Source organism: Clarias gariepinus, chromosome 12 (genome assembly GCF_024256425.1).
Source record: "Clarias gariepinus isolate MV-2021 ecotype Netherlands chromosome 12, CGAR_prim_01v2, whole genome shotgun sequence".
Lineage (NCBI taxonomy): Eukaryota > Metazoa > Chordata > Actinopteri > Siluriformes > Clariidae > Clarias > Clarias gariepinus.
In genome coordinates this window covers 2,812,616-2,933,351 of record NC_071111.1, presented here as the reverse complement: position 1 = coordinate 2,933,351, position 120,736 = coordinate 2,812,616, and the positions used below count along the sequence as shown (strand labels likewise).

Here is a 120,736-nt window from a genome sequence, read left to right as displayed (position 1 = left end):
CCAGCCCATCATTACCAAAGCAGCTTTACAGAATCAAAAGAAATTTATGAAAAAGGGTATGAAATATGAAAAACATGTAAGAATAAAATGATCAGATTATCCCTGATGAGCAAGCCAAGGGTAACGGTGCTGATGGAAAAACTCCCTGAGATGGCAGTAGGAAGAAACCTTGAGAGGAACCAGACTCAAAAGGAACCCATCCTCATTTGGGTGATAACAGATACAGTAGAAGGGATTGTTGTGCAGTCATACTGTGAGTTAGGCAGCTGGCCTGTAACTGTTATGTCTTTAAGTTAATATGGAGTCTAGTTTGTTACTGAGGGCTCGGGTGGAGTGTTAGAAATTCCAGTCCTGAACTATTGAGCGACTCCAGTCACAAATCCTAAAGAACAGCTGTCCACATCAGCCGAGGGCAGAATCATCGTCATGGTAAAGTAGAACCATCTCCAGTCACCACATGCACTCTAAAAAATAACATTGTGCTGTACTCAATTTTTTCCATTTAAAAATATTAAGTAAATATAAAAGTTGTAAAATCATATCAAATATACTTCATGAATTGAGTACAAGTCAGTAAAAAATGAAGTAGACCTAAATAATTCTATTTAGTACAATGATGTAAAAAATTGAGTAAATGTAATAAAAATCAGAAGTTAATGCAATGGTTACCCCAAGTGAAAATGAGTAAAATAACTGGGTAGATATAATCAAAATCCAGGGTTGAAGAAACTAAAAATTAGACTATTATTTAACAAACAAATGTGCTACATTTACTTAATATTTTAACTGAATTTAATTCATACTGCTCTATCACAGAGTTCATACGTTACACTTACACTTGTGTAAAGCTGCTTTGGGGCAATGCTAATTGTTAAAAGCGCTATACAAATAAAATTGAACTTAATTTTTTAACTATATTTACTCTTTACTCAAGGAGTATTTTAATTCAGGTCAATATGTCCAACGACACCAAAGTATTAACAAAGAAACAATACACACATTACCATTACCATATTAAACATTTATTTGCCAAATTGAAGAATTTAAGTCTAAAGTCAATCTGGTTTACTTTGCAAATGACAATTAACAAGACCATAAACAATGAGCTGAACTGATCTTGGAATAAACAGTCTTATAAACAACACTTTTGCCACAAGTATTATACACTCACCTAAAGGATTACTAGGATTACTCATTAATGCAATTATCTAATCAACCAATCACATGGCAGTTGCTTCAATGCATTTAGGGATGTGGTCCTGGTCAAGACAATCTCTCGAACTCCAAACTGAATGTCAGAATGGGAAAGAAAGGTGATTTAAGCAATTTGAGCGTGGCATGGTTGTTAGTGCCAGACAGGCCGGTCTGAGTATTTCACAATCTGCTCAGTTACTGAGATTTTCACGCAGAAACATTTCTAGGGTTTACAAAGAATGGTGTGAAAAGGGAAAAACATCCAGTATGCGGCAGTCCTGTGGGAGAGGGTGTCTGGACTGTGATCCCTTGATTGCTCTCTCTGTGGGAGCCCTGTTATTCGCTATGTTACGACCCCTTAGTCTAGGGGTCAGGGCCGCAACAAAAGATAAAATAAAAAAAGAGAAACCTTTACAACCAGGTTTGAGTGTGCGTGGTCTTTTTTTTTTTTCCTCTTTACACACACACACATACACACACACACACAGGAAGCTCTAGGCTTCAGGGTTTGGCCAAGGCCAAAACAATAAACAAAACCCCTCCCTATATCCTTACGTAAGCTAACTAACCTATACGAAAAAAACTATAAACAAAAATACATAGGCCTAACCTAACTCCCTACCTAAACACAAAAACAGGAGAAAACGGGTTTCAACGAAAATGGCACCCAACCCCTACTGCTTCCAAAAAAAGTATATACAAACAAAAAGAAGGCTATTTACAATATTTTCAACAAAACAACAAAATAAAGACAGATACAAAGAAAAACCAACACTTATAACACCCCAACTCACAAACAATGGCGCGACCCAACAGCTCATACACAAACAAAATAAATATGAAAAATACAGCTGGGGGCAGAGCTTTTTCTTACAAAGCCCCAAAGTTATGGAATAGTCTTCCAAATAGTGTTCGGGACTCAGACACAGTCTCAGTGTTTAAGTCCAGGCTAAAAACCTATTTATTTAGCCGAGCATTTTTTATAAATAGATTTGCCATAGGTAAAGGAGCAGATCTGGGGGACTCATGGACGTAGAGTATTATGGTGAACTGGTATGTTTGGATGCTGTCTTCCTCACTCTCATTGATCACTCAGGTTTGCTGACGGTGAGGTGATTGTTTGCTTTACATCTCAGGAAGCCCTCATGTTTGTGTTTCCTTCTGGCTCTCCCTTTTAGTTATGCTGTCATAGTTAGTCCTGCCGGAGTCTCTGCTTGCACTCTACAGTTAATATACATTCACATTATACATTGTGTGACTGTGACCATACCTAACTGCCATCTCTCCTCTTCTTTTCTTTCCCCCCCTCTTTCTTTTTCCTCTCTCCTCCTGTCCCCCCTTTCACTCCTTCTCTCTCTCTCTGTCGAGCTACACATGTCGTTCCTGAGCTGCCAGTGATCCAGACTCCCTCTGCCCTCCGGACCTGTCTGACCCATCCTGGTGCCCCGCTTCTGGCTGAAGATCTCGTCACATGGATGCCCTGTGTGTCTCTCTGGGATGCGTCTGGTGCCTGGGAATGATTCTCTCTACCTAGAAAATGGTTCTGGCCTTGACTGGTGTTGGCAACTGTTTCTCTGGGGACTTGACAGTTCGATAGTTCATGACTGGAACTTCTTACAAGTCTACCTGGGTCTTCAATAACTACCTGGACTCCATATTAACATCAATTAACATCAGCTATTATAGCTGAACTGCCTCCCACCCTACACACTGTATAAATGCAGATCATTTACTGCTTTCTGTTTCACCCAGATGAGGATGGGTTCCCTGTTGAGTCTGGTTCCTCTCAAGGTTTCTTCCTATTACCATCTCAGGGAGTTTTTCCTTGCCACTGTCGCCCTCGGCTTGCTCACCAGGGACAAACTGACCATTTTGATTCATACAAATTCACATTTCATACAAACCTAAATAATTCTTTTGACTATGTAAAGCTGCTTTGCGGCAATGAAAATTGCTAAAAGCGCTATACAAATAAAATTGAATTGAATTGAATTGAAACAACACAACATCTCCAAAACCCAATATCAGCGCGCCCTTCCGGCTTTCACCGGCCAGCTTAAAAAGACGTGCTGCTCCAGGGCCAGCCAATCCCCGTTGCACGTCGCAGCACGCTCAATCAGGGCGGGACTTCCTGTAGCAAGGAAAGCGAGGGAGAGAGAGAAAGGAAGGGAGAGAGAGAGAGAGCAGCACCAGCAGCCACGCACACGCACATACGTGCACTACACCTGCACGTAACACCCCCACCCATAAAAGTCAAAATCTTATTTTGACTAAAAGAAAACTTTACGCTCTCGACAGTGCGTCCGCTAAAACATTTTCTACTCCTTTTATGTGGCGTATTACTAGATTTAAACCCTGAATCATTAATGACCACCGCATTAATAGCTGGTTCGAATTGGCCATTCGAGATAGGAAGACCAAGGGGTTATGATCCGTGTATACCACCACAGGCGTAGAGCTACCACCAACATACACTTTAAAGTGTTGAAGAGCCAGGAGCAGGGCTAGAGCTTCTTTTTCAATAGTGCTATAATTTTGCTGCATTTTTGAAAATTTCTTTGAAAAATAGCACACAGGGTGGTCAATTTCCGACTCGCTTTGCTGCAATAACACTGCACCTGCCCCCAATGCGCTTGCATCCACCTCTAATTTAAAAGGTTTTGAAAAATCAGGGGCGGAGAGAACCGGCGCACTACATAAAAGATCTTTTGCAACGTTAAAAGCATTATTGCATTCACTGGTTCAGGCAAAAATTTTGGACGTACTCAACAGGTCCGTTAAAGGACATACCACGGAGGAAAAGTTTTTGCAGAAGGCACGGTAATATCCAATCATGCCTAAAAAACGCCGTAGCTCCCTCTTCGATTTGGGAATGGGAAAGTCACTAATTGCCTCTACCTTGGCATTAACAGGGCGCACCTGTCCATGGCCAACTTGCTTACCCAGGTAAACGACTACAGCTTTTCCAAACTCACATTTCTTTAAGTTGACTGTCAAGGATGCTTTATCTAAGCGAGAAAATACCTCACGCAACGAGTTTAAGTGGGCATTCCACGAATTAGAATTAGCTGGAGCATTTCGCATTCCAAAGGCCATGACGGTGTATTGTAAAAAATTATCTGGCGTTACAAACGCGGAGATGTCCGACGCACGTTGTGTAAGCAGCACTTGCCAGTAACCTTTCAATAAGTCAAGTTTTGTTACAAATGACGAGGCACCAACACGGTCCACACAATCTTCCATCCGAGGTAACGGAAAACAATCTGGTTTCGTTACGCTATTGACTTTTCTATAATCTGTGCAGAATCTAGCAGACTTATCGGATTTTGGCACCAGCAAACACGGTGAGCTCCACGAGCTCGAACTAGGCACCGCCAAACCATGCGTAAGCAAATATTCTACCTCTTTCCTCATCTCTTCTCTCTTCTTTGGATTAACCCGATAAGGGTGTTGTTTTATCGGGGATGGCTGTAAAAGCTCGACATCATGGAACAAAACGTGAGTTTGTCTGGGGATGTCTGAAAAGAGAGAAGAGAATTCATGAATTAATGAAACCACGTCTGTTCTCTGAGAATATGAGAGGTAAGATAAATGTTCTTTTAGATTGTTTAAAATATCAGAATTAGACAATTTGCTGTCAGCAATTTTGTCATAATGCTTCAACCCATCATCCTCAGGATTGACTTCAATTGGTGGAGGGGAAACGGTCACCACTGAGGACACCTCCACTGCGGGCTTCACAGACGTCTCCCTATTCACATAAGGTTTTAACATATTGATGTGACACACACAACTTTTCTTTCACCTCTCAGGAGTACGGATTTGATAATTACCTTCGTTAATTTTCTTTTCCACCACATAGGGCCCAGAAAACCTGGCCTGCAATGACGACCCTGGGAGAGAAAGTAACACCAAGACCAAATCTCCCGGTTTAAAGTTACGTGCCACACTCTTAAAATCAAAATGTTTCTTCATTTGTTGTTGTTTAAAACCCAAGTTTGACTTTGCCATTTCCAACACTCGATTTAAACGCTCCCGCATTTGAGTCACATACTCACATACTGTCACTGTTTTTTTTCCGATGATAAAAACTGCTCTTTTAAAAGTTTCAGAGGGCCCTGCACAGTGTGTCCAAAGACCAGCTCAGCCGAACTGAAGCCTAATGATTCCTGCACCGTCTCACGTACCGCAAACATCAGCATCGGGAGCCCTTCATCCCAGTCCTTTCCCGTTTCGAGACAGAAAGCCCGGAGCATGGACTTGAGAGTTTGATGGAATCTTTCCAACATGCCTTGCAAATCCGGATGGAAGGCAGTCGACAACTGATGCTTGACAGCTAGTTCGTGAAGAACCTGAGAAAACAGCTTTGAGGTAAAATTAGACCCCTGGTCAGTTTGTATCACTTTAGGCAACCCAAACAATGAAAAAAAATTATTATTTTTTTTTCGTCACCAGCTTAGCTTTTATACTGCGCATTGAAACGGCCTCCGGAAAACGAGTGGCAGCACACATAAAAGTGAGTATACAGTAGGTGGACAACCAGAATGCCTATTACCGTCGCGCTCACCGCCGTCGGAAAACGGCAGCAGCCAAAATAAATCAGTTGCATTTTAAAGTCATTCATGAAATGACCACCAGGTGGCGGAAAGTGACATTTTTTACTCTTCGCAGTTTAAAATATAATTAAGTCAATAAAAAAGTCTTAACAATATGTTGTATAGAAGAATTACTACAGTGATTGTAATTTCCACATCTGAGAACTTTAGACAACAAAAATGAAAAATCTGAACCAGATAGATTGATATTTATTGTATAATAATGAGTCAAAAAAAAAAACATTGTTAAGATTGGTTAAATGTTGTTTTGACAGACGATCAAGTTCACTAGCTGATAATTTTATCTGTACAAAGAATGAACTGTTATATCTCTGTTTGTATCTGTTTATTGTTATGTTAAAAAATAAATTCAAAAATACATCAAATTTTAAATATAGAAATAACTGGTAAAATAGACTTTCAGAAGAAACATTACAATAACTCAAAAAAGATGCACTAAAAATACTGTGTTGTTTCTGTAAACACATCGTTGGGTGGTTTATGCTGGGTCAAAATTCTGGGTTATTTCGGGTACTTTAAACACATTGTTGTGTTGCTCATGTTGGGTCAGATGTAGTGAGTCATTTACAAATGAACACCTGGTTGGGTTATTTTGACCCAACAACTGGTTTATTCCTTATTCTCTGGTTTCTCCAAACGTCAGCCTGCAAAATGTTTGAAATATTACTGTTATTGTGTCCAGGTGTAGTTTTCGGAAATTTGAGCTTCAGTAGGCTACATCCCCCGGCGCTCTGCGCATAACACCGGTCCAACACAGCCTTGTAAAGAATTTCTAAACGTGGGCTATTGTTGTTTACTTACAATATTTGTTAATTTAATTTGGTGGCAGTGGGCAGAGTGGCAGAACGGAGCACGTGGAGGTAGCGCGTGCACAGAGTGAAGGCGCCGCGAGAGCGCGAGGATCAAAGGGCGGACTTCCAGTGTCCTGTTTGAAGTCCCTGGACCGCGTCACATTGCCCCGCTCGCATGCCACTCTGTCCTGCTCCACCGCGTCACGTACTTCCCGGACTCAACTCCGCGCCTTGCTTTTATAATGCGGAGCCTGAGATCTTAACGTTAATTATCGCCAGCCCGGCCCGAATAGGCGGCTCCGTCCCTTTACATACCTGCCGCCTATCTAGGGAGCCTACAGAGTGAGCGAGAAGCGATAGTATATTTGGGCGCACGCCCATCATAGGCGCACGCCGTGACATATCGTGATCCACGTCTTTAACTTCGTAATCTAATCAGCGCTCAGCTGCAGGCATAAAGTTAAAAAAATGTGTTGGGGGAAAAACAGCAAGGAGACTCACCCTGACCATTTTAATAATTCACGTATACACAGAGGTTCGCTTAATTTTCTGACACTCTAAACGTGGGCCATTGTTGTTTATCTCCTCCTCTCGCACGCATAAAGTTTTCCCGAGCGCGGAGGAATTTTGTTGTAATATTTAATAATATCTATGCCGTTTAATCAGGGCTCTTATTCCTATTTGTCCTGGGATGTTAGTGTTACTGTGTGTGCTTAACAATGGCAGGCAACGTTCAAATGCAAATTATTCACCCTCCCCAGGTGTGAATCAGCTGTTCTCACCTATACATTCAGATAAATGAAATGCACCCTCCCCACTTTAAGACCTGGATTTTGAAGACCTGCAGTGATTCAGGCCTCTTTTTAAATTTCTGCAAATTTTATCTTCTGGATTTTAGATTCTAAAATTGACTTTATTACTGTTTTACTGGAATAGAAGAAATGAAGATTTTCTTTATTATAACATAAATTGTATTGGTTGTAATCACTCTATACACAATCATTTTCGTCATTGTGAGCGCACCTAAATAAAATTAGAGTCTTATAAAGGCTATGTAGCTTATATAGTTTTACTATATAGTTTTTGCACATTAATCTGACAATGTTTTAATTTTATGGTTGTTTATTTTCATTTATTTCAGTTAATAAATCTACTACAAATTTAAAGAACACAAAATATAAGATGACACAAGACCCTACACGTGTAGCTTTTCTAATTACACATAAAAATCTCTTTTTAAATTTGTGCAAATTTTATCTTCTGGATTCTAAATTCTAAAATTGACATTATTACTGTTTTACTGAAAAAGAAAAATGAAGATTTTCTTATCAGAACATAAATTGTATTGGTTGTAATCACTCTATACACAATAAAAAAAAAATTCTTTGGTATTTTTTATAAAATATTGAAAGTTAATATTTTATAGAAAATGAAAATAACAAAAAATATTTCATTTGTATTTCCCATCTCTAAAATAGCATAAAAATCACGGGTTGTGTATAAAGTGATTAAAAACAATACAAGGCATGTTATGATGAGGAAACTTTCTATCTCTTTCATTCCAGCGTTTAAAAAACGGTAACAATGTCAATTTTAGAATCTGCAGGAGCTGAGTGGTCTGAGCACAACCTCTCGCAGGAGCGCTTTTCTCTGAATACGCTGTGTTCACGGTGGTGGGGCTAAGAAACACGCATCTCGGTTTATTCATTTTACCTCCTTTTACATTTAGGCATTTGGTAGACGCTCTTATCCAGAGCCACTTAGATTTTTATTTGGGGTAAAGTGACTGATGTGCCTAACGTTTTTCAGCAGAGCCTACAGTATGTTTCAGTGAATAATCCACGACTTTTCATGAATATGTAAGACCTCTCGACACCTCTCTCTCTCTCTCTCTCTCTCTCTCACACACACACACACACAGCAGACACATTCAAATGCAAACAAATCACCCTCCCCAGGTGTGAATCAGCTGTTCTCACCTTTACACATTTGGAGAAACTATATAAAACAATATAAGGCGTGTTATGATAAGGAAACTTTCTAACTCTTCCATTCCAGTGATTAAAAAACAGTAAAAATGTCAATTTTGGAATCCACAGACGCTTATGGTCCGAGCACAACGTAATAATGTTTGTATGATCAAATGACTCGTGGCATGAATCTACACGAAGCCGAACTCAAACAGCAAAGAGAACATGGCGCGCGTGCGCTCTTTCACGTCGAATCGAGAGATCTATAAGAGAAACACCGCACTGGCAGAAGTAGACTAATGATTATGGATGCGTCGGGGAAAACAGCAAGGAAACTGACTGGCCATTTTAATAATTCATTGATAAGTTGACACACACTCACTCTCTCTCTCTCACACACACACACACAGCAGACCAAATCATCATTAGCACGTCCCTCCCCAAACAGCACAGCAATGAGATACATACATTTAAACAATTTATTCATACAGACGTACCTGTATGTGTGTGTATGTATGTGTGTGTGTATGTATGTGTGTGTATGTGATCCTGCATTAGCACGCGTAAAGTTTTCCACAGCGCACCGGCAGAAGTAGAGCAATGATTATGAATGCTTCGGGAAAAACAGCAATGAAACTCACTCTGACCATTTTAATAATTAATTAATTAATTAGTGATTTCTTTGGTTTCGGCTGTGCTGATGGTGATAATGTCATCTTGTCGTCTGCGCACAAGTGAACGCGCCTACAATTCACTTTACATAAGAATTACATAATCTAATAATTTGTTTTTCATTAGTTTATATAAAAGCAAACATTGCGGTTTCTATAAGTATATATTTTTCACGTCTGTGAGGCGAGTATACACGGAGTTTCGGCTCATTTTCTGACGCGCTCAAGTTAACTGAAAACAATACAGAATAGCGCACCCTGTTTACTTTCTTTATTTAACAAAATCATAAAGTTTTTTTTCGTCATTGTGAGCGCACCTAAATAAAATTAGAGTCTTATAAAGGCTGTGTAGCTTAAATAGTTTTACTATATAGTTTTTTCACATTAATCTGACAGTGTTTTAATTTTATGGGCGTTTAGTTTCATTTATTTCAGTTAATAAATCTACTACAAATTTAAAGAACACAAAATAAAAGATGACGCAAGACCCTACACGTGTAGCTTTTCTAATTACACATAAAATCTAAAGGCTCAGTGTGTTAACGTTTACGTTGCTTAAATTCAATCCTAAAAATATTTTTAAAATAATTGTAATTATAAATTTGTACTGTAATGTTAATACTGTGATTATGAATTCGTTTAATTACAATGGTTCACTTGATTTTATCTGCAACTACATGCGACTATAGCCGAGCTGCGACTCATTAATCCTGGAGAGAACGAACTAAGGCCTGAGGCGTCAGTCTGTAGTTATATAGCGCCACTCAGCGGTAAAAGCCAGCAAACGCACAAACCCAAATGCAGTTGCCGTGCGCCGCGACGGTAAAAGTCGCATACTGCCTGTCCACCTACTGTATATAAAGAGAAATAACAGTGTATTCTGTTATTATGCACAATCAAAGGTCCCGCTTTGACTTGAACGTCTGTGCTATGTATGTTGTGATATGTAAGTAAAAGAAACTAAAACTGATTTTAATTTTTTTTTTTTTTTGTGAAACATATTGAAATATATAACATCTCTCACAGCACCAACACCACTTGTATACCTTGTATAAAAAATTATACCCAACTTTATTTAGACATTAATATCAACTATATCAATTTTTTTACTTTAGTTAATGGAAAGTATTCTCTGTACATACAGTATTCTCTTCTTTAGTGGTGTTTTGCTGTGAAAGAGATGTTATATATTTCAATATTTTTTACACACATAAAAAAAAACAATAACAATTGAAACTCAGTTTTAGTTTCTTTTGCAGCGTTATACTGCTAATCAAACTGCCTCCTCTAGTGCTGTAAATCATGACTGGAGTTATACTGTACTCGGAGCTGCTGTTTAAACCTCCTTTGTTCTGCGTTCCCCCCTTAAAGTGTCGGAGTGAAATGAGCAGACTCGCGGTTCAGTGTGTGAGGTGGACCGTTGCACATGCGGTAATTATTTGAACACACTAGATTTATATCCTCTCCACAGTGGTGGTTGGCTGTGCAAAATCACTGCATTTGGCGGGAGAAATTCAATTATTGCGGCTCAACCGCAATTATTACTCAATTATTTAAGTTTTTGTTGTTAAACATAAAGAATATTGAGTTAGAATGAGCGATAATTGTAGTTCTTGAAACTAATCAGTACAATTACTCCATTACCAAATATTTTGATTGAAATGTATCAAAAATATTAAGTGCATGGTAAAAATATAATTCAGTTAGTCACACACTAATTTCTACTAGCGAAGTAAACTTAAAATATAGTGTTCATTTAAGACAAAATTAATAGTTTTTTTTTAGGCATTTATTTTGATTTGTCTAACTTAAACAATCATGTATGTGATTTTTAGAGATTTTATTAAAGTAACATAACCTTTTTATTACTATGAAATTTACAAGGCCACAGACATGTATTGCAGGAAACGTCATTTTCCACGAAAAGGGACAAAACGTTCATCTACTGTTACCTCCAGCCCTGGGTTGAACATCAGTGGAAGGAGCTGCACCCAACTTTGCCAGACATCCCTGATGGGAGCAAACTTGTCAGGTTTTTCTCTAGTTTCTCTGTTGTGAAATCTTAGGACTCTTGAAATCATTTGAAATGACTGAAGTGACATTGTTGCTCGGAAAATATTTCTGCCTGTCGACGCATCCCAGAGACTATCAGTGTCCTCATTGCTGGATTTGTAAACACCTGCAAGATGAAGAACATCAATATAAGCATCCAGGTATTCCTCATCAATTCCACATGTCGCCATGAACCTTTTTTCCTTCAAGGTTTGTCATAGCAATCATGACTTTCTTTAGTGACAATGGCATAAACAGATCAAAACATGTCTTGATGTCACTTACTCTCATCACAGCAAACCTTGTGATTCTAGGGGTCATTTTGATGACATTTGCAGCAGCTGCCCTGCCATGTTAGTCAGGAGATACTGAGCTCCAACAGATGTTACCACTTTTGGATTTGAACGTTTCAGCAGGAGTGAGTGCAGCTTCAGGATCGGTGACCTCCTCATCAGACTCATCAGATGTGTCTGTGCCTTCTGGTAGATACTCTACAATGTCTTCCTCTTAAGAAACCTGCTCATCTGTATCCCTATGCTGTTCTGTGTCCTCTGCCTCATTTTCGGAAAAGATATGATCCAGAGCCTGGCTTACTGTAAATCTTCTTCTCATTTTTGACTGCTGCAAACAGGAGATGTGACTCTGCAAGTCACCAACGCTAAACTAAATTTCTCTTATGCAAGCCTTACATGTCTGAACATGTCTGTCTTTGTTTGTTTGTTTGTTTTGTTTGTTCAGGTAAGGAGACACACAGGCAAAGAGAGAAGCCCCTTAAAGTGTGTTTATGATTTTTGTTTTGACCCTAACTATTGTTTTATAACCTTAAATTATAACTGGGACAAAACTGACCCTACCAACACAAAAGTAATAATTTTCACCAGAGCATTTTATAATTTAGTAAAAAAAAAAAAATAAATTATTAAATACAGATTCCTGACAAAGTTAAAAAGCCTTGATGCAATAAACAAAATTAGATAGTAATTTAATGCATTTAAAAAGTAAAATGGGTCGTGCTGACCTTAACACAAGAGGACGTTAACAAGATTAGAAAGTGAGAGGATGCATGATGAGTGGGGAAGTATTAAAGAACAAGGGAGATGCAGAGCTGCAGCAACTACAGAGGCATAAAGCTGATGAGCCCCACCATGAAGTTATGAGAGAGAGCAGTGGAAGCTACAGTAGGTTAACCCTTAGGAGTCTGACTTGCCGCCGGCGGGTACACGTGCGTTTTTTTATGGTAACCGTGAAAAGAGTTTAAAATACTCCGTCATGTTTGATCATACACATTAGTGTAGTACATCATTTAAATCTGTAAAGGGTCTACTTTTATTTATGTATACTCACAATATCCACAAAACATTGTGCTTTTGTAAAATAAAGAAAATCCTTTTTAAACACGTCAATAAACTGAACTGAAACTCTGCGAATACACACACACTGACATGATAAATATATCTATAGAACGATTAAAGTGTCTACTTTTAAATAAAGCAGTTTAAATAATAATAAATATTCTCAGTTTATGTAATCCATGTGAAACCAAGGAGAGACACAGACTTTCTGTCGCACTTCATTATCTGCTAATGACCCGAGGCAGGACACGCCCACACGTCAATCACACGGAAAACAGTCCGGGTACTTTACATACAAGGCCACGCCCCCCGGGCAACGGCATGAAAACACACACACACACACAGACAGGCTTGAAAACACAGAGTTTACACACAGATTCAGTGAGTTTTTCTGCACGTTTGGAAGATGGCGCGCGCTACAGAATGTTCTGGACAGTGGGCGGAGTTTACCTTTACCTCAGAAGAAGACTGTGTGACTCTGACGCATTTTGAAGAGAGAACAGATCCAGCAGAGGACATTCAAACAAGCTGTTATGACAATGTGTAAGTTATTAAGTCTTATATAACTCTTATTCTGATTATATTAAACTAATATTAGTAAATATTTTCCTCACTTCAGCTAGCTCTTGTCAGCTTATGTGACACATTGGCTTTCAATTCAATTTACATAGTTTAGGTAAATCATGCTAACATGCTGCCTTATGTAGCTTAGCACAAACATGATATTTCCCGGTGGCTAAGCTAAAGCTTATGTAGTTTACAGATGTTTATAAATGTTCTAATGTATTTCACTTTGTTTTAGTTAGCTTTAGATTATAGTTGGCAATATATTTAGCTCCGTTTTGATTAGCTTATCACACGGCTATTGGTTATGTTATTTAGCACAAACAAGCTCCTGCTGGCTAAAATACTGCCTTATGTAGATGTTTATAAATATTTCTGCGGTGTAAATGTTTATAATGTATTTTGTTTAGCTTGCATTTACAAATACCTGCTTAGGTGTAAATGTTTAGAATGTGTTAAATATGTGTGTAAATCATGTTCAGTGGATGGTGTTTGCTAATGCCTGAGGTGTAAATGTTTGAGATGCACTACATGGTCTATGGTCCATCAACAGATATTTGTTCAGCCTATTGTCCATCAACAGACACATAGGGGCACAAAAATGTATACACACTTTCAAAATTGTTATCTATGGCACTTTAAAAACTCTAAAAACTTTAAAAACCCAATTTAAATTATGGCAGCAGTGTGTAGTATTATATTATCTTTCCTCTAAGAATGTCAGTTGTATCACCATCATTGATGCTGTCATGTGACCTACAGAAGAGAGGTGTATATTTTGAATGTTGAAGTGTGGATACATTTTTTGGCCTTTCTATTGTGCGTCCATTCATTTACTCTGAACAGTATAGGCTAACATTTTTATTTATTTATTTATTTTTAGAATTGTGGCTGCCGTTCAGGTTTGAGCGCAATTGTGATTGATACTGGGTATTTGCACATATGTGTATAGATCTACAGTGAGGTCAATAAGTATTTTATCATCCTGTGATTTTTCAAGTTCTCTTACTTGGAAATCATAGAGGAGTCTACAATTTTTAGCATAGGTACATTTTCACTGCAAGATACAGAATCTAAAAAGAAAAATCCAGTATAATTGATGTTTACTTATAATATTTGTTAATTTAATTTAAATGAGGTTTGGGATGTTGATCATCGTGATCCTCATCATAACGTTTTGTCGTCATTGTGATGCACTTCAATAAAAGTAGAGTCTTATAAAGGCTATGTGTCTTATATAGTTTTGTTATATAGTTTTTGCACATTATCACACCTGTGCTATCCCGGCCCCAAGGCAACAGATCTGGTTCCCGGATTACTGAGCCGACTCTTTGTCTCCCTCTAGTGTGTCTGTGTGTGTATATGTTTCACGATGTCACTAAATTAATATCACCTGTGTCTACCCCGTGTTTCCTCCTATTTAAGCCGAGGTGGAAAGAGTAATACAATTTTGTACTCAAGTACGAGTACTGTTACTTAAGTGAAATTTTACTGAAGTACAAGTAAAGTTACCATTATGAAAATCTACTCAAGTAAAAGTAAAAAGTAGCTTATTAAAAATGTACTCAGAGTAAAAGTTACAGAGTTACTTTTTTTAACAGCGGGGGTGGGGTGGGGGATTCTAGTGTAGTTAAAAAAAGACAAGAAGATATAAATCTCAAACTAGTTGTTTATAATTGAAGGAACACCTTTACATAAAAAAGCTGTTGCCTTTCTTGTGCTTGAAATCAAAGTGGTCGCTTAAATATGGTGTGACGTTCTGCGCCGGATAGCCAAGAGAAAATCATAGAAGATCATAATAGTTTGATAGTATTTCACTTTCAGCTGGTTCTGCATCACTGGCATCTGTTTTGTCCGTCTCCATCGTTTTTGTGGGTTTGTTCTCCATCAATCAATCAGTGCAGTCGTCTCTGGGGTGCATTTTTTTTCCCTTCCCCGTTGCATTATTTGAATTTTTTTTTTCATTCTCATTTATTTATGTTTTTACTCAGTAACGAATATGATTTCAAATGTAGCGAAGTACAATACTTTATACAAAACGTACTCAAGTAAAATTACAGATTTTTAAAAAACTACTTTAAAAAGAAGTACACAAAAAACTATTCAATTCCAGTAACACGAGTAAATGTAATTCGTTACTTTCCACCTCTGCATTTAAGTCAGCTGAACCCGTAGCCCCTTGTCTGTCCACCGTCGTCTTACATAGTGTTGTTTGTTTGTGGCATGTTCGACTTCCTGTTCGATATTTCTCCAGGACTGAGCTGTGTCTACAGAGCCGAGATGTTTTCGGTTATCAGGAAATAAGGTTAAGGTCAACTGTTTATTTGTTTTCTTTTTGGCTCCAGACACACACGCCAGCTAAAGGCTCACTGTGTTAACATTTATTTCGCTTAAATTTGATCCTAATAAGATTTTATTTAATTTGAATTCTACATTTGTACTGTAATTTTAATACTGTGATTATAAATTTGTTTAACTACAATGTTTCACTTGATTTTATCCGCTAGTACGTGCAGCTCTAAAGGAGCTGTGTCTCATTAATCCTGGAGAGAATGGACTGATGCCCGAGGCATCAGTCTATAGTTATATAGCGCCACTTAGCGGTAAAAGCCAGCAAACGCACAAACCCAAATGCCTCCGGCCTATGTTGTAAATTCATGTTGTGTGTAGCACCTTGGACCTGGAGGAACGTTGTTTCGTTTCATCGTGTACTGAACTGTATATGGTTGAAATGACAATAAAAGCCGACTTGACTTGACCGACAGAACAGCTTTCTCCAGAGTCCTCACAAAGTACGGTGGATCAGCATTAGCCTAACATTAGTGTGACACCAATGAATGTGTGTTAACATTATGTGATGAAATAATCAATAATCTTTTATAGTGTGAATGTGTATTGCTGTAGGAGAGCCTTATTCACTTAATGTATTGTGTGTTTGCTCTGGGGACTGTATCCTCATTTCACCACAAGGGGGCATTGCCTCATCTTCAGAATGATGGAAGCGAGGGAAGGAGACGCGACACATTTCCCCTCTCATCATTTCTCTGTTCTTTACAGGTTAGTTACTGGTAAAAAGTTCACCAAGTGAGGTGAAAAGATGTAAGTGGGATGTTGTTTTGATGCCGGTCGGCAGGTTTAATTTGTTATTCAATTCAATTTTATTTGTATAGCCCTTTTAACAATCGTCATTGTTGCAAAGCAGCTTTACACAATCAAAATAATTATTTTGTATGAAATGTCAATGTGTATGAATCAAAATGATCAGATTGTCCCTGATGAGCAAGCTGAGGGCGACAGTGGCAAGGAAAAACTCCCTGAGATGGTAATAGGAAGAAACCTTGAGAGGAACCAAACTCAACAGGGAACCCATCCTCATTTGGGTGAAACAGAGAGCAGGAAATGATCTGCATTTATAAAGTGTGTTAGGTGGCAGGCAGTTCAGCTATAATAGTTGATGTTAATTGATGTTAATTGATGTTAATATGAAGTCCAGGAAGTTATTGGAGACTCAGGTAGACTTGTAGGAAGTTCCAGTCCTGAACTATCGAACTGTCAAGTCCCCAGAGTCAAGGCCAGAACCGTCTTCTAGGTAGAAAGAATCATCTTCAGACACACGGGGCATCCATGTGACGAGATCTCCAAGCAGAAGCGGGGCACCAGAATGGGTCAGACTGGTCCGGAGGGCAGAGGGAGTCTGGATCACTGGCTGCTCAGGAATGGCATGTGTAGCTCGACAGAGAGAGAGAAAGAGTGAAAGGGGGAGAGAGGGAAGAGAAAGAGGGGGAGAGAGCAAAAGAGAAGAGATAGCAGTTAGGTATGGTCACAGTCACACAATGTATAATGTGAATATATATTAACTGTAGAGTGCAAGCAGAGACTCCGGCAGGACTAACTATGACAGCATAACTAAAAGGGAGAGCCAGAAGGAAACACAAACATGAGGGCTTCCTGACATGTAAAGCAAACAATCACCTCCCCATCAGCAAACCTGAGTGATCAATGTGAGTGAGGAAGACAGCATCCAAACATACCAGTTCACCATAATACTCTACGTCCATGAGTCCCCCAGATCTCCTCCTTTACCTATGGCAAATCTATTTATAAAAATGTTTGGCTAAATAAATAGGTTTTTAGCCTGGACTTAAACACTGAGACTGTGTCTGAGTCCCGAACACTATTTGGAAGACTATTCCATAACTTTGGGGCTTTGTAAGAAAAAGCTCTGCCCCCAGCTGTATTTTTCATAATACGCGGTACTGACAAGCAGCCTGCATCCTTTGATCGAAGTAGGCGTGGCGGATCATAAGGCACTAGCAGTTCGCTCAGATACTGCGGCGCGAGACCATTTAATGCTTTATATGTCAAGAGTAGTATTTTAAAATCAATGCGAAATTTCACAGGGAGCCAATGAAGTGAAGATAAGATAGGGGTGATGTGCTCATATCTTCTGGTTCTAGTGAGGACTCTCGCTGCTGCATTCTGGACTAGCTGAAGCTTATTTATGCTTCTAGCTGAACAACCAGACAGTAAGGCATTACAATAGTCCAACCTAGAGGTGATAAAAGCATGAACTAGTTTTTCTGCATCGTTTAGCGACAATAAATTTCTTATCCTGGCAATATTTTTGAGGTGAAAGAATGCTATCCTGGTAATATTATCTACATGTGCCTCAAATGAAGGGCTGGAATCAATAATCACACCAAGGTCTTTCACTGTTGCATTTGATGGAACAGAAAGGCCATCTAAAGTCACGGTGTGATCTAAAATTTTACTTCTAGCTGTATGCGGTCCTATGACTAGAACTTCTGTCTTATCCGGATTTAGCAGAAGGAAGTTAATTAGCATCCAATTTCTTATATCCTGCACACATTGCTCAATTTTAGTAAGCTGTTTTTTCTCATCAGGTTTTGCTGAGACATATAACTGTGTATCGTCAGCATAACAATGAAAACTAATACCATGCTTACGGATTATGCCCAGAGGAAGCATGTAAAGGGAAAAAAGCAGTGGACCTAAAACTGAACCCTGCGGAACGCCAAACTCCACTAGAGAACATGCAGAATAATAACCATTTAAGTCTACATACTGATAACGATGGGTCAGATAGGATCTGAGCCAGGAGAGGGCTGTACCCTTAATTCCTACTACATTTTCTAATCTGTGAAGAAGAATAGCGTGATCAACGGTGTCAAAAGCTGCACTGAGGTCAAGTAATACAAGCATAGTTACACAACCCTGATCAGAGTCCAATAGAATGTCATTTACACTAGAAGAGCTTATGCCCTCAGATGGAATGTATTTGAAATTTGGTGCATGACAAAACATGTAGACCCAGTCCACTGCCGAATTGTTTCAGTCCTGGAGTTTCTGCAGGAAAAGTTGTCCTCGGGCTTGTGTCCTAGTACTCTCAGGACGTACGTAGCTGCAATTCCAGCCTGCCACATTCTGATTGATGGGGTTACTGTGGGAAAACACCCTTTAGTTGCATTTAGTTTCATTCGTGGAGCTTAACGGTTGAGGCCACCCACTAGAGCCACTGACCCTTTGTGGGATGTATCTATCGTGCTCGAAGGTCTGATTGACACCCCTTTCGAACCACTAGAGTCAGCGCCTCAGGTTTCTGACCCTTAAGATGTTTTTTCTATGGCTATTACCTCTCTGAAGAGAATTGAAGATCTGCATGCCTTGTCAGTCTCCCCATCCTGCTTAGACTTTGCCCCTGGCTAGTCAAGGCCATTTTGCATCCTCACCCGAACTATCTTCCGAAAGTTCCATTCTCAACCATGCACCCTGGTTTTCTTGAAGCTTTCTGTCCTCCGCCTTTTACAGTTACAGAGCAGGAGAGACTTCACTTACTGTGTCCAGCCAGTGGCGTAAGTCAGAGCAGCTTTTTATATACAGTAGGTGGACAACCAGAATGCTTCTCACCACCGTGGGAAAACGGCAGCAGCCAAAATAAATCAGGTGCATATTAAAGTCATTCGTGAAATGACCGTCAGGTGGTGCAAAGTGACATTTTTCACTCTACGAAGTTTAAAATATAATTAAGTCAATAAAAAAGTCTGTAAGGATTTCTTGAATTTTGGTAGACCTCCTTTTGTCTACTCAGTGCTCAGCCTGTATTCTGCTTGTCCCGCCTGGTACCAGGGAACCCCTTTAATGATACACACAAGTCAGTGCTCAGTGAGACATTCAAAGTTTATCGTGGGAGACAGGAGTATATATACGCACACACACAAAGAACCAAAGAAAAGGTGGATGCAGGAGTGTTTACATCCAGTCTGGAATGCTTTTAAAAGATAAGGTAAGGAAGAACATAAATTTAGGAGTAGCTCTGCATTTACGAGCGTTTAACAGTTTTACGACCTTTAACATAAACTACTATAGAATGTGTTTATTGAAAGTACAGCTTGTGTCGTGAGAAAAGGAAGAAAATCACTCTGTTCTCATGTACACAGAATACAATGAAACACACTAAAAATCAAATATTCCCTACAATTCCCCTCTTTTATTCATAAGAAATATCGTTGAATAAAACTCAGAGCTTTCAAGAAGTCGCTGGCGGATAATAGGTCATCGGACGCGGCGCAGGAACATAACCTGAAACGTACTTATACAAAAGATTTTTCACACAGCGAAAAATGCATGGACCTAAAAGACACAACAATAATAAAATAAACAAAACCGGTACGACAAGGGAAAGATAAGGAGCCCATTGACCAAACAAAGTATACCAAACTCCCCAACCTACTTGAACCTTTTCATCATCCTTTAACTGAGAAGCAACCTTGCGCATCTTTTTCAACGCAGTAGAAATCTTTCCATGTTCATCATCATTAGCTGAAATGTATGTACAACAACTATCACCTACCATAGCACAAACACCCCCCTTCTCTGCGAGGATTAAATCGAGGGCCATTCTATTCTGTACCGTGGTCAGTCGAAGAGCAGTTAATTTCCCTTTAATACCTTCTACAGCAATATTAGTGGCATTAACAAAAGTAGCTAACCTGTAATGTGTTACCTCAATCTGATTCCATAACTGAGTCACACCATACTGAGGGCTACAAACTCTACAGGATGGAGTGTGACCAAAAGAATACACAGAAATATAACAGGTTGAGTGCAAACTCATAAATAACTACTAGTAGTGAACTATTGCTTTTCTTGACGATACAGTGCTCAGAGTGCGGGCACGCCCAATCTGCACTCGTCCCACCTTACGAGGCGCTAAGACACCACCAGAAATGCTACACTAATAGCAGAAGTAAAGTCGTTCAGTGGCAACCCCAGACGATCCCTCTGTGTCACGTCACTCTCTCTATGTCACATCACGGGTTGAACATCACTATAGCACCTCTTTAGTCTAGAAAACAAAAATCACAGAGACAGAAATATAATAATACACACGCATTTATTCATCCTTTGGTCTCACCCTGACAGGACATCTCTTCAGCCTAGTAGCATGGATCCACTGTGGAAAAAGATCAGTTAAGACAGCAGTACGAGTAATTGCGATTATTTCTGCTGATCCATCATTTTTACAATCTCCCAGTTTTCTGGGGGTCAAAGATTTTACCAGAACAGTGTCTCCCACATTAAAAGGATGTGTGGGTTTTGTTGAGGGTATTGGAGTCACATTAGCAATTTGTTCATAATGTTTAGTTAGAGTATCTATCATAGCAGCAGAATATTCAGCAATATGTACATCAAGATCAGTTGTTCCTATCGCGGGTTTACCTTTCCTCCATGGCACGGGAAAGGGTCTGCCAAATATAATTTCATGTGGGGACATGTGCACGTCTTTTCTTGGTGTCATTCTCATTTCAGCTAGAACAGGAGGTAACAGATCAACCCAGTTTTTACCCCCCATGGTTTGCATTGCTTTAGTCAATTTTTCTTTCAGTGTCCTATTTGTTCTTTCTACTATACCTGATGACTGTGGATGATAAGGAATGTGAAAATACCAGGACAGTGAAAGATATTTACACAAATTCTGTGTTACCTAAGATGTAAAAGGTGTTCCTTTATCTGAGTCAATAGCATGAAGCACGCCATAACGAGGTATTATTTCTTTCGCTAAGACTCGGGTCACCACCTTTGCATTCTCACGAGCACACGGGAAAGCTTCCACCCACCTAGAAAACTTGTCTACCAAAACCAGAAGATATTTGAATGTGCCACATGCAGACATATGCGTAAAATAAATTTGCCACTCTGCAAACGGGGCAGTAGGTAATGGAAGACTTTCGTGTTTACCTAAACCCTTTGTCACGTTATTCTGAGTAAACACCAAACATCTAGATATTAATGAATCAATTGTTCCAAGCATGTTTGCTATGCAAAAGAGTTTTTTCATATCTTCCTTAACCCCCCTTCGCGCGCGATGTGTAACACCGTGGAACTCGCGCACGAGGAACGGAAGACAATGAGATGGCAGGCACAAACGACCATCAGCACAATACCATAAACCATCAGAAGCAACGTAGGCACCCTGAGCTTGCCAAAAAGAGGAATCATTTGGCGTGGCTAAAGCTTGCAAAGACCATAAATCTACATCAGGAATCAAAGAGCTAGCAAGAAAGCATGTATTGATCAAATCAGAACCAGAGTCAGGAAAGAAAATCTGTTTTTGAGCTGCTTTTTTAGCAATACAATCAGCTAGAGAATTACCTTGCACTTCCATAGAGTCACCAGAAGAATGACCCTTAGTTTTTACAATAGCGAGAGTACTAGGTAGATGGCATGCGTCTATCAAATCCTGAACTAGAGAAGAATGAGAAATTGGCTTACCCTCAGCAGAACGAAAACCCCTGGATTGCCAGATGCGGCTAAAGTCATGAGCAATACCAAAAGTGTAACGAGAATCAGTGTATATAGTGACATCTTTTCCCTCAGAAAGAACACACGCACGAGTTAGAGCAAAAAGTTCAGCTGCCTGAGCAGATGAGAAAGGGAGAGAGTAAGCTTCAATGGTTATATCTGGCAATGCACACACAGCATAACCACAGAGAAATTTCCCATCATACGGTTTTGAACAGGAACCATCTACAAACAGAGTGTCACCAGTTGCTAATGGAGTAGAAGACAGATCAGGGCGTATACTAGTGGAGTGAATGATCTCTGAACAGCAGTCATGATCTGTATCTACTAACGTGTCGTCCTGTGCATTGATCAAGCGTGCCAGAGCATATCCAAGGGTGTCAAAAGAAGAGGTGGATTTTATCTCTAGGTTACTTGTAGAACAAAGGATAATCTCATACCCAGACCGTCTCTGAGCCGTCATATGTTGTGTTTGAAGGTTCTGTAGCACTTGTTTAACCTGATGTGGAGAATACAAAATTAAAGGATGAGAGAGAACAATCTTCTCAGCATCTTGTACCATCACCGCACAGGCAGCCACAGCCCTGAGACAGGCAGGCAAACCTTGTGCCACAGCATCTAAAGTTTTAGATAAGAAAGCACATTGTTTAACAACACCCTGCTTGAGCGGTGAGCTTAAAATCTCATCTATTCCTGAAGCCTTGGCTTCGGAGAGTGGATATTGTTTGATGTACACAGGTTGCAAGTGTTTTAATTTAGCTTTATAAGGCACACAGTGAACTAACCCCACCTCATCCTTATGTTCAGCCCACAGACTGCTTGGCACACATTCAAGGGCAGCAGGAAGAGAGCTGTTCTGTGAAGAAAGGAAACAATTATTTACACGCATATTTGTAAGGTGGGAGAAAGTAACTGAATCAGGCAATTCAACAGTGAGTTTCGCGCCAGAAAAAGTCAGGGACATGTGTAGCCTGCTCATTAAATCACGACCTAACAGATTAAAAGGACAATCAGGCATGCAAACAAAACGATGAGAAAGATGAATTCCCTTATCTAAAGGACATGTTACAGTTAACTGAGGAGTAAAATAATTTCGTTGAGCAACCCCTTCAATTCCCACAGAGCTGATACTTTTATTCGAGAGCGGCCCCTCGTAATCACGACCCAAAGACGACATTGTGGCTCCCGTATCAACCAAGAAAGAGAATACGGAACCATCTATACATAATTCTATAAAGGGCAACTCATTAACCTGAGGTGACTCGAAAGTTCAAAGTAACATCACAGGGCTGGAACTCTGCGGGCATCCCCAGCATCATATGCTCCTACCTGCATCCCTGAGAAGGGATTGGGTCTATATTGCTGTTGTTGTTGTACTCGCTGTGGTGACTGCTGGGAAGGATTAGGAGAAAACACCTCATTAGCATCATTCAATTGATTATAGTTCATAGTTCATGACTGGAACTTCTTACAAGTCTACCTGGGTCTTCAATAACTACCTGGACTCCATATTAACATCAATTAACATCAGCTATTATAGCTGAACTGCCTCCCACCCTACACACTGTATAAATGCAGATCATTTACTGCTTTCTGTTTCACCCAAATGAGGATGGGTTCCCTGTTGAGTCTGGTTCCTCTCAAGGTTTCTTCCTATTACCATCTCAGGGAGTTTTTCCTTGCCACTGTCGCCCTCGGCTTGCTCACCAGGGACAAACTGACCATTTTGATTCATACAAATTCACATTTCATACAAACTTAAATAATTCTTTTGACTGTGTAAAGCTGCTTTGCGGCAATGAAAATTGCTAAAAGCGCTATACAAATAAAATTGAATTGAATTGAATTATACACATTTTGTCCACTACGTCCCTCATCTCGGGCCTTCGTGTGACATTCACGAGCCCAATGACCTTCTTTATAACAATAATAACAATAACCAGATCTACGGGGTACACTCTGACCCTGCAGACCTCCTCTACCTCTTCCACGGCCTCTTCAGCCTCCTCTACCTCCCTTTTTTCCACCTCTCTATCCTTCACTTTCCACAAACAAACATGCCACTTGTTTATTTTCTAAAATACCATCTCCTTCTAGTGTTCTCACACAATCACCTAATTTTTTAATAGTCATTGTAGAACGATCTGACAATTGAAACTTTTAAATTTTCACGATTTCTGGTCGACAATTATTTAAGAATGTGGTAAGGAAAAGTGGGTTAGGGTTTTCTTCAGGGAGGGGCATACCACCCAAAAGGGTCCAGGTCTCTCGAAACCGCTCAAGAAACCTGGATGTAGTCTCACTCTTTTCTTGTCTACAATTAGTTACCTGTGACAGATCTTGACTAGCTTGTTGACGTGCAAGAAGATAAGTAGTTAGCTCATCTTTTAAAAGTTTCATAGCCTCATTAGAATTACCCCAATGAAAGTCATATTCCTTCTTTTTCCGTCTTCCCCCACCCTCTACGTCTTCCTGTTTCACCACTACAGTCCATGTGTCTTTTTCAGGGTCTAAGCATTTTACTGTTTTTATCAAATCAGCCTCATCGTACCCATCTCCCAAAAACGATTGCAAAATAAAGTGGTAATCCGCACCCACAAGCTGACAGTGCCTAGAAGCCTTTATCAGCATATCAACAAAATGCAAAGGTTTGTTGGGAGAAGGGAGCATCTTAATAATGTCCTTCAGCGTGCTTACAGATGGTGGAAGGATTTTTAGACCCTTTGGTCTTATAGAGAAAACAAACGCAGTGTTTTCTTGTCGAGGTTTGGGGCGAGACCTCTCATCCGGACTTTCATCGTCCGAATTATCATCATCCTCACCATCAGTATCCTCGGGATCATCCGATAGAGGGCTGTCAGGAGTTCGTCCTGACGCCTTCTTGGAAGTCTTTCCCTTTCCTGAGGCACACACTTCCGACGAAGGTGAGCACGGTTTTGTGGGTACGGGGGAGACAGGCACAGATGGGCAGCTCACAAAAGGATTAGTGGCATTCAAATTAGGATAGATTTTCTCAACAATTAGTTGGTTAGATGCTGACGTTACTATGTCAGCATGATATGGAGGAGGGATCGGAAAGGTTGAGTGAACAGGCGGCTTGAATTTAGTTTCAGATGTGACCTTTGGAATCTTTTTCTTCTGTATTTTAGTTTCTTTTATGTCTAAATATTTATCCCGAAGAGCTTTCATTTCTACCCATTTTTGATAACATAAACCCATGTAAGGATAATCCCAACCTAGATTACCCATACCCTCATATATCTGAGAATAAGCAGAGGCTAGATATTTAGGCTTAAAAGTACCTCCTCGTGGATAGGTTAAAAATTGAGATTGTGGTTCAGTCCACCCTGATAAATTATCAAGCCAAGGTGTGGTAAAGTAAGTAAGTCCACACCTATTCATCCAGTCACGCGGAACCTCTTCTGGGTCCGGCTTTGGATAAGTAGTTGTGTTCTTATTACCCATTTTATAAATGTGAATTAACCCGCGACAGAAAAAAACAATATCTTCAACAAACAACACACAATACTTCAACAAAGACAACAACAAAGAGCTCAACAAAGACAATAACAAAGAGCGGGCAACAGAATACAGCTTCCACACTATGCTTCAGTTCAAGGAACCTTTCAGAAGCGAGCGCGCGCTAAACAGGCGTAAAAGCCCCAAGACAATCCTCCCCCGTACTGTATATGGTCCAGATACCAAAAACCAGGGAGCGTGCTTGCTCTATGCTTATAGAGAAAAAAAATTTAAAAGCAGCACTCGCCTGATTAAAGGTATCCCGGACAGAGCCCCCAAATTGTAAGGATTTCTTGAATTTTGGTAGACCTCCTTTTGTCTACTCAGTGCTCAGCCTGTATTCTGCTTGTCCCGCCTGGTACCAGGGAACCCCTCAATGATACACACAAGTCAGTGCTTAGTGAGACGTTCAAAGTTTATTGTGGGAGACAGGAGTATATATATACGCACACACACAAAGAACCAAAGAAAAGGTGGATGCAGGAGTGTTTACATCCAGTCTGGAATGCTTTTAAAAGATAAGGTAAGGAAGAACATAAATTTAGGAGTAGCTCTACATTTACGAGCGTTTAACAGTTTTACGACCTTTAACATAAACTACTATAGAATGTGTTTATTGAAAGTACAGCTTGTGTCGTGAGAAAAGGAAGAAAATCACTCTGTTCTCATGCACACAGAATACAATGAAACACACTAAAAATCAAATATTTCCTACAAAGTCTTAACAATATGTTGTATCATAGAAATACTACAGTGATTGTAATTTACACATCTGAGAACTTTATAAAACAAAAATGAAAAATCTGAACCAGAGATATTGATATTTATTGTTTAATAATGAGTCAAAAAAACATTGGTTAAATGTTGTTTTGACAGACGATCAAGTTCACTAGCTGATCATTTTATTTGTACAAAGAATGAACTGACCCAACAACTGGTTTATTCTTTATTCTCTGGTTTCTCCAAACGGCGGCCTGCAAAATGTTTGAAATATTACTGTTATTGTGTCACAGGTGTAGTTTTCAGAGATTTGAGCTTCAGTACATCTCCCGGCGCTCTGCGCATAACACCGGCTCAACGCAGCCTCGGAAACAATTTCTAAACATGGGCTATTGTTGTTTACTTACAATATTTGTTTATTTAATTTAAATGAGGTTTGGGCTCGGGATTTGATATCTGTAACGGGTTCGAGCCTATTTCCACGGGCGGCACCATGAAGCACGGACACGAGACGAGGTCTTACAGGAAAAGGGATAATTTATTTAGGTTAAATAGGAAAGGAATGGGTTAAAGGAGGGGAGGACAGAAAGAAAGGGGAAGGGATGAAGTGCACGTGCAGATCCGGGGGCTGTGCCATGCTGGCATGTGGGCCCACAACTGGCGAATAGTATATTTGGGCGCACGCCCATCATAGGCACACGCCGTGACATATCGTGATCCACGTCTTTAACTTCGTAGTCTAATCAGCACTTAGCTGCACGAATAAAGTTAAAAAAAAATGCGTTGGGGGAAAAACAAAAAGGAGACTCACCCTGACCATTTTAATAATTCACGTATACACGGAGTTTCAGTTCATTTTCTGACGCGCTCAAGTTCACCGAAAACAATACAGAATACCGTTTGCTTTAATAATTTTACAAAATCATAAAGTTTTTTCGTCATTGTGACACCTAAAAATAGATGCAGGATTATTTTATATAGTCTAAATAAAACTGCTTTTCTAAACGTGGGCTATTGTTGTTTATCTCCTCCTCTCGCACACATAAAGTTTTCCTGAGCGTAGAGGAATTTTGTTGTAATATTTAGTAATATTTATGCCGTTTAATCAGAGGCTCTTATTCCTATTTGTCCTGGGATGTTGTTCTTTTAGTGTTACTGTGTGTGCTTTACAATGGCAGGCAACATTCAAATGCAAATTATTTACCTTCCCCAGGTGTGAATCAGCTGTTCTCACCTTATACATTCAGAGAAACTGAAATGCACCCCGCCCTACTTTAAGACCTGGATTTTGAAGACCGGCAGTGTTTTAAATTCCTGCAAATTTCATCTTCTAGATTCTAGATTCTAAAATTGACATTATTACTGTTTTACTGAAATAGAAGAAATGGAGATTTTCTTTAGCATAACATAAATTGTATTGGTTTAATCACTCTATACACAATCATTTTCGTCATTGTGAGCGCACCTAAATAAGGAGTCTTATAAAGGCTATGCAGCTTATATAGTTTTATAGTTTTTGCACATTAATCTGACAGTGTTTTAATTTTATGGTTGTTTATTTTCATTTATTTCAGTTAATAAATCTAATACAAATTTAAAGAACACAAAATATAAGATGACACAAGACGCTACACATGTAGCTTTTCTAATTACACATAAAATCTCTTTTTAAACTTGCAGTGTTACGGTGTGTGCTTTGCAATGTCAGACACATTCAAATGCAAATAAATGACCCTCCCCAGGTGTGAATCAGCTGTTCTCACCTTTACACATTTGAAAAAAACTATATAAAACAATAGAAGGCGTGTTATGATAAGGAAACTTTCTATCTCTTCCATTCCACTGATTAAAAAACAGTAAAAATGTCAATTTTGGAATCCACAGACGCTTATGGTCCGAGCACAATGTAATAATGTTTGTATGATCAAATGACTCGTGGCATGAATCTACACGAAGCTGAACTCAAACAGCAAAAGAACATGATAATAATAATCAAAATAATAATATTGTTCTTTTTGCTGTTTATGTCCACCATTTAATAATTATTTAATTATCAATAATTAAAGCTACTCACATCGCGCGCACTTTCACTTAAAAAAAATGCAGTGTTTAATTAGCAAGTATATGTCTCCTCTCTTTATGATACAGTAGGTGAATATTATACTGAAACAAATTTGCTCGTGTCGGCTCATATCGGGAGCATTTTGATCAAAGGGGAGATTAGAATGGAAAAAGTGAAATTGTACAAACAACACAGCACAATGCATGTGTGTGAATGGCCAAAATGTGGTTGTGAATTAATCTTTCAGTGAATGTAAAATGTTCGCGTGAACCCGCGGCACGCGCGTGCTCTTTCACTCTTTCACGTCTATATGAGAGATTTCTCTTTCCCAGAAATACAACTAACACACATCTATATGTGTTAAATAAGCGCTGTCTTTGCGGAGCTGTGCGAAACACACGCTGATGTGAGCTGCTTTATTATATATTAACATATGTTTGCTTTGTAGTGGACCGCGTGCGCACAACCTCTCGCGTGCGAGCCTCTGAATACACCGTTTTAACAGGGGTGGGAATAAACACCGCACTGGCCGAAGTAGACTAATGATTATGGATGCGTTGGGGAAAACAGCAAGGAAACTGACTGGCCAATTTAATAATTCATTGATAAGTTGACACACACACACACACACACACACACACACACACACACACAGCAGACCAAATCGTCATTAGCACGTCCCTCTCCAAACAGCACAGCAATGAGATACATACATTTAAACAATTTATTTTTACAGATGTACCTGTATGTGTATGTATGTGTGTGTATGTATGTGTATGTATGTGTGTATGTGATCCTGCATCAGCGCGTGTAAAGTTTTCCAGAGCGCACCGGCAGAAGTAGAGCAATGATTATGAATGCTTCAGGAAAAACAGCAATGAAACTCACTCTGACCATTTTAATAATAAATTAATTAATTAGTGATTTCTTTGGTTTCGGCTGTGCTGATGGTGATAATGTCATCTCGTCGTCTGCGCACAAGTGAACGCCCCTACAATTCACTTTACATACGAATTACATAATTTAATAACTTGTTTTTCATTAGTTTATATAAAAGCAGACATTTCGGTTTCTATAAGTACAGTGGTGAGAAAAACTATTTGCCCCCTTCCTGTTTTCTTATTCTTTTGCATGTTTGTCACACAAAATGTTTCTGATTATCAAACACATTTAACTATTAGTCAAAGATAACACAAGTAAACACAAAATGCAGTTTTTAAATGATGGTTTTTATTATTTAGGGAGAAAAAAAATCCAAACCTACATGGCCATGACCAGAGGACAGTGGCTACAACGGATGGATTAACATAATGGAACTACCATTTATGTTGCTTCAGTTCAAATTCAAATTCAAATTCAAATTTTATTTGTCATATACACAAACATACACAGTACGAAATGTAGTGAAATGCTTATACGACTGCCATTGACCCAAAAAAAGAATTAAAGTTTACAAATAAGAAATAAATATGAATAAAAGAAATACGATAGAAATTAAATAGAAAAATTAAATTAAACTAGGAAAAATAGAACTAAAAATGTACAAATTGAAATGTACTGTACTGGGTGTGCAAATATGCATAGAACAAAGTGTCTTTTGTGCAGAGGTTATTAAAGTGTCTTTGTGCACTGGTCCAGGATGTAAACATAAACATGTAGTGTAGTTGTGAAGGAAGGTGTGCGTGTAATTGTCCATAGTGTTCATGGATGTAAAAAGATTGATAGATTTGATCAATTATGAAAAGATTGTGTTAGTTCTGCATAGTGGTGTGGTTGTGGTTGAGAGACCTTATCGCCTGCGGGAAGAAGCTCTTCCTCAGCCTCTCTGTGTTGGCCTTCAAGGAGCGGAATCGCTTCCCAGACCGCAACAGAGTAAACAGTCCGTTATTGGGTTGGCTGAGGTCCTTCACGATCTTCCTGGCCTTGGTCAAGCACCGCTTGCTGTAGATCGAGTGCAGGTCAGGGAGCTCGATGCGGATGATGCGCTCAGCTGATCGGACCACCCTCTGTAGAGCTCGTCTGTCCTGCATGGTGCTGTTCCCGAACCAGGTTGAGATGTTTCTCGTCAGGATGCTCCCTATGGTGCAGGAGTAAAAGTTCCTGAACACCTTGGAGGGCAGTCGGAAGTCTCTCAAGCGTCTGAGGTGGTAGAGACGCTGTCGGGCCTTTTTCACCACAGTGCTGATGTGACAGGACCATGACAGGTTCTGTGTGATGTGAAGAGGTATTTGAAGCTCTCCACTCTCTCCACTGGGCTCTTGTTGATAATGGGGGTCTAGTAGTTCCTCTCCTGCTTAGGGCTGAAGTCCACTATCAGCTCTTTTGTCTTGCTGACGTTCAGGAGGAGATTGTTCCTCTGGCACCAGTTCTCCAGATTCCCAATCTTCTTCAGGTAGGCCGACTCGTCATTGTCAGGGATCAGGCCCACCACGACTGTGTCATTAGCAAACTTAATGATGGTGGTGGAGCAGGAAGTGGCCGCACAGTCATATGTGTACAAAGAGTACAGCAGGGGGCTCAGAACACAACCCTGGGGGGCTCCAGTGCTGAGAGTGATGGAGGCTGAGACATGTCTGCCCATCCTTACTGCCTGTGGTCTGCCAGTTAGAAAATTAGAGATCCACTGGCAAAGAGATGAGCTGAGTCCCAGGTGCTTCAGCTTGGTGGTGAGTGTGAAGGGAATTATGTTATTAAATGCTCAGCTGTAGTCGATGAAGATCATTTTAACATAATTCCCCCTTCTACTGTCTAAGTGAGTAAGTGATGTGTGGAGGAGATGAGAGATGGCATTATCAGTAGAACGGTTTGGACGGTAAGCGAACTGTAGAGGGTCCAGTGTGTCTGGTAGTGAAGAAATGATGAAGTCTCTGACCAGGCGTTCAAAGCACTTCATCACTGGTGAGGTGAGGGCTACAGGGCGATAGTCATTGAGAGAAGCAGGATGTGGTTTCTTCGGGACAGGAACAATGATGGACTCTTTGAAGCATGTGGGAATCACCGACTGAGATAAAGAGATATTAAATATCTCAGTGAACACAGGTGCTAGCTGGTCTGCGCAGGCTCTGAGGATACGGCCTGAGATGCCGTCTGGTCCTGCTGCTTTCCTGGTGTTCACTCTCTAGAAGGCTCTCCTCACGTCATGCTCAGAGATGATGAACGTGTTTCCGGTGCTGGCAGTGTCTTCCTGTCTGCAGCCTTTAGTGCCGCTAGCATTAGCATTGAAGCGAGCAGAGAAAGTGTTCAGCTCGTCTGCCAGAGTCGTGTCCGCGTTCTTCATACCGGATGTTGGTGCTTTATAGTCCATAATTGTCCTTAATCCCTGCCACAGGATCCTAGAGTCACTCTGTTGGAGCTGTGACTTTAGTTTTTTTCTGTAGCGCTGCCTCGCCTCTTTCACCGCCTTCCGGACGTTGTATGACGCAGCCTTGTAAGGTTCCATGTCCCCCGATGCGAGTCCTGTGTTATAGGCAGCGGTGCGAGATCTCAGAGCGTCACGGATGGTTTTATCCACCCACGGCTTCTGGTTGGGAAATGTTCTGATAGTCTTTTTCTCCACGGTATCATCCGCTAGTTTCCCGATGAATCCCACAACCGCTTCCGTAAACACGCTGACATCATCATAAGAGCTGTTCCTGAACATGTCCCAGTCTGCGTCATCAAGTGCATCCTGTAACGCAGCCACCGAACGGTCCGTCCAGCGCGCGACCTTCCTCTGAACCGGAACTTCCTGTTTCAGCCTTTGTTTGTATTTTGGCATGAGGAAGATGGAGGCATGGTTGGATTTACCAAACAGAGGGCGAGATTGTGTCTTGTAGCCGTCCTTGACTGTAGTGTAACAGTGGTCCAGTGTTCTTTCGCCCCTGGTGGGGCAGGTGATGTGCTGATAAAAGTTCGGTGCTGCGCGTTTGAGGTTGGCACTGTTAACGTCCCCCGCCACAATAAGTGCAGCGTCCCGGTGTTGTCTGTTGCTGTGTAAGTGCCTCATGCAGCTCGCATAAGGCAGTGTCCGTGTCCGCTTGTGGTGGAATATAAACGGCGCTGATTATGACCGATGTGAACTCCCGAAGTAGATAAAAAGGACGACACATGATGGACAGTAGTTACAGATTTGGTGTGCAGGAGCGTGTGCGAGGAACAAAGCTTGCGCTGTTGCACCAGCTGCTGAAGAACCGAGAAGAACACGGCCGGCTGGATGGCGTGGTCCGGCACTGTTGGGTTCAGCCATGTCTCGGTGAAGCAGAGGAGATTGCAGTCCCGAATGTCTCTCTGGAACTTTACCCTGGCCCTGAGGTCATCGAGCTTGTTCTCCAGTGACTGGACGTTAGCGAGCAGGATGCTAGGCAGAGGTGTGCGGTGTGCACGCGCTCTCAGCCTGTTCCTGACCCCGGCTCGTTTCCCTGGAGGCCGCCGCTTCGCGTCGCGTCCAATTGTTCTCTCTCAGGATCTCACTCGGCCAGCTCGGATCCGGAGTTAAAACGTTGAATTGTGAGTACATTGTATAACAATAGAAACAAGAGTGTCTCTATCATACCTAATGTACTCAATGGTGTTGATTTTGCCTATTTAAAAAACGCTGAAAACTAACTTAAAAAACAAAAACTAAGAAAAGGTGGTCAGAGCAGTCGTGACGGCAGCCGACCTCACCGGCGCCATCTTGACCACATACATAATATGCTATTATATATATATATATATATATATATATATATATATATATATAATAGCATGCATCTTTATACATTTGGAAGATGCATCTACATTATCTGTTACATGTATAGAATGTAATACATTCAGTGAAACATTCCGCAGGTTTATAATACACCGCAGCCAAGTAAACCATGTTCCTGTCAAACGAAACAAGGCATAATTGTGGTGTTTTTCTTTTCTTTTCTAGAAAAAAAAAAAAAAAATCTTTAATTTTTTTTTTTTGTGAAGCTGCTTTGAGACAATGACCATTGTTAAAAGCGCTATATAAATAAAATTGAATTGAAAATTGAATTGTTTGCTTCGGTTATGACATAGCATAGTTTATTATCTTCTGTGGTAGATCTGATTTATTTAAATTCAATATTGTTTTTAAAATAATAAAATTAAGTAGAGCTTTCCTTTTTGTTATAGTAAGAATCCCCTAGATGGACAAAGGAGGAGAAAAAACGACAGAAAAAAGTCATGCCAAAAACTTGACATGACTTGTTTTTTTTTCTTCTGCCATTTTTTTTATTTTGCTTTGTTACCTTAGAGACTCTGTAGTAGGTTTTCTCAGTTAAATATGAAAAAAAATACTGCTGATTATCAACGCGGGAATGAATAGCACATTGTCCAAGTGCAAGTTTATCTTGAAGCTAAATTATTTGCTTTGGGTGAAAGCGCCATCTAGCGATCATTGTTTGTCAACGACAGCTTCCCATTCAAAACAATAGGCGGTCAAAATGACAGCTGAACCGCGTTATAAGTAGGGATAATGAGATCTACTCAGGGCTTATTCCCTTACAAAGGATTTATATATAGAGAGAGTAGAGTTTGTGCTCTCTGCACTTTAACCTGAGAGTGCGCGCTAAACTCCTGCGTGCCTCTATCTCTTCATTTTCTGCGCACTTGTCTTTTATTTTATTTTCTTTGTCTTTGTCTTGGCCCTAATACCTTTACCCGTGCTACCTAATGATCACACGAAGTGCCACGGTATCAGGACCGTTTATATAAACACGCTGCCAGATGCGGCTTATTCAGGCTGATGTGTACTGACAACCGCGTATATAAACGCCTGCGCCTTTTTTTATGCACGGCTCTGCCCCTCGTGCAAGCCGCGTCATTACACAGACATCCCCCTTGTTAATATATTCACTATTTATTTTAACTATTTAAACCATTTAACTATTTATTTTAATATTTATTTTAATATTTTTTTTACTTATGTCCATCAATCTGATATACAGTATGCTGAATAAACTCCCAGGTGGGAAGACACTGCTTTGGGTAGTTTAAAGACAATAAAACCTTTAAAACAAACATCAACATCCTCCACCAAAGAGTCTGGAATGCAGAATACAGGATGCGTCACACAGCCACTATACTATACTATAAGCGTAATATACCAAAGAATACCAGTTATACCCAAAATAAAATACCTCCGCTGTTTTAACCATTACAAAGACATCACAGCCAGCGGTAATTTTCAGAAATTATATACTGTATATATACACACATACAGTAAGGTCAAGTATTTGATCACCCTGTGATTTTGCACATAAGTTCTCTTACTTAGAAATCATGGAGGAGTCTAAAATTTTCAGCATAGGTGCAGAATCTAAAAAGAAAATTCCTGGAAATCACATTGTATGATTTTTTGTTTGTGTGTGTGAATTACTGTGTCAAATTAGTATTTGATCACTTGCTTATCAGCCAGATTTCTGACCCTCAAAGACCTCAAAGTTATTTTGCTGTAAATAGTCCATATGCTTCTTACGAAGCCACCCCTTGGTTTTCCTGGCTGTGTGCTTTGGGTCATTGTCATGTTGGAAGACCCAGCCATGACCCATTTTTAACACTAGAAGCGCCGCGCCAGTGTGACCTGCTTATAACACGGTTCAGCGGTCATTTGACCGTTTTGAATGGGAAGCTGCTGCTGACAAACAATGATCGCTAGATGGCGCTTTCACCCAAAGCAAATAGTTTAGCTCCAAGATCAACTTGCACTTGGACAATGCCCCATTCATTCCCGCGTTGATAATCAGCTGTATCTTTTTTTCATATTCAACTGAGAAAACCTACTACAGAGTCTTTAAGGGGACAAAGGAGGAGGCAAAAAACGGCAGAAAAAAACAAGTCATGTTTTGCATTATAACTCAAAGTTTTTGGCATGACGTTTTTCTGCTGTTTTTTCTCCTCCTTTGTCCATCTAGGGGCTTCGTACTATAACAAAAAGGAAAGCTCTACTTAATTTTATATCGTATGGAGAAAATTTATTAGTTTGTTCATTCTATTTGAAGCTTCTGAACGTCTCGGATGGAGCAGGAGCAGCGATTTAGTTCTGAACTCGCTTCCGTGAAATTATCGCTAAAACAATATTAAATTTGAATAAATCAGATCTACCACAGCAGATAATAAACTATGCTATGGCATATCCGAAGCAAACACCACGATTATGCCTCGTTTCGTTCAGTGTTGCTAGGCAACGGACCACGCGCCTAAACGGCGGGAACGTGCTTCACTTGGCCGCGGTGTATTATAAACCTGCAAATTGTTTTACTGCTTATGCCCATTTAATAAAAGCGAGGGAAATGTGGAAGTGATGTGTGGCCACTGAATGAGAACTAAATCTAAGATTTTGTGTGACATCTGCATAGTGACACTAAACAGCTACACTTTTTCTGTTTACCTCTGAGAAACGAAAAGCTGTATTTTGTTTGTTTATATTTAAAATGTTTATAAAAGTACACAAAGTAGGCGTGCGCGCATGCACACACACACCTCCCCTGAACCCTCGGTCAACATCCAATCACCGAAAAAACAAAGTGTCTACTATATAAACAGCTTATACTGTGCATCGAGATGCTAAAATCTCTTGCATGTTGACCCTCAATTTTGTGCTTCCATTTCAAGTGGAGAGATATTTGACCGACAGCTTGGAACAAAAGAACTGTAGGTGTGATCACAACCCCCTCCGAACGACCGTGCCATCAATCACTGACCACCTCAGAAGTTCCCTCCAATGTATGCTGATGTTTTGCAAGTATTTTTGCAAAACTATGGCACTCTCTTGAGAGGTGGTTGGAATGTGTTATTCATTTATTTATTCTATACAAGGGCACTAACTACACAGACCAAACTGATACCTTATTGTATTCTTATACTCATCGCTGTGCTTGTTGTAACTGAAAAAACGCTGCAACTGCGTCAGGGGAGGTGTGTGTGTGTGTGTGTGTGTGTGTGTGTGTGTGTGTGTGTGTGTATGTGTGTGTGTGCGCGCTGCAGCCTGTGAATGAATACGCACAGCAGAGGGACATGAGGGACATCTAATACCGTATTGTGTAGTGTCCCTTTTTCATTGGATTTTTCTGCTACCGCAGATCAGTTTATCAACTTGTAATATATTAATTTTAGGAATATATTAACATGTGCAGACATTTAGTTGAGGGGGCGCTGCCCCTCTTGCCCCTGAATAGAGCCAGCCTCGATTACACACACACACACACAGACACACACATATATAGCATGCATCTCTGGGGCCAGGGGTAGCTCAGTGGTTAAGGCATTGGACTACGGTTCAGAAGATCCCAGGTTCAAACCCCACAACCACCAAGTTGCCACTGTTGGGCCCTTGAGCGCGGCCCTTAACCCTCAACTTCTCAGATGTGTAATGAGATAAAAATGTAAGTCGCTCTGGATAAGAGCACCTGCCAAATGCCTAAATGTATCCATTTGGAATCTGCATCTACATTTTCTGTTGCATGTATAGAATTATAGTTTCAGCTGAAACTCATGATCAATGCTGTTGGGGTACTTATGTAGTGATAATTAGTTTCTGCCAAATCATTAAAACTAACAATAGACTATGAGAGGTGGTTGGAAGGTGTTACTCTGAATATAAACAAACAAAATACAGCTTTTTTTTTTCTCAGAGGTAAACAGAAAAGTGAAGTTGTTCAGCTGTTTAGTGTCACTATGTCATAACCAGTGAAACAAAGTGGACTCATTGCTGTGCTTGTTGTAACTGAAAAACGCTGCAACTGTTCAAAGTCTTTCCACTCCGTGACCGCTAAAATCCGACACGACACCACGTTAGGCTACGTCTTGAGTCATTTGCATATCGACGGTCATTAGATGTTGACCGAGGGCTCAGGGGAGGTGTGTGTGTGTGTGTGTGTGTGTGTGCGCGCGCGCGCGCGCCTATTTCGTGTACTTTTATAAACATTCCAGGCCCGTAGCCAGCCTAGTGCGAGGGGGGGTTCTTTTTTTTTTTAAAAGTGGACATTTTTTCTCAGTATTTTGTATTTGAGTATTTAATCATTTTGTATTTCATTTTGAGGATTAAATACTGCATTTTAGTGTCATGTGCTGGATTAGCTTTTCTGCTGGTATCATAATGTGCATGCTTTTAATGCACCAAAAATATTTACCACAATGTTGTCAAATTGCTTATCAAGATCACGTGAGACTTTTTTCACTTCAAAAACACACCCACACACACAGAGTTCAAAAGTTTAAAAACCACACTAAAAACAGAATACATTTAATGAATTTTTACTGGAATATTATTAAACTACAAATTCAACTTCTCTCATCAACATGCTCTCTCATTTCTTTGTCTTTGCCTCTACACTTTATTGAACCTATATAAAATATATTTAATATTCAATGAATTGTTATTTATATAGTCTATTAATTAGGCGAAATATAATAAAATATGGTAAATTCAACCTTTAAAATCCCAGTCATATACTGTAGCATAATTAAATTTTTATTGGCATGTCGAGCATTTACAGTAGGCTATCATTTACATTCCGAATGTAAAGTAAAGAGATCGAAATGAAGAATATAAACAAATATAAAAATATTACCAATAATTATCTAATTATAATAATATACAAATATTACGGAGAAAAGACGATCAGTTAATGTACTTACAAGACTGTGGGATGAATAAAAATTATTTTTTGTGGGCTTATTTTATTTTATGTTTTATATAACAATTATTAATGGTAAACTTCATTCGAATGCTGTCTACACCGCGTATAGACACTAGAGAGCATCGCTTATGGTTAATAGAATAATTTAATAAATTTACTAATTTAATAGAATAATTTATTAATTCAAAATAAAATGTAAATAAATCCTAATACTATGCATGGTCAAGCAGGTTTGTTTATGCATTGAACTCGTCGTTCTTTCTTTTCTTTTCTTTTCTTTTCTTTGATGGATTAACATTATTTAACATAATAAATTCACAGATTCATCAGATAGGCTATTGTCTGTTAATGTTTATTTAAGATGTTACAGACTTGTCATAGCCATTCAGACTGCTCAAGAAAAGGCACAAGAGAACTATTGTGTGTGATGTGGGGTTGACAATTAGCTACCACTTAACTAGCGTTAGCAATTTGATCTTGAGGTAGTAACAGACTTACTCTGTTTGGCAGTCTTTTTGAACATATGTTCAATATTCTGCGATAAAGACGCTGCTGCCTGCTTTCTCTCCCATCTCTCCTGCTCTTTCTGACCCATATTATAAACCGCTGGATGCCGCCGCACACATTTAAAAAACGTCAGTTGCTGCGCAGGTTTGTCACGTCGCGTTTTTTTTTTTTTTTTTTTGTAAATTGTTTTGTAATAAAGTGTTATTTTAAATAATGCCCAATAATTTTAATCTGTCTCAAAAATTAAAAAAATTGAAATAATATTAATAACAAAAAATTCTGGACCTTTGGCAGTGGGGGGTGGGTCGTTCGAACCACCCGAACCCCCCCTGGCTACGGGCCTGCATTCTAAATATAAACAAACAAAATACAGCTTTTTTTTTTTCAGAGGTAAACGGAAAAGTGAAGGTGTTCAGCTGTTTAGTGTCACTATGCAGATGTTACACTCAGTGTAGTTACCAAAATCTTTGATTTAGTTCTCATTCAGTGGCCACACATCACTTCCACATTTCCCTCGCTTTTATTACATGAGCATAAGCAGTGAAACATTCCGCAGGTTTATAATACACCACGGCCAAGTGAACCACGTTCCCGTCGATTAGGCGCGTGGTCCGTTGCCTAGCACCACTGAACGAAACGAGGCATAATCGTGGTGTTTGCTTCGGTTATGCCATAGCAAAGTTTATTATCTGCTGTGGTAGATCTGATTTATTCAAATTCAATAATGAGGCTTTATATCCTCAGGAGGGGTCATTACATATGTAATATGTAAAACAATATTGTTTTAGAGATAATTTCACGGAAGCTTCTAACAGAATGAACAAACTAATGAATTTTCTCAAAACGTTATAAATTAGGTAAAGCGAAATCCCCTAAATGTCCTTATAAAATATCGCTGATTATCAACGCCAGAATAAATGGCGAGTTGTCAATATATATAATAATAAACTGCATATATGGAATGAAACCTGAGATAGTTACATATACACACTGAATGACACATAGATAGTATGCGCGATTCCTTGCGCCATCTGCTGAGAGAAATGAGAATCGCAGGTTGGAAAAGGCAGGAAACGGCATGACCGGCGCGCAGCTGTCAGCGATTTCAGGTAAATAAGAGCAAAATAGCTTTATACTGGCTTTTACTGGTGCGATTTTGAAAATTTAAGCATACAGGGTGATTAAGCTCACAGAACTAGGAAAAGTCATGAAAGGAGGGTCCTGGAATTTGATCGAGTGTAAAGTATTATTATTTTTTTACCCCCTTGCTCGGCGCTTCTAGTGTTAATGCTGTGTCTATTTGTTCAGAATTTATTGTGGCTGTTTTCACACAATCACTAAGTTACATGTGCATATAGACTATACTATACATTGCAGACTTTGAATGATTATACATATAATATGCTCTAGCAGAGTTCTTCCATCTGCCACCTGGTGGGAATTCTGTGAAGTACAACACTTGGATGTAAATTGCAAGGCGCGGATTCCCAGAATAGCGCGGCATTCAGCAGGAAGAATTGCGTCATGTCTCAGAAAAATGCTCATTTTTAAATACCCCATGTCGCAGCCCTTGGCTTCTGAATACAAGGCAGAGAGTCTCTAACGGGTGCAATTGATTTTATTCTGCAACCAGCGTAAGCACCGTGAAAACTAAAATAAACACATAAAGAGCTGGTTAAATAAGCCTTTGGCTAAATACAAATTTACAAATAAAACCCTCACATCTTTACAGTACATCATCATGCATTTATACATATGCTATGTACATTACATGAACCTTAAAACTACAGTATTTAAACAATATAAACACACAAACTTTTTGTAAGAGAGAAAAGACAAAACAAAATTCCAGAAACATCATTAAAGATTTTTCCTGTCTTAAACATGGAATCAAAAACACACACCTCGCTCTGCTCACCAAGGGTGCAAACTTTTAACTTGCTGCTTCCTGAGGTAGAAGTTAGCTTTAAAGGCTCTGGGCTAAACAGCACACAAATGCGAACATGAGGCAGAGCAACCCAAACAATTCAAAAAGGCACAGCACTAGAATTACACAAACTAAGTTTACTTACATTTGTGCTGAGCTTCTTGGACAAAGGAAATCTTAACCATTAAACTGTTGAGAGGTTATACAGGTTCCTGGGTTTATAATCACAACCCCATCACATGAATAAACTGACTGAAGAATTACTTATAGTGACCTCTAGAGGCCACTTACACCCCATCTGTATCTGATGCAGAAAAGCTAGTTCATGCATTCATGACCTCTAGACTGGACTATTGTAATGCATTACTAGGTGGTTGTCCTGCATCCGCAATAAACAAGCTACAATTGGTCCAAAATGCAGCCACCAGGGTTCTCACTAGATCCAGAAAATATGATCACATAACCCCAATATTATCATCCCTGCACTGGCTACCTGTTCACTTTAGAATTAATTACAAATTAGAATAACTTATGAACAAGGCTCTGAATAGTTTAGATCCCAAATATCTATCCAGTCTTCTGACACAATGCAATCCACCATGCTTCTTAAGATCACAAAACTCCGGACTTATGGTAGTTCCCAGAATATCAAAATCTACAAAAGGGGTAAAGCGTTCTCATATTTAGCTCCTAAGCTTTGGAATAGCCTTCAGACAGTGTTCAGGGCTCAGTGTATCACACTCCTTTCAGGGCACACTCCTATCTAGTGCCGCTAATAGTCTATGCTGATTCTTTCCAACATCTGGGGATCGTGCCAGCTCCAATAGACAAAGGCCAACCCTGCGAAGATCTTGAGGCATCCACCGAAGGACCACCTCTTCTGCTTCACGGTGGTTTGGATATACACATGTTTCTCCTAAGCTTCCAGTGATCCAGACATACCTCTGTCCTCTGCACCTGCTGACTTATCCCTGTGCTGAACTGGACTCCATGATAACTAGGAGAACTTCTGTTATACTGAACTTCCAGCAGCCTAACACACATAATGTCATTATATAATTACTGTTATCCATTATCACCTAAATGAGGATGGGTTCCCTGTTGAGTCTGGTTCCTCTCAAGGCCCTCGGCTTGCTCATCAGGGACAATCTCAATATTAAGTAACTATTCTGTCCTAAATGCGTGTTCTGTCTACGCAGCACTGACAGATAGCTAACAGTTAGAACTCTAAGAAAAAAGGGGAGGCAGACGCAGGAGCAAAGTTTGAAGCTTTACCGTTATAGTCTTTCCTCTTCCTTTTCTTTATCTTATTCTTACTCTTACTGAAACACACATATTACAAATGTATTGTTACAAAATATTCACAAATAATGCAAATGAATCTCCATAGTTTACAATGTCGTATGAACACTCATAACAAAGGCTACATTCAGCTCTTATGATATAACTCAACTTATGAAATTTACATCTTAAATGTACATATACATTTCTACAAACTTTAAAGAAAAGTAACAAACAGCAACTTACAGGCAAAGCTTAAATTATCGTTGTCTTTGTTGTTACACTGAACTGCAACAAGATGGCGACAGAAAATTAAAACCAAACGTTTGCCATGACATAAACACATTTTTTCTTACTCATACACACTTCTATAAATGTTCTTTTCATTTTGTAAAGCTGCTTTGAGACAATGACCATTGTTAACAGCACTATTATAAACAAAATTGAATTAAATTTAATTAAACTTGGGTTATGCAGGAGGACAATGAGCCGAAACACACCAGCAAGTTCACTTCCAAATGGCTATATATATATATATATATGTGTGTGTGTGTGTGTGTGTGTGTGGATCTGGTAGTGGAAAAAAGTGCCGATTCGCTTCCATAGTAATAGCTGTCTGAAAGAAAAAACATTATTAATAAAGATACTTAAAAATGACTGTTTTAATTAATAAACTAGCAACGCTTCATGCACAAGATTCCAGTAGAGCACTTCCTAACTAAGATTCTGAGTTTGGGTGATAAAGGACATTTGCATTTTCTTCTTGCGTTTGTGTTTCCTTTGGTAATTAAAGCATGGAGGTAATTAGAATTATTTAAAATAAATAACGTTAAAAATTATTTATTTTAATAAATATAATCAAAATGAAGAAACTTATAAAATTAATTATAACAATAATTAATTATTAGATTATTGATTAATATTTTACTTTTAACTGTTATTTATTATTATTATTATTATTATTAATAATAATAATAAGAAGAAGAAGAAGAAGAAGAAGTGAAATGTGTGTGAGAGGAAATGTGCAGTTACAGTACATGTGGCGTAGAGACAAAATTCTGCTGATTAATATCTATTAAAGCTTTAAGTGTGTGTGTGTGTGATTTCCTGTATAAATGCCCCCCTTCCCTTCTTTCTTATTAGAAGGAGGTAATTAAAGGTCACTAAAGGTCAATAAATCCTGTTGTCTACTCAGGGTTTTAATTTCATACAAGAAAGTAATGTTTTTACTGAATCCAAAACACACTTGACAAAGTGGTCAAAGATTATAATATATATATTTTTTTTATTAGCTTAAACCAGCTTTATGTGGTTTAGAACAAATCAAGTACAATCTTTGCCCTGGACCGTCACTGCCTTTCTTGGTGTCAGGACCACTATGTATTAGCTATTAAATTTAAAAGTAAGAAGTAATAAATCTAAAGATTTGTAAATAGGCATTAGCAAGTGTTAATATAAACCTGTTCCTTTCCCTGATGATTATCAAATGTGAACTCTCCTAAGCACAAAAATCAAACGAGATAGGTAAGCTAGATGGCCATCCATGTGTTCCCATATCTTGACAGCATCATAAACTGTTTTGTGACAATGAGCATTGTTAAAGGCACTAATAAAAAATAAACTTAAATTGCTATACAAATAAACTTTAGAAGTTAATTCATATTGTACTTGCTTAGTGTATATAAACTGCTCACAAAAACTAAAGGAACACTTTTTTTATTGGGCCTGGCATGAAATTAATTAAACCTGTCTGATAATTTTCTGGTTGGTTAAGCAGCTGAGGGCATTGTTAATCACTTTCAGCTGTATTGGTGTTCATGGACTTAACGGCAGGTGCACGACAGTGGCAACAATTAGAAAACCCTCAAAACAGGACTGATTTTACATGTGGAGGTCATTTCAAGTTTCTCCCTCTTGATCTTTTTTGGCTGGTTTTCCACTCGTGCTAGTTTTGGCTTGAGTAATTATCTCTACTGGCAGTATGAGGCGATTCCTTAACCCTACAGAAGTTGGCCAGGTTGTCCAACTTCCCCAGGATGGCAGGAAATGCCACGCGTGCTGCAGCAAGAAGGTTTAATGTGTCTCCCAGCACAATCTCCAGAACATGGAGGAGATTTCAGGAGACTGGCGGTTATTCTCGGAGAGCTGGACAGGGCCATACAAGGTCCTCAACCCATCAGCAGGACCGATACCTGCTCCTTTGTGCAAGGCGGAACAGGCTGAGCACTGCTCGTGCCCTACAGAATGACTTCCAGAGGGCCACTGGTGTGAATGTCTCTACCCAAACAATCAGGAACAGACTTCATGAAGATGGCCTGAGGGCCCGACGTCCTGTAGTGGGCTCTGTGCTCACTGCCCAGCACCGTGGAGCTCGACTGGCATTTGCTCAAGAACACCAAAAGGCGCCCTGTACTTTTTACAGACGAGAGCAGGTTCACCCTGAGCAGCTGTGATAGACATGAAAGAGTCTGGAGAAGACAAGGAGAACGTTATGCTGCCTGCAACGTCGTTCAACATGACAGGTTTGGTGGTGCCTAGGAAATGGTGCTCTGACTGCCGTAAGGTATCGAGATGAAATCCTTGAACCCTTTGTCAGACCCTATGCTGGTGCAGTAGGTCCTGGTTTCCTCCTAATGCACGACAATGCCTGGCCTCATGTGGCAAGAGTATGCAGGCAATACCTGGAGAATGAAGGAATTGAAACAATTGAATGGACTTCATGATCCCCTGACTTAAACCCAATAGAACATCTGTGGGACATTATGTTTTGGTCCATTAGGCACCGCCAGGTTGCTCCATCAGCTCAGGGATTCCCTCACACAGATCTGGGAGGAAATGCCACAAGACACCATCCGTCGTCTCATTAGGAGCATGCCCCGACGTTGTCAAGCATGCATACAAGCTCGTGGGGGCCACACAAGATACTGAAAAGCATTTTGAGTTGCAGAAATTAAGTTTTTGAAAAAATGGACTAGCCTGCTACATCTTCATTTCACTCTGATTTTACGATGTCTACACAATTGAGCCCTCTGTAGGCTAAAAACTTTTATTTCCATTAAAAGACTTGGCATCCTTTTGTTCCTAAGACATTGCCCTGTCGTTATTTGTATAGATATCCAACTTCATATTGAGATCTGATGTATCTAATGTGTTTCTTTAAAGTGTTCCTTTAATTTTTGTGAGCAGTGTATATATATATATATATATATATATATACACTCAGCAAAAAAAGAAACGTCCCTTTTTCAGGACTGTGTATTTCACCAATAATGTTGTAAAAATCCTAATAACTTTACAGATCTTCATTGTAAAGGGTTTAAACACTGTTTTCCATGCATGTGCAATTAACCATAATCAATTAATTAACATGCACCTGTGGAATGGTCGTTAAGACCTTAACAGCTTACAGAAAGTAGGCATTTAAGGTCACAGTTCTAAAAACGCAGGACACTAAAGAGACTTGTCTACCGACTGTGAAAAACACCCAAAGAAAGATGCCCATGAGGACTGCTGATGTGGCTAGGGCGATAAATCGCCATGTCCGCACCGTGAGACGCATAAGACGGCGCTACAGGGAAACAGGAAAGACGGCTGATCATCCTCGGGGTGGAAGACCACGTGTAACAACACCCGCACAGGATCGGTACATCCGAATATCACACCTGCGTGACAGGTACAGGATGGCCACAACAACTGCCCGAGTCACACCAGGAACACACAATCCCTCCATCAGTGCTCAGACTGTCCGCAATAGGCAGTCCATGAGGAGGAGATGCACTGCAGTACTTCAAGCAGCTGGTGGCCACACCAGATACTGACTGGTACTTTTGATTTTGAGCCTCCCTTCATTCAGGGACACATTGTGAAACATTTGTAGTTTATGTCTTATGGTGTTGACTCTTTTAGTGTTCATACAAATATTTACACATTAAGTTTACTGAAAGTAAAAACAGTTGAAAGTCAAAGAACGTTTCTTTTTTTGCTGAGTATACACACACACACACACACACACACACACACACACAATCTTTCAGCTAGATCTATAAAAGTTTGTGTGTGTGTGTGTGTGTGTGTGTGTGTGTGCACGCACGCAAATGCTTGTGCATGAAATTTTCCAAGCCTGAAACCACACAGGAAATGTGCTCTATTTAGTTAGCGTTGCTAAGGGAAACCAGGTCTGTGGCTGATGTGCGAGTTGATCTAACTGATAACGGATAAGCTGTCCATACAATGTGACTTTACCAGCTGAGGTAAGAAAGCTTTGCTGCTTACAAACTTTAAGCAAAATTGCAGTCTTTGGACAAAGTTTAGCAATGTGTTTCTATTCTATTTAGATGATTAGGCTGGATACACATGTAGGAACTAAATTATGGAGAGGTGTTTAAGATAAGTTTGTCCATAGGTAGGGTGACAATCTATCACATCACACAGTTATTCAAAACTGAGCCATCAAAATTATGTTATGCAAGTCAAAGATATATAAAAGAATGTGCATATCAAGAACATTTCCACCTGCCACATGCTTTTTTTTTTGCTATTTATTTGTTCTTAGTTGTTACTTATGGGTTAGTATGCAATAGCTGTCCTGGTCTACTTGAGATCAAATTAATGTATATATGACCCAAGAAATACAAGGGGTTTAACCCCATGAAGAAGTGAAAACTGATACAATTTTCCTTTTAAAATAAAGATATACCTTTATTCATCCCACTGTGGAGAAACTTCTTTGTCATAGCAGCAAAAAACTTGTGCTAATAGAAAATTGTCAGGGAATACCCCTAGAGGCCTTTTGTGTTTTTGTTAAAGTAGAACTACATTTCCCCGGATGCACCTCGGCCAGGTGATGGGAGGTGACTGAGGTAGCTCATTAGTTTTATTATAAATAGTTTAGTGTTTGGTTGGTTTTGCATCTGTTCTGGTGTCCGTTCTTCGTACGTTGCTTGACACATCCGAGATGAACTAACACATCTAAGATGAGATCATCGTGCTAATTACGATCTGGCTAATTTGGTTCTTTGAAAGGGTGCGCTATTCTGTATCAGTTTCTGTGAACTTGAGTGCGTCAAAAATTTAACTGAAGTTCTGTGGATACTTGCCTCACAGACATGAAAAATATATACTTATAAAAAGCAAAATGTTTGCCTTTACATAAACTAATAGATATTCTTAACATTAACATAAGTGTGACAGGCAAAAATAGAAAAGTGCCTCAGTTACATGGAGAGGTTGTGGTCAGAAACATTTACATGAACACGAACAGCTTGTTTTATTGCAAAATTTCCTCTCTTTATTACACATTTGGTAAAGATATCAATAACCTTTAAAACTGCATTTCTGTTCTGTTGAAATTTCCATTGTTAAGTTCATGAACAATCTCAACTCAAATTTTTAAACAAAATGAGCAATTGTTAAGGTACAGTTTAATGTGTACTGTTTACATAGATTCTATTGCATCGTGCCGTGGTTCTCAAAGCGTGGGGCGCGCCCCACTAGTGGGGAATACAGACATGACAGGTGGGGCGCAATGAACGGGAGCGAATTAGTGGAAAATAGGAAAGTACCTATTCTAACTCAGGCTTTTCTTTATTGACAATAAAGATTGGTCACTCGAAACTAAACAATCACATGCAAAGAAATGGATCATTAATACAAGTAAATTAAAATAACATCAGAGAAAAAGTGGAACCATAGTGCAACAATAACGGTTTAACGTCGGCATGTTAATTCCAGAGGAACAATATATAAGGAAACATTCGGTATTATATATGTCATTTCATTTATTCCAATGTGTATGCTGATGTTTCTGTATTTTTGTTAAAAATTTATATTTTATCAGGCAGTACTAGTCTGGCATTTCTAGTTTCCAGTGCGGCAACAAAGTTGCTTTTTGATCCTTCAGGAGCTGAACAGAAGGGAAGATCAATATCGTTCTACGCTTTTTGTTGGTGTGCGGCATTTTGCGATGATCCCTAAATCATCCGTTGCGCCGTAGAGAATAATGGTGTTTATGCTTTTAAACATGTATAATTTAAGGCGGATGTAGCTTAAAGACAATGTAGAGAGGAAATATACTCAGCAAAAAAAAGAAACGTCCTCAGCCTTTCAACTGTTTTTACTTTCAGTAAACTTAATGTGTAAATATTTGTATGAACACTAAAAGAGTCAACACCATAAGACATAAACTAAAAATGTTTCCCAATGTGTCCCTGAATGAAGGTAGGCTCAAAATCAAAAGTACCAGTCAGTATCTGGTGTGGCCACCAGCTGCTTAAAGTACTGCAGTGCATCTCCTCCTCATGGACTGCCTATTGCGGACAGTCTGAGCACTGATGGAGGGATTGTGTGTTCCCGGTGTGACTCGGGCAGTTGTTGTGGCCATCCTGCACCCATCACGCAGGTCTGATATTCGGATGTACCCATCCTGTGCAGGTGTTGTTACACGTGGTCTTCCACTGCGAGGATGATCCTGTCTCCCTGTAGCGCTGTCTTAGTTGTCTCACGGCGTGGACATGGCGATTTATCGCCCTAGCCACATCAGCGGTCCTCATGCCTCCCTGCAGCATGCCTAATGCACGTTCACGCAGATGAGCAGGGACCCTGGGCATCTTTCTTTGGGTGTTTTTCACAGTCGGTAGACGAGTCTCTTTAGTGTCCTGCGTTTTTAAACCTGTGACCTTAAATGCCTACTTTCTGTAAGCAGTTAAGGTCTTAACGACCATTCCACAGGTGCATGTTAATTAATTGATTATGGTTAATTGAACATGCATGGAAAACATTGTTTAAACCCTTTACAATGAAGATCTGTAAAGTTATTTGGATTTTTACAACATTATTGTTAAAATACACAGTCCTAAAAAAGGGACGTTTCTTTTTTGCTGAGTATATATGTGGGTATCTTATTTGTGGGTTTATTTACACAGCTATTGAATTTGGAGATACGAATATCAAACTTTACTGCCGTCACGAACCGGGTCAGTAACGTACTGTATGTAGTGAGTACAATGGATACATCTGTTACATGGACCACAAAAAAGCAGGCAATTCAGCACTATCAGCCTAATCAACCAAAAAGCCAGCTGAAAGGAAAATATGATGAAGCCCACTGTATGTTGCGCTTGGATTCATTGTGGGGATGGTGGGGACGGTGGAGAGACCCGTGTGTGTTTTGTGTCTTGAACCGCTGGCAGCAGACAGCATGAGACCCAACAAAGTAGGAAGACACTTAGAGACAACACACCCCAGTCACGTTAATAAGCCACTCGACTTATTCGGCGGAATAATTTCATGGGGTCGCGAGAGGGCTTAAAATTTTTTTCTTTTTTTGTGATTATAATACACACTTTTCAGTATTACAAGTAAATGCTATAAATAAATATTTTCTGATTTGTAAAGATATTACTGATTGAGTGTGGGTTTTAAACTGAGTGTTTAAAAAAATAAATTCGCGACTCATAGATGACGTCACTGTGCAGCGACTGGCTCACTAGTTATTGCTACAGCGCACAACTGCACGTGAAAACCGCAACTGCCGAGATGGATAAATTCGTTATTCGCAAATCTAAAAATGTTGAGGAAATTGTGGACAGTTTGCCTCAGTCATCCGAACCATGTACATCGATCAAGCATAAGAGCAAAACCCCGTCAGACCAAAGTAGGAAACGTTGAAAATATCAGGAGGAATTCATGAAGTATGGATTCACCTGCTCTACTGTTGGAGGGAAACGTAGATTTCCCTCAATGTGTAATCTCTTCAGAAGTGCTTGCTCATGAAAGTATGAAGCCCGGAAAAACACATGATTGCTCAACAAGCAAAAAAAAAAACAACAACAAACAAACAAATACTGTACACCCTTCCCATTAAAAGGTAAGCCAAAATTATTTTGATGTATAGTAAATGTAGTCAAAATACAAGCTTGTTATGTTTATTGCTTGTTTTTGATAGTGGGGGTCGCGAGATCTTGTCGATCTTCAATTAGGGGTCGATGGCTTGAAAGTTTGAGAACCACTGCTTTAGATAAGTGACAAAGTAAGCCAATTATAACAATTATAACAATTGCACCTGTATTTTATCTGTTTTGAACTTGGTGTTATTTGATCTTATTGGTTTAGAAATTGATATTTAAAAAAATAGTAAACTTGGCCGATTTCGTGGGGCATGAAAGTTTGCCCACCCCCTTAAGTGGGAAATGACAGAAAATGTTTGAGAACCACTGGCATAGTGCAAAACATTATTGTGTTCAAAGCGGTGAAAAAAAATTCTGTAAATGTGCTATAAAAATCCAGTAAGCATTTTAAACTAACATCCCTTCAACTAACTTCAGTATGTTTAATATTTTCATATTTTGCTTTTAATTCTACATTTGATATATATCCTTTTTATACCAATTATTTTAATACCTACATTTATTTTATTTTATTGTATTTTACGCTTATTTCTTTTTTTGTGGCATTTATTAGGGGACAGCAAAGAAAGAATTTCATTTTACAAGGGGAACATGTTATTTTACTGTGCATATGACAATAAAACATGAAACAAAAACTTAAATCAAACATTGAAAACAATAAAACATTTATTTAATATATACTGTAAAGGGTCTGGGTTTGATTCTTGCCATGGGTCTGTGTGCATGGAGTTTGCATGTTCTCCCCATGCTTGATGGGTTTCTTCCCATAGTCGGAAAACATACAGTGAAATTATGTACAGGGTGTAAAGGGTGGGCCAACATCATATTAAACCCTATGGATTAAAAATTGGATGTTGCTCAAGTTCATATACTTGTGAAGGCAGGCAAGTAAATACTTTTCACAACATAGTATATTGAGAACTTTAAGTGCATTAAATTTGTGTTCGTGTATTTGAGTGATAGTTAGATTATTGTTATAAATAACTGCAACACCTCCTCCTCCAGCAGTTGCAGTACGTAAGCTTATTCAGGAGGACTAGATTAATTTGATTCATGCCCATTCAGTTTAATCAACATTTATATTGTAACAGGTTCAATCTGTTCTTGCAAAGGTGGCACCACAGACATAGAACACGAGGGGAAATCATCTTAAGGGGAAAAAGTTGAGGTCTGGGTTGACTGTATAGGGTAACATACAGAATAGCTCATGCCTTTATAGTACAGTGGTTAAGACAGAGTGTTCATGGGTATGTGATAAATAGAGCGCCCATTTGACGAGTGCTGAGTGAGTTTGTGCTAATATTTGTTTTGTTATTAGTACCATAATAAAACCCCTGAACCGGAGAATGCTGCTATCGCCTCTTATATAAGCTATCCTAATATTACACATAGATTTTTCTTTCACCAGCTGTGGTATGACACAGTACCCCGTCACTGGACAGAAGGGCATTGTTTCCCGCTGCCATGCCAAAGTGAAGCATCACTGTCACAGACTGGTGTTGTGGTCCTGTAGGTGGCCATGGACTGAATGTCCTGCCACATGTGCTATGTGTCACCGCTGTCTTGTAAGTGAAGGCAGATTCTCTGGGTGGGTGCGTGCTTTGCCTATCAGATGCCCCAGAATAGTGTGGTCCTTGCTGTTCTTTGGGCTGCCTTGTCAGCTGTTCTGAAGGCAGAGTCTGATACACTTCTGCAGTCATCTATGGCTTATGTTTGCAGTGTATGGTGATCTTTTAGACAGAAACATCACTGATGCAATTGCTAATTTAGCAAGTCATTGACACTGTTTACTTATTGCACAAAGCTTAGTAGTCAGATGTCAGATATTTATAGTCTGAATCGTTTTTGCTTACGGACATATTACCTGTGTTTTGTCGTGATAATGCGCTGTTATGTCATCCAATCCTACTTGCCCTTATACTTGCTTTGTTTGTGCTTCTATTTATTTTAATAGATTTGCTGGTTCGGTGTAAGATCATCTGTCTCACATTCTGCGCTTGCTGATCCACAATCTACATGTACAGTATGCTGACCTTATTTGTATCTGCAGCTGGCAATCCTGGCCATGACCTGCCCTACCATGATTTCTGCAAATACCAGAGGAAACGAGAGAGAAGAGCTAAAGTGCAGCGGAAGCTGAGTCCACTCTGAAAGTGCAGAGTTAGTGAAAATGGCACCAGTTGCTTTAGGATAATTTTGCCTTGGCCTATCCATGGTATGACTTTCCCTTGTCCATGGTTGAGAATGTAAGGTTATCCTGTCTCAAACTGTTTTTTTTTTCCCACAAACACCATCATCCCTCCTTACCTGTGTGACAGAGTGAATCTAGACCATGTGTGCACACTGCTCTGCAATTTACCAGCTAAAAGCGTTGAATCTGCTGCTTGAATAGCACTGATCAATTTTAGTAACATAAATAAAAAATTGCTAAAGAATATCATCCTCTCCGAGGCCTTTTTATTTGTGACTGAACGTTGGCAGAGGAATTTTGAATATGCTCCTTTACTTGAGCTGTGGATGAAGAATTACGCTTTTATTAGCTCACCTAGAACTTCATGATGGAGGACTTGCTGCTGTGATGAGGAGGCATTTATATGTTTGTCAGTAAGCACTAATCTTTCTCTTTTTTTGAGCTACAATGAATCAATGTTGGACATACAAATCATATCAACTGTATTAAAATCATTCTGCCTGCCCCAGTAGCCTATTTTTTAACATATTTATAGATTTTTTTTGTATCATCTATTTTTAAGATGACTAGATTTATTCTTCTTGGTGACTATCATTCATACTGATGATCTTGACAAATTTGCTTATTTTTATTAATATTACACAGTCTTATAATCTTATTCAACATAGATTAAGTGTAGCCCCACACACATATTAGGCCTACTCTTGACCTGGGGTTACTCTTGGCTTTAATATTGATTGTATTTATTCATAATTGTGTTTTACTTGATTTATACTTAATTCTACAATTTCTTGTTGTGCAATACTTTTTTACCATTCAGTCCTGAATAGATATGTCAGGATAAGACTAGAATGGCTCCTTTGAGCAGCCTCTCTCCTTAAATGAACAACAGGATTCACACTTAAAAAAAAAAAACTTGTCAAAGTGTAGAGCATCTTCAAGTCTATGATCAACATTAAGAGAACTTTTATTACTCACAATAGCATGGTTATGGATGTCAGGGTTGCCTATTTTTCTAATCCTATTGTGTGAGGCATGTTCAAATCAAAGTTGGACTTCTGATTGTACAGAATAGCAAACCACATTTATGAGAGTAAAAACTGCATTTAAGTATCTATATTCTCCCTCTGCTACCCTAATGCACTTATTCCCACATTTCACTATTGCTTGAATACCATCAAGGTAGAAAGATTTCTTAGTACACTAAAGCCATGATTGGCTCTTCAGAAAATCCTAGCCTTACATGTCAAAACATACTTTTAACTCACTATAAATTATCTTCTGTGCGTGTCAAATGCAGAAAGCTCTCTGTCCCCTAGGCACACTCACCTTTTAGAAATGCAGTTGTTTATAAATAATTATGTATACAGTTCTCACATATGTGACATATGTGTCTTTTTTGCAAATCAGTGACAAGTTATCCATCGATCTTTAAGGATCAGGTGTTCCACTTGCTGAATGTTCACAGGAAGGATCTGAGCTTTTAAACTAATGTCTAGGAATATAAACAAAAATTATTGAGCTTTATTATTGTGGCAGGAGTGGAATAGGTGTGATGATCTGCACAGGTGACTACAGCATGAGAGCAGTCAGTGTGTTTCTTCAGGGAATGATGACAGTCCCACAGGTGAATCTCATCCCCTCGACAATTCACTCTGTTCAGCCAGATAGTCCCTTCACCAGGACCAAAGCTAACATTCCTATCAGCACTCAGCGCCGAGCCACAGCCCAGCTGTCTGCACACCACCTGAGCGTTCCTGATGTTCCACTGATCATCACAAACCGAGCCCCACGTAGCGTTATGATACACCTCCAACCTCCCAGAGCAGCTTCCCTTTCCTCCACTCAGCCTGAGAGACCAGTGCTCTACATTACACACATCACACACAGGTCGAGTTTAACAAAAACTATTTGTACAGTATAAAGATTTTTAAATCACCAAATTAGAAACATCCTGAAAATATAAACTGTTAAAAATAAATTAATTGGTCACTGAATAAAATGATTTAAAGCAGGAAGATGAGCTTTGGGTTCTGTTTACTGCTTTTATCTCTGTTCCTTTGATTTTTATGAAATGTGATAAGGAGTAATAACCTCAGGATGATTCAATAAAGTTTCCTTACTTGAGCAGTGTTTCTGAGAGGGAAGTGAAGAGCACTTTTCTTGTGTACGTAGAGACTCTTCATCATCTGCAGTAATAAAATACACACATTAATGAAATGTTACACAGCAGGTTTATCTCTCAGAGCAGACTTTTATCAGACTTTTAACTTCATATCTCAGTAACATTAGTTAAACACTATTCACAATGAAACACTGCAGTTTATATCAATGTACAGAACCAAAGAAGTCTGACTCCACCCACCTGTGCAGGTAATATGAGCCACTTCATCACTATTATCACATGTGTTCTGTCCCCAGGGTGAAGATGGACACTGCCACAGATTAGAGTCGTGTTTCCTACACTTCAGATAATCCAGCCAGTTAGGAGCAAATTTGACTCTTGCTTCAGTGTTTGACAGACTGCCACGCCTTCCACAGTTCAGCTCTCGACACAGCATGTTTACTGTCTCATCATTCATCTGATTGTGACACACATTACCCCAGATTCCATTGTAGAACACTTCCAGATTCCCCTTACAGTCCTCTGTGAGTCGTATCTCTTTAAACTCTGGTGGGAGATGGATAACTTATTTAATTTGCATTTTTTTAGTTTATTATGTAGAAGTTTATTATTATTATTTTTAAATAAATTAACATGTATAATGCTTATTCAGTGTGGATTACTTTAATGAACATTCTCAAATATGTTAAATGTCATGATGTTTAGGATGATAGGACATTGGTATTGCAATTCATACATAAATATAATCATGGGAATAAAAAATTAACCCTCTCTTCCATTCTACAGTTTTAATATGGCCTAAAAACAGATATCCTCACATTTCTCTCTATATAATTCTGGTAAAAAGTTATACTCTTTGTCTTACTAACAACACATTTGCTAGGTTCTGTGCCTGTGAACAAAACCAAATCATCACTCCACCACCATTCTTGACAGTTGGTATGAAACTGTTTGGTTTAGATTAAACAAGGCACTATGCATAATGACCAAACCTTACTTAAGTTGTTTTCATCTATCCTAAACATATCATTGTCATCTGCTATCGCATGGAACCAATCACACCAAGGATAAAACAGTTAAGAGAGAGGACATTTCCTTCTTAGTGGCAGTTATCTTTAAGTTTTCACTAACTTTCACAGTCAGGTGGCCCAAAACCTGGGCCCAAAGATTTTACATTCATACAGTACGAGTCTTTCAAAACACTACTTGGCAAAACCAATGCTGTGACCTTTCCATTTACTGCTCCAGTGAATGTGCTATCAAGCTAATTTCTGGTGTCATGCTCCCATGACAGCAAAGTTTCATCTCTCTGGCTGAAGGAGATGAAGGCTATAACCCTGTGAAGCCCACTGTTGCAGAATTACAACATCACTTAACAATTCTAAAAAAAGGCCAGCAAATGTTTTTTTTCTTCTCTCAAAACCATATTTAAATATTTAATGGGTCTTATTGTTTGTCCTCTCAATGCTTATTGGATAAAAAAAGGTGTTTATACTGTAGGTCTGGTCATCTTGCCATGAACTTACTCTACCTACAAACTTCGCTTTGAGCGGATCTCCGTTTTTTGCATGACTGGATTTGTCAAGATTTAAGTAAGTAAAATTACTTAAATATTTTTTGTGTGTTCATTACAATGTCTAGAACACATACATATATAGTTATTTTAGAAAACATTAATTAAATTTGATTCAGAGCTTATTATGTCTATGTTGTAATTCTACAACGTTGGGTCAGAGTGGTAGCCTGTTGCATTGTTCAGGGACAGGTGTGAATGTGAACCTGTTAGTGCTCTAGGGGGGATGCTTGTGTCCCTTTTAGTATGATAATAGAGAACATAACAGGCCACAGTACTGTTTAAATGTAGTGGAATTTTAATTAGCATTTGCATTAAAATTTTAATACTTTGGGGGATAATACTTAGATCTCCACCCTTGACACATGGTCTACCACCCTGTCTATTCTTTGTTTATCTGCTACACTATAAGACCTATACAGTATGTGTTATTTACATATTTGTTTACATTTTTCCCAAACTTTTTCAGTTTCAGAATGCCACCAGTACAGAAAGGTCATCTATTCAGTGTGCAGGATGTGATTGCTGCAGTCCAAAATGGAGAAATTGATTTTGAAATGGACTCAAATTACACTGATGCAAGTGACTCAGAGAATGAAGATGCAGGTGAAATGGTCAAACAAAACCACCAACCCACTGACTGCTCAACCAATGATGATGTGGACATCAAGCCTCAACCAAAAAAACACACCGTGGCTTGTGACAGGTTTCTGACTTTTCTGGTTCAGAAATCACCAATGATGCTACCTCCCTTCTCACCCCACTGGCATACTTCCAAAAGTTTGTGACAGAAGATATGATTGAGGCACTGACAAGTAACACAAATGAGTACAGCTTGCAAAAAAGTGGAACATTTGTAAACACCAGGAAATTGATAAGATGCTTGGCATGTACCTGAAGATGGGCCTAATGCAAATGTCTGGTGTCCGTATGTATTGGGAGACAGACACACGGTACACCTGTTTCTTATGTGATGTCCTGCAACAGATTTCAATCTCTGTTGATTTCATTACACTTCATAAACAACTTAACTGTGTCAGAGATGAAAAAGAAGGACAAACTCTGAAAACTCAGACCATGGCCAAACTGGATGTATGCAAAGACATGATTGCACATTTCCCAGTAAAGACAAAGAGAGGACGCTGCAGACACTGCAATAATGGATGCACAAACACACGGTGTAGCAAGTGCAATGTTCGCCTGTGCTTCTCAGATGAAAATAATTATTTTAGGGACTACCACTGCAAGTAAACACAGACTTCATTCAAACCACGCTGAATGTGGACAAATAATTTTTTCAAAATATTTTTATGAATAAATGCTTATTCATAAAAAAATATGATTGTTATGTAATTATTATTTATGATATATACTGCTATGGGGCTATGTAAGTGAACAAACCTGCAAATGAATGCCTAAATGTTCTGTATACAGTACCTGTTTAGACAAAGTGAGAACAAATACAGAAATTCTGCTCACAACTAGGCCCAACGTAACATTCCCCTAAAAACTTACTAAAATGTAAAAAATGTGAAAAATCTTTAATTCGTACATCAGAGGCCTCCTAAAACAATATCTGAGAAGTCAAAAAAAAAATTGCTCATGTTTTTCTATATTTGGGTCTTACAGGGATAAAAGAATATATCTCAGAACCACTGCAGCAGGGTTATAGCATCTGCTGGCTTATTTAAAAAATAATTATAATAATAAATATAATAAATATTATTATGATTATACACATACAGTGTGTATAATCTAGTGCCAATTTAGGGGGGAGATAAGTGAAAGCATCACCAAAGCATTCCAAAAGAAATATCGATAAGCCCAAATTGCACCCAGACGCATTTCTTTTCAAAAGCTATGGCAGGTGAGGAGAAACTACATTGTTGGCAGTGGTGGTCTCTGTTAACATCACTATTTTAATAGAACATGTTATTTTGATGTTTGTATATTCCATTTTTAAAATAATAATTAACATTTTGTCTGTGTTCCTGAAATGAATGTCCACTTGCTCATTTTGGGTCAAACTGGATGATGTAATCAGTGACACAACTACCATCATTCTGTCTTTCTTCAATGGAGGTTTAAACAACCCCTTAAACCACATTAAACATTTACTTACAGTGAGGTAAATAAGTATTTAATCACCCTGTGATTTTGCAAGTTCTCTTACTTAGAAATCATGGAGGGGTCTACAATTTTCAGCATAGGTGCATTTCCACTGTGAGAAACAAAATCTGAAAAGAAAAATCCGGAAATCACATTGTATGATTTTTTAACAATTTATTTGTGAATTACTGTGTCAAGTATTTGATCACTTGCTTATCAGCCAGATTTCTGACCCTCAAAGACCTGTCTTTTTGGGTTTTTTTTTCAATAGTCCATATGCTTCTTACGGAGCCACTCCTTGGTTTTCCTGACTGTGTGCTTTGGGTCATTGTCATGTTGGAAGACCCAGCCATGACCCATCTTTAATGCTCTGACTGAGGGAAGGAGGTTTTTGCCCAATATGTCACAATACATGGCCCCGTTCATCCTCTCCTTAATACAGTGCAGTCGTCCTGTCCCCTGTGCAAAAAAACACCCCCAGAGCATGATGCTTCCAGCCCCATGCTTCACTGTAGGTATGGTATTATTGGGATGATCCTCATCATTCTTCTTCCTCCAAACACAGCGAATAGAGTTAAGACTAAAAAGTTCTACTTTGGTCTCATCTGACCCCAGGACTTTCTCCCATGACAGTCCCTGACAAACTTTAGACGGGCCTGGACATGGGCTGACTTAAACAGGGGAACCTTCTGTGTAAGATGCAAGATTTTAAATCATAAAGTCTTAGTGTATTACTGACAGTAGCCTTGGAAACGATGGTCCCAGCTCTCTTTATGGCATTGACCAGCTTCTCCCGTGTAGTTCTGGGCTGATTCTTCACCATTCTTAGCATCATTGATACCCCATGTATCTACTTACAGTGGTGTGAAAAACCATTTGCCCCCTTTCTGATTTCTTATTCTTTTGCATGTTTGTCACACAAAATGTTTCTGATCATCAAACACATTTAACTATTAGTCAAAGATAACATAATTGAACACAAAATGCAGTTTTTAAATGATGGTTTTTATTATTTAGGGACTAAGAAAAAAACAAACCTACATGGCCCTGTGTGAAAAAGTGATTGTCCCCCTTGTTAAAAAATACCTTAACTGTGGTTTATCACACCTGAGTTCAATTTCTGTAGTCACCCCCAGGCCTGATTACTTCCACACCTGTTTCAATCAAGAAATCACTTAAATAGGAGCTACCTGACACAGAGAAGTAGACCAAAAGCACCTCAAAAGCTAGACATCATGCCAAGATCCAAAAAAATTCAGGAACAAATGAGAACAAAAGTAATTGAGATCTATCAGTCTGGTAAAGGTTATAAAGCCATTTCTAAAGCTTTGGGACTCCAGCGAACCACAGTGAGAGCCATTATCCACAAATGGCAAAAACATGGAACAGTGGTGAACCTTCCCAGGAGTGACCGGCCGACCAAAATTACCCCAAGAGCGGTAACAGACCACTCATTCGAGAGGCCACAAAAGACCCCAGGACAACATCTAAAGAACTGCAGGCCTCACTTACCTCAATTAAGGTCAGTGTTCACGACTCCACCATAAGAAAGAGACTGAGCAAAAACGGCCTGCATGGCAGATTTCCAAGGCGCAAACCACTTTTAAGCAAAAAGAACATTAAGGCTCGTCTCAATTTTGCTAAAAAACATCTCAATGATTGCCAAGACTTTTGGGAAAATACCTTGTGGACCGACGAGACAAAAGTTGAACTTTTTGAAAGGTGCGTGTCCCGTTACATCTGGCGTAAAAGTAACCAGCATTTCAAAAAAAGAATATCATACTGTACCAACAGTAAAATATGGTGGTGGTAGTGTGATGGTCTGGGGTTGTTTTGCTGCTTCAGGACCTGGAAGAATTGCTGTGATAGATGAAACCATGAATTCTACTGTCTACCAAAAAATCCTGAAGGAGAATGTCCGGCCATCTGTTCGTCAACTCAAGCTGAAGCGATCTTGGGTGCTGCAGCAGGACAATGACCCAAAACACACCAGCAAATCCACCTCTGAATGGCTGAAGAAAAACTAAATGAAGACTTGAGTGGCCTAGTCAAAGTCAAAAATCCTATTGAGATGTTGTGGTATGACCTTAAAAAGGCGGTTCATGCTAGAAAACCCTGAAATAAAGCTGAATTACAACAATTCTGCAAAGATGAGTGGGCCAAAATTCCTCCAGAGCGCTGTAAAAGACTCGTTGCAAGTTATCGCAAACGCTTGATTGCAGTTATTGCTGCTAAGGGTGGCCCAACCAGTTATTAGGTTCAGGGGGCAATTACTTTTTCACACAGGGCCATGTAGGTTTGGAATTTTTTTCTCCCTAAATCTTCTTCTTCTTTGTCTTTCGGCTGTTCCCTTTCAGGGGTCGCCACAGCGAATCATTTGCCTCCATCTAACCCTATCCTCTGCATCCTCTTCTCTCACCCCAACTAACTTCATGTCCTCTCTCAGTGCATCCATAAATCTCCTCTTTGGTCTTCCTCTAGACCTCCTGCCTGGCAGTTCCAACCTCAGCATCCTTCTACCGATATATTCACCATCTCTCCTCTGAACATGTCCAAACCACCTCAATCTGGCCTCTCTGACTTTATCTCCAAAACATCTAACGTGGGTTGTCCCTCTTATAAACTCATTCTTGATCCTATCCATCCTTGTCACTCTCAAAGAGAACCTCAACATCTTCAGCTCTGCTACCTCCAACTCTGCCTCCTGTCTTTTCTTCAGCGCCACTGTCTCTAGGCCGTAGAGCATCGCTGGTCTCACCGCTGTCCTGTACACCTTTCCTTTCATTCTCGCTGATACTCTTTTATCGCACAACACACCTGACACTTTTCTCCACCCATTCCAACCTGCCTGTACCCGCCTCTTCACCTCCTTTGAACACTCTCCGTTGCTCTGGACCGTTGACCCTAAGTACTTAAAATCCTGCACCTTCTTTACCTCTGCTCCCTGTAGCCTCACCGATCCTCCTGGGTCCCTCTCATTTATACACATGTATTCTGTCTTGCTGCGGCTAACCTTCATTCCTCTGCTTTCCAGAGCATACCTCCACCTCTCCAAATTTTCCTCCACCTGTTCCCTGCTCTCGCTACAGAGCACAATGTCATCTGCAAACATCATAGTCCATGGGGACTCCTGTCTTACCTCATCTGTCATCCTGTCCATCACCAGAGCAAACAAAAAGGGGCTTAGAGCCGATCCTTGATGCAAAGGATCCTTTCTCCCTAAATAATAAAAAAAATCATTTAAAAACTGCATTTTGTGTTCAATTATGTTATCTTTGACTAATAGTTAAATGTGTTTGATGATCATAAACATTTGTGTGACAAACATGCAAACAATAAGAAATCAGGAAGGGGCAAATAGTTTTTCACACCACTGTAGACTTTGGCTGATTGTGGAGTGCACAGGTGTCTTTATGACAGCTAACAACCTCAAACAGGTGCTACTAATTTAGAATCATGAGCAGAGTGTAGCTGGACTATTTAAAAGCAAAATAACTGGTCTTAGAATTCTGGCTGATAAGCAAGTGATCAAATACTTCTTTGACACAGTAATTCACAAATAAATTATTAAAAAATCATACAATGTGATATCTGGATTTTTCCTTATAGATTCTGTCTTTCACAGTGGAAATGCATCTATGCTGAAAATTGTAGACCCTCCATGATTTCTAAGTAAGAGAACTTACAAAATAACAGGGTGATCAAATACTGTCTGTATGTCAAATACTGTACTGTGTTATTAACAGTCAGGTTAATAAAACTATTGTTGTACTTGTGGTGTGGTTCCTATAGCTACTAGTAAACGCTACAATATTTATAGTTTTTTTTTTTTATTATCTACTTTAAGATTGTAATGCTTAGGTAAAATACTATTACCTAATGTTACACTAAAAGAGTGATCTTTATCTTTGTGTCGGTGCGCTTTAAAACCCAGTGAACAAGAATAACAAGACAATGACTATCAAACAATAATCAAACAAACCAAACATGTGTTATACAAAATATTGTAGCGTTTTACCGCCAGGAAAAATGTTGGAGAGGCTAGTGAGCTTAATTGCTGCCGAATGCAATGGCTGGAAGTACTTTATTCACACAGCACTGTAGAGCATGAGCAGCACATTCACACGAGAACCACATCCAATTGTACCACTAAAATTGTACGGAGCGCGGTAAAGGCCAAAAATGTCATTGCTAGCGTTTTTACGCGCCTTGAAAACGAAACTTATCATAACATGCGTTCTATTTTTCAGCATCAGGATGTGTTTCCCTTGCTATCATGGACATATTTCGAATGATAAACTTCGGATGAGTCACTTGGAGGCTGTAAACATGTGAGAATGACCATTTTAACAGCTGTGGACACATCTGTATATGAAAATAGAGGGGGAACCTTATCTGATAGCACGGACTCTAGGCATCAGAATGTGTTTTTACTCTTATAAAGGACATACAGTATTTAGAATGCTCAAACTTCACTAAATCAGCTGTTTTACTTTTGCTGTGTAAACAGGTGAGCAGTAACAGAACTTCTACTATTTACTTAGAACATGGACATATGAACATACTGTACTTAGTTTTAGAACGATGAAACTCGGAGAACTGCAGTAACAGTCTGATACATAAAGGAAGTTATTTATATAGAAAACAGCGTCGAATCAGTATCTGACATAGGGCTGGGCGATATGCCTGAAAACTGTATCACGATATCAGTGTTTCATATCGGTCGATATCGATAATTGATATTTTTTATGACCCATTTAAAATAAGGAGCAGGAGAAAAATATTACATTTAAACATTTTTATTTTAAACTTAACATTCTTCCGATCATAGTCCCGTCAGTTATTAAGACAGAAATGTCAATAACCATGGAAAACTCAAATAATTAAAATGTAAACATAAGTCTAAAGTCACAATGAACACTTAACAATTATCTCTTAACATTTAAGGTGCAAAATGAAAGAAAATGTAAGAAATGCTTAATAAAGTGTAATAAAATAGTGCAAAGTGCATTTTCTGCTTATGAAGAGGAATCCAGCAGACCAGCACGAGACAACAATATGGCGCAACCAAACGTGATACTGTTACATGATTGGCGTTAGCGTATCACTCCCTACGTTGCTAGGTTACCAGAGAGCGAGTGCCTTTGTTAATGCAACTGTCACGGGTAGAGATGCTCCGATCAGCATTTTTGGGGCTGATCACCGATTACCGATCATCAAGATCATGATCTACTGATGGGAATCTTTTATCTATAATCTAGCAGAGTTTGCACTATTTGTAGAAATTAAACTAACTCTAAATTAACTATATTGAAAAAAGAAAACTGTCGAAATAGGCTACAGTCAAGATCTTGAAGAACCACCAAGTGTTTATTTTAGAAAATTAGAACTTAAGGCTACTGTAGACCATCTTTCCCAAATAAGGCAGAGTAACTTCCAAAAAAAGAGGGGTCAGGCAGACCAACACACATCAGATCAGCTTAATGGGATGTAGGCTCTTAATACACAGATTACATTTTATAATTGGCAGCAATATGTAAAACTTGTTACACCAAAACTGGCTACTGCCACAAAGGACAAAACTATGGCATGTGTTTTTTTTGTTATTATTATGAACGTCTGATGTAGTAGAGGAACAACTACATCAGATCCAAAAAATAAAATAATGCAAGCCTGTATTTTATTGAATTAGGTTCGTTTCCAATAAACTTTCCAATGAAGTATTTCTAATCAATTAAGTATTTCTAATTAAATAAAATACATAAAGAAATAATTAAATACTCACCGAAGACTCGTCGTATAAAAGAAATGTTGCACGCGCGTGCAGACAAGAGTTGAGCGCAGGGGATGAACTGCACGCGCAGAATCGAGCTGTTGAGCGGGCAGTGGAGATATTGCACGCGCAGAGTGCTTTGTCTGCTCTTGTAGCGTGGATGGTAAACCGAAACGCGGAAATAGCGCGAACAGGCAGGATAACCACGAGAGTTATTGTAAGAACTCTCTCACGCCGAGAGCAAGAGTTTACACAATTCCACGTTCTAGCAACTCACACTCAATCAGGAATTGGACCCAAAATTGTGAGTACTCTCATAAGATCCGGCGTATGGAACTCCAAAGTGTTAAAAATTAAATAAATAAATAGGACATGATGAAATAAATAACTCTATGAATAAATAAGACACATACATGTAATATGAGAATGATATTGTGAAATAATGGAACATATTTTGAAAAAAAGCTTATTATTATGAAATATATTGCACTCTGCAAATTATTTTTCCCAATAACAGAGATTATTGCAGAGGCATTTTATTTAATTCATGCTGTTTTTATTTCAAAATGTCATTTTTTCAAAGTCAGTTTTTATTTCAAAATCCCGTTTTTCACGATGGCCTATTTATTTCATAATGTGACTTTTCAGCAGAATGAGTCGTTCTGTCAATCAGCGCCAGTGGGTTGGACCTGCGCGCCTATTGGCTGATCCTTTAACATCGATTAGTTTCCCTGGATACCTGCTCCGGAGACCGCCGCTACAGCTAGCAATAACGTGCTAGGCAGTGACGGAATGCCCGTCTGGAGTACCGGGCGTTCTCCCGGTGGACCGCTGGTCAATGTGGCCGGACCAGTCAGTACGTAAATTTATTTTAAAAGTGACGGAAACTATAATATTGCATCTCTTTTTTACGCAGATAGATGAGTGCGTTAATCGTACGGGCGCCGCCGATAAAGAGCGTGTGTTTTGTACCAAAACTATGTTGTAGATCACATCATGTATGTACAGTATGTTGTATATCACATCATGTATGTACAGTATGTTGTATATCACATCATGTATGTACAGTATGTTGTAGATCACATCATGTATGTACAGTATGTTGTATATCACATCATGTATGTACAGTATGTTGTATATCACATCATGTATGTACAGTATGTTGCCCTTTATGAGTTGCTGCGCGTGTCTGCTGAGGAAGTGTGTGCGCGCGTGAGGAGGTGTGTGTGTGCGCGTGAGGAGGTGTGTGTGTGCGTGTGAGGAGGAGAGAACAGAGCAGGAGCTCAGCTGTGCTGCTCCCCACCGAAACGCTCTATTGTTTTACCCTTTTCTTTACTTTTACTGTATGTTTTGTATTACAATTTTGTGACGCTGAAAAGGCTGATAAAGGTTTTGTGCTGAACGCTATTGTTGGCTCTGAGCTCTTTTTTTTCCGGCTATCCGGCCCAAAGCAACACAGTTTGTGTGCATATTAATGTATTGTAATCCTATTCCATTACGTGTTCTGAAACCACGCCCCCTTTCACTTTTAATTTAGAGAGGGAGAGATATGGATCATTTCTCCATACAGCAAAGAATAAATAATTGCCATGGATGAAAATTGAAAAAAAAAAAAAGAAAAGTTGGAGCTGAAATTTACGCAACAAGAAGAAAAAGCTTTAAAAGCAGATTCTGTGAAATTCTTCAAATTAGCAGATTCTGCCTTTTGCGTGAGGGGAAATTACAGTTCCACAGGCTCTGACAGCTCTAACATTACGGTCAGGAACAGAGAGTCTGGATCCAGCAGCCTTAGGGTCAGGGATGATGATGACCAGCACCTCTCCCCTTCTGTACCCGACACCCCTCCCCTTCTGTACCCGAGCCAAGTGAAAATCAACTGAACAGATAAACTGGAATAAAATCAGAGGCAGCATTAGCTCGGGATAGTAAATTAGTTACTCATTTTAATTAATGTTGTAGACAATATTAATTCAAAATAAGGCTATTATTTTGAAATAATATTGACTACAATAATAATTACTAGCATGAGCTGATGCTGCTACTGATTTTATTCCAGATGACCTGTTCAGTTTGATTGGCATCATTTTCACTCTGGTAGAGAAGGGGAGAGGTTTTGGTCATCATCAACCAGGCACTGGTCCATCATCACTGACCTGCTGCACTTGCAGCTTACACTGATTGGTGTATACTTGCTTGCTGATACACTGAGTGGTGTATCTTACACTGACTGCATCAAGATGATCCTCCCTGACCTGCTAAAATATAGTCTTTATAGTTTTATATGTTGTTTGTCTTAATGTTCTTTCCTTTGTTTTACAAATATGACCCAATATACACTACCGTTCAAAAGTTTGGGGTCAAATTTCTTTGTTTTTGTTTAGTGATTTATTTTCTACATTCTACAACAATACTGGGGATTTCAAAATTATAAAATAAAACATATGGAATTAGGTAATTACGTAACAACAACAAAAACAACAGTTAGTTGTTATTTTAAGACACAGAGGTCAGCCTTTCTGTAATAGTTCTTGCAAGAACAGTATTGTCAAGTGCATTTGCAAAATCCGTCCAGCACCATAATGAAACTGGCTCTCATGAAGGCCGTCCCAGGAGGGCGAGACCAAAACCTACCTCTGCCGCAGACGAGAAGTTCATTTAGAGTTATCAGCCTGAAAAATGACCTATTAATAGACCCTCAGATTAGAGGCGTTATCAAGTCTTTACAGAGCAGAAGTAGCAGAAACATCTCACCATTAACTGTTCAAAGGAGATTAATGCATTTTTTGGACGCCTTCAGCATTCCTTTACAATGTAGAAAGAAATAAAAATCAGGAACCATCATGGAGTTAGAAAGTGACCCCAAACTTTTGAACGGTAGTGTATGTTCAGTGATACTTTAAATAATATACTTAAAAAGCATTTATTTCTGTATTGCGTTATATTTTTATACTAGTAAGTTGTGTGCTAAGTCAAAAGTCATGGAAGATGGCGGACTGGTGTGAACTTCAGCCAGTTCTGCTCATTTTAGCAGATCAGATGGAGAGGGATAATTTACCAGTAGACACTGTACTGCCACCTACTGCATAGAATACGCATTGCACCATTAGACCTAACTCGATACTTCATGCGCTACTACTTACGTCTGAATAAAGGACCAACCAATCACACAGCTTGCTCCGCCCTATCGCTCTTGATTGACAGAACGACTCATTCTGCTGAAAAGTCGCATTATGAAATAAATAGGCCATCGTGAAAAACTGGATTTTGAAATAAAAACTGACTTTGAAAAAATGACATTTTGAAATAAAAACAGCATGAATTAAATAAAATGCCTCTGCAATAATCTCTGTTATTGGGAAAAAATAGTTTGCAGAGTGCAATATGATGTGTCTTATTTATTCATAGTGTTATTTATTTTATCATGTCCTATTTATTTATTTAATTTTGAACACTTTGGAGTTCCATACCGGCAAAGCATCACAAACGGCATGGGCAGACTAAGCGATGTGAAGCGCCATCTTGTCTCCTTTTATGCTTCCTGAATCGCGACCGTACTACTTCAGGGTCCTAGTGCCAGTCATGGAGCGAGTGCGCATGACAGCAACCAAACTAGCTTCGCGAACTCTGTTTTCTTCCGACAAAGAATAAAAATTATCGTAAGTTTTATCGAACACATTTTTTATTGATATCGATCACGTGTTTATCGCGATACATCTCATTATCGTTTTATCGCCCAGGCCTAATCTGACACTTACAATGAACACATTTAGAAGCATAAAACTAAGCTAATTCACCTGTGGTGTGGGAATAAATCAGTAGCAACAGTATGTTATGTATGATAAGGGAAACCGTATCTGACAGTGACACAATATACAGACTTTCCCTGTGGTCGGGAAACAAGTCAGCAGTAACACTGGTGATATTTTTTCTCAGCCATGTCTTTTCAGCAATCCATAAGGCCAGAATAGAGACCCGTCAGATACAGTCTCAAGATAATAATAATAATAATAATAATAATAATAATGCAAGATAATTAGCATTTTATCCGCGTGATGTCAACTCACTAGGTCACATCTATCTGAATAAACCCAAACTGCATATAAAAGAAATAAGCACTGGTAGTGGTCCATTTTATTTATTTTAATTAAATATATATATATATATATAAAATACATTCCATTGATAAAATAGCATGAATAAATCATGGGTATCGTATACCAGTAATAATAAAAAAACAACAACGCATGTTATGATAAGTTTTGTTTTCAAGGCGCGTGAACTTTGCCGTCTTTTCCGTTTCAGGGATTTTAAAACGCTAGCAATGTCATTTTTGGCCTTTACCGCGCTCCGTACAATTTCAGTGGTACGCGCATAACCCTCTGCGGGCGAGCCTTCTCCTGAATGCGCGTTCCCTGTGCCGTTTTCTCAGGGTTGGGGCTAAAAAAAACACATCCTGATGGGGGAACCAACTTCGACACAGCACCGGGCCGGCTTTTATATCCAGGTCATGTGACCATGTGCCTCACTGTCTTCCCGTGCTGACCGGCAACACAGTCTCGTGAGAGTTTGAGCGGGAACCAATAGACATATATTAGTGATGGGAAGTTTAAATCATTTGAGTGACTCGGTTCTTTGAATCTCGTTCATCAAAATGAACGAATCTTTTTTTGAGTCATTTCGTTCATTTCGTTTTTTTGATCAGAAATAAAATAAGATGTTGCTTTTCAATAAAAAAAAGATCCCCAATACATCGACATACACAAATATGTAGTGTCAACAACAGAGATTACCCTTTGTTGATAACTGGAATGTTTTCTGGGAGCGTCCTAGGCTCTACCACACTGATGGTCTGCACCCTAGCAGAGCTGGAGCAGTGGTCCTCTCTGACAACATCTCCAGGACACTACGAACCATCTGACTGGCGGTAAGTCATACCGTAGATTCCAATCACATGAGCCACATCACAACTCACCATACTGATAGACGCACACACATAGCTTGTCCTATAGAAATTGTGTCTGTTCCCCGAATAGTGAGAAAAAGGAATAAATTTGTTAAATTTGCCCGAAACAATCTGATAACCATAAAACCAGAAAAAGGCCAAATAAGTAATCAAAATCTACCTCTAAAGTTTGGACTTTTCAACATTAGATCGCCTAAAGCACTTATTGTTAATGAAATGATCTCAGATTATTGCCTTGACGCACTCTGCCTCACCGAAACCTGGCTTAAACCAAATGAATATATTGGTCTGAATGAGTCTACTCCGTCAGGATATTTTTATAAGCCCCTTCTAACTGGTCGTGGTGGTAGTGTCGCCACTACCTACAATGATTTACTCACTGTTACTCAGAAAATAAGGCCCAGGTTTAACTCATTTGAAGTGCTCATCATTAATGTTGCACTCAATGAAAAACATAATATACCCTTGCTATATTTTACAATGGCCACCATGTACAGACCCCCAGGGCCATATGTCGATTTTCTTAAAGAATTTGGACATCTGCTATCAGACCTATTGGTTAACTTTGACAAGTTTGTTGATACTAGGAGACTTTAACATTCATGTAGATGATGCTAACGATGCTTTAGCACTCGCATTTATGGACTTACTAAATTCCTTTGGGGTTAAACAAAATATAAATGGAGCAACTCACCGCTTTAATCATACGCTATATTTAATTATATCCCATGGTATAGATGTCTCTAATATAGAGATCTTACCTCAAAATGATAATATCACAGATCATCACCTCCTGATATATAGTCTACCCGTAGAACAGATTAGCTGTGTGTCCCCACACATTTGTTAGAAATATGAATCTGACTACTAAAGACAGATTCACAAGTAATCTGCCGGATCTGTCCCAATTTCTTATTAGACCCCTAAATGCAGACGATCTAGATGAAGTGACTAGCAGCATGGGCACTATTTTTACCAGTACATTAGACACTGTTGCTCCCATCAGATTAAAAAAAAGTCCGAGATAAAACACTTGCACCATGGTACAACAGTCATACTTGCGCCCTAAAGAGAGCAACCCGTAACCTCGAGCGAAAATGGAGGAAAACTAAATTAGAAGTTTTTAGAATTGCGCATAAAGACAGTATGTGCAGCTATAGATAGGCTTTAAAAACTGCTAGGACCGAGCATCTTAGCCAACTGATAGCAAGAAACCAAAACAATCCCAGGTTCTTATTTAGTACAGTGGCTTGCCTAACAAAACCTAAGATGCCCGCAGAGAGTATCCCATCACAGTTTAGAAGTGAAGACTTTATGGACTTCTTTAATGAAAAAATCAATAGTATCAGGAAGAAAATAACGGAGGTTTAACCTCCAATAGTATCTCATGATCCAGTTCAGCCTATAGCTTTACATTTAGATTTTCAGTGCTTTACAGGTATAGGACAGGACGAGCTGTATAAACTTATCACCTCAGCTAAATCAACAACGTGCCTGTTAGACTTAACCCCAACCAGATTTTTAAAAGAAGTGATGCTTACGGTTGGAGAGCCACTTCTAAACATTATTAATTCTTCATTATATCTAGGTCATGTCCCTAAACTTTTCAATTTGGCAGTTATTAAGCCACTTCTTAAAAAATCTAATTTGGACGCGAATGAAATAACAAATTACAGACCGATTTCAAACCTCCCCTTTATATCAAAAATATTAGAAAAAGTAGTATCAGCTCAAATGCAGGAAAACAACATCCTTGAAGAATTTCAGTCAGGTTTCAGGCCCCATGATAGTACAGAAACTGCACTAGTTAAGATTGCGAACGACTTGTTTTTAGCTTCGGACCAAGGCTGCATCTCAATACTAGTCTTACTTGATCTTAGTGCTGCATTCGACACCATAGATCATAATATTCTCATAGATCGCCTACAAAATCATATAGGTATTCAGGGGCAGGCATTAAAATGGTTTAGATCATACCTGTCTGATCGATACCATTTTGTAGATCTAAATGGAGTACCGTCTGATGTAATGCCAGTGAAATATGGGGTGCCACAAGGGTCAGTTTTAGGACCTCTGCTGTTCTCAATATACATGCTTCCCTTGGGAAACATCATTAGAAGGCATGGGATTAGTTTCCATTGTTATGCGGATGATACCCAATTATATATCTCAACAAAACCAGATGAAATACCCAAGTTGTCTAGATTAACCGAGTGTGTCCAGGACATAAAAGACAGGATGACCAATAACTTTCTTTTACTAAATTCAGGTAAGACGGAGATATTACTTATCGGCCCAAAAACCAGCACACAGCAGCTTTCACAATTCAGCCTGCATTTAGAAGGATGTTCTGTTCTGTTACTACCAGCTCGAAAGTAAAAGACCTGGGCGTAATATTAGACAGTAACTTGTCCTTTGAAAATCACATTTCAAATATCACAAAAACAGCCTTTTTCCATCTTAGAAATATTGCCAAACTTAGGAGCATCTTATCCGTATCTGATGCAGAAAAGCTAGTTCATGCATTCATGACCTCCAGACTGAACTATTGTAATGCATTACTAGGTGGTTGTCCTGCATCCTCAATAAACAAGCTTCAGTTAGTCCAAAATGCAGCCGCCAGGGTTCTTACTAGATCAAGGAAATATGATCATAATACCCCAATATTATCATCCCTGCACTGGCTACCTGTTCAGTTTAGAATTAATTACAAAGTACTGTAGGATTACTTACATACAAGGCCTTAAATGGTTTAGCTCCCACATACCTAACCAGTCTTCTGATACGCTACAATCCACCACGCTCCTTAAGATCACAAAACTCGGGACTTCTGGTAGTTCCCAGAATTTCAAAATCTACAAAGGGGGGTAGGGCTTTTTCATATTTAGCCCGAAAGCTTTGGAATAGCCTTCCAGACAGTGTTCGGGGCTCAGACACAGTTTCCCAGTTTAAAAGTAGACTCAAGGCGCATCTCTTTAATCTGGCATACGCAAAACTCATCCCATAAGTTCATACTCCATCTATCCTACAGTGGTGTGAAAAACTATTTGCCCCCTTCCTGATTTCTTTTGCATGTTTCTCACACAAAATGTTTCTGATCATTAAACACATTTAACTATTAGTTAAAGATAACACAAGTAAACACAAAATGCAATTTTTAAATGATGGTTTTTATTATTTAGGGAGAAAAAAAATCCAAACCTACATGGCCCTGTGTGAAAAAGTAATTGCCCCCTGAACCTAATAACTGGTTGGGCCACCCTTAGCAGCAATAACTGCAATCAAGCGTTTGCGATAACCTGCAACGAGTCTTTTACAGCGCTCTGGAGGAATTTTGGCCCACTCATCTTTGCAGAATTGTTGTAATTCAGCTTTATTTGAGGGTTTTCTAGCATTAACCGCCTTTTTAAGGTCATGCCACAACATCTCAATGGGATTCAGGTCAGGACTTTGACTAGGCCACTCCAAAGTCTTCATTTTGTTTTTCTTCAGCCATTCAGAGGTGGACTTGCTGGTGTGTTTTGGGTCATTGTCCTGCTGCAGCACCCAAGATCGCTTCAGCTTGAGTTGACGAACAGATGGCCGGACATTCTCCTTCAGGATTTTTGGTAGACAGTAGAATTCATGGTTCCATCTATCACAGCAATTCTTCCAGGTCCTGAAGCAGCAAAACAACCCCAGACCATTTTACTGTTGGTATGATGTTCTTTTTCTGAAATGCTGTGTTACTTTTAGGCCTTGTTATTTTGGTCGGCTGGCCACTCCTGGGAAGGTTCACCACTGTTCCATGTGTTTGCCATTTGTGGATAATAGCTCTCACTGTGGTTCGCTGGAGTCCCAAAGCTTTAGAAATGGCTTTATAACCTTCACCAGACTGATAGATCTCAATTACTTTTGTTCTTATTTGTTCCTGAATTTCTTTGGATCTTGGCATGATGTCTACCTTTTGAGGTGCTTTTGGTCTACTTCTCTGTGTCAGGTAGCTCCTATTTAAGTGATTTCTTGATTGAAACAGGTGTGGCAGTAATCAGGCCTGGGGGTGACTACAGAAATTGAACTCAGGTGTGATAAACCATAGTTAAGTTATTTTTTAACAAGGGGGGCAATCACTTTTTCACACAGGGCCATGTAGGTTTGGATTTTTTTTCTCCCTAAATAATAAAAACCATCATTTAAAAAACTGCATTTTGTGTTCAATTATGTTATCTTTGACTAATAGTTAAATGTGTTTGATGATCAGAGAAGGACCAGCTCCAGCTGGATTCAACTTTATAATGGTTGGAGCTACACATGCTGCTCCTGTGCTTCCAGTGACCCAGACCCCATCTGCCCTCTGCACCTACTGACTCCCTGTGCTGTACTGGACTTCATGTTAATTTAAATAACTTCTGTTATATTGAACTTTTACCTGCACAACACACATGATGTTATATAATTTCTATCTGTTATCACCCAAATGAGGATGGGTTCCCTGATTGAGTCTGGTTCCTCTCAAGGTTTCTTCCTATTGCCATCTCAGGGAGTTTTTCCTTGCCACCGTCACCATCACCCTTGGCTTGCTCATCAGAGACATTTTATTCATCATTCATTTATCTCATTTTTATCTAGACACATTTTTCTCACACATACACACTTCCAAATGTTTTCTTTTCTAATAAATTTTCTTTTATTTTTGTGAAGCTGCTTTGAAACAATGACCATTGTTAAAAGCGCTATATAAATAAAATTGAATTTAATTGAATTGAACAAATATTGGCTATAGTTCCAGTATAAATATTACAATGCAACTAAGAACATATCATAATAAACAGAATGAGCAGCTCACCTCTCATATTTTCTAGTCTGAGTCGTTCGTTCGTTTGAATCTATTGCACCCCGTAGCGCCTAGTGATGGGAAGTTCTAATCATTTTAGTGACTCGGCTCTTTAAATCTCGTTCATCAAAATGAACTATTTTTTTTTTAGTCATTTCGCTCATTTCGTTCTTTTGATCAGAAAAAAAATAAATGAAATATAAAATTTTCAATAAACAGACCCCGAACAAGACTATATACACACAATTTGGCTATAGTCTCAGTAATTAAAATATTAAAATGCAGCTAAAGACATATGAAAACAGAATAAGCAGCTCACCATCATATCTTCCGAACTGTTCATTCTTCTATCACGTGACTCCCATAGACTCTATGCAGTGCAGTTCACAGGAACCAGTATTGAACGAACGGTTCTGCTAATGAGTCCCCGAGTCGTTCGTTCTTTTTTCACGTGACTCCCATCAACGCTATGCAGTGAAATAGATCAGGTTTTGTCCGAATATTGATATTATTGTTTATCATGATCTAATAAAAAAAAGCACGCAAAAAAAAATGACAGTAAGTGTATCGAGTGTATGTTCTTGACAATGATGTCAATGATGTATAGTTTTGCATTTATCAAAAAATATTATACAAATATAATGTACTCAAAAATAATTTTTCTATTAATTATTTATTTATTTTGGAAAATGTGTAAATGTGCTTGGTTTTAATATTAGGTGCAAACAGTAATTATTTGCAAATAATAATACTATTAATAACTAAACATTTGCTTCATAACGTTTGCTTTATATTTTGTAAAAAAAATAGTAAAGGACACAGTCATATAAAATTAAATAACATAGATTTGAATACTTACCTACAAATGATTGGGTCAAACAAATGTCACCTAAATTCTAATATAAAGTGTTGGGGTCAAACAAAGTTCAGGGTGTATCCATTAAGTTTAACTGTCACTCAAAGCTATCTCCAAGGGAACCGCCACCCCTCCCCATCCATCCCCACACTTTTACACTAAATGAGGCGCAGTGAAGAGAATCCTTAAAACCTGATTTGACAAGCTCAAGAGAATGGCCAAAAGAAAAAGGAGTGACATTTGGACACATTTTCTGGCAACTTCAGCCACAGAGGGAAAGTGTAATTTTTGCAAGAAGACTTTTCCACCAAAGGAGAAAGTACTTCCAATTTGAGGAGACACCTGAAATCTATTAACCCAACTGTGCTGTTAGCACAAGGAAGAACAGAGAGTGGCCCTTTTGCAGCTGAAACGGTTTCCAGCAGCATTGCTTCAGCCAGACCCTAAACTGACTCATCGACCACGTCCACACCTGCCAATTTACCCGCAGCACCCACCACCATCCAAGAATCAGTTCGGGCACGGAGACCACATCATCAAACCTCAATGGGCAGTTTCATAACAAGACCAATGGACCTATTATGACAGAGCAAACTTGATGAGGCCTTGGTCAAAATGATTGCTCAACATTGTCAAAAACCATACTGCCCAGGTTGTATGACAAGCTAAGGGCAGAAATAATGGATAAAATCAAGGGTGCTTCTGCTGTATTTCTCACAATAGACTGTGAATGCCACAAGTTATATGGCTGTGACTTGTCATTTCATAGAGGATTTTCAGATGACATTCTATCTTTTAGACTGCTTTGTTTCAGCTCTGAGTGAACACCTCCCTGGGACCACATACTGTACCAGGCTTTGCTCATATGGTAAACCTCATTGTCAAAGCTGCACTGAAGAAGGTCCAAAATGTACTGCAAAAGGTGAAATCTATTGTTGAATACTTACACAGAAGCACAGTTGCTTCAGACAGACTCAAGAGAAACACAGAAACAGATGGGACAGGAGCCGCTGCATCTAAAACAGGAAGTGTCCACAAGGTGGAATTCAACTTATTACATGTTAAAAAGGTTCACTGATCTGAAAGATACAATCATCTCCACCCTGGCACTCACCAATGCTTCTTTGCCAACATTACCACCAGAGGAATCGGAAATTGCCAAAGAAAATATTTGACCAAACGCCTGTGCCATCGACATATGTTATTACAAAGAACATAAACCATTGTAAATGTCCTGCTGAGATCCTGAAGAATCAATAAGGAGAGGAAGACAGAGAGGTGTCTGTCCAGAGATGAATCACAAGATGTTGGGTTGAGTTAGGGCAGTGGTTCTCAAACATTTTCTGTCATTCCCCACTTAAGGGGGTGGGTGAATTTTCAAGCCCCACTTGTCAACAAAATGATAACAAAATCGGCCAAGTTTACTATTTATTGAAATATCAATTTCTAAACCAATAAGATCAAATAACACCAAGTTCAAAACAGATAAAATACACGTGCAATTGTTATAACAGGCTTACTTCGTCACTTATCTAGAGCATTTTTTCAAAAAAGTCGAGTGGCTTATTAACGTGACTAGGGTGTGTTGTCTCTAAGTGTCTTCCTACCATCCCCACCATGAATTCAAGCGCAACACAGGCTTCATCATGTTTTCCTTTCGGCTGGCTTTTTGGTTGATTAGGCTGATAGTGCTAGATACCTGCTTTTTTAGTGGTTCATGTAACAAATGTATCCATTGACGTTATTACGCTCACCACATACAGTACGCTACTGACCCGGTTTGTGTCTGTGGTAAAGTTAGTTTGATATTCGCATCTCCGAATTCAATAGCTGCGTAAATAAACCCGCAAATAAGATACCCACATATATTTCCTCTCTACATTGTCTTTAAGCTACATCCGCCTTAAATTATAAATGTTTAAAAGCATAGACACAATTATCCTCTACGGAGCAACGAATGATTTAGGGATCAAAGCAAAATGCCGTACAGCAACAAAAAGCGTAGAACGATATTGATCTTCCCTTCTGTTCAGCGCCTGAAGGATCAAAAAGCAACTTTGTTGCCACACTGGAAACTAGAAATGCCAGACTAGTACTGCCTGAAAAAATATTAATTTTTAACAAAAATACAGAAACATCAGCATACACATTGGAATAAATGAAATGACATATATAATACCGAATGTTTCCTTATATATTGTTCCTCTGCAATTACCATGCCAACGTTAAACCGTTATTGTTGCACTATGGTTCCACTTTTTCTCTGATGTTATTTAAATTTACTTGTATTAATGATCCATTTCTTTGCGCGTAATTGTTTAGTTTCGAGTGTCCGATCTTTATTGTCAATAAAGAAAAGCATGAATTAGAATAGGTACTTTCCTATTATTTTCCACTAATTCCCTCCCGTTCATTGCGCCCCAACTGTCATGTCTGTATTCCCCACTAGTGGGGCGCGCCCCACGCTTTGAGAACCACAGAGTTAGGGGGAGGAGGGGGCAGAGAGAAATAGAGAGAGAGAGACATAAAGAGAGAATGAAAAGGTGAACGTGGGAGCATTCGCACCTTTAAGAACAGATGAAAGAGGAGACAGGAAGATAGCAGCAGGGAAGATTTACCACGTTAATATCAGATCTATGAGCAGGAGAGTAGAAATAACTCCTTTTTATATAAAATAATTATTACAAGTTATAAGAAATTATATTAAATATAATTGTTCATCTTTATAGGTTTGTGACTGCCTCCAAAGTCATTTTGATGACAAGAGGTCTTCAGAAGATTGTTGTCAGGTTTCAGAGAAATCCATCCTGTCTAGAACCTGTTAACAAATTAATGGACACCCTCATGACTGAAATGAACAGAAGGTTTGGCAAAGTTAAATTGATTGAGAAGCTTGCTGATGCTACTTGCTTGGACCCAAGGTTCAAAAAGCAAGCCTTTGTCAACCAACAGGCTGCAGATGAGACAGTAAAGAGGATCACTACAGCTGCAGCACATGTTAACCCAACTCAGGGTGAAGAGGAGACTGCTCCAGATTGTGCTGCAATCGTCACTGCAACAGCCATGTTTTGGGAGGACTTTGAAGAAAGGGTAGCAAGCATGAGGCCAATTTCTGCCGCCACTTCCCATACTTCAGATACAATGATGGAGATGCAGGCCTATCTTGCAGAGCCACTTTTACCCCGCACATCAGACCCTCTGGCATGAAGGAGGAAGAGTTCCCCTGTATACAAAAGCCTCTTTGAGGTCATGAAGGCTAGACTAGCCAGGCAGAAGTGCTCGTAGGCGGCGAAGAGACTGTAAACAAAGGCGGGGGAAGCGAGGAGGGCTGCGTGCTAGGCTAAGGCTAACACAACACCGGCTTTCCTTACCCAGCATTTTCCTTGCTAATGTGAGGTTCCTGGTAAATAAGATGGACGAACTGCGACTCCGTATTGCCAACAGCAAGAAATTAATGGACTGCAACATTCTAATATTTACGGAAACATCGCTAAGCAGCGACATTCCTGACAGCGCAACCGAACTAACAGGATGCCTACGAGCGGACAGGACAACTGAGGGCTCCGGGAAGACCAAAGGTGGAGGTTTATGTATTTATGTAAACAAAGCCTGGTGTACTAACTGCACTGTCATTGGGAGTCACTGTTTTGCTGATGTGGAATTTTTAACGATTAAATGCAGACCCTTCTATCTACCGAGGGAGTTTACCACTACAGTTATAACTGCTGCATACATACCACCGGATGCTAATGCTAAGAATGCTATGAAAGAACTGCATAAAGCTATTAGCAAACAACAGACTGTTTATCCTGAGGCTGCTTTCATTGTTGCGGGAGATTTTAATCACTCTAACTTGAGAACAGTACTCCCCAAATTTTTTTCAAAATGTGGACTGTCATACAAGAGGAAGCAAAACTCTGGATCATGTCTATACAAACATAGCTAAGCCATACAGAGCTTTAACCCTCCCCCACCTGGGACAGTCTGATCACCTTTCATTGTTCTTACTCCCCAAATACACTCCGCTCATTAAACGTGTGAAGCCCTCAGTTACATCCATCAGAGTGTGGACTGAAGAGACTGACACTATACTTCAGGACCGATTCCATCATACAGACTGGAGTAGGTTTGCCTCTCAAGCTACTTCTGACTCTCAGACGGACATTAATCTGTACACTTCTTCTGTTTTGGATCACATCAAAGCCACCATTGACAGTGTAACAACTGTGAAGCAGATTACAACATACCCTAATCAGAAGCCATGGATGAATAGGGAGGTTCGGCTCCTGCTCAAGGCCCGGAATGCTGCCTTTAGATCAGGAGATGCGCAGGCCTATAGTGCATCCAGAGCTGACCTGAAAAGCAGTATTGGTAAGGCCAAGTGAAGTTACAAGTTGAGGATCGAAGCTCATTTCGACAACTATGATCCTCGGCGTATGTGGCAGGGCATACAGTCCATCAGTGACTACAAACCCACCCACTCTGCACTCATATCCACTGAAGTCTCCTTCCTCAACGAACTAAATAATTTTTAGAGTCACCAGGAGACAATCACTACGTTGATACCACCTGTGAACTTTCAGCCTCTCTCACTTTCCACCGCAGAAGTCTTTGCTGCCTTCAGCAGGATAAATAAACGAAAAGCTGCTGGCCCTGATGGAATACCTGGACGTGTGCTCAGAACCTGTGCTGAACAGCTGTCTGAGGTCATGACGGACATCTTTAATCTGTCCTTATTCCAAGCAACAGTGCCGACTTGCTTTAAATCCACCTCCATTGTGCCTGTGCCTAAACACTCCAAACCTATGTGCCTTAATGATTACCGACCAATTGCACTTACACCCATACTCATGAAGTGCTTCGAGCGGTTAGTCCTAGCACACCTCAAGAAAAGCCTACCACCCACACTGGACCCTCATCAGTTCACCTACCGTGAGAATAAGAGCATTGAAGATGCTGTCTCCCTAACACTACACACGGTACTATCTCACCTGGATAATAAGAACACTTACACAAGAATGCTTTTTGTGGATTTCAGCTTTGCGTTCAATACAGTCATCCCGTCCAGGCTGATTACGAAGCTTGCTGATCTCGGAATCAACACCTTTCTATGCAGCTGGATAACAGACCAACAGACCACAGAATGTTAAATCCAATAACATTCTCTCCCCAACCATCATCTTGAACACTGGCGTTCCACAAGGCTGTGTACTAAGCCCCTTCCTGTTTTTACTGTACACGCATGACTGCAGTCCTATGTATGGTTCCAATACCATAATTAAGTTTGCTGACGACACAACAGTGATTGGCCTCATCAATGACAACGATGAGACAAACTACAGGACAGAGGTAATGCACTTGGCTGAGTGGTGTGCTGACAATCACCTGCTCCTGAACACCAGTAAGACCAAGGAGCTCATTGTGGACTTCAGAAGGAGAAGAGGTAACACACACCCCTGTCTACGGGACAATGGTCGAACGTGGTACTAACTTCAAGTTCCTGGGGATACACATTTCTGAGGACTTAACCTGGTTCACTAATACCTCCAGTCTCCTCAAGAAAGCTTCCCAGCATCTCTTCTTCCTGAGATTACTGAGGAAGAATCACCTTTCTAAGGACATAATGAACAATTTCTGAACAATATCGTTGTGCAGTAGAGAGCATCCTAACCAGCTGTATTACAGCCTGGTATGGTAACTGCTCTGTTTCGGACCGTAAATCCATCCAAAGGGTGGTGAAAACTGCCCAGCGCATCATTGGTACCCCACTTCATGGCATTGAGGAAGTGTACAAGAAAAGGTGTCTGCGTAGGGCCCGTAGCATCGTGAAGGACACCTCTCACCCTGCACATAACCTGTTTTCTCTCCTTCCCTCTGGAAAAAGGTTCAGATGCCTAAAAGCCAAGAGCAGCAGGATGAGGAACAGTTTTTACCCCACACCTTATTGAAAACTTCACCAACCACCTAACCCCTTTACATGTACGGTATCACCATCACTGATAACCCAACATCCCTGTATAATATCTCTGTAAATATTCTCTGTACATTCACTATAATCTGCACATAGACAGTACACTAATATATTGTGGCGTGGGCGGAGCAGCGGCTGTCGACCGTCATGCCTTGCGGGGGGTTCTTTATGTGTTCACCCTGTTGGGAAGGTTGTTTGGGCTGGGGGCTTCGGCCATGTTTGTGTGTGGAGTGTGTGTGACCTGTTGAATGTGCTCCGGTTTATGCTAAGGCTAAATTGGATGTGGCTCTCGTGTGAATGTGCTGCTCAAAGTCCAGATCTAAATCCAATCGAGAATCTGTGGCAAGATCTGAAAACTGCTGTTCACAAACGCTGTCCATCTAATCTGACTGAGCTGGAGCTGTTTTGCAAAGAAGAATGGGCGAGGATTTCAGTCTCTAGATGTACAAAGCTGGTAGAGACATACCCTAAAAGACTTTAGGGTGTATGTGTGTGTAGTGTGTGTCTGTAATTGCAGCAAAAGGTGGTTCTACAAAGTATTGACTCAGGGGGCTGAATAATTACGCACTCCACTTTTCAGTTATTTATTTGTAAAAAATGTTTGGAATCATGTATGATTTTCATTCCACTTCTCACGTGTACACGACTTTGTTTCACTCTTTCACGTGGAGTTCCAATAAAATTGATTCATGTTTGTGGCTGTAATGTGACAAAATGTGGAAAAGTTCAAGGGGGCCGAATACTTTTGCAAGCCACTGTATGTGTGTATAGATATACTCTCTGCATTTTCATCCAGCTGTTAAGTTATTTATATTTATTCTATATTATTCTATATTATTATTATCTATCTATCTATCTATCTATCTATCTATCTATCTATCTATCTATATATATATATATATATATATATATATACATATTATTGCACATGCTGTAAATTCAACCATATATAGTTTCTGTATATCTTTATCCCATATACTTATATTAAGACATATCTGTATGTTTACACTTATTCAGTCAATTAATTCATCCATCTCTCACTTTACACTGTATATTCATTTAAATATATACAGTACACACAGTATATTCCTCTGTAAATCCAATTCATACATAGCCTTTATTTTTATTTATTTATTTATGTATAGTGTATATATATATATATATATATATATATGTATATATATATATATATATATATATATATATATATATATATATATATATTTATATATAGTTTTATAGATCTGTATATATGTTTATATCGCACTGTTAACTTACATTTCTGGTTAGATGCTAACTGCATTTCGTTGCCTTGTAACTATGTGCAATGACAATAAAGTTGAATCTAATCTAATCTGTGCCATCTGAGAGAGTTTTTTCTAAGACAGGGCAGATTATCTCTAATAAAAGAAACAGACTAAGCCCATCCAAGGTCCAGAAACTTGTTTTTCTCAATGCAAACTTGCTCTGAACCAGGTCAAAGTGTGTCTGTGTGTTTTGTGCGTTTATTTTTTCAAAACAATATTGTTGTTAGGCTTTATATTGTAATATATTGATAACTATGTTATTGTTGTGGTTCATCCTGTAGTGTATATTGTGAAAACTTTCACTTCTTTATTTAAACTTTAGAACTTATTTTTATTTTTTATTTAAATTATTTAATTAAAAAAAAAAAATAAATAAAAGCAACAGTATAATACTTTGTTTGATGTTTATTTTATATACATAAATATAACTTTATAGAGTCTATGGGAGTCACGTGACAAAAGAACGAACAACTCGGGGACTCATTAGCAGAACCGTTCAATACTGTTTCCTGTGTACTGCACTGCATAGCGTCTATGGGAGTCACGTGACAAAAGAACGAACGACTCAGGACCAAAAAGACTCAAAGGTAATTACTCAGTTTTGTTGCCTGTATATAACATATGGAGGTTTTGCGATGCTTTGCGCATGCACGCCCAATAGAAAATGAACGAATCACTCTCCGAGACGACTCGTTCATTTGAGTCATGTTAAAAGATTCGTTCAAAAAGAACGAATCGTTCATGAACGACCCATCACTAATAAGTTTGAAGTTATATCAGATCACTATCTTGTCTCAATTAAAGTGTGTTATAGTGATAATGTATGCGCAGCAACACGTTACCGTACTAAACAGACATTCACATCAAATACCACACAGAGTTTTATCAGTAATCTCCCAGAGTTAACAACTTTGATTGTATCACCGTCTGACCCCACAGAACTCGATCGGGCAACTGAATATTTAGAGTAGACGTTCCGTTATACCTTAGATAATGTAGCTCCAGTTAAAAGAAAAATTATTAGAGATAAGAAACTCGCTCCCTGGTAAAATGACCACACACGTACCGCTTGAAAATTAGAACGTAAATGGCATCAAACTAAATTGTAAGTATTTCAAATAGCATGGAAGGAGAGCATCCTGAACTATAGAAAAGCTCTTAGTGTAGCTAGATCAACGTATCTCTCCACTCTTATAGAAAATAACAAAAATAATCCTAGATTTTTATTTAATACCGTAGCCAAATTAACCAGAAATAAGACGACTGCAGAAATTTCCACAACAACATCATACAATAGTGGGGACTTTATGAACTTTTTTAATAATAAAATTGTAAATATCGGGCATAAAATTGAGGCTTTGAAACCTGACAATGCAATTGATGCAGATTTTAAACTAACTATATATGTCAGGTCGGAACCTAGAATACTTTACTCCCCTTGAAGAGAATGAACTAATTTCACTCATCTCTTCTGCAAATTCATCAACTTGTATACTAGATTCTATACCGACACATTTTCTTAAACAGATAGTACCAGCAATAACAGAACCCCTGTTGAGAATAATTAATTCTTTACTCAGCATTGGGTATGTTCCAAAATCTTTTAAATTAGCAGTTATTAAACCGATTATTAAGAAACCTGACCTTGACCCCTGTCAGTTGTCCAATTACAGGCCAATATTAAATCTCCCCTTTATCTTTAAGATTCTGGAAAAGATAGTAGCGAAGCAGCTATGCTTATATCTACATAGAAATGGCATACATGAACTGTATCAATCAGGATTTAGGCCTCATTACAGCACAGAGACAGCAGTCGTTAAAGTAGTAAAGGACCTCCTATTGACCTCTGATCAGGGTTGTGTAACTATGCTTGTATGACTCGACCTCAGTGCAGCGTTTGACACCATTGATCATAGGATTCTTCTTCACAGATTAGAAAATGTAGTAAGAATTACGGGTACAGACCTCTCCTGGCTCAGATCCTATTTGACCGATCGGTATCAGTATGTAGACTTAAATGGTGATTATTCTGCATGCTCTCTAGTGGAGTTTGGTGTTCCACAAAGTTCAGTTTTAGGCCCACTGCTTTTTTCCCTATACATGCTTCCTCTAGGCAACATAATCCGTAAACCTGGTATTAGTTTTAATTGTTATGCTGACAAAACACAGTTATATGTCTCAGCAAAGCCAGATGAGAAAAACCAGCTTACTCAAGTTGAGCAATGTTTGCAGGACATAAGAGATTGGATGCTAATTAACTTCCTTCTGCTTAATCCTGATAAGACAGAGGTTCTAGTCATAGGACCGCATACAGCTAGAAGTAAGATTCTAGATCACTCTGTAACTTTAGATGGCCTTTCTGTTCCTTCGAGTGCAACAGTAAAAGACCTCGGTGTGATTATAGATTCCAGCCTTTCATTTGAAGCTCATGTAGATAATATTACACGGATAGCATTCTTTCACCTCAGAAATATTGCCAAGATAAGAAATATACTGTCGCTAAACGATGCAGAAAAACTAGTTTATGCTTTTAATGGACTATTGTAATGCCTTACTGTCTGGTTGTTTAACTAGATGCATAAAAAATCTTCAGCTAGTCCAGAATGCAGCAGCGAGAGTTCTCACTAGAACCAGAAGATACGAACACATCACACCTACCTTATCTTCCCTTCATAGGCTCCCTGTGAAATTTCGTATTGATTTTAAAATACTACTTTTGACATATAAAGCATTAAATGGTCTCGCGCCGCAGTATCTGAGTGAGCTGATAGTGTCTTATGATCCGCCACGCCTACTTTGATCAAAGGATGCAGACTGCTTATCAGTACCGTGTATTATGAAAACTACAGCTGGGGCGGAGCTTTTTCTTACAAAGCCCCAAAGTTATGGAATAGTCTTCCAAATAATGTTCGGGACTCAGACACAGTCTCAGTGTTTAAGTCCAGGCTAAAAACCTATTTATTTAATCAAGCATTTTTATAAATAAATTTGTCTTGGGTAAAGGAGCAGATCTAGTAGAGTATTATGGTGAACTGGTATGTTTAGATGCTGTCTTCCCCACTCTCATTGATCACTCAGGTTTGTTGACGGTGAGGTGATTTTTTGCTCTACATCTCAGGAAGCCCTCATGTTTGTGTTTCCTTCTGGCTCTCCCCTTTTAGTTATGCTGTTATAGTTAGTCCTGCCGGAGTCTCTGCTTGCACTCTACACTAAATATACATTCACATTATACATTATGTGACTATGACCATATCTAACTGTTATGTCTCCTCTTCTGCTCTCCCCTCTTCTGTTCTCTCTCCCCCTCTGCCCTCCGGACCTGTCTGACCCATCCTGGTGCCCCGTTTCTGGTTGGAGATCTCGTCCCATGTGTCTCTTGGAAATGAGTCTGGTGTCTGGGGATGGTTCCACTCTAATATAAAGACGGTTCTGGCCTCGACTGGTGGTGACAGCTGTTTCTCTGAGGACTTGACTTGGCTGCTTGCTCGATAGTTCAGGATGGCAATTGTCTCCAATAACTACCTGGACTCCATATTTACATCAACTAACATCAAGTATTATAGCTGAACTGCCTGCCACCTAACAAACTGTATAAATGCAGATCAATTCCTGCTTTTTGTTTCACCAAATGATGATGGGTTCCCTGTTGAGTCTGGTTCCTCTCAAGGTTTCTCCCTATTACCATTTCAGGGAGTTTTTCCTTGCCACTGTCGCCCGCGGCTTGCTCACCAGGGACAATCTGCTCATCTTGATTCATGCACAATTACATTCCATACAGACTTAAATAATTCTTTTGATTGTGTAAAGCTGCTTTGCGACAATGACAATTGTTAAAAGCGCTATACAAATAAAATTGAATTGAAAAATTGAATTAATAATTAATAAGGCTTCGCAGACGTTTTTTTATTTAGCCGTCTTACTTAATCCTGTATTAATTTGCTCTTTATGTGGCAGTGCTACAAGATGACTAGATTTATTCTTCTTGGTGACTAACATTCATACTGATGACAATTTTAACAAATTAGCTTTTAGTTTCATTAATATTACACAGTCTTATAATCTTATTCAACATGTATCTGGATTTGGTGTAGCCCCACACACATACAGTATTGGGCAGACTCTTGACCTGGGGTTACTCTTGGCTTTAATATTGATTGTATTTATTATGAGGATCTTTTTATTTCTGACCATTATTGTGTTCTTCTTGATTTATACTTGATTCTACAATTTCTTGATGTGTAATTCTTTTTCGCTATTTAGTCTTGGATAGATGTGTCAAAATAAGACAGCCCCTCTTCTTAAATGAAGAACAGGATTCACTCTTTAAAAAGGACTTGTTGAAGTGTAGAGCATCTGTGGAAACCCATCCTGTCGTATCGGTGGCATGTTGGCTATGTGGTTAGCACTGTCAGTTGCTTTTCTGAGGACATGGCTAATGTACTAACTGCATGGCACAATATAGACACACAACTGCTTGAGAACACTAAACTTCCAAAAGTTTTGCTTTTATGGATGTAGTCCCACATTTTAATTCAATATTAACATTGGTAACAACAGGCAGCTTTTAGTCATCACACTGTACCTGAGCACACGACTCCTACATCCTCCTGATGTCCAAATTCCCCCTCTGCACCTAGCTGAGATCTGCAGTTCCACAGGGACATCTCGTTCCCCTCACACTCCACCTTATTCATCCATATGGACCCAGTTCCAGGACCAAACCAGGCTGGTATGTGGGTACTGAGGGCCACTCCACACTGCAGCTGTCTGCACACCACCTGTGCATCCTTAATATCCCACGAGTCATCACACACTGTCCCCCACGAGCGACTGTGGAAAACCTCCAGCCGTCCTGCACAGTCTCTCCCAGAACCAACCAGCCTGATGGTCTTAGGGTCTGGGTTAAAAACTTTATATTTGAAATAAATTTGATAAAATTAACATACCTTGGTAACATTTTAACAAGTCTATAAATAAAAAAAAATACTTAAAATTATAAATTATTTATTATTGTTGCTAAAAGATTTGTTATGTTTTACCTGAGCAGGTGATGTACAGCTGTTTCCCAGAGCTGCAGCTGACAGGTTGTGCACTGCTGCAGTTCCCCAGATGAGCTTCACTCCCAGAGCAGCTGAAACCCGTTACACACATGTGTTTGTGTTCAGTGGTGGATGGAGAGAATCGGTAGTTCAGCACAGAGCCACAGCCCAGCTGTCTGCAGAGCACAGACGCCTCAGGCAGACTCCACGAATCCAGGAGAACTCTCCTCCAGTCCTGCCTGAAATAAATCTCCACCTCCCCCTGACACTCGCTCCCTCCAGACAACCGCACTCGCCCCTCATGAAACGCCATGGATGATCCTGAAGCAGAAAAACATCATTTAAAAAAATTCTAATGAACACGAGTTTATTCACTAATGTGGTGTACAGGGCTTGACATTTTAGCCATAGTGTGTAACACAATCACTGCCACTAGCCACGTTGGTGGATTGAATTTTATACACATATTTTTAAATGTAGTCTTGCAATGCAATGTAGTTTTGCAATGTGAAACTATGACACTAAAACTCCCATGAGCGCTACCAGCACACATTGTTTGTTCATTGGCCCATTTGTGAAACCTGTTGTCTTGTGCTTGTGTGCAGTACAACACATGGTGAAGAGATAAACCAGTGGTGGCACGAGAAAACAATGCTAAAATAAAAATAAATTAAATAATGAAAAGAGCGAGAAATAGAAAATTTTAATACTATAAAAAGGAGGGGGGAAGTCAGGTTAAGACTTCTCTCACTTTATTGATTCTTACATTTAAATTTCACATATACACACATTAAAGGTAAATTTTATTTTAGGTATTTCATGAATTTGAGTTGATTGGACAAAAACTTATTTGTTCTTTTTTCCTTTCATATTTTTTTCTCTATACTGTATAAAAGTGTTTACTGCTGCTGTAAATAAATATGTAAACAGTCCTTCTCTTGCAAGATTATTTAATTAATTATTTTTTTCTTTTTTAATAAATTTTCTACACAACTGCACACTTTGTATGTTTTTTTTAATAGACTACAAGTTTTTATAAAAAAAGAAGCTTTACACACAACATATAACAGAGCTAACTATTTGATAATGGCTGGTAATGTCATGCAATGTTATACCTCTTTATTTATTTAGTAATTTACTTTAAAATGTGTTGTAAATCTATAAAAAATAGACAACACCATAGTCAACTTTAATAATACAGAACATAATTTTTCCAAAACAAAATTGTGATAAATTGTAAAATATCTCACCACTACAGATGACTCCAGCATCGTGTTTATGAGAGCATGCAGCTCGACTCCATGATGAGATGCCACATTGTGATAGGTGTGTCTCCTTCCCCTGACAATCAAACACATCAGCCCAGATGTTGCCACTCCCCAACCCAAACCAGTCCACCCCCACCACAGCCACAGCACTCCCACAACCCAGCTGTGCACAGAGAACATCTGCAGCTCTCATATCCCAGCTTACAGCACAAACTGTGCCCCAGTCACTGAGGTACTGGAGCTCCACTCGACCAGAACAGGAGTCTGGTCCGTTCACCAGCTGCGCCTCTGTGTGACCTGAACAAACAGCCGAGAGCTCAGTGAAAGGGGGACATTAACAAAGACACCTTAAAGTTTGATTGACAGGTATGTGGTCTCTATTTAAACAGAAGTTAAATCATGATACTTAACCAGAACATATTAATCCCACATCGTTGTCATGGGAGCAGTGTGAGTGTTTGAGTGAAGATGATGTTGGACAGAAGGTAATGTCAGATTCATTTCCTCTACACTGAAGCTCCTCTGTCCACACCTGACCCTCCCCTCGGCCAAAAGCAGCTGATCCCAGCACCTTCACAGGAATCCCACAGCCCAGCTCTCGACACACAACCTCTGCATCCTGCTGGTCAAAGTCAGCATCGCACACTGTGGACCAGGAACCTTCTTGAAGCACCTCCACTCTCCCAGAGCACTGATGAGGACCAGCACTGAGTCTTGACATTCTGTGATCTGTGTTTCATTTCATTGTGTAAATATTGTGCAATATTGCAAATAGTTCCATATAGGTCCAAAAAGAGTTACATTAACATGTTATTTAAATAACAAAAAATAGCACTTTATTAAAGATAATATAGTGGCATGCATCATTTAAATTATTTAATTTACTAACACAATTCATTACATTTGTTTTCCAATTTTTCACAGTGTACCTTAGCAGATGACTCCAGCACCATGAAAATAGCTAATCATAATCCATACATTAATTTTGTGATAATCAGTTAATTTTCCAAATGTTTTGGTCTAATTGTGGTCAAGTTTTGAGGTTTGGTCACATCCTTTGCTTACATTGTTGGTTTTAATATTCTGTAGTTTTTCACTTGTATTTACTTTAAATCGGTCTTTACAAATCTTTATTAACAATGAAATATGGCATTTAAAATATTTAACAGTCATAGTTAGCTGCATATGCAAATGACAATGAGTGACCCAAATTAGAGAATACTTTAGTGAGTCTGATATTTTTACCTGGAATTTATTTCATTGTGTAAATATTGTGCATGTTTTCACCATAACAGTACATGAAGAAATCATTACAGTGTATTTGCTGTACCATCTACAGTAGCTTTGATCTTTAACCTGGACAGAACTTGTGAGCCTTTACTAACTGACATAATCTTTTAGCATATGACAGTCTTAATTATCTTAATTTTTTTAAGTTTTATTTTACCTCTAATAATTATTATAGTTACGTTGCCCCACTCCTACTTTTTAACTTCAATGTGAGCTGGGTTTGGATGCCTAGACTTGGGCCAGGACTTGATTGCTTTGACCCTGTTCCCATGGAGACTAATTTTATCAGTGTATCTGGTGTAGTGTTTCTTCTCCACCACTCTGCATTCAGCACTCACTGACTCCTGCTTCAGTATAATTACAGGTGAACTTTAAATATGGAACAAATATCTTTAGTTTAGTGTAATGTTATGTATCTTATTGATCGGTGGCCTCAGTTTTTTTGTGGTTTAGTGAGAACGTAACCGTCATGTTCAATAAAAGTGGCTATTTATTTATTTATTTTTCCTGAACACAGATGTTTAAATTATATTTTAAGAAATCAAAGAGACTCTTCTAAGCATCTTGATTTAAACCCATTTCTCTGTTCACTACATCACCATCATCATGACTTGCCAAGTGACTGAGATGTATTTTAGATTTTAGAGATTTTATGGTCAGATTTCATCACAGCAGCAATGTTCCTGATGAGGCCCGATGTGTTTGTGTCTGTGAAAATTAGCTGTTTTTGTTACATTTAGTCAGATTTGTGTTTAAAATACGCCCTACACAATAAAATAACGGCAGATTTATTAGTTTCAATCAGTTAATTTATGTTAACTAAAAACATATCAGGTTTTTTTGAAGGTTTCATCAAAAAATAAAATGTTTATTATAAGCGAGTCCTCACTGCATATTTGTAAACATATTTAACAGTCACAGTTACCTGCATATGCAAATGATCATTTAGACCCAAATTAGTGAGTATTTGTCCTCCTCCACTTTACCATACAGATAAAAACCTGAACCTAGGCCTCAGTCTCTGTGCCACCCCAAAGTGAGTGCTGGGCCCAGCCTGGCCACCCCTATGAAAAAAGTCTGGCTCTGCCACTGCCTGTCATAATGAACCTCCTGCAAATGGACCCTTACTCAGGCTCAGTCAGCTCTTTGGTAGAGTCGCACCAGGCTTTACATTTAAATAAAGACAAAATGGAATTCAAATAATGTCTGGATAGAATTACAGTTAAATCATGCTGATAATCTAACTCATTGTTTTTATTCCCTAAAGTCAGTAGTTTACCTGAGCAGGTGACTCCAGCATCTTCACCATGACCACAATTACTCACTCCCCACCCTCGTGACGTACAGTTCTTCAGTGTCGACTCTGATCCACTACAGCCCACATTATCCATCCAGATTGGTCCTGATCCTGGTCCAAAGTGACCGTACTTAGGTGCATCTACAGCCTCCCCACACTGCAGCTCTCTACACACCACTGCAGCATCGTTCATATCCCAGTTATCATCACACACTGTTCCCCACTGACCATCATGAAAAACCTCCACTCTCCCAGCACAGCGACTTCCACCATTCACCAACCTCACACTGTCTGAGAGAGAGAGAAAGAGAGAGAGAGATAAAGAGAGAAGGACATGGGAGTTTATCACACACACACACACACACACACACACACACACACAGTTTTTTCTCTCACACACACAAAAAACACATGCAACAGACACTTTCTCTCATGCACACAACACACACACACAATTCTCTTTCTCATGCTCACACACCAATACAATTTTGGTCTCACTCACTTACAAATTACTCTTACACACACACACACACACACACACACACTCACAAGTATATTTTATATATTCTTATTCTTCTATGACTTTTATTGTAATAATCTATTTATAATTTAATTCTCCTCTCTAGTGCAGTTTATTTCATCGTAGTGAAATCTTTCTATTTAGGTCACAGACAGTCATATAATCACCTGATTGAGTTTACACACACACACACACACACACACACATTATTATTATTATTATAATTTGTGTCTTTGTTTTTCTGACATGTTGGTGTTATATCTCTCACTTGGAAGTTAAAAGTTGTACTATACAGCTGGATAAAATCAGGCTACAAAGCAACATTATTAAAGACATTTTTAATATAATGCAGTTTTTAAATAATTTCATTTATTAAAGTAAAAAAGCAGCTCAAATCTGCCTGGCCCTGTGTGAAAAAGTAATTGCCCCTAATCCTAATAACTGGTTGCTCCACTCTTGCCAACAACAACTGCAACCAAGTGTTTGTGATAACTAGCAATGAGTCTTTCACATCACTGTGGAGGAATTCTGAGCCGCTCTTTTATGCAGAATTGTTTTATTTCAGCCACACTGGAGGGTTTACGAGCATGAACGTCCTGTTTAAGGTCATGTCACAGGATTTAAGTCCGGACTGTGACTAGGCCTCTCCAAAAACATTCATGTCATTTATTTTAGATCCATTCAGAGGTGGACTTGCTGGTGTGTTTCAGTTTATTGTCCTGCTGCAGAACACAAGTACACTTGAGCTTGAGGTCACGACCTGATGATCAGACGTTCTCCTTCAGGATTTTCTGGTAGAGCCCAGAATTCATGGTTCCATCAATTATGGCGAGTCGTCCAGGTCCTGAAGCTGCAAAGCCCCAGACCATCACACTACCACCACCATGTGTGACTGTTGGTATGATGTTCTTTTTATAAAACACTGGGTTAGTTTTACACCAGATGTAACGGGACACACACCTTCCAAAAAGTTTAACTTTTGTCTCATCAGTCCACAGAATATTTACTACCAGTTTTTCTCCATTTGTGAGTGATGGTTCACTGGAGTCCCAACGCCTTAGAAATGTCTTTGTAACCCTCATACACGTCAATTACGTTATTTCTCATCTGATGAATTCATCATTTAAAAACTGCATTTTGTCTTTACTCGGGTTATCTTTGTGTTGATGATTTCAATCATTTGTGTGAAAAAAAATGTGAAAAAAAGAAGGGGAAATATATTTTTTCTGATATATATACATTATAATCCCAGTTGATGTAGTGAGAAGTGTGTGATGTGTTAGTGTGAATAATGAGTGTGTACTTACCAGCTGCTGTGAGTGTGAGTGTGGATGAGAGAAGAATAAAAGTCAGACAGATTTCCATCTCCCTCCTCACTGTACACGATGTGTTCACCTCCACTCACCCAGAGAGACAGAGAGAAGTGTGTCCCCTCACTCAGCCCCCTACAGAGAGAGAGAGAGAGAGAGAGAGAGAGAGAGACCAATCACACTCAACATTACCTTATTAGAAAAAACATCATACAGACTAAATAACAAATCAGAGGCGGCATCTTTCACTTTCTCCATATATATCAATATAACATCAGCGCTGATGAACAGAGCTCCGCCTCCTGTCTCTGAGGGCTGTGACTGATGAACAGAGCTCCGCCTCCTGTCTCTGAGGGGTGTGACTGATGAACAGAGCTCCGCCTCCTGTCTCTGATGTGTGTGAGTGATGAGAGTCGACCACATCACACACTGATTTCAGAGAGAGGAAGCACTCGGCTGTCATACAGCATTAATGCCTGACACCTGCACAGAGCAGATACACACACTGATACACCACTGCAGCACACACACAGACACACACACACACACACACACACACACTGATACACCACTGCAGCACACACACACACACACACTGCAACTACATCAGCTAAAGATACCTTCTACACACACACACATTGTCATTTCATCCATATACAGTTCAGTAGACGATTAAATGAAACAACGTTCCTCCAGGTCCAAGGTGCTACATACAACATAAACTAACAAAAACTAACTAACTAACTAAGAAACCTAATTATCTGACTAGCTGAGGCAAAACAGATTAACATTATAAATTAACAGAAACTATTTAAGTTCTATAGAGAAAAGACAACATAAAGTAAAGGACCCTGGACACCCTGGACACCCTGGACACGGTCCCAGTCCATCACAGGACACAAGCACACACACAGTCTCTCTCACACTATTATTTCATAAACATTATTAAAAGTATTTGATACATTTGACTATAAAATGATTTATAAAATATATATTATACACATAAACCTTAAAATTGTTATTATAAATAAATTGCTTATAAATTGTTTTGCACTAAAATTGTTATTAACAATAATAAATTATTAGTGTATTGTTTATAACAGTCCACAAGATGGCAGTAAAGTACTTCTAACCTGACACTTCTGTTGGGTAAAATATGTTTTTCTGATGATTTTTTGAAAACTTATTATTAAAAAACTTAATAATAAACTCAATAAACAAAATACAATAACACACACACACATATATATATATATATATATATATATTTTTTTTTTTTTTTTTTTTTTAAATACATAATAAATCCTATGAGTTCGTGAATGTACAATTTGCATAAAATACTTTAAAATGCCACAAAATTCATATGGTCCATCTACATCAACAAGGAATATGGAAGCAAATTAGAATCATAATTATTGTAATTAAATCAGCCTTTGACAAACACATTTTGAAATTTAATCACTGTTAAATCATTAGTTTTAAAATGTAAATATTACTGAATTTATCAAACTGAAATATTTGACTTTAAAAAGCTTCATCTGTAAATTTATGTCCTCCGAAACTTACATGAAATTCTCATTAGTCCATTTCAACCTGTAAAAGTCCTGATTTTAATCCACATTTAATTTAATATTCTGAAATTCAGATAGAAAATTTCAAGCAGTAAAATTGAATAGAGTAAAAGCAATGTGAGGGCAGCGGCCCGGTCAGTGCACCTGCAGTGTGTTACACTAATTATATACTGTCAGATATTCTAGTCATTTTACTGTGATAAAGGAATTTAGTCAAAGTTTACTTACAGTTGGGTTAGTGAGCATGAGACCCAGACTGATGTTTGTCTCACACACACACACACACACATACAGAGATACACAGTGGTGTCCAAAAGTATTGGGACAGCATACTCCATGTATTAGTTCTCTGGGTGTCTGGGTGAAGAGTTGTGTTAATTATAATCAGCTGCTTTAGTTAATTGATGGAAACAATAAGTGTCAGGACTTTTAGTTTCTGAAGCCGGGGTGTCCACCTCTGTACAAAATGCCTAAAACTCAGGAATTACACATCCTACACATCCTGCCAAATCATTCCTAACTTTTAATTCCTAAAGTGATGGAAACAGCAGGTGAGAAGGTCATAAATGTAGTCTGGCAAAAATGGAGAATCTGCTACTAAAGTGTCTAAAAACCTTTTTATCCTTCTGTGTTTTAAACTGAACTTCAGCACTGAGGTAATTATTAGTCTAGGGTGCGACGTACCAGCATTATTACACTGAAAATGTCCAGGATAATAATTTATCAAAGTGATAATTCTGAAATGAGTCACTTTTAAATAAATATGGATAAGGCAAGTATTTAAGGGACAGTTAAACTATGTTCAGTAACACTAAAGTCACTGGGAAACTGATAGCACTTGTGGTGATTTAAATATAAATACTAATTGTCTGTAATTGGGGATGAAATGACACTTCAGAGTTTGTCAGTGTGATCTGACTGTGTGTAGCTGCATGAGTAGATTAAATCCTGGAGTAATCAGAGTGAGATGTGAGACTGGTGTGCAGACGGGTGGATAAGGGGTGTGGGAAAAACACATGACTGTCTAGGAAAAACAAGACCACATGGTGGAGAATCTGACAGCGTGGGAAAGGAAATGTCAAAGGGTGAAAGGGTCTTTGAACAGCGTGTGGACTGGCAGCGTGTAATTCTGACTCTGTGTCCAGCCCGATCCAGGAGGTTTTGAAGAATAAGGATGTCGCACTAGATATCGTTGGTTTTATATGCTTTAAATTGCATATACCAGGTAACAATTATCTTATTTTTGCACTTAAATTTGACCTCATAATACAGTCTACAGTATATTATTAAGTGGTCCATTGTTTAATTTACTTAATACCAGATTATTATAATTGTTGAAAGTTGTGGACTGTAAATGACCATTAAACCCCCCAAGAACAGAAGTGGGACGTCGTCTTTACCTCCAGCAGTAGAGGGCAGTGTTGCCATAGATGGCTTATAAAAGTTTTACAAGGAAGAACTTTATTTAAGAAAATGTATAAGGGAAAACTCTTTAATGTTTATGTTTTGTTTCTTCCATGATGTTAATTCTAATATGAACACTTCATTCTTATTTGTTTTACATTTGTGTTGGCGGTTTATATTACAGACTTTTATCTTGAAGTTCATTAAAGAAAGTGTAGTGACACTGTTTGTGAATGTTTGTGCACTTTATACGTACTTTCCACTTTATGAGCGTCTGGCTGGTGGCCCAAAGGAGCAGATATTAACTTGTATGATTAAAGCCTTTCTCCTCCCTCTCAGCTCCTGACTGATAAAGGGCACAAGCTACAGTTTTTGGTAGTTATATTGTGTAGTAAATTTGATTGTTTAAACATATTACCTTATCAGCACTGTAGTTTTACCTTATAAGTTCTATTGTTTACAGTAGTTCATGATTTATTTGGTCATTGGTATATTTTATGTTTCTTAATTGCACTCTAAAGGGAGGATGTTAAGATTGCAATTAATAAAATCATATTAGTTCGCACCTAAGGAGAGATTGTCAGTGTTTAATATACAGTGGAACCTTGGATTACGAGCATAATTCGTTTCAGAAGTGGCTCATATTCCAAAACACTCGTAAACCAAATTTAATTTTCCCCTGAGAAATAATGGAAATTTTAATTAATTAATTATTCCTTCTACAGCCCAAAAAAATAAATACATACAAATAATTACCACAAAGTGTTAAGTAAAATAAAAATAAATTAACCTGCACTTTACGTTTAAAAAAAAAGTAAAAATAAATCTCGACAGATTAGTGTTTCCGTTTGTGCACGCAGGCGCTGTGTGTGTGTGTGTGTGTGTGTGTGAATATAAAGTAAGCTCCCCTCTCCCTCTTCTCGTCTTACACAGACCCTTCCTCCATTCTCACATACTGTACGCGCGCACATTGCAGTTTTTGCCTTCACTATTCTACTTTTTTCAAGGATTTTTTTTTTATATAAACTGGTAACTGAGTATGTTTCTTTGGTTATCTATAGCAGGGTGGGGCAGTCGCAAAATGTCCCTGGTTGGACCAGAGGACAGTGGCTACAACGGATGGATTTTGAAGGTGGCAAGCCAGGGGGGTAAACTACCATTTATGTTGCTTCAGTTCAAGAGGAACTTGACACAGCTCCTTTACCCCTAACTGATGGAGCCTTTAGTAACATGCCTAAGGCCATCTGTCACAGATGTAATGACAGGATTCCTTGTCAGTTTATCTGAACACACATAGTCTCGTGATGTGATGACACTTTGAAGAGACTGACTAATGTCAGTTAATGTTACTTCTGCCGTCCACTTTGATGATAAGCCAGAGCATTAGTTGCCCTCAGCTTCACATTTCCTCATGGAGAGTGACATGTTGAGAATCTTTGTGTTGCAGACTTTTTACACAGAGGTCCGACTCTCACATCAATACAAGATTAATACAAGAGAGAAATTAATGTTATGGCATTGCGTGAGCTTAACAAAATGATGCCACAGTAAATGCATGTTGTAATTAAAGCAAAAGGCGGACCAAAAGTGACACTTATTTTTTGACAGGGCCGTGTATAATGTAGTCTGACATCTATGTGTTATGAGTATGCCATGGTGTTGGCTAAATAATTTTCAAATATATATTCTGTCTAATATTTTTAAGGTTTATTACCATTTAAAGGTCTATTTTCATGCATACTTTTTGACCAGGTCATCATATAAAGTACATTATTAAACAATGCGGATTTAATGTTGTGGTAAACAAAAAAAAATGATGAATGAGAGAGAAGACTGGATGAGGTGGAGGTAGTGAATCAGGCAGTACATAGAACTAGTAAGGATAAAGTGAAGAGGATGAAGAGGATGAAGAGTGGAAAGGCAGTTGATCCAGATGACATTCCAGTGGAGGCATGGAAGTGTTTAGGAGAGTTGGCAGTGGAGCTGCTTACTACTGTAGATTATTTAACCTTCCTCTTATGTTAGCTTTCTGTTACTATCTCTCATGTTAATGGGTCGGTTTTGACCCGTGTCTTTAATCAGCCATATTACCCTCAAAACAATTATCATCCATTTTTTCCTCTTACCTCTTGGTTACTTTGTTACGCTTCCTTGTCCATTAAAAGAATGTTTTTAATATTTTTGCTGTGACCTCATGAGCTTTTACTTTAACAGCATACCTCTCGTTTTCAATAATAAAAAAAAAATTAAATGAACCTCAAGAGAATTATTTAAATAAATAAAAGGTTGTTATGTTACCTGACTATTACTGAGGGGTATTAGAACACATCTCTTAAATAAATTTGTTATATACTGTATATATTTTTATTATAATATTAAGTGTTACGGGTCAAATTTGACCCATATATATTTATTTCAAAGTAAAAAGCAAAAAAGTATTTTTAAAAATAACTTTCATATAAATGGAAAGCTAAACAAGTAAATCTCAAAATATGTGATCAACATGACCATGACCATGCTTCACTCGATAATGATTGAAATTCCTTTTGATGATGCGACAAATGCACAGAGCTTACACCGCCGTCCCATAAGCTGGCACCTAAAAAAGGAACAATAGTGTACAAGTAAGTACAAGTGTGACTGTTACTGTAAAGCCCACCAGTCTTGTAAAATGGTACTTCCATTCAAATACATACTTCTTGGACTAATATACATCATCACACTGATCTACGAGTGGTGTTCAAGTCAAAGTGGGACTTGTGATAAATTCTCTGAAACGAAGACATAAACCTGATTTGATTTTACAGAGCCCATTGCAGTCATTCCGGGGAACATTCCAGTGGAATGCTTTTATGAAAAACTGCTTTAATCACCAAAGGCATTTTGCTCTTGCAGAACTTTGCATAACCTCATATATAAAGAACAAATATATAGAGAGAAATAAAGGGAGCTTTTACTCTAAGTGTATTCTGTTATTATGCACAAGCAAAGGTCCCGCTTTGACTTGAACATCTGTGCTATGTATGTTGTGATATGTAAGTAAAAGAAACTAAAACTGATTTTCAATTTTTTTTTTTTTTTGGTGAAACATATTAAAATATATAACATTTCTTTCACAGCATTAATATGGCTATTAATGGCCTAATAATATTTAGGCATTAATATCAACTATATCAATTTTTTACTTTAGTTAATGTAAAATCCAGTTTATTCTAGATTTATTACAGGTAAAGTGAAATATTTTAAGCCATTTTTTAAATTTTTATCTTTGATTCAATGGTTACACATTTAATACTTCTGTAACATTAAAATGGTTGACATTTACCTCCATTCTAACTTCTCTTCTTTAGTGGTGTTGGTGCTGTGAAAGAGATGTTATATATTTCAATATGTTTCACACACACACAAAAACAATAACAATTGAAAATCAGTTTTAGTTTCTTTGGCAGCGTTATACTGCTAATCAAACTGCCTCCTCTAGTGCTGTAAATCATGACTGGAGTTATACTGGACTCGGGGCTGTACTGGACTCGGAGCTGTGCTGGACTCGGAGCTGTGCTGGACTCGGAGCTGTGCTGGACTCGGAGCTGTGCTGGACTCGGAGCTGTACTGGACTCGGAGCTGTACTGGACTCGGAGCTGTTGCTCTCTGTAGTGTTACTGCTGCTGGATGCACAGCTGATGCATTTACGTTTTTCAAACAGTTTCCAACTGCAGCGTGCAGTGTTTAATCATGTTAAAAATACTCACATACAGATGTGGCCATTAAGACGGCGCGTGTTTTCCCGCGGGATGCCTCATTTAGCGCGCGGTGCGCCGCGACTTGCCGTAAGCAACATTCGGGAATTTAAATAAATGTGTTGTGCTTCACTGAATATCCGCCAGATGGCGCATGGAAGGACATTATTTAAACGCCGGACCAAGTACTGTACAACGAAGAATTGTGTATAATTACTTAGTCTAAAACAATATTGTTTCCAATGCTAAAGCAAACATGAATTTTATTTTGCTTTACAACAGATCTTTCATGATAAATGCGTGTATATGTGCTTCATATTTTTTTCATAATGATGAAATGAGATGCCCAAATTCGTGCTTTAAAATTCTTAATAAGTTTCTTATATATATTTTTTGTAATGTTTTAACAGGGACAAAACAGTGAAAGACATGGCAATGTCTCAGTTTACATGGTGTTGAAATTAATTTAATTTCCTGATAGTAGGCTATCTGATAGTCTTAACTATGCGAATGTCCTGATTCGTGAATATGCCAACATATCTTATTTAAAACGTAAAAAATGTGTCGACATCATCAGAAGACATGAATGAACTATATATACTGTATTATAGTAAATATTATTTTATGACCACGAGCTTCTTCTGGCATTTTATAATAATCATCATATTTGCTGTTTGTGTCCAGCATTTAATAATTATTTCATACATTATCTAACCACGGCTGGAAATAATAGCTGGAATGTGATGTGATTGTGAATTCATGACTGAAATAAAGCAGTTTGTCTTTTGTAAAGTACTTTCACTTTACAAAAGGCAGCGTTTTTATAAAGCGTTTTTTAAAGGCAGCGTTTTTATGTAGGTTGATAAACGTGTGTTGTACAGTATATACACCGCGACAGCGCGCGCAGTTACTCACTTCTCACCTTTCATGTAGGTCTGCTCGGACTAATTCGTTTTAAACCCCTCAAAAATGTGTGTGTATACAGCCCCAAACCTCCATCAGTTATTAACAATAGCATCTACTGTATTTAGAAAAAATGCCCCAGTGATTTCGGAGCTTCAGGAAATCTCCCGGCGCTCTGCGCATAACACCGGGCCAACTCATGTCGGAAAGAATTTATAAACGGTTTCTAAACGTGGGCTATTGTTTTTTTTTTTACTTGTAGTATTTGTTAATTTAATTTAAATGAGGTTTGGGCTCAGGACTTCGATTCGGCATCGTGATTCTCCTCTTTAATTTACTCCATAGTTTTAATCAGCGCTCAGCCGCATGCATGGAGTTTTCCAGAGCGCACCGGCAGAAGTAGACTAATGAATATGAACGCGTCGGGAAAACAGCAAGCAGACTGACTCTGACCATTTAAAAAAACGTTTGCGTTCATTTTCTGACGCGCTCAAGTTCACCAAAAACAATACAGAGCAGCGCAGCTTATTTGCTTTCAAACATTTATAAAATCACGTTTTTTCGTTATTGTGAGTGCACTTAAATAAAAGTTGAGTCTTATAAAGGCATGTAGTCTTATATAGTTTTATTATATAGTTTTTGCACATTAATCAGAGTCCTCATCTGTTACATTTTTGAGGACAATAGTTTTTTTTCAGCCTGTCACGGCGTGCGCCCAAATCAATATCGCTCCTCGCTCACTAGTTAGGCGGCCTCTCCTTCAGATATGCGAAGAAGCAGGGCTGCAGAATTAGGCACGAATAGTGAAGAAGAGCTCTCCTTGCTAATGATCCCGGGTTCATCCGCGCTATAAAATACTCGGGGTTTGTTGGTTTACAGTGGATTTTACTACGCGGTGTGAGTGAGACGCGCGCACACAACGCGGAAGTGCAGCATGCAAACGGGGCAATTGGAACGCGCCCCAGGGACTTCAAAGAAGAGCAAGCGCGAGCGGACGGAGGCAGGAGCTGCTGTCCGTGGATGGCCGTCGTACTCGTATTTTATAGCGCAGGGTGAAAACCCGGGATCATTGGCATGGATGAGCTATGTCCAGCTCTGTACCAGCATGTCATGTGGGCATTATAAGACTAAAAAGTGGCAGCTGGCACGCCTAAAAATAGACGCAGGTTAATTTTTTTATAGTCTAAATTAAAATCCTCCTCTTTAGTGCCTCCTATTCCTATTAATCCTATTGTTCTTTTAGTGTCACTGCGTGTGCTTACAATGCCAGACAACATTCAAATGCAAATTATTCACTCTTCCCAAGTGTGAATCAGCTGTTCTCACCTATACATATTAACCTATACGTTCTCACCTAAAGTGTTTAGGTGAAATTCCACCTATACAAGTGTGACAAATATGCAAAGAAAAAAATAGGAAGGGGCAAATACTTTTTCATGGCACTTCACATATAGTCAGATTGTTCCACTGGGCTGAAACTGTGGCAGGTGGAGTTATAGCACTTTTCAAATCACACTTACTATACACTGATATGAATAACTTTGAATGATAAATTCTACGTTAATATGATCTCGGGCTTGCTCCACATTATAAAAGCAAAGCGCGGAGTTTAGTCCGAGATCAGGGAAGTACGTGATGTGGTGGAAAATAGGCAGTGGCGGTTCTACACTGAATTTTCGTTTCTTTGTTTTACTAATATGACCCAATATATGTTCAGTGATACTTCAAATAATATGTTTAAATAGCATTGATTTCTGGATTGTGTTATATTTTTATACTAGAAACTGGTGTTAAAAATGTATCTCTACATTAATGAGCCAATGTATTATGGTGTGGGCTGCTGTGGGTCAGGAAGTCCAGGGACACTTTTTGGTCCCAGTCCGCCCCTGTAATAACGAATGGAGAAAGCGCAGTCAAAGCCCGGGGATTCTGCGTTCCGCGGGGGGCCAGTTGTGAATAGCTGACACTCAGTGACAGCCAATAAAATTGAAGCATTTTTGCCGCTTTCCACGTGGTGTGGCGTTGCTTAAATAATAGTATAAACTCGTCCAGACCCTGGTTTGAATCCCGCTCGGGTGAAAATGTAATAAATGTGAATCCTTTGTTTTACAGTTTTTGCTTATCTTTTGATTATCATTAAATTATAGAAATTGTAAGGTGAGTGCTAATGTGTTTCATAGATTAAGAAAAAAGCATGAAGCATAACTTGATAATGAAATGGCTATATCGTGGCATTTTAGCGCATAACACAGGCATGGCAGACTAATCACCTACCACTAAGCCACCAGTACCCTTATATATTCGGAGCGCATGTTATAGGCTAACATACGTAAGCGCGGGTGCGTTACAATAATAATAATAAATTCGGAGAACTACTACTACTAATAATAATAATTCTGAATGAAAATGAAGAATAAATACATAACAGTTTGAGCTTGACACGTTTATGAGCTCTGTCGCTTGCTGTCAATGGGCGCCTAAGAGACATAACATTTTTCGGCTTCAGTAGACACACAATACTTTAGACTGAAACACGACTGCCCCCTACAGGTATTGAAGGGCATTTTCACAGGTTGCCGCGGCAAGTCGTGGGATCCCTTTTCCGAAAACGTGCGTTTTTAAAGGCCAGATCTGTATATATATATATATATACACACACACATACATACATACACACACACATATATACATACATATATACACATGCACATATACATAGATACACATGTACATATATGTGGCCCCGCGTTGGTATGGTTAAGATAAAGCGGCGATCACACAAGCAATTATTTTTATGTGGGGATCTTTTATTCTTGACTGTATCTTGTAAAGAAAATACAGCATTAAATATATTAGCCTTACTGGCTCTTATCAATGAACACATAAACAAACAAAACAGCAACAATCAATAAAATAAATCAAACACCAATTGGGTGCATACAGCTTAATTTTAAAACCTCCAGACTTACAGCTAAATTTTCCCAAAAGAATTTAACCCTCTAAAGACAACGGTAGCAGCCTCCTAAATACAAAAAAAAACAATTAGGAACTGCTTACACACACACACACACACACACACATCAATTTGCACATCACACCGATTATGTACACATGCAACATATAACTTGAACTCAGTAGATAAAACATTTACATTAACAATGGCATTAAGTACAAATAAAACAAACTTACAATTATTCTTGTACCGCAGAATTACATCGAACTCTTCCAGAACCTTCTCCCCTCTGCAAACAATATCACTTGACATTAGTCTTGGTCATGCTATCTAAATCACATTGCGCATTTTATCACAATATATTAAATAGACTTACGCGCTCTCCCCTGGATACACAAAGCACTTGCTCACAAAATCCCAACCAGCGCTGAACGATGAAAACTCTACTCTAAACTTTATCCTATGTTTCTCTAAAGGTTTGCCGTTTAATAAACAAAACTATAGGAGCAAAGTTTCGTCTGACTCATTATGCTTTTTCCAGCATTTTCTGCGTCTTTGCCACGCATGCGCTCCACACGCACTGAGTCCTGTAATTGTCTTAAAGGGGCAGCGTCCTATTTTCCATGGATTTCTTAATGCATAAAAAAGGCATTTAATTCACTAACGCAAGCATATATCACAGGGGTTTCCCTTTAGCCTTTTACTTTACTGTCCAAACCACCTGGTTACATATATATATATATATATACACACACACATATACATACACACACATGCACATACACTCGTATACATACATACATACATACATACACATATACGAACAATGTGAACAGTGGAGCAGCAATGAATAACAACAGCTAGTCTAAGCAGCTACACACTTCTTTAAAGTAAGCTGAGATCCGAGATTAAAAAGCAGACTTAGGAATGAGATTGTCAAGTTTTAACGTTTTTTGCAGGTCATTCCAGTCTCTAGCAGCAGCGTTCTGAAAAGACGACAGGCCAAGTACAGAAGAAGCCTTAGAAACTGTCAACAGAATCAGGTTAGCAGATCAAGTGTTATACCCAGAAGAAAAAGAGTGTAACAATTCTTGTAAGTAAGGAGGGGACAAACCGATGAGAGTTTTGTAAATGACCATATACCAATGGATTTTGCGGCGTGTATACAATGAAGACCAGTTGAGAGAAAAATACAGGGTACAGTGATGAGTTTTGAAAGGAGCGTTTGTTATAAACCGGATGGCAGAGTGGTTGTTACGTCCCCTCGTGTATTTGTTGTTTTTGGTATTGTTTTGTTTTTTCCCTATCTGTTTCTTTGTCTCCTCTCTCTAAAGTATACTGCAGGTTCATTACATTGGTTGTCCGGGGTTCGCCAATCCTACAATGAAACCAGAGCTGTCGTTATAAAAGAGGCGGGGCTCCCTTGACTTGCCGTCAGTCGTCCTGCTTTCCGGCCAGCGGGCGGCTGTCCATTTTGTGTTGACTGCGCTTTGGTTTTGTGTTGAATCTAAGCCTTGCCGTGTTTAGTCTGTATTCTGTCTTCGGTGGCTATCAGTTAGCCTGATTTTGCTTTAGCTCGTTTAAATCTTCGAACACTCGAGACATATGAAACACCTGCTACTGAATGACGTTTGTAATGAACCTTAAGCACTGTTTTACACTGTTTGCACTGTTATTGTTATTTAAGTCTGGCTAAAATACCCAGGAGAAAGGAGACAGGTAAACTGGTAACTTAGTTTTTTGTTAATAGTAGGTAGGGAGTGACCACCACCTTTGTATTTTTGTTTTATTAGTTAGAGTAGTTTAGTTTGGGCGCCGCATGCGCCGAAGCTTTCGGTTTCTTTTCTACATTTTTTTGTTTGGTAGTTAGAGTATTTGGGTTGGGGTTTACTTATCAGAATTTATTTTGCTTTTGATAATTTCTTTGTTTTGGTGTCACTCAGTTTTCTCCTTTACTTTTAATTTCTCTTGTTTCACATTTGGAAATTGGTTAAAATAAAACTGCTGTTATCTTTATTTACTTGCCTCACAAATTTTCTTCATGGTTTACCCCTGTGGCAAAAACATCTCACTTAAATGTTACAGATCATCCCCATTAACATGTAACAGTGGTAAAGAACATCAAGCTTTTGAAGCAGGCCTTTGGATGCTGATCTATAAATAACATCACCATAATCAAACATGGGGAGAATGGTCATTTGCACCAGAGTTTTCCTAGCAGATAATGTAAATGCAGAACGCGTTCTATAAAGGAACCCAAGTTTTGATTTGATCTTAGACTTCAAATTATCAATGTGTTTTGAAAAAGACAGAGTGTTATCTAGCCAAATACCCAGATATTTATATTCAGTAGTCTGATCCAATGAGGTCCCATCAAGGGAGCAGATACTTGGAAAGCTTGATGGAACATGACCTTTTTTTCCGAACCACATGACTTTAGTTTTGGAAGTATTTAGCTGAAGATGCAAATTGGAAAAGGTCTGTTGCAATCGATTAAAACTGAGTTGAAGTTGCTGCAAAACTGCAGCAGGAGAAGGACCTGTAGAGTAAAGAATTGTATCATCACAGGGGCGTAGATTTAGGGTGAACAGAGGGGATGTGTCCCCACCAATATCCTCCGACCATTAAAATGTATAAACCAATAATTTAATCCATTTAAAAAAATCGTGCTGTCAACATTAACCTAGACACGCAGAAAGGAATATATCATGTTCTCTCCTTGAGTCCTCCCGCCCCCAAAACACATATTAACATTTTAATTGGCTGTGCCTTTCCCTGCTATCATGTGAGAGCCTATGGCTGCGTTCAGATACAACCAGCGCCAAATGAAGTGGACTTTTTTTCTCGTGCAAGAAGGTGTGTTGGGTGACATACATGTGAGGATGGCGGCAGCAAAAAAAAAAAAAAAAGAAAAAAAAGCTGGACATGAGCTTTTTTTAAAAGAAAAGTGTAAGTCACTTTAAGTTCGTTAGTGAATTCATCAAAGTCCATCAAAGTAACAACAACAGTTAACGTTAATGCTAGTTTTTTTTTTTTTTTTTTTTACCGCTTTGACGCACATTCATTATAACAGGACAGGCTCTGTGAATACGGACTTAAAAATAACAGCAGATTAAACAGCTAAATGTAAAAGTATAAATATGATCCCTGTCAGTTCTCCTAATCTAATGACGACTAGTCTTGTGAAAGAAATTGATATGCTACATACTAATCTTCCATGTTAGAATTTTGGAGTCATATGTCCCCACCAATGTCCAGAGCAAATATACGCCCTTGTATCATCGGCGTTAAGATGGATAAATGAGTCTGTAACAGAATTAGCTACAGTAGGTCCATGTAGGTCCAAGTATTGATCCCTGTGGGACGCCATTATTTATTTAAGAAAAATACAGCCAAGATAAAAAGGCAATGTGTGACAAAGTTGGGACACCCTGTGAGTCAATTGCCTGTAGATCCACTTTTAGCAGCAATAACTTGAAGCACTCATTTTCTTTGTGACTTTATCAGTCTCCCACATTGCTCTGGATGAATTTTGGACCACTCTTCTTTTTTACAGGTTGGTCCAGTTTATTCAGGTTTGTGGGCATTTGTTTATGCTCACTGTGTTAAACTGTTAGCCCCTAAAATAAAGTGTAATACATTGGAGGAAATTCAGCCATCAACCTTCCTTTTTTGTTTCTAAGGGCTTCCATTTAAAATTAATTATAAAGAATACTAGTATGTGTAGAAAAAGGCCCGGGAAACTTTTTAGAAATATGTTTTTTATAGGCATTTTAAGGGTAATAATGTTACATATCTATAAAACGCTGCAGTGGAATAGTTTGAGATAATGTGTGCATATAGTGTGGGAGTCCCGAATAAGAACTGGTGGTTGTTTTTTTCTACTTATTAGAAATGTTTTTTTTTTACCCCTTTAACACTAGAAGCGCCGCGCCAGTGTCACCTACTAAAAGCGCGGTTCAGCGGTCTTTTGACCGCCTATTGTTTTGAATGGGAAGCTGTTGCTGACACACAATGATCGCTAGATGGCGCTTTCACACAAAGCAAATAGTTTAGCTCCAAGATCAACTTGCACTTGGACAATGCGCCATTCATTCTCGCGTTGATAATCAGCGGTATCTTTTTTCATATTCAACTGAGAAAAGCTCTACTTAATTTTATATCGTATGGAGAACATTTATTCGTTTTTTCATTCTATTTGAAACTTCTAAACGTCTTGGATGGAGCAGGAGCAGCGATTTAGTTCTGAACTCGCTTCCGTGAAATTATCGCTAAAACAATAATGTGTTTGAATAAATCAGATCTACCACAGCAGATAATAAACTATGCTATGTCATAACCGAATCAAACACCACGACTATGCCTCATTTCGTTTTGTCGGGAACGTGGTTCACTTGGCCGCGGTGTATTATAAACCTGCGGAATGTTTCACTGTTTATGCCCACATAAGATTCATGTAATAAAAGCGAGTGAAATGTGGAAGTGGCCACTCAATGAGAACTAAATCAAAGATTTCGGTAACTACACTGAGTGTATAGTGATACTAAATATCTGAACAACTTTATCGTTTACCTCTGAGAAAAAAAGCTGTATTTTGTTTGTTTATATTTAGAATTTTTATAACAGTACAAGCAGACACACACACCCCCCTGAGCCCTCGGTAAACATCCAATCACCGTCGGTATGCAAATGAGTCAAGACGTAGCCTAACGTGGTGTCGTGTCTGATTTCAGCGGTCACGGAGAGGAAAGACTTTGAAGCAGATGCAGCGTTTTTTTCAGTTACAACAAGCACAGCGATGAGTCCACGTTGTTTCACTGGTTATGACATAGTGACACTAAACAGCTGAACAACTTCACTTTTTTGGGAAAAATAGCTGTATTTTGTTTGTTTATATGTAGAATTGAATAAATAAATGAATAACACCTTCATATCCCCTCTCAAGAGAGTGCCATAGTCTATTGTTAGTTTTAATGATTTGGCTGAAACTAATTATCACTACATAAGTACCCCAACACCATTGATCATGAGTTTCAGCTGAAACTAATTCATATGTGTGTGTAATATGTGTGTGTGAGTAAACGAGGCCGGCTCTACGCAGGGCAAGAGGGGCAGCGCACCCTCAAATATATGTCTGCACATGTTAATATATTCCTAAAATTTATATATTAAAGAAGCGTCCACGGAGTGGACCAGTTTATATATTAATCTTAATATTAATATATTAATCTAAGCTTGAACTTATCATCATTGTTTCGTTCAGATTCCGCTTCAGTGTGTTTCTTAATCTTTCCCCACATTTTTGTGTCAAACTATTATACACATATTATATATATGTGTATTTATATATATTATATAACAAATAAAATCCGTATTACTTGACCCTGAAGTTTAGTTTAGCACACAAAAAAACAGAAACGTCCTTTCTGGTAAATCAACTGCATATGTGTTTTATTTACAGCAATTCTTTAAAAATAAATATACATTGTACAGTACAAGGTAAACACGAGGAAGATTACAAAATGAAAAAACAAACAGTGTCTACTTTATAAACAGCTTAGTATATTGTGCGTCGAGATGCTAAAATCCCTTGCATGTTGCCCCTATATTTTGTGCTTCAATTCCAAGTAAAGAGATATTTGACCGGCAGCCTAGAAACAAAAGAACTGTAGGTGTGATCACAACCCCCTCCGAACGACCGTGCCATCAATCACTGACCACCTCAGAAGTTCCCTCCAATGTATGCTGATGTTTTGCAAGTTTTTTTAGCACCATTCAAAGGCTTACAATTCATTGAGCTTAGATTACTAGCAGATGACATAAGTTTTGTTTCTGAACATCTGCCGCTTAATTTTTATTTGCTTACGAACACAAGTTCCCTTCAACAGTGTGAATTCTGCCCATGATGCTTGCATCGCTTTATTAACATTCCAAGCATAGCTTTGGTGCATTCTTTGAGCATTTGCCACAGACAAGCCGCTTACAGGTCTGGCAGATATAAGAGGTTTTGTTCCCTGCACATCTGCCAATTTGACACTGCCTCCTTTTCGCAGGTGGAGAAGGAGTTTCAGGTAAAGTTCGCTTGCATACCATTGCCATTGCCCCTGCTGCCTTTTCCGTTTTCTGTTGCGCACATAACTCCTTTACCAACTCCAGAATAAATCTCCTCCTGCTTATGGTCACATTCTTGCACTGTTTATATAGAATATGTGCATTAATTGCCGCCAGGTCTAGGAGGTTGTAAAACACAGCCACGGGCCAGCGCCGGGTGCCTGCCTTTACTGAATACAGCCGAGCCATTTGATCCATCAACGCCAACTTTAGTGCTGTTGTAGTAGGAAATTGTTTCAGGCAGTTTTTTTTCGCCATTATCAGTTGAAACTGCCTGATGCATTGTGCTCAGAACGCATACATTTTTTTTTCGTTTTGCCTGATAAATCGTGAGCAAAACTCAAAGGTTGTCTTATGAATACTAAAAAAAAAAAAATTTTCAGTTTACATATACATTACATTTTAAGCAGATGGGCCATAAAACTGATCATATATATATATAAAGAGTCAAATTCAGGCTTTTACTATAGTGGATTCCAAGGACTTGTAACTTAAAATGTAACGTTTAGCTTAGATTTGGTTTATATTGGTTTATAGTCTTATAGTAGAAAACACGAGGTAAATTTGACTATATTCATTTACTTAGGTTAAATGAATTGTAAGCCTTTGAATGGTGCTAAAAAAAATTGCAAAACATCAGAATACATTGGAGGGAACTTCTGAGGTGGTCAGTGATTGATGGCACGGTCGTTCGGAGGGGGTTGTGATCACACCTACAGTTCTTTTGTTTCTAGGCTGCCGGTCAAATATCTCTTCACTTGGAATGGAAGCACAAAATATAGGGGCAACATGCAAGGGATTTTAGCATCTCGACGCACAATATACTAAGCTGTGTATAAAGTAGACACTGTTTTTTATTTTTTTATTTTGTAATCTTTCTCGTGTTTACCTTGTACTGTACAATGTATATTCATTTTTTAAAGAATTGCTGTAAATAAAACACATATGCAGTTGATTTACAAGAAACGTTTCTGTTTTTTGTGTGCACACTTAAGCGGAATCTGGACGAAACAATGCTGATAAGTTCAAGCTTAGATTAATATTGTAGCGTTTTTCACCGCTATGCAGGAACTTGGAGAGACGAGTGAGCTGCTTTTGCTGCCCAATGCAAATGGCTGGGAGTAATTTATTGTCTTCCGCACGTATACACAAAATCCACCACATCCAACCTCCATAAAACACACATCATCCACACACACACACCTATGGCCGAAGCCACTAACTTGAACACTTTTTCCCAACAGGGTGAACACAAAACAATCCCTCCCGCAAAGCATGATGGTAGACCATCAAAACCCCGCCCACGCCACACTGCCCCCACCCGAGCTGTGACCGTCCCCGGTCATCATGGCGAACTCAGTCCAGGAGGCGTGCCGGTGGTCGGCGCTGGCGTTGCGAACGCCAGAGTCTCTTTGCAGAGGAAGGAGGGTTGCAACCGTCCTCCTGAGGCGGCCCGGCCTCCACAGAGTTCGATATCTCGCTGGCGTTGGGCTGATAGGGAGCGAGACGGTCCCGGTGGAGCACGACCACTCGTGACCGCCCCGTCAACCGCACCCGGTAGACTACGTCAGAGAGCTGGGCCAGTACCGTGCAGGGCCCCACCCAGTGAGACATAAGCTTAGGGGAAAGCCCCCTTTTCCTTCCAGGGGAATACACCCAAACCTGCTCCCCAGTAGCAAAGTCTCGTCCCCGGCTGTGGGTGTCATACACGCGGCGCTGTTTAACACCAGCGTCCGCCAAGTGTCTACGCGCTAATTCGTGGACACGGAACAGTTTGTCTCTCAGCGAACAAAAATAATCCAACCCCGGCTTCGTAGGTAAATCCACTTGTGGAGGGGGGCCGAACACCAGGTCCACGGGCGTGCGCAATTCGCGACCGAACATTAACGCCGCTGGCGTCAGCTGTGAGGACTCCTGCACTGCGGTGCGATAGGCCCACAGCACGAGGGGCAGATGTTCGTCCCAATCCTTCTGCCGGGCGCTGGTAAGCACGGCGAGCTGGGTAGTGAGTGTCCGGTTGAAACGCTCCACGAGGCCGTCACTCTGCGGATGAAGGGGCGTGGTGCGGGTCTTTTTCACCCCGAGGCGCTCACACACCGCCGCAAACACCTCCGCCTCGAAGTTACGCCCCTGATCGCTGTGCAACCGCTCCGGGGCGCCGAACCGGCTGAACACCTCATCCACCAGCACTCGAGCCGTGGTGGAAGCGCTTTGATCAGGAACGGCAAATGCCTCCGGCCACTTGGTGAAGTAGTCCATGGCCACCAGCACATACCGGTTCCCGCCATCGGAAATGGGAAACGGCCCGAGAATGTCCACGCCCATACGCTCCATAGGTGCCCCCACCCGAAAGTCTTGCAGGGGTGCTCGCGAGCGCTGGGTAGGGCCCTTCTTTGCCGTGCAGACGTCGCATCTGTGCACAAAGAGTTCGTTATCAGTGTGGCAGCCCGGCCAGTAGAAACGAGCGCGCAGCCGCCGCAAAGTTTTTGTTACGCCGAAGTGTCCCGCGCCCGCGTGCCCATGGACCATCCCTAACACCCGTGTCCGCAAAGTCCGCGGCACCAGCAGCTGAAAATACTCGCCAGCGCCGCACGGCCGCTCCCAGTGGCGATAGAGTAGGCCCCCCCGCAACGATAGTCTGTCGAACTGCGAATGGAGTGCTTTTACCTCTAGGCCCAGGTGGGCGACAGCGTTATACTCCGGTCTCCGGCCCGCTTTAACCCAACCTAATACCTGCTGCAGTGCCGGGTCCTTCTCCTGCTCAGCGATTAACTGTTCACAGTCCAGCTGCGGCACCGGCGCAACGGCTATAGGCGAGGGTTTAGGCACCGTAGTAACTCGGCTGCACGCCGGCTCGGACGGCTGGTCACCGACGGGGGCTCCGGAGGACTGCGCAGGAAGACTGTTCTGACTCACGGGGTTCGAAAAGTGCTCGACGTCGCAATCGCCCGCGCGCGCTTCTACCCTCTCGCAGTGCTGACAGCGCTCGTTGCTACACGGCCGGCGGGACAAAGCATCGGCGTTAGCATGCAGTTTCCCCGCTCGGTGCTGAACAATAAAATCGTAATCTTGCAACCGCTCGAGCCAGCGCGCTAACTGCCCTTCAGGCTCTTTAAAGCTAAGCAGCCAAACTAACGAAGCGTGATCGGTCCGCAGCAAGAAAGACTGCCCATATAAATACGGCCTAAAATGCTTAAGAGCCGCGACGACCGCTAACAGCTCGCGCCGCGTGACGCAGTAGTTCTTCTCCGGTCCAGACAACGCGCGGCTGAAGTAGGCGATAGCACGCTCTTTGCCCTCGGACACCTGAGACAGGACGGCCCCCAGCCCTACATCGCTTGCGTCCGTGTCGAGGATAAACATACGGGACGCGTCCGGATATTCTAGAACAGGCGACGTAACCAGAGCTTCCCGTAACTGGGTGAACGCTCGCGCGTGCACCCAGTCCCAGCGAAACGGCTGGTTCTTTCTCGTGAGCTCGTGTAGCGGGCTGGCGATCGTGGCAAAATTCTTTACGAACCGGCGATAGTACGAGGCTAACCCGAGAAAGGTGCGTAGCTGCGACACATTTACCGGTTCAGGCCAATTCTGTACCGCAGCAATTTTGGCTGGATCGGTGGCAATCCCTTGAGCGCTAATCACGTGTCCCAGAAAGACAGTCTCCTGCCGCAACAACTGGCACTTTTTGGGATTTAGCCGCAAATTCGCCCGCCGGATAGCTAGAAATACCTCCCGTAAGTTAGCTAGCGCAACCTCAAACTCCTTGCCGTGCACCAGTAAATCGTCCAGGTAGACGACACACCGATTGCGAGGAATATCGGCCAACACTTTCTCCATCAACCGTTCGAACGTAGCTGGAGCGTTACATAGGCCGAACGGCATGCGCCGGAATTGCCACAACCCCTGTCCGATCGAGAACGCCGTTTTAGGACGTGCTTCCGGTGCGAGTTCTACCTGCCAATACCCGCTACGCAAATCCAGCGAGCTAAACCACGCCGAGCCCGCAACGTGTTCAAGCGCATCATCTATTCGCGGTAACGGATAAGAATCTTTGCGCGTTACCTCGTTTAACCGCCGGTAATCCACGCAAAACCGCCACGACTCGTCTTTTTTCCGCACCAGCACAACCGGCGAAGACCACGGCCCGGACGCTGGCTCTATGACGCCCGAGTCGGCCATCTCCCGCAGCGTCTGCTCGGCGATAGCCCGTTTAGCTAATGGAAGCCGTCTCGGATGTAGCCGCACAGGAGCTGCGTTACCCGTATCGATACTGTGCTGCACCAAATTGGTATGAGTGCACTCGCGCTCATCTACCGCGAAAATGTCCGCGAACTCGTTCAAAAGGGACTTCACGGCATCGGTCTGCGCCTGATTTAGGCCTACGCTGCTACGCTGCATAAGCTCGGCCATTATGCTCGTTCGGTCTGCTACCGGATGTTTACATGGGGCGCCAACCGGAAGTTCCGCCCCCCGGGTTCGCTCCACTAACCTGTCCGGCTGCGTTTTGGGCACTAGCAACCTGGCTAACCCGAAGCTACCACGCAACGTTCCGTCATCGAGATTCAGTACGGCACCCCACCTTTCCAAAATATCCAACCCCAAGATACAATCATCCTCAATGTCGGCCACAAAGAATGGATGAAAAAGAATGATTGCACCTACTTGTATTCGCACGGTGCGACAGGCCCGTATCTCCAGATAACTCCCCGACACGGTGCGAATGTTCGCGGCTGGGGCCGGCAGCAAACGATCGCGATCACCCTGTGCCAGTACTCCCCAGCGCAGCAGCGAAACGGTAGAGCCGGTGTCCACGAGCGCTCGTAGCGAAACGTTGTCCAGGCCACACTGAACGTAAACCCCCGCGCGATTTCCTACACGTCCTGACCGGAGATTGAGACCGGCAGTCGGGGAAACAAGGAAAGCTGTGGGAGGCGGCTTCCCCTCGGCGCCCCCCGAAGCTAGTTTAACGGCTGCTGGGGTACGTTGTCCTCAGGCCGGAGAAGATTGCAGCGGTAATCCGGCGGCCCCTGGCCTCGGCGTCGTCGCGAACTCTCAGGAGCGGTGTCGAGGCCTAGCCGCGACGGGTAGCCCTGTCCCCGGCCAGGTTCACCTACCGAGCGGCCCCGAGCCACGGGAGTGCGCTCGGCTCTTTCGCCGTGGCGTTCCGCCATGATGGGTTCGGCGCGTTCAGCCTCGCGCAGCGCCTCAGCCAGGGAAGCCGGTGCCGCTAGCCGGATGTGCTCCCGAAGCCGCCACGGCCGGACTCCCCGCAGAAAAGCACGGCGCGCTAACTCCTCCTGCTGGGCGGGCCCAAACTCCGGGTAGCCTATGCGCGCGAGAGCTCTCAGGTCCATGGCGAACGCCCCCAATGGCTCGGAGGCGCTCCGCACGCGGGTTGCCAGCTCCTCGCCCGCAGCCTCATTACGTTCACCTGTGCCGAAGCGAAAACGGAGCGATTGCTGCAGCTTTACCCAATCATCCCGCTCATCAGCCCGGAGGTCTTGCAGCGCCCGCAGCGCGTCTCCCTCCAACGAGAGGGCCACCCGGACGGCTGTTTCTGCCGGGGACCAGCCCGCGAATTTGGCGGCTAGCTCTACTTGGGCGATGTATGCGTTGGGATCGCCGGCGCCGTTGTAGGCCGGCAGGCGCAGCTGCAGGTCGCTTCGCTGGCGGACGGGGCACGGAGCTGTAGCTTCCTCCGGTGCCGGCGCCGCGTCACTGGAGGAATCCTCTCCGAGGTCCAATGCCGGGACCTGGAACGCGCCGCTCCGCTCCGGTCGCCGCTCTTTGCCCGCGCTGGCCCCATCAGGGAGGGGCTTCTTCCTCCTCAGCCGCTCTGCCACTCGGCGGCCTATTTGGATCCGCCGGATTTCCTCCGGGGTGCGCTCTAACCCGCGACTCTCCATCCCACTTCTGACACCAAATGTAGCGTTTTTCACCGCTATGCAGGAACTTGGAGAGACGAGTGAGCTGCTTTTGCTGCCCAATGCAAATGGCTGGGAGTAATTTATTGTCTTCCGCACGTATACACAAAATCCACCACATCCAACCTCCATAAAACACACATCATCCACACACACACACCTATGGCCGAAGCCACTAACTTGAACACTTTTTCCCAACAGGGTGAACACAAAACAATCCCTCCCGCAAAGCATGATGGTAGACCATCAAAACCCCGCCCACGCCACAATATATAAACTGGTCCACTCCGTGACCGCTGAAATCCGACAGACGGTAATTGGATGTTTACCAAGGGCTCAGGAGAGGTGTGTGTGTGTGTGTGTGTGCGCGCGCGCGTGCGTGCGCTGCAGCCTGTCCCTTTTTCAGCGGATTTTTCCGCTACTGCAGATCAGTTTAGCAACTTTATATCAACAATATATTTAATATATAAATTTTAGGAATATATTAACATGTGCAGACAAATATATTTGAGGGTGCGCTGCCCCTCATGCCCTGCGTAGAGCCGGCCTCATTTACTCACACACACACATATTACACACATATATGAATTAGTTTCAGCTGAAACTCATGATCAATGGTGTTGGGGTACTTATGTAGTGATAATTAGTTTCAGCCAAATCATTAAAACTAACAATAGACTATGGCACTCTCTTGAGAGGGGATATGAAGGTGTTATTCATTTATTTATTCAATTCTACATATAAACAAACAAAATACAGCTATTTTTCTCAAAAAAGTGAAGTTGATCAGCTGTTTAGTGTCACTATGTCATAACCAGTGAAACAACGTGTTTCAAAGTCTTTCCTCTCCGTGACCGCTGAAATCAGACACGACACCACTTTAGGCTACGTCTTGACACATTTGCATACCGACGGTGATTGGATGTTTACCGAGGGCTCAGGGGGGTGTGTGTGTGTGTGTGTGTGTGTCTGCTTGTACTGTTATAACAATTCTAAATATAAACAAACAAAATACAGCTTTTTTTCTCAGAGGTAAACGATAAAGTTGTTCAGATATTTAGTATCACTATACACTCAGTGTAGTTACCGAAATCTTTGATTTAGTTCTCATTGAGTGGCCACTTCCACATTTCACTCGCTTTTATTACATGAATCTTATGTGGGCATAAACAGTGAAACATTCCGCAGGTTTATAATACACCGCGGCCAAGTGAACCACGTTCCCGACGAACGAAACGAGGCATAGTCGTGGTGTTTGATTCGGTTATGACATAGCATAGTTTATTATCTGCTATGGTAGATCTGATTTATTCAAACACATTAATAAAGCTTTATATCCTCAGGATGGGTCATTGCATTTTTTTGAGATAATTGCAACAGAAATTTTTAAACAGAATGAACAAACTAATGAATTTTCTCGAAACGTTATAAAATAAAGTAAAGCTAAATCCTCTAAATCTCCTTATAAAATATCGCTGATTATCAACGCCAGAATGAATGGCGAATTGTCAATATTTCACGGATAAAAAAAATATATATATATATATATATATATATATATATATATATATATATATATATATATAATAAACTGCATATATGGAATGAAACCTGAGACAGTTACACACTGAATGACGCATAGATAGTATGCGCGATTCCTTGCGCCATCTGCTGAGAGAAATGAGAATCGCAGGTTGGAAAAGGCAGGAAACGGCATGACCGGCGCGCAGCTGTCAGCGATTTCACGTAAATAAGAGCAAAATAGCTTTATACTGGCTTTTACTGGTGCGATTTTGAAAATTTAAGCATACAGGGTGATTAAGCTCACAGATCTAGGAAAAGTCATGGAAGGAGGGTCCTGGAAATTGAACGAGTGTGAAGTATTATTTTTTTTTTACCCCCTTGCGGTCAAATGACCGCTGCTCGGCGCTTCTAGTGTTAAAATGTAGTCATGTCAAATATCTCATAAACGCTGCAGTAAAATAGTTTTATATAAGGTGTGTATATAGTATGGGACGCCCCCTATGAGAATTGGCCATTTTTTTTTTTTTTTTACTTATTAGAAATGACGTCTGTATAGGCCTATGAAGTGTATTAATGTCATTATTCTCGATATCATCTTTATGATAATTATTGATTTCTGATTCACACTTTAAAACCTATTGTAAACTTATTTTGCTATTTACTTTCATTGCAGACATTATACCTAATGAATGCACTCAAAATAACAGAAATTATAGAACAGTGACAAATGAATACACAACTGAGGGATTTAAAATGAGTAAATAATTTATTTTGTCTTCCATTTGCATGTAATTTATCTGTAAACACAACTACATTTACAATGACTGTAAAAGAAGAAATATACAGAAAACATTATTCAAAGAAAGAAAAGTGTCAAAGACATCGCACCTATAAACAATAAGGGAAACAAAAAATGCAAAACACTTTCGAAACATGACACCTTTTCATATCACATCACAATCGCGCTGGGCTGTTCAAGAAAAGCCCTCTGAAAGCACGTTCTCTCTGTGGTGTTCCTGAAACTACCGTAATCACTGTAATATGCGCGCACACTAAAATCAATCACGGCTGGCTTGACCCTGTTTTTCTGAACCGCGGCTGGCTTTACCGCAGACGTTTATTATCAGAGTCACACAGTCTTCTTCTGAGGTAAAGGTAAATTCCGCCCAGAACATTCTGTAGCGCGCGCCATCTTCCAAACGTGCAGAAAAACTCACTGAATCTGTGTGTAAACTCTGTGTTTTCAAGCCTGTCTGTGTGTGTGTATGTGTCTGTGTTGATGCCGTTGCCCGGGGGGCGTGGCCTTGTATGTAAAGTACCCGGACTGTGTTCCGTGTGATTGACGTGTGGGCGTGTCCTGCCTCGGGTCATTAGCAGATAATGAAGTGCGACAGAAAGTCTGTGTCTCTCCTTGGTTTCACATGGATTACATAAACTGAGGATATTTATTATAATTTAAACTGTTTTATTTAAAAGTAGACACTTTAATCTTTCTATAGATATATTTATCATGTGTATCTGTGCAGTATTCGCTGAGTTTCAGTTCATTTTAGTGACAAAAAATGTAAACAAATAGCTAAAATTATATCAAATCTTGTATTTCACAAATTCATATTTGTTCTAATTCAATATAGATTATATGCTTTCATCCTTCAGTTTGTGAATATGACTTACACTCATAGTGTGTGTGTATGTGTGTGTGCCCTGTAATGGATTGGTGCCCTGTCCAGGGTGTATCCTGCCTCGTACCTTAAGTCTCCTGGGATAGGCTCCAGGTCCCTGAGACCCTGAATACAGGATGAATCGCTGTAGAAGATGAGTGAGTGAGAGTGAGTGATTGAGTGAGTGAGAGTGAGTCCTTCCAAGCTAGACCTGAAGCTGAAACAGCTTGGCATCAGCACTCCACTGGACCTTACAAACAGACCACAGTCTAAATAACCTCACCTCCTCCAGTCTCACCCTTAGCACTCAGGGATGTGTATTGTCCCCTCCCCTATACTCCCTTTTCACCTATGACTGCCTCTGCCTCCAACAGCATTATCAAGTTCACAGATGACTCCACAGTGGGGGGTCTGATCAGAGGTAATGACGAGATGGCTTACAGGGAGAAGATCAGGCATCTGGTATCATGGTGTGAAGACAACAATCTGGAACTAAACACTAAGAAGACGAAAGAGATCTTTGTGGATTTCCGACGAGCTGGCCATCACTGCTCCCACTGACATCAAGGAGCTGCTGTCGAGTGTGTAACCAGCTTCAAGTTCCTTGGAATCTATATCTCTAAACACCTGGCCTGGTCTCTGAACTCTTCTTTCCTGATCAGCAAGACACAACAGCATCTTTAAAGTCCCATCTGTGATCCAGAACACTGGAGAACTTTTACCGCTGTGCCACTGAGAGCATTCTTACAAACTGCATCTCAGTGTGATACAGCAGTTGCACTGCTCAGGACCGTAAAGCTCTTCAGAGGGGCGAAAACCGTCCAACAAATCATTGGCACCCAGCTACCCAAACTGGAAAACATTTACGCTGTCTCAAAAGGGTGAGAGGCATTATCAAAGATTCCTCTCACCCAAGTCATGGACTGTTCACTCTGCTACCAACAGGCGGCGCTACAGGTGCATCAGAGTCCGCAATAACAGACTGAAAAATAGCTTTTCTCCTGTTTACTGCACAATGTCCCACACTTGTACATTACTACGTATATCACTATATATACCAAAACTCTATTACCAAATTCATCTTCTGTTTGTATAACACATTGTATTTATTTATTTATTGTAAATAGGCCACTTATGCACTTCTGGTTAGATACTAACTGCATGTCATTGGCTCTGTACATGTACTCTGTACACTGACAATAGTCGAATCTAATCTTAGTAGTTAGGGAGGTTATCCACCTTCATAATAAATATATACAGTGGTGGCAAAAAGTATTTAGACAAAAGGGAAATTCAGTGTTTTCCTGACATTCTCAAACTTTTAAAAAATGATAAAGAAAATAGGAATGACTGGTTATTTTATTAAAGTGATAATCAGTATTTGGGATGAAGTCCTTTATTCTTCTAGACGTGCTGTATCTGGAGTCTAAATGAAGTCTCAGTTCTCATTCTCTCAGTCCATGTCTGCCTGATTACTTCCTGAAGATCATCTACAGGAATTTGCCACAGAAGTTCACATTTCACTTGAGAATTCTCTAATTTTAGGTTTTAGACACCCTGTCTCCAAAAAGTCAAAGTTCTGCCACATATTTGCTCCATCAATTAAATAAAGCAGCTGATTTTAATTAACACAACTCTTCACCCAGTTAGACTCAAACTAATTAGTGACGTCACATGTTTTGTACTAATACATATCACATGATGTCTTACTTCTTAATAATTTGGGCCACCGCTGTCTTTCTCACACACACACGTGAGAGAGAGAGAGAGATCTTTATGTGTGTGGCTGAGCGCTGATTAGACTACGTAGGAAAATAAAGAGGAGGATCACGATGATCAACATCTCAAACTTCATTTAAATTAAATTTATAAATATAAGTAAACAACAATAGCCCAGGTTTAGAAAACGTTTATAAACTCTTTCCGAGACGAGGCTGCGTTGGGCCGGTGTTATGTGCAAAACGCCGGGAGATTTCCTGAAGCTCAAATCTCTGAAATCTTTAGGATTTTTTTCTAAATAGACGCTATCTTTAATAACCGATGGAGGTTTTGAGCTGTACACACACACATTCTCACCTAAACAACTCTTAAAACTACACTTGTGACACAATAACAGTAATATTTCCAACATTTTGCAGGCTGTCGTTTTGGAGAAACCAGAGAATAAAGAATAAACCAGTTGTTGGGTCAAAATAACCCAACCAGGTGTTCATTTGTAAATGACTCACTACATCTCATTTGACCCAACATGAGCAACACAACAATGTGTTTAAAGTCCCCGAAATAACCCAGAATTTTGACCAGAATAAACAAGACAACAATGTGTTTACAGAAACAACAGCATTTTTAGAGTCTTTTTTGATTTTTTTTAATGTTTTATTCTGAAAGTTTATTTTTCCAGTTATTTCGATATTTTAAGTTTGATGTCTTTGAATGTATTTATTTTTAAATAACAATAAACAGATATAAACAGAGATAGGCTCTATAACACACTCAAAAAAATAACTTGTTGAATGAACGTAATTAAATTATGGAAAGAATTTCCACCTGATTTAATGGCTTTCTTTCAACATTAAGCAATTTTGTTGGCCCAACTTAATGTTCTTAGGTTCAGTCAAATTAATTTTATTAGGTTCATTTAACTTATTTACTACAGCTGCGTCCAACATAATTTAATACTGTTAACATAAATGAATATTGTTGGTACAACACATTTTTCAGTTGTAAATTAAGTTGATCCAACTCAAGTAAATTTAAATTTCAAGCCCTGGGCAACAGAATTCTGTGAAGGAAGGAAGCATAAGACAAACGGGATAAAACAGAGATTTTTATTTTACAACAGCAGCAACTTACAAATGAAGTCTCAATTTAAAAAAGATGTACAAAACATAAAACACCACAAATAAGTATTAATCATAGAAAAAAAAAATGTAACACCAACAGAAACGTTTTGTACTTTATACC

General features: G+C 39.7%; 1 pseudogene; it reads right to left on the bottom strand.

Annotated features, from left to right (window-relative positions):
• Nucleotides 1-52,706: 52,706 nt before the first annotated feature.
• On the bottom strand, nucleotides 52,707-114,017 carry LOC128534671 (deleted in malignant brain tumors 1 protein-like; annotated as a pseudogene).
• Between the last annotated feature and the right edge of the window lie 6,719 nt (nucleotides 114,018-120,736).